Source organism: Cornus florida, unplaced genomic scaffold (assembly GCF_030987335.1).
Source record: "Cornus florida cultivar Cherokee Brave unplaced genomic scaffold, ASM3098733v1 CherokeeBrave_3.0.0_Hap2_Chr11, whole genome shotgun sequence".
NCBI classification, from domain to species: Eukaryota; Viridiplantae; Streptophyta; class Magnoliopsida; order Cornales; family Cornaceae; genus Cornus; species Cornus florida.
The window spans coordinates 110774755-110918933 of NW_026775581.1; the positions used below are offsets into that span (position 1 = coordinate 110774755).

Consider the following 144179-nt stretch of genomic DNA (forward strand, 5'->3'; position numbering starts at 1 on the left):
ATTAATTAATTTTAAAACACTTATTCATTATTCTAAACTAAAAGTTGTATAAAATAAGATGAAAGCTTATTTGGTTGTCTTTCTTATAATCCCAGTTTCTAATGTATTTGGATTTTTGCTTTTGATTTTTTTTTTTGTTTTTGTGGTTTCAAAAAAATATATGACCATGAAATATGATGTTAATCGGGATGAAAATTTAACAAATTAACCTAACATTTAACTTTCTTTTGCAACAAGTGATTGATCATTTTATTTAAACTTGTGTACTTGTATTTTTGAACCTAATCTTTATTAATTGACAAAATAATTAATATTTGCTAATAACGACAGAGAAGTCATTTTAATTTTTTTCCCTCATAAGTTAGAGAAATGGTTATAAAAAACTTTCCATATTAGGACCTTAACAACTATTAACAATATTTACAAACTAGGATTAGAAGAGAAACACCCCCCCCTCTTTCCCTTCTCTAACTTAAATTGATCAAAGAAGAGGTGTCATCACTTGGGTCCCCTGCAGATGTCAGGCTATACCTACTCTGTCATGGGTACATTTGGTATATGCATGTGAGTGTGAATGTTTACTAAGCATATGAATATTAAAGTTACATTTTTTTTAATTATTTAAGTTTTTAAGTTTTTAAAGTAGAGTCAAAAATTTTAAATTTAAATCTTATTATTATCTTAATTAAAAAATTAAAAAACACATTAGATTAAAAAAAAGCGTGTTGAAGGATATATAAATATTAACAAATGTGATATCGATCTCTACACATATCTTTTCGTGTGCCTTTATTTTGCAATCATACATCTTTCAAGACTGCTGCTATGATATATCACTCTTTCTCCTTGACATGACCATGTCTTTTTTTTATAGGCGCAGCCATGTAATTTACTATTATTATTCATTAACGGCATCAAAGCTTCCACGTCACGTTCTGTCCAATTCAGAATAGACCTTTTAGAAATATTAGAATATTTGCAGCAATTTTATAAGGGGCATTCTGAATTGAACGAAACATATCCTATTATTTTTTATCCACGAAGTATAATGGTATATTTGCAACATTTTTATAATGTAAATTCCGAATTGAACGGAACATGTTTTATTATTTTTGGCCCACAAAATATAATGGTAAAATTTTGAACGGAGAAAGGATAGAAAATAGTGTTTTTTTCTCTGAAAAAAATAGTTTTAAATTGTGAATAATCATTTTTAAGTACAAGAGATGTAAAAAATGTAAATTTTTTTTTATTTTTATTTTTATAAGAATATTTTCTTTACAAAGATATGTTTATTACTTTCTACTGTATCAAAATAACATTATTTTATATTGAATCGTAATTCGTATTCTATCGGAACACACTACTTATTACATTTAGATACGCATTTATAACATGGGTAAAACTTGTTACGCTTATGTGAAGTGTCAAATCATTTTTTTAATGCACTTGGAAGTATTAAATTTCTTCTCACATGGGAGAGGATGTTGATGTGCTAGCTCTTTCTCAAAAAATTTGATGCATTATTCTTTATATGCAAACATTATTAACTTAGAGAGAACATGCTATATTCACTATGTATTTTTAAGGGTTTTTTATTTTTGTTTTTCATAATTGGGCTTTTTGTTTTTTCACTATGTATTTTCTAGGGTTTTTTATTTTTGTTTTTCTTAATTTGTTAATTGTTAGTTTGATGTTTTTAAGGGTGTGTTTTCATGTTATTCTCTCCCACCTCTCTCTCTAACTTTCTCACTCTAACCCTTTCTTCTTCTTTATCACTTTGCCTCCCTGCTCTCTTCCTTCCATAGAGTGGAGAGATGATGACCGTCTCCCACGACTATAATAAACTCGACGTGTTTCAATAAGTGCGCTCCGTAATTGTTTTTTAAGTCATTTTTGTTTTTCTTCTATTAAATCTGTTCATGTTCGGTTCGTTTTCAAATCACATAGGCGAATTTATTATTTCCTCCGACTAGATCTTTGGTTTGGGTCGGTTTTTGTTTTTTCTGTATCGATTTAATCTTTTTCTTCTTAATTTGATCTTGTGCGGAATTTTTTTGTGTGTCGGAGCGCCTTGTGATTGTAATTTTGGAGCGGTTATCGTGCTGATGGCTAGACCTTTCGGTCTCTCTAGTTTGCTATGTTCTCTCATGATAGTTCTGTTTGCAGAGTATTAAGCTCTGTTTCTTCCACAACTTTTTTATTTATTTGCTTTGGTTCAAGATTTGTACGTCTTTTTTGGCTTAGCTTTAAGCTTGTTTTTTATTTATTTCCTTTGGTTTAAGTCTTTTTTGACTTGACTTTAAATTTCTGCATTGCCATATTCACTTTAGGGAGAGAGAGGGAGAGAGAGAGAGAGAGAGAGAGAAAAAAAAAAAAAAAAGAAGAAGAAGAAGAAGAAAAAAAAAAAAAAAATAGTGCTGGCGTTATGTGTATTATAAGAAGTAAGTAACATCACAATTTTCACAAGTGTCAGAAATGATAACGTCGTCACAAATTCATTGTCAAATCAAAGTAATGTTGGTTTGTGAAAAGCCATTTCTCGGTCTGGGTGAATAGTTGTTTATACACCTGTATCGTTTGGGATAAAAGTGTGTTTGTGAGTTAATTGTGATGGTAAAATAAATAAATAAATAAATAATTACTCCGTATTTTTTTAGTAGGTAAAATAAGATTAAAGAAACAAAATTACGGAGTACATATTTACAAGGGCCATGCCCCCAGGTGAAGATTTCAGAAAAATCAGAAACAGAAAATTTGACTTGTTAGTTCAGTTTTATGAGAAATAGTTGTGTTTGTTTTTTCAGAAGTGAAAATAAAAAATTGTAAAAAAAACTTGACTGACAATTTCTAAAAATTGTTTTTGAAAACCCGTTAAAAATATCTATTTTTAAAGAATTACTTTTTTATAATTTTTTAAAAATAATTTTTTATTTTATAAGTTCTTAAAAATTATTTCCTCAATCAGAAACCAAATAAGTCTCCAAGAGTTAGAGGGAGGGTGCTCGAACAAGAGCTTCAAGACAAAAAGAACAACCCAACAATCTCCTTCAAAACAGTAAAATTCAAACCCTAAGCAATGGCCGGGCCCATTGTCTAGCCACCATCACATCACCTATGCAATAGGCCATAAATGCTTTATTCAGACGTAAGTTACACAGTTTTTTTTTTTTTTTTTTTTTTTTTAAAGAAATATCGCTCTCATGCTCCGTCCAAATGCGTTTCTATCATTGTTTTAATGTTCACTATGTGTAACTTATATTTTGTCTCCATCACGCTCCTAATTCTGCACCCATTATATATAACTTAAATCTATATCTCTTCTTGAAAATGTCTATTGCATTTAAAAAATTTCATTCTTGAAATTACCCTTCAAGAGATTACCAGATTACTAGACGAAGAGATTTATTACATGCCTATATGGTATATACGTTTTATAAATGGTCAAATTATGTCCACCCAATAAGCATATATATCATCTTTTTACTGCACTTCTCTCTATTTGACCCCTTTCCTAATTATTTTTAGACAAAGAAAAAAAAAAATTTACAGTTCGTTTGTTTTGATGTAATATATATATATATATATATATATATATATATATATATTTTTATTTTATTTTTTTTTGGTTGTTTGACAAAGGTTCAAGTTCAGGTTAAGATTGAGTATATCAGATGGAACATGTAAATAACTTACTGAAGATTAATGGATAAGTTATTTTTATTAAGTTTTAATATTTTTTAATTTATAAATATTTTACGATAATCAAACATAAAAAAATATATTTTTTATAAAATATTCTACATCCAAGGAACTTAAATATAGGAGTCATTTCTTGATTCGATAATAAAGTTGAATTTGACAAATGAAGAGGTGAGTTGAGCACAATAACAACTACTTTTTCCTATTTATTTTTTTCAACAGTTATACCAATAATCCCTTAACCTCTTCTTTCCAAATTTTTGTGTGTGGATTTTTTTTTTTTTTTTAATTTTTTATTTTGTGTGCGTGAGAGAGAGAGGTGGATAGATATATATATATATATATATATCTCTTAGTGTAGTTGGCGGCAGAGATTAAGATAAAAATTGAATACCCACTACCCCCACTAATTTGGCAATGACATGCAATACATATTGCAGTAGCCACTGTTGTTTTCAACACGATTTGGACTTTGGAGTGGAAGTGCATCCTCCCTCCCACCTAATACCCCATCCATTCATTTGTCCCCCACTTTATTAAAATTGGGAAAGCCAAAGGAAAAGTCTTTTGAGAGACCCATTTAAAGCGGGTGACCCACCCACCTTCTTTACTGCCACACACACATACAGCTGTTGCAGCACAGCTGTTGCTCTTTGTGGTGCTATTTTACTTTCTCATTTCAACTTCAATAAGTGAGTTGGACTTTAGACAGGACAATTTGTCCTCTTCTCCCGTAACTACTTCTTCCAGATGGGTTTTCTGAAATATATAAAGCAACCAAGATGATGCATAAAATTGCTGCTCCATTTTTTATACAACTTAAATTCCTAGTTACCATTTGATCTAAATTTTGTCCAATTCTAATTAGAATTAGAAGAAATTATAAAGTTTAAACTAAACTTTATTCAATTCTAATTTTAATGCGCTAATTCGATTTGAAATTAAAATTAGAAGAAATTACAAAGTTTGAAATTAAATTTCTCTTCTTTTTTTTTTTTTTAAATTTTAAAGTGCTGATTCCAAACAGTTTTATTTATTTATTTATTTATTTTCAGTTCAGTGCAATGAAATTTTAGAAGTCCATTCAAAGCCTGAAGCCCACTATTTGCAAGCCACGGGGGCTGACAATGGGTTTCTAAGTTCTAACTTAGGACGGTCGCGGTCCGTTGACTAGTCAAAGCCTGACCCACCCAGGCCCATCTGTGCCTGGAATTCCAAATCCATGGCCCGTTCTACAAAAGGATGTACATGTTTAGACAGTAAAGAATTGTGGAGTGTAGGTTGGAGAGAAGCGAATGTATCAGAAGCTCCCCACCAAACCAGCCGAGGAAAGAATGGACCTAAGAAAGGACAAGGTTTGATTCCTTTTGCTCGTTATCCATGTCTGAATCATACATGTATCTATTTATATTTATATATATGTGTGTGTGTGGAATTTGTTTTGTAGTTGATCGTTGTTCTGTTACGTTGACTCTTCATTTTCTTATCCAACAAATGTCTGCAAGAATATATACTCATGGGTTAATATTAACTATGAATGTGTGAAACTGGAAAGAAAATGGTATTATAGCAAGGAAATTTATTGCTATATCAAAGAGAGTTTGCACAAATTATTTTGTAGTTGGTATTTTTTGACCCTATTCGGAAACCCTTAATTAAGTAGCTGATCTGAAGAAAATTTTATCTAATTAATTATATCATCTTTAATGGTTTGATTATTGCTTCCTTTTGTGTTAAAATGGACCCACTTTTTTAATTTTAGCATTTCAAGTGAACCTTAATTTTGACCAAAATGTTGCATTTCTTCTTCTTTTAGAGTGAACTAAATTCCGGAATGAAAGCTTCTGATTATGTCTACCCAAGTACGGAAATGGTATAGTTGGCTCTAGTAATCGTTACACTTTGACCCCATTTGCTTAGGCTTACCTTTTTATTTTATTTATTTTAATTGGCGCCCTTCCGTACTCGAGCTTGAGCTTGATTTGAATTTAATCAATGTAGTTGAAGTGTGACCATGTAATGATGTAAGCTATGCCTTTTTGTTAGCATAGTCAAACATCCATATTACTATTGTTAAGGCTATGAACTTAGAAATGGAAAGTAATTTGATGAAGTCACCTTAAATCTTTGTAACTGACCCCTAATTGAATTGTTTAGGATTCAGAAGTAGAGAATATTATTTTTTGTACTAATAGTGATCAATTGGTGTATTATCAAATCACGCCCCATTCTACGTCTACAAATGACATAACAACATCCTCAAGCAACAGATTTATTCCACTTGTCATCATTTCTTTTGAGTAGTGTCTTAAAAAGATTATGTACTATCGTTTCATGATGATTACCTCGTTTCGACGAGATTCTAATAAGGCCAAGCCTAGTGTTGGCGCCAGCATGGCTTGTTCATCCATCAATTTGATTCTGATTGTGGTGGACTAGCTTGAAAAAATTATCTCGCTGTATTAATGAGAAGCATCTTTGTTTCTCTACCTAACAGACCTGTCGTTGACTGATTTAGACTCTGTTCAAAGGAAGAAAAAGATCCAGCTTCATTTCCGTACTTCTCAAACAAACTTGGGTGAGCTGCCAAACGAGCTAATCTCAAGCTACTCAGTTTGTTAAACGACCTACAGCCTACTATTTCTACATGGAGTGTAAACCATTACCTAGGAAGCATGGACACGCCAAAAAACATGTCCTTTTTTTTTTTTTTTTTAATATTCGGACACACTGTCAACACACCATGGATACGTATCTGACATGGTTGTCCCATTCTTGGGGAATTTTTTTTTGCTTAAGTAGGCATTCTTGGGGATTTTAAGAAAGTTTTAGAAAGAAAGCTAGGTTGAAGTGTATATACAAGGAGTTGTTTAATAACTTTCAGTAATATGATGATCATTACATAATTACTTAAAAGTAGTTGTTTTATAAAATAATTTTATATTAAAACAATAAAATATTTATGCTCTTATTTAGTTCAAAGGTTCAAACTCTTGTACGATCATCCCCCCCCCCCCCCCCTCCCTCTTTTCTTTCTTCTTCTTCACAAACCCTAAATACTTCTTTTCTTTTCCTTCACAACTAAAATCTTTTTGCATCTCTTTTTCCTTTTCCCTATTCTTTCCATGATTTTTTTCTCTTCTATGAATACTTACCTTTATTTTTACCTAAGCCCTAATTCTTTTTTAAACAAAACTCTAATCCTCATTGTTTCTCTATTTTTTTCTCTTTCTTAAAACTCTTTCTATCATTATTTATTTTTCCCCTGCAAATCACAATTTAAGTTGATAAAAAAATATATTATTCTTAATTTCTTAAATTACAACATCATATGTATATAGCTAAAATATATTTATTATTCACCGTGTCTCTGCCATGGCCATGTCATAAATTTTTAGGATTTGCTGTGTGTACGTGTCGTGTCGTATCCACCTCCTGTATCCATTTTTGTGCTTCTCAGATCATAACTAAGTAAGGGTTTGTCGCGATATTGTTTAATTTTAACTTTTTAAGCTCAAAAGTCAATCAGATTTCATTTAAAGGAGATTTACTCTTATATGACCTTGAATATCTGATAAGTGGGGTGGAAACACATCCTGTTTGAGGAATAATGCCTTTATCACGGAAATATGAATCGAAAGGAGCTGAAAAATATTCTTTGCCATTATCAGAATGCAAGACACAAATTTAAGATCCAAATTGAGTTATAGTAAAGTGACCAAACGACACAACCACCTATGACAAAAATAGTGGTAGACGGCAACAATATGAAAGCGAAGGAAAAGAGAAGACTATGTTTGGGAAATTTTCAGTGAGACTCCTGATCTCTTCTCATCATACATACAACAAAAATAGTTACAGAAAAATGACCAACATGCCCTGATAAGAAATACAAAAATAAACCTATATACATTCTAACATGGATTATATAATTCTTGCCTGTTATGTCATTATGTTTGGATTTGATTGTACTAATTCATTATTAAGGGTGAAAATTGACTCTACATTATTTGTTTTTGAGTATTTTTTCTATTAAATAATCATTCTATGTTAGTTTGATGACTTGTCCAGATTTGCATTTACTCCTCTACTATACCCTTGTGTTCCTTATGTAGATGGATCTGTGGGTCTAAAAATCTCTAAATTTTCTGCCTTTCCTAATGCATTTCTGAGATGTTTCCATTCCCTAAGCTAACTGAAGCAGTACTCTAAAAAGAATATTTTATCGTTGACGTACTCATTTAACTTATTGGCCGTAACAAACACACCTGTCTTCTACTTAACTATAAGCATTGATTGTAGCCTGATTATCTTCCAATAATCATGTCCTACTGCTTTTATCTAACAACATTAAAAGCACCTGTATTAGCTTTAGGGTTTTGCAGGGGCAAAAATGCTGCCTGTAGCTTTTATAATATATCTGGATTAAATCCACAGTTCCTTTTATAAATTAAAAAAATAATAATAATAATAATAAAATCAGCCTTCCACTTCTTGTTTTGTTGTTTTCTCGGGTTAATCTGTTAATTGCATACATATGTGCAAATTTCTCATGTTGTGGTATTTCATATTACTCATTCACACACATTGTTATAAATATATTGATTGTGATTCATATCATAATGTACGGGTTATTTCAAATTGATTGGTTTTGATAATCTGCTCAAACATCTAAACTAATTTCATGGTTGGCGGCGTCATTTATTGCAGTGATAATGGTTGTGGTTGAGCAGGAAGGACAATAGTGATGTTGGGTAGCACTGCGATGTCACCATAGGTAGTGGTGGTAGAGCTAGTGGCAGTAGGATAGTGACTGGTGGTCACATTCGTTTGGTGGCACTAACTGTGGATGGTATCTGGAGCAGAATATTTTACATGGGTTTAACTGTGTGAAAATTTTACTTGAATCTTCAAAATGAGTTCGTTAAGTTGTTCTCATAATCCCTAAAACCAACAAATTCAAACAATTTCAAAGCACCAATATAAATTGTAGAATTTATTTTTAATCAATGGTGATGAAGCATTTTTGAAATTGCAATAACACTGCAGCCTATGTTATACGCTTTGCGTTGGTAATTTGTTTTTAATATACTCATATTATCTTTGATCTTTTTGTTAATGTGATGCTAACGTCCAGGTATAGAACCTGGAACTGAATGTGTTGTTTTCTTTGGTAAGTCTTTTTCATTTTCTCGCATATTGTTGCTGCAGCTTCCTTATATAATGTTTCAAGCACTTTGTCTTTGCTGCAACCCCAATGAGATTTTAACTTTTGGTTATTTATTCGTAGATGAACTTTCAGCAATTAAGAGACTATTTGGTGAAGCTTACGTATGTAAAAGTAAATTCTGAATGACAATAGATAAGCATGACTTGCAAATTCTGTGGAGACAAGAACTTAAGATTTTCTGATTTTCGAGAGTTCATTATGAATCTCTTCACTCAGCAGATTTGAAAAGACATCAGGATTTTGAACCCTTGGAAAGGCATCTGTGACTAAGTTCCACAATGAGAACAGAGCTTTCTTTCGGCCTATTTCCACGATTTTGTTCTTGGGAACAGAAAGGCCCACAGGTATGGGATTGCATTCTCACTATCATGTAATTATCCAGTTGTCTCACCAGCCAAAGATTTTAATTCCTTCTTAATTTAAAAAAAAAAAAAAATCATTTGTTAACCTTAAAGAAATATCCTTTTTTATACTTATACAAAAAAAAAAAAAGAAAAAAAAATATCCTTTGTTACTGCGCATACACTTTAATTTAATTAAAACATTTTGCAAAATTGAAACCTAGTAAAACTTGTAGAAGAAAATACCGTAATGATATTGAGACACACACACACACACACACACATATATAGAATTGGCTGATTTAATGAAAAAACATGCAAAGAAATAAGATAATAGAATAGTGAGAGAAGCTACGTATATCGCATATGGTTATATCTATTTTAAGGTTAAACTACACTGATAACCCTTGAGGTATAGCCTAATTACACATGGATTGAAAGAATAGGCATAATTACACCGACCTCCCTTATCGACATTAGCAAGCTTAGGGATGTGAGATGTTGGAGAAAATGTCGTTTATGATGATGATGTAATCATCACCCCAAGTATACTTAAGCCATGACCTTCATGATTCAAGCTTATGATTGATTTGTTAAGAGATAAAAGATGAAAGGGAAAGAAGGTTTTTTTAATCATCATTGTCCATCTCTTTCTAAGTGTGTCTTCTTTTTATCTCTAATCGGGTCTGTGTGCGCGCGTGTGTGAATTAGATAACAATTCAATCTTATTTGTTCAAAACTGCCTTGAGTCTTCATTAGTTGACTGTATATGGATAGTGGGTGGTGGTATATGAATAGTTTCCAACTTCAACGAGGAAAATGCCATTTCATATCCCAAGGGAAGATGTTATAATATTGTCCATTCTTAAATGTGAGTGTAATTAAGACAAACCTTTAAGGGAGATGAATGTAATTTAGCTTATTTTAGATTAGGTACAAAGGATGGGAAGAAGAACATACACAAATTTTCTACGTTAATAGAGCAAACCCAGATATTTTAACAGTATTAAGTGCATCAAGATTGTGGATCTAAAGATTTTAGAGAAAGATGATGAAATTAGATAAATGTGGAAAACTTACTCTCAGATGTTGTTGAAGAAAATCATATAAGTTGTGTAGGTTAAGAAAAATACGATAACTATAGGGAGATTATAGAAAGAAAAAAAAATCCGCAAGATCAATATATGCAAGATAGAAAATTGCATTAAGATGAAAACAAGAAAGGATTTAGGATCTCATGACATTTTTTTTCTTCATTTTTGATAAGTAGGACCTATTGACATTCCTATTGAGGCTTGGAAGTGTTTTGGTGATATGCGTTTCTTGGCTAACAAAATTATTCAATACCATAACTAAAGATATGCTTGATGATTGGCGTAAAAGTAGTTTAGTACACATACATAATAAGAAGAAGATATTTTAAATGTTCAAATTATCATGGTATCAAATGAGTAAGTCATACTATGAAACTATGGTACACTACAACAAATTTGATTTGGCCACAAAATTTTTTGCCACAAAAGTGAATTTGTGGTTAATTTTTTTTTGGAACAAATAATAAATTTTTTGGTGAAAGATAAATTAATTGGCACAAACAATATATTTTGTCGTGAAAGCTAAAATAATTGGCACAAATAATAAACTGTGGTAAAAAAAAAAAAATTATCCAGAAGGGGTGGGGTGAGTTTTCCAAACGGTATCCAATTCAGAGTTCGAAGTGCGAACCATGTTAGGTTTTGGGAGGATCGCTGGTGTGGGGACTTTGTTTTGGCTAGTAGGTTTCCTCGGTTATTCAGGATCTCTTCGAGTAGACATGCTTTGGTTGCTGACTTTTATTGGCTTCATAATGAAAGGTTGACTTGGGATGTGCATTTTTGTAGAGAGTTGCATGATTGGGAGCTTACGGAGGTTCCAGAGTTTAGCCTTGCTTTATAGCCAGGTGGTGGAGGGGGCGGGAATGGATGAGATGGTGTAGGTGGATAGTGGGTACACAAAGTTTGGGGATAGAGCTTTTTATCACAGCCTTTCGGAGATCCTAGGTCCTTCCTTTCCGTGGAAGGCAATTTAGAGGTTGAAAGCCCCATTGAAGGTGGCTTTCTTTGCGTGATGTGCCGCTTATGAAAGTATTCTTACCCTTGACAATCTCAGGAGGAGACAACGGATTGTGGTTAACTGGTGCTGTGTGTGTAAGAAGACGGAGGAATCCATCAATCACCTTCTTCTGCACTGGCCAGTGGCTAGAGACGTTTGGGCTATGCTTTTTATCGTGTTTGGCATGTCTTGGGTGTTCCCAAGATACATAGTGGATTTGATTTAGGCTTGGAGAGGTTGTCTAGTGGAGAGCCGAGCCAGGGATGTTTATGGTGGGGCTTGTGGTTTGAGAGAAATAGGAGATCCTTCGAGGATGAGGAGACCCCTATTTGGTCTCTTAAATACAAGGTATTGTATTCTTTAATTTTTTTGGGTTCATGGGCGCAATTGTAAATCCTTGGGACATCTTTTGGATTTTGTGGATAGCTTAAACCTATAGTTGTTGCCTTTGGCGTCTTGTGTATTATTTTGGGAGCGCTTCCCTCTTGAGCGCTTTTTATGAAATCTTACTTGTTAAAAAAAAAAATTGAAAAAGAAGACTTTTTGGCACACACAATAACTTTTGTGACAAAAAATCTTTTGCCACTAAGAGTATATTGGTGGCTAAAATGACTTTTTGGCACAAACAGTAAATTTTGTGGCAAAACTAAAATTTTATTACAGTAATAATTAAAAAAATATATAAATATAATTATATCCACTCTTTCTCCACTTTCAAATTTTTTTTAGGGTTCGCTCATTTCTCTCTCTAAACCTTTCCTTGCTGATCAGTCTCTGGTCGAGTCCTTGCCGATCAAATCTCTTGCCGGTGGAATCTGTCGCCGATCGAGCTCTCGCTGGTGGAATATCTCTCTGACGAAGGCTTTCATCGCTCCAATTGCTTACCAAACCAAGCTTGTGCCGACCAAATCTCGCATGAACAAGTCACCAGTGGCATCAAACCAATGGTGAATCGGCACCTCTGTTCCTCACTCAAAGCTCTCAATGACCAGATCTGTCGTGGATCATCTCTCTCATGGTTTATATCAGGTGAGTTTGTATATGTATATATAAATTCATTTATGTAGATTGATGCGTTCGTTTTAATGTTGCTTTTGCTTGTTCGATCTGTTCGTTTTTCTCGCTCTTTTATTACAATTTTTTTGATTAATGCTTTTAGATCGCCAATTACTTTTCTTTTTGCTTGTTTTAAGCAACAATTGAAATATATTTGTGTGTTCTGAGCAACAATTTATTAATTGCAAATAAATTTGATCATGTCCAATATTTTATATATTTTTTCACATTTCAATTAATTAGGTTCAATGAATTTTGTTTATATATGGTATCATTTCTACTTATAAAAAAAAAAAAAAAAAATATGGTATCTTTTCTCTTCTTTCAAAAAGAGAAGTGTATTTGAAGAAGTCACGGGGGACCAATAGTAAAGTCACACAATTTCTGGTATTTGCATGTGTTTTAGTTACAATTTCAATTCTTCCCCTGTATGTTCGAAGTATGTAGTATAGTTATAATGTTTAGGTATCAAGAATTGAAATACTGAATTTTGAATCTCATCATATAACTATTTATTTATTTTCTCTTTTCATTTTTGGAGAATTTAATTGAAGAAATCAACTCAACCAAGTGAAATTCTTGTATTAAGATTGGTTGAGTGGGAATTTTTTGACTTACTAAGTTTTCAAACAATGGCAATTTCATCAAACACGTGTACTTGGGTTTTTGGTAATGAAACAGCACTTGGCATTAATACCAAGAATGTGAAGTTGTGGAACTTAATAGATGTGTGTAGCAATGGATAATGCAAAGTATGTCGATTTCTAATTGTGTTGTTTGTCAAAATTAATTTTAGGTCCTCTGTCAATGGATGTATTGCAGATGAGACCAAGGAAGAATGACTTACAGATAACTATGAAAATTAATAATTTCCTATCTCAGAATTTTATTTTATTTTTCTTTGAATTTAAAAAATAAAATAAAATTCTAATATTGTCCTTCCAACAGTTCAATGACTAACTCTCTCCTAACCCACAAATTAAACCTTATACTACAACAGCCAATATCAACTTTTGCATCCACTTTTGCTGGAACCTGGAAAAAGAATATACTATAGGTTCGGCAATAATTTAAATACCATAGCTAAACATTCTGAACATCATGCCGGAGTATCAAGACTTGAGTTCTTCACTATCAACAGTTTATCAAATCAGTGATTAACATCAATCATTTGGCACCTTGTGTTTTTGGGGGCACTTTTGCTGTTTTGCATAGAGAGGGCATGGAATTGTTCGGTTTTAGTTTCTCTCTATTCTATATTCTATTTTTTGCTCTTTGTTTTCTTTTCTTTTCTTTTCTTTTCTTTTTTTTTTGAAGAAAATAAAATAGCTTGAGTGTTGAAATTAAATTATGAATATATGGATGTTCTTTTTATTTTTCGTTTTTGTCTATTTTCATTAAATGAGCTAGCTTTACCTCTGAATCCTGATTTTTATTGTGCATTTTTTTTAGGATCTGTTTCCTTTTTTGATATTTTTGCAAGCTCACTTTCAGTATTCTGGTTTTTCAAGGTGCCAAATGATTTCCTCTCTTCCATGTCTCATACATATTGGAACATGACAATGAAGAAAGCATACAATGGATCAATTTTCAGTCAGACTTTAATATGTTAAGATATAAAAGAAACTTTTGAATCCAACATTGGTAGTTGATTAAGCAGAGCTCATTGAGGATTTGTAGAAGTGCACCAATTTCAGAAGAGGTAACAATCACTTATATTTTAAGTAAGATTAAGATACCAAAGGATCAAAGGAAATGTGTTTTGGTGACTATGATTTGGGCATACTGGAACAAGATTTAAGAGTTTTCTTTTTTCTTTTTCTTTTTTTTTTTCAATGGTGAAGATAAGGTGAATGGTGAATGGTGCTCTACTAGCTTTCGCAGTAAAGGTGAAAGGTGAAGATAAAAGTGGTTGAGACTTTAAAAAGCATTTTCACCACTTAATTACTTTAGCTAATGGCTACGGATGTTTCTAGTAAAATCATTCTGAGAGTTCAAGGGATATATGTCTTGAGTATCAACGTTTTCAAATTTAAGTATAAAATAAAGCTAACTAGTCATTATCAGCTTTTGAGCCCTTATGGTCTAAAACACATTCTTTAAAGAATAGATAAATTTGATTTTAAGATTGTAAAGAGTCCAAGCATCTTCTTGTATCTTTAGTTTCTCTCCAAATTGTCATTGCCTACTGTTGATGACATGACGCGGTGTTGTGCGTTGGATCACCAACGAAAAACAGAGAACAGTGGAGATGATCTGTTCCCTCAAAGCTTTCTTCTTCTAGTTTGTATATCCCCCTTCTCTCTCCCTCTCCTTGCTTTGCTGTGAACTGCACATCGCATTTTTCCTAAAACATGAACTTGTGTTATTACAGGAGCTTGGTCAAGGTGAAGCTAACATTGGTCAGACTCTATTCGTCTTCATTTTCTTATCATTTGTCTTTGGTAAGTTCTCGACACTTTTTTTTTTCTCCTTTCAACACATTTCATAATTTTTCACCTGAAGAAGAAGAACAGAAGATTCCACTAATAATTCAGCAAGGTGGGGCTGCTGAATTGATAAAGTAGGAATAATAGTATAGGGTCCATTATTATATTAACTGAGAGCTGAGCTTTCTTTTCTGTGGTGGGCATGCAGTGCTTTTATAATATTTCATTTAAATGATGCTTTTGTAATATTTCTCTATTGTCGCAAGGATTTTGTTTTTTTTTCTTTTTTCTTTTTGTTTTAAATTGTGAAACATGTAGTTCATTTAAAATAAACAATGCAAATAAGTTTCTTTCTTAATTATTTCAACTTTTTCCCCTATTGATTGTATATAATTGAGGTTGTACTATCATCTTTTCTCTTTTTGTTTCTATGATGGTTTGTGTTGTGAAAATTAAGGTGAACACTAAGAAAGTAAAAAATTAATGCTATTTATTTATTTTAATAAAAAATATACTTTTTCCGCGAAAGCTTGTTTGTGACTACTGTTAACTTTTTGCCAGCAAGATAAAATTGTGGTAAAGTTGAGACTTTTAGGCATAATAATTTTTTGTGCTAAAAGGTATGGTTTTTTGCCCCACAAAAAAATTTGTGGCCAATATAGTTTGACCATGAAACCTTTTTTTGTGCCTAAAAACAATTCTTCACGGACTTGTGGCCACAACCTTGCCACAAAATTATTTTTGTGGCAATTAATTTTTTATCACAATATTTTGTGGTAGTGAAAAACCTAGTTTGTTGTAGTGGTAGAGAGTTATTGAACTAAGAGTAGGCAAGAAACGACAATGTTAGACAATTAGTTTGAATTTATGCTGGAGAGGCCAACAATGGAAGTTTATATATGGGTTAAGTGCACTTAACACCCCTCTTATATACCTTGAGAACCACTTTCACCCACTATTTTTAAAATTGTGCTATAAACACCCTTATAGTTTAGTAATTGGGCAAAAACATCCCTCAAACATAAAGTAATTGTAATATATCCGTTTTGCCCTTTTATCCTTTCGAAAATGCCCTTTACTCATGTTCGAGCCCTAAATCTGCAGAGCCACCATCTTCACCACCACTGCCGCCATTCCCAACTTTACCACCATGTAGAGAAAGAGAGGGGATGTCTTCTGCTCCTTCGGAGTCCATGGATACTGATTCAATCAAAGGCCTTCAATCTCTCTGCAATACTCATTGAAACAACTCGACAACGTCTCCACCGACTGCTGAGGCGTGGCCATAGACGACGGCGAGATGAGGTCATGAGTTGGATCTGTTGTGTGGCGGCGGCAGTGGGAACAACATAGTCGTGGCTCAGCGCAAGGATGTAGCCGACGGTTGACTGGTTGAGGCGTGGCCACAGACAGCAGTGATCGCTGGTCTTTGACTCCAACGACTAGTTTTCCCTCCAATTGGCGAACTTGGAGCTGCAAATGGACTCGCCACCAGTGCAGAGGGCTCAGAAGTTCTCAGCGATGCGGGGAGTGGTGTTGGCATACCGCTCCATCAAGATTTGGTCGGCCGGTGCACCGCTGATCACCATGTTGAAGAAGACCTTAGGGTTTTGGGAGAATACAAAGAGGAGGAAGACGACCACACTGCCTCTTGATTCTTCATGGGCATCGACGCCTCATTAGTCACCACCATCAAGCCCGCCTCCGACGGATCATCTCCACATGGCGACGATTGGTTGTCTCACCGATCGTCTTCCTCTTCTTCTTCACGAGCAAAACACACTCTCCTCTCTCTCTACTGGTTTGTCCGATCACACAAAAAACCTATGGCAATTTCACGAGAGAATGGAGCTCACCGGCAAGGCGACGTCGACAACGGCGAATGCCAGCCACGAAAGAATGGTGGCTGGAATGCAGCTTATGTCCTATTTGGCCATTTCATAAATGCAGCTTTTTAATATAATATGGGATGGGATGCTTTTTCTACTCATATCAGATTCAAAGTTCGTGATGGCTTTTAAAATTGGGTTATGCCTCGTTATCCTAAGGATTTGATTTGTATATGGAGAGGATGCCGTGTGAGTAGCGCTGTTCGCTACCACATTGTGTTTGGTGGTGCATTTGAAAGGAGAGGAAAAGTAGAATGTTCGAAGGGAAAGAATCGTCCACAGCGAGTCTGAAACTTCACATCATACGCTCTCTTTTCAGTTATGTGAAGAGGAATTCCTGTTCTTCTTCTGAAGATTTAATTATTTTTTTGGCTTCTTTGGGACCTTAATCCCTTTCCACTTTTGTATAAGGGATGCGTTCCCCTCTTGAACGCCTTTTTTATTTCAATTATTACTTATCAAAAATATATATATATATAATATGAAAATTATGTATAAAAGGGTAATTTGGTCATTCTATTAATTTAATGTGTCATATGGTACCTATTTGCACAATATTAAAAGTTGGGGGGTTTGTGCACATGAGGGAGTCAATATGCCCTATAAGCATGTCACAAGGGTGTTAAGTGCACTTAATCCTTTATATATTGAGGAGATTAATGGAAAGATACTACAGAAAAATAATGATCTATATGGATTTGAAGAAATTCTACTATTGGGTTTGTAGATATAATATATGGCGGGTTTTAAACAAGAAAGGAATTATAGTTAACTATTTTGATGTTCTAAAAGACACGTATAAAGAAACAATGACCACATTAAGAACACTGGTAGGAGAAACAAGTGAATAGCCAATTGATCAACATTGAGCTCATATCTTCTTTTTTTTTTTTTTTTTTTTTTTTTTTTTCGATAGGTAATTAGTAACCACACACGCACCCAATCGCCTCCACTGAAGCTTGAACTCTAGATCCCCCCTTTGGGGAGTAAGAGAAGGTACTGCTGGGCCACTTGGCCCTTTGGTCATATCTTTAGCCTTAGTTATGGATGAACTAGCACAGCACATTTAGGATGAGGTCACATGGTACATGCCCATATTGTTTTAGTTTAGGAAACTAGAGTGTAGATATAAGCGGTAAGCTAGAGGTTCGGAGAAAAATTCTGGAATCAACAGGTTTTGAGATAAGTAGCGCTAAAACTAAATTTGTGAAATGTAGCTTTAGCTACTAGAAATAAAATTAGTGATGTGAAAATCAAGGGTCAAGAGGTACCAAAAGCTAAGATTTTTGTTACCTAGGCTTGATTATGTACAGAGTGGGAGAGTTTGGTGACGACTTTAATCAGACAGTTAAAGCAGGATGAGTGAAATAGAGTAGTGCTCCAATCCTGTGTTATTTTCTTATACTTTTAAATTTTGAAGATAAATTATTTAAAACAGCCATTTGACTAGACACACCATATGGGATAAAATGGACGGCTAAAAAACAACTCGTAAAACAAATGTGGCGAAAGCAATGTGTGGTAAGACAAAAAAAGACAAAACTAGAATTGAACACATTCGTTAGATGGTTGAAGTAGCACCCATTTGGAGAGAAAATGATGGAATTGATTATCAAGGTTTGACCATGTGCGTCGATGGCTAATAGGTGCACTGGTTAGAATTAATAATGTGGTTCTTCTCGAGGATAATGTTTGGAGAAGCAATTATAAAAATTAACACCAATTGAGATAGTTAGGAAAGATATGATAGCGTATGGTTTAACTGAAGTTATGACCTTAGATAGAGAGGAATGGCGAAAATGGATTAGACAATAGTTGGTAAAAGGGCTTTGTTGAGTTATGTTAAATAATTGGCGGATTTATTCATCTCTCTCTCTCTCTCTTCTCTCAAATAATTGGCTAATTAAATACATGGATTCATTCATGTAGATGGATGGATATATATAGATGTGTATCATAATTAATTGTTTCTTCTTGGTACTCGACTTGGGTGCTCTATTTTTATCAAAAATTAGATAGAGAGGAATGGCGAAAATGGATTAGACAATAGTTGGTAAAAGGGCTTTGTTGAGTTATGTTAAATAATTGGCGCATTTATTCATCTCTCTCTCTCTCCTCTCAAATAATTGGCTAATTAAATACATGGATTCATTCATGTAGATGGATGGATATATATAGATGTGTATCATAATTAATTGTTTCTTCTTGGTACTCTACTTGGGAACTCTATTTTTATCAAAAATTATCTACTGACAGTTTCCGATATCTGTTACAGTTTGTTTCTGAGGGCTCTTCTGCAATTTAATCGGTTGCTTTACGGTCCTGCTTCTCCAATGGTGCACTCAAAGCTAAGAAGTTCGACCAGTTTCAATGGTCAAGTGGGAAAGGGAGTGGTTGATTTGCCGCTGGAGACAATCTCTGATATATTGACTAGACTTCCAATAGAATCGATCTTGATATGCAGAGTTGTCTGTAAGAGCTGGTATGACTTGACTCGAGATCCTGATTTTGTCCGCTTGCAACTTAGTAGATCAAATTATCAGCGAACCCGATTCATTATTCAACCAACGATTCAAGGATTTGCTAATGATTTCCGTCTACTTTTACTGGATGCTGAGGAGCACAACATTAAACAGATTCCCATTGAGAGAGAGGTGTTGAAAGGTGCTGAAATTATGTGTTCCTGTAATGGCTTGCTCTTCATAATTCCATATTTCAAGCTAAATCCTATGGTTATCTATAATCCTATGACACGACAGCGCCTGATTTTGCCATCATTGGATTGTGAAGTTAACGTAAGACCTGGTGAGGTTAGACCGACTGGTTTTGGCTTTGACCTCTCAACTGGCAGGTACAAAGTTGTCCGAGAATATCTAAAGGGTGGAATTGGATCCAACAGGTTTTGGATTCTTTCAGTTGGAGAAAGTTCGTGGAGAAAACTAAGTCCTCCTCCTCTGTGTCTAATTCATTGGACCTGGTATGGAAGTGAGTCAGTGTTCTGGAAAGGGGTCCTGTACTGGAAAATGGTAAAGTTAAATTTCCAAGGTTATGATGAGGTCGGCATCCTTGCATTTGATTTAAGTGAGGAAAAGTTTCAGATCATCTCTTTTCCACAGAGTTATACGAATGAGACTTCTCTTGACTTGCTGGATTTGGATGGACGTCTAACTTTAGTAGCACATGAGCCTGATGCTATTATGAAACTATGGAGATTAGCAGGAAAGAAGATTGGAGATTTTTCATTCTGCCTTGAACAGACATATGATACCTATGTGAGGTGGAATAAGAACTTGTTCTGTCAAGTGATTAGTAGGGTGAACCACAACGGTTACTTACTATTCGTGGTGCTTAAGAAGGATGGATCCATAATGACGCATGTTACTAAATTTTTTCCTCAGATGGCACAATACATGCATTTGGACTTGCCGCTCATTGCTGATTGCTTCGGGATTCACGGTTTCAGACCCAGCCTTGAATGTCCAGTCTCAGCTTCACATCTTTCCTAGAACCAGGGCTTTATTAGTGACCAGGCAACTTCTTTATTAGAAATTGAATATATATATATATATATATAATAAAATGTATTTGCACATATGCCTCCAGTGGGGCTTGAATCCTCACCTCCCTTGTAGGGGAGGCGAAAGCCATATTACTGGTGGTTATAAATTTGAACATGTTGTTTGAACTATTTTATTGTGTTTGAATTTTACTTCTTAATTTTGTTTGGTGCTATTTGTCATATAGAAAGTAGGATGGTTTTGGAAAAGCTTAATGTAGATGGCAAGAGCCTGTCAAGATGTTATTTGCTCGGAAGCCACTTTCACAGGAGGAAAAGCTTGTCATCCGATCTAAAAGCTAAAATGTTAGTATTTAGTCTGAATTTAATTTTTAATTTTAATTTTAATTTTTTTATACTTGTGTTTTAATAGAATAAGTGGGAGAGGGTATAGGGATTACTTCTCAAGTTTTAGATTATCTTGGGAGTGATCAAAGAGTAAAAAGAAAAGAAGAAAAAAGCCTCTAGCCCTCTATTCTCCTTGATACAGCATTTGATTTATAAGTTTGTGGAAAAGATCTTTAAGCCTTCCTGAAACATGCATTGATGCATTATTTATTCTTCATTTATAAAGTATATAAATGTAATTGCATGAGAAATAAATATAAATATATATATATATATCAAATGCTTTATAAATGTTCTGAGACATATTATTAAGAGCATATATACTAAAAATAATAATAATAAAGAAAAAGGGTTCTAAATAATCTCTCTCTTTGATAAAATGATGCAAAGAAAAAGCACACCTTTTATTATGCCTTGGCCTATGGAGCGTATTTTTTTAAAAGCCTCATGCTGACTCATCAAGTAAATCATATATGGAGTAATACAAATATATGTATATGTATATACACGCAGGCTCACAGGCAACATGAGAGAAAACAAAGATGAATGTAAAAAGGATATGATGCGAATCTATGACGAAATAGGCTGAGAACAAATTACCAGATGGTGGAATTAGAGATTGGAAGTTCCAAAGAATATACATATATGAAAAGCTATTATTATCTATCACGTATTCACGTCCACATACTCAGAATAAAGTAGAGTTTCTAAAAGCTAAGCTTCTTCACTTTCTCTCTCTCTCCCATTTTTAGACTTTTGTAATCTCACTTTATTTATTTATTTTTCATCAGACTTCTCTCTCTCGCAGTTAACACACAACAAACACACGAAATGCCTTTCCATCCAAAGCCTCTCTTCTCTCCGACACAAAAATCTTATTTTTTATTGGATGGCTCTTTTTGAAATTCTACGACTCTATTCGTTTTATACTTTCATCCAACGGTCTTTTTTATTTTATTTTTATTTTTTTCTTTTCATCCAACAGTTCTTTTTTTTAAGAGAATATCTATAAATACTAATTCAATTTTATCAACAATTCTCATCCTTCAACAATTATATATCTCAATATTTTTTATACTTTTTTTCTCACTTCATTATCATCCTTCAATCCTTCAACACTCTATAGATCCTCAACCTCCATTTTTTCACCCTGCATCAACCAATCTCATAATTTAGATTTACTACTACAATCCAATTGTGATTTTCACTCTTTAAAATAATAATTAAAAAAATTAAAAAATAAAGTGAATAGAATAATAGGGAAAATTACATATAAATGGAGTTAAAGTTCCATATTTACTTAGAGGCTGAGTCAAAGTTCCATATTTCTCTAAAATAGATTGCTGAGGTGGCACATGGTTTTTTACTGTTTAGAAATTGTGGTGCCTAAAATACCCTTCCGCGAAGGTACTACTTTTTCTTCGAAGGTACTACTTTTTTGAACTGAAGGTACTATTTTTTGGCGTCCAGGTACCATGTTTTTTAAACACCCGCGAAGGTACTACTTTTTCTCCGAAGGTACTACTTTTTTGAACTGAAGGTACTACTTTTTTGAACTGAAGGTACTACTTTTTTGTTAGGGAAGAGCATTTTAGGCACCACAATTTTTTAAACAGTAAAAAATCATGTGCCACCTCAGCAATCCATTTTAGAGAAATATGACTCAGTCTCTAAGTAAATATGGAACTTTGACTCCATTTATATGTAATTTTCCCTAGATAATATTAGGTACTTGATAAAATCCCAAACAACTATTGTTTAAAAAAAAACCTCAACAACACTCAATTAAAAACATTATTAAATGATCATAAATCATTGACCAAGTCAATTCCTACTCTCCCATTGTAAAAATGGCTCCACAAGTTGTTGCCTTCAATTTTGATGAGCCCTTCGTCTTTTTTTTTTTTTTTTAAATAAATTTTAAAAATGGACATGATTAATGAAAAACAGTGAATAGCAGTGCTGACACATTTTAAATAAGGCTAGATAAATGGACAAGTCAATATATATAGTGGAATTTTTTTTTTTCGAAAAGTAATATATATAGCAGAATTGTTGAGAGAGTAAAGAAGTACTGTGAATCGTGTAGGTGGGAGAGAGAAGCGAAAGTATCAGAAACTCCGACCAAACGAGACGAGGAAAGAATGGAGCCCAAAAGGACAAGGTTGAATCCCTTTTACTCATCACCTATATCTGAATCATACATGTATGTACTTGTGTATATATATATCGATACATATAAGTTGTTTTGTGGTTGATCTGTTGTTCTGCTACCTTGACTCTTCAATTTCTAATCCAACAAATGTCTGCAACAATATATACTCATGGGTTATTATCAACTATGAACATGTGAAATTGGAAACAAAATGGTATTATAGAAACGAAATTAATTGCTATATCAAAGAGAGTTTGAACAGATTATTTTGTTTTTGGTATTATTTGACGTATCAACTAGCTGATCTGAGGAAAATTGTATCTAATTAATTAAATCATCTTTGATGGTTTGATAATTGCTTCCTTTTGTGTTAAAATGAACCCCTTGAGAACACTTAGTCCTTTCGAATCAGTGAAATGTAAAATGGAGCCCTTGAAAACACTTATGTTTTGGTGGATAGCTTACTACTAGGTTGGATTGGATGTTAAATACTGATGATATTGTTTTAGTTGAGGAAACCAGAGCGGAGATCAGAGTTAAGCTAGAGGTTTGGAGAAAGACTATAGAATCAAGAGGTTTTAAGATGATTAGCTTTAATAAAACTAGAAATACAATTAGGGATTTAGTGAAATCAAGCCTCCAAGAGGTACCAAAAGCCAAGATTTTTGTATCTAGGCTAGATTATGTGTAGAGTGGGAGAGTTTGGTGACAACGTTAATCACAGAGTTAAAGCAGGATGGGTGAAATGAAGGAGTGCTTCTAGAATCATGTGTTAGTTGCTTATACTTCTTAAATTTTGAAGATAAATTTCATAAAACAACTATTTGTCTGGTCATACTTTATGGGATAAAATGGACGGCTAGAAAACAACTCGTAAAACAAGTGTGGAGAAAATGTGAGTGTTGAGAGGAATGTGCGGTAAGACAAAAAAAGAAGAAGATAAAACTAGAATTGAATACATTCATGAGATGGTTAAAGATAAAGTGAGAGAATATCATGGTTTGACTATGTGCATCGATGGCTAATAGGTGCACTGGTTAGAAACAATAATGTCGTTCTTATTGAGGGTAATACTAGGAGAAGGGAATTATAAAAATTAACATCAGTTGAGATAGTTAGAAAAGATATGATAGCATTAGCATATGGTTTAATTGAAGTTATGACCTTTAGATAGAGAGGAATGGCGAAAATGGATTCATGTAGCCAATACCAGATAGCTGGGAAAAGGGCTTTACTGAGTTGAGTTAAATACCCCCTCCTCTCCCCTCTCCCCACAGCAAATATCTATTGTCCTGATGAGTCTGGTTTTTTTAATGATATTTAATGATCTGGCATTTCTTTGTTCATTGCCTCGTTTATCTTTTAAGGAAACAAAATAATACTTTTACATGTAAATCCATATGCTAATAAAGCTGAGCACTTTCTAAGTTTGATGTTCTTACATACTGCAAAATGGTTTATCACTAACTTAGCAACACAAAGGTAATCTTTTGGCAGAATTGTTCTTTCACTTTTTACTGAAACTGTTATGTGGTCAAATTCTTACTTCTAGAGTTCTTGTCTTGGGTGTGTGCTTGTTAGATACAGAACATTATAGAACATTTCAAGGGCGTTTTTCAATATTACCTAATTTATGTATTCTTGGTATACAGCATTGTTGCATGATTAGATGGTTGGATATATATAGATGTGTATCATAATTAACTAAGGTTGTTATATTTGTTTCTTCTTGGTGCTCTACTTGGGTACTCTATTTTTATTAAAAATTATCTACCAACATTTTCTGATATCTGTTGCAGTTTGTTTCTGAGGGCTCATCTGTAAGAAAGATCTTGGCAATAAACAATTTAATCTGGTGCTTTACAGTCCTGCTTCTCCAATGGTGGACTCAAAGCGAAGAAGTTCAACCAGTTTCAATGGTCAAGTGGGAAAGGGAGTTGTTGATTTGCCGCTGGAGATAATCTCCGATATCCTGACTAGACTTCCAATAGAATCGATCCTGGCATGCAAACTTGTCTGTAAGAACTGGTATGACTTGACTCGAGATCCTGCTTTTGTCCACTTGCAACTTAGCAGATCACCAACCCGATTCGTTATTGATCCAGCGCTTTCAAGAGTTGCTAATGATTTCTATCTACTTCTATTGGATGCTGAGGAGCCCAAAGTTAAACGGTTTCCCATTGAGAGAAAGGTGTTGAAAGGTGCTCGAATTGTGTGTTCTTGCAATGGCTTGCTCTTGATAACCCCAGATCTCAAGCTAAATCCTGTGGTTATCTATAATCCTATTACAAGACAGCGCATGATTTTGCCATCGTTGTTGGATTGTAAAGGAAAGTTAAGAAGTCATCAGGCTGGTTTAGGATTTGATCTCTCAACTGGAAGGTACAAAGTTGTCCAAGAATATAGAAAAATTAGAAGTGAATCCAACAGGTTTGTGATTCTCTCACTTGGAGAAAATTCATGGAGAGAATTAAGTGCTCCTCCCGGTCTACTTGATTGGGACTGGGATGGATGGGAGTCACTGTTCTGGAATGGGGCACTGTACTGGAAAATGGTGAAGACAGATTTACAAGGTAATTGTAACATCGGCATCCTTGGATTCGATTTAAGTGACGAGAAGTTTCAGATCATCTCTTTTCCAAAGAATTTTACGAGTCCTGGGCCTGCTTTTGACTTGCTGGATTTGGATGGACGTTTAACTTTAGTAGAACATGAATATGATACTAATATGATGAAACTATGGAGGTTAGTAGGGAATAAGATTGGAGATTTCTCTTTCTGCCTTCAACAGACATTTGATACCCATGTGAGGTGGAATGATGACTTGTTCTGTGAAGTGATTAGTGGGTTGAATCAAAATGGTTACTTGCTATATGTGGTGTTTAAGAATGATGAATCCAAAAGGTCACATGTCACTAAATTTTTTCCTCAGATGGCACAATACAAACAGTTGGACTTGCCGCTCATTCCTGACTGGTTCTGGATTTGTCGTTTTAAACCCAGCCTTATATGTCCAGTCGCAGCTTCACTTCTTTCCTAGAAGTAGGGCTTTATTAGTGACCAGGCAACTTCTCTCTTAGAAATTGTGTATAAATATATGCATGTATCCAATGTGGCTTGAATCCTCTTCCTCCCTTTTGGGGAGGTGAAAGACATATTACTGGTGGTTACTTGTGGTTAGAAATTGAACATGTTGTTTGAACTATTCTCTTATATTTGCTTTTTACCTGTCTGTAGAATGTTCACAATTTTTTGGTGCCATTTTGTCATACAAGAACTATGAGGGTTTGGGGCTTATAAAAGGAGTAGTTAGCAGATAGAAAACACGCTTCCATAATATTTGACACACAGAAAAAGATATCTCAATAGTAGCAGATGCAAATAGAGCACAATTTGAGAATAAATTAAGGGTAATTTACACAAACCTCCCCTATAGTTTGCCATAATTATAAGAACCTCCCCTCCTGTTTGGGAATTTATTCGGACCTCCCCTAATTTTGAAAATATCCTACACGGACCTCCCTTATGTGTGACGGACCGTTAAATATATTAACGGACTCGTCAAAATTACTGAAATATCCTCTCCTTGGAATCTGAAATTACTAAACTATCCCCATAAGTTATTGAGTAGGCATGACATCAGCTTGTCATCTTTTCCAAAAGCACATGTCACAGAATCCATCACTAACCTTCATTCAAGGATTTACTTTCTCTCTCTAACTTACCCAAATCCACTCTCATATAAAGTGCAACCATCTAAACCAAATAATCAAGAGGCCAACTCATCTTATTGCATAGATTTCAGTGAGAGCATATATATTCAGCTATGTTTGATTCTGGCCCAAATCGTCTTCCTCTGCACTTTTTTCGGCATAATCCGACAATATATTGCAGGTTTGATATGGCAAAATTCTAGCAATAATATAGGCTGCAAATTAGAAAGATTCCCAAATTCATGTTATTAGTTTCAATCATTTCCAACTGATTTCGATTCGGTCTCAGGAGAGTTTAATTCTCACCTGCAAAAACTTAATTGTAATCATGAAAAACTTCTTGGGAGAACGAATATTTAAAATTTAAAAAATTAATTAAATTTGTTTCATATCTTCCAGTGGTGGCAAACGAAACATAACTAAAAAGCGAAGGCATAACTCTCATCTACTATTTCTTCTATATGAGTTAAATACAATCATCTCTTCTAGAAGTAGAAAGGACCATAACTAAAGATATTATTCAATATACTAGTCTCATTATTCAAAACACACACGCACACACATAATCAATGAGCCAAAAGTCCTATTCCCCTTCTTGCCGCTTGACCCAATACCCATCTTCCACCACCTTCTTCCTTTGATCCACCCACTCTCTTACTATCAATCCTCTCTCTTTAACTCTCTCTTTGAACCCATTTCCTAGTTCTTCCTCTTTTTTCTTCATAACCCACACAAAATTCACCATTGATTTCTCTAACCGAACTACAATTTCATGTAATTGCGCTTCTGATATCTCTGCTTGAGAGCCAAACGCCACGTAAAGAACAGTGCTCCCCTGTTCTTGCTTTTTACTGGAAGACTTGGCGCCTCTACCAGAGATTGGTGTTGACTCCGCGAGTTTCGAGTCGGACTCGGTTACGAAGTCGAAATCGTTGATGCTGTGTATTAAATTCCCAAATATTGTCTACTGGTTTTATGCTGTGTATTATATACACACACACACACATAAGTATATATATATATATGTTTTATGCTGTGTATTATATACACACACACACACATAAGTATATATATATATATATATATATATATATAGCTTTTAAATATAGTATGAAATTTTATAGACAGGGGTATTCTAGGAATTTTAGTAAAAATAGTAGATGACGTTATCAATTTTCATCATTGACTGCCGTTCAGTTTAACAGAAGGGAGGTCCGTGGAGGATATTTTCAAAATTAGGGGAGGTCCGAGTAATTTTCCAAACAGGAAGGGAGGTCTCTGTAATTATGGCAAATCAACCGGGAGGTTTGTGTAAATTACCCATAAATTAATTATGAATGTTATTATTTTCTTCTTTCTCAACCACCTTCTTCTTTCTTTCTTTCTTTTTTTTTTTTTTTTTTTTTTTCTTCTTTTCTTTTATCAAGTCAGCTGCAAAAAAATATTTAACAATGTTTTTTTTATTAAGAGAAGGTGTCTCTTTGAATGTTTTTTTTATTAAGAGAAGGTGTCTCTTTGACTTATGGCTCTTCAAAGCCCATTTTAGGTGAGCCAATGCACTAAAGGCCGCGCAGTGGCCTAGCTAAATTTGATTGGGCCCAGCCAGGAGGGGAGGTCTTTGTAATTATGGTAAATCACAGGGGAGATTTGTGTAAGTTACCCATAAATTAATTATGAATGTTATTATTTTCTTCTTTCTCAACCACCTTCTTTTTTTTTATTTTTTATTTTTTATGCAACTTTAGAAGAAAATCATGAGTTCCTAAACCTTAAGCTCTGATACCACATGTAAACTATAATTATTCATGTCAAGCGTTAATTACATGATTTACATGAATCCCATATCTTAGAACTTCATGATTTTTACATATCTATGATGCATAAATAAATAGTTAGATTTGTAATTGTAAATCTCATAGAGATCAAGGCAAACGTCGAAATCCTTTTTGCGGGACGAATAATATGCTAAACTGCAATAACCAACGCGTGGAAACCGATTTCTTTCTCTTGGCCTTTTGCACACATAAATATTATACATGTTTTTATTAGCGTACATAATTGATGGGATATATACATTTTTATAAAGGTAAAGAGAGGACCAGTTTTCCTTTTTAGTAATCTTAATTCCACTTTCCATCAAAGTAAAGTATAAATAGGAAAACACTTCTCCAATAATTAATTACTATAAAGGTAATTTATAAGTTGACCAAATAATATAATTTTAATCCGATATCTATTTACTTGACCACTAATTAATGAAATATATCAGAAGTCCAAATCATGTGAGCCACACAATCAAATAAATAATCTTACATTTGCTGGCCCGCGATCGCTGGAATTTTTTTTTTTTTTTTTTTTTTTTTTTCTTGCTTCAAAACGGCACCGTTTGGGCTTCCCCTCTTTTGTCTTATTCTCCAGCTCCTGAACAGTGCGCCAAATAGTGCCTCGCAGTTTTTTTTATTTTTAAAAAACCTAAAAATAGGTTATTTTGAGCTCCTTCTAGAAAAAAAAATTCATTAAATAAAAAATATATTGTTTAGGTACTATTTATAAAAAATAAAAAAATAAAAAAAAATTATTTAGGCCAAAAATAAATTCAAAAAGCTTTTTTTTTTTTTTTTTGTTTTTTCCCCTTAAATTTTTTTTTATTTTTTTTATTTTTTTTAAATGTGTACCACAAACAATGCATTTGGCCATTAAGGCACTGTTTGACTGACACAAATTGTGCCTTAACGGCTATAATTTTTTAAAATGTATATATAATTTTTTTTAAAACTTTTGTAAAAAAAATAATTAAAATTATAAATTTATCTACTTATTCCCATAGGATTTTGTAATCCTTATTTTCTTATTCCAATTCATTATTTTTAATTCTTATTTATTTGGGCCAAAAATAAATAAAAAAGCTTTTTTTTAAAAAACTTTTTGTAAAAAAAAATAATTAAAATTACAAATTCATCTACTTATTCCCATAGAATTTTGTAATACTTATTTTCTTATTTCAATTCATTATTTTTAATCTTAAAAAACCATTACAGAATAAAATTTCTAGTACATGAAATGTCATAACATCTTAAAAACAAACAAAATGTAACATAAATTAAACATCTTCATCAGCATAGCTGAAAGTACAAAGAATTTCCCTCAATTACTGAGAGAGAGATTTTACACTTTCAATGATTTCTAACCCTTTTCCCCCAATTACCGAGAGAGAGATTTTACACTTTCAATGATTTCTAACCACTTTTCCCTCTCGATTTCCCTTATTTATAGACGGTTCCCCCTATACCCATTCTTTTGTTATGCTTTTAACAAATTGGGGCTCTGCCTTCTGCAGGTTAACCCTAACTTCCTTAGGGTAATTTCAGTCCTCCTGCTCTTGAATCGTGACAGGGGTCTCAACCTTGACATTATCGACCTTCTCCTCTGCTACCGGATTAATAAAATTTCACAAAATGATTTGTACTATCACTTCTTCCCTATTGACAAACGGTCGATCTGCACTGATAAGAACTCATTTGAAAAAGGTTGGAGACAAAACTTAATTGTGGTTAGTGGGAATTGGCGGACTCCGCTCGGCCAATCTTTCTTTATCCCTTCTTCCTTTGGAACATGCTCTGTCTCTGGCTACAAAAAGCTGAAAACACATCCTACTGAATGCTACTGTGAAAGTTGTCTTCCCCGTTTTTGCACTTTTCTTTGTAGATGCCTTCAAATTCCCCATGATGAACTGGTTTATAACGTCTGCAGGGCTAGGCTAGACATCTTGCAAGAGAGTGTGCTGAACAATGTCCCTTCAGCTACTGATTTGCTTACATCTGACAATCTCTCTTTTAGGGTCCACAATGGAGAGCATTCAGATCCCATCTTTCAGCAGGAGGAGACGTTCTGCTCCCACCCCTTCTAACGCTCTTGCTACCACATCATCATCTACACCTGCTTCCATATCGTCCACCCTTGCTGTTTCTACCCCAGAGCAAGCTGTAATTGCTCCAACTGTAACACAGGTTACAAACTGTTCTGCTGTTGAGCCTTTTGAGCTCACTCATGCTGAGAACCCTATTGTGGATCACACTACTGAGATTCATCCTGCTGCTCCCATCATTATGCCTTCAAACATTTCGTCTGATACTTCCTCAGAGAGCACTCAGGATGCTGGAAATTCTTAGGACAATGGAGGACCAGCTAATGCTGGTTTGTCAGAAAAAAGTTTAGGAAAAAGGCCAATACCTGAGGGCGGTCATGACCGGAGTGATATCCCACCAGCCCGAAGGACCAAGATGGCTTCCTTCAGGGTTACTGAACCATTTCCCCCTGCCCGGTTATTCATTCTAGAAGGCGAATCAGCCAAAACCTTTGGTCCGACTCCATCCGTTCTTTCATGGTGACCTTTGCTCAGCCGTGAAGATGGCTCGACCATTGGCCCCACCGACTCTATGTATAAGGACCCCCTCACCTCCTTTGCTTTCTACAAGGGTTTCTGGACCCCCAAGGACCTTGAGATTTAGAACAAGCTATCTTTTGGCGAGATATTCCAGCGGTTCCCAGCTGCTGCTATGGAGGTAACTTCTCTTTTTATTGAAATGCGTTTCCTTTCTGCTATAACTCTTTAGTAGCTAGTCTGACCTGAATTTTCCTTCCTTTATGCAGACTCTATTCGGGATGTTCACCTTCCAAAAAACCATTGAGACTCTGAACAAAAAACTTAAATCCCTCTCTGTAGGCCTTAAAAGGTCTGTTGAGGCAGAGAATTGCCTTGAGGCCAAGGTTGCTGAGCTTGAGTCTAAGCTGAGCGAGTCAGAGAAGGGGGTTGTTGACTTAAAGGCAGAGAAGGACGGTCTGGCAAATGAGAGGGACTCCCTTAGAGCTGAACGGGATACCCTGAAGGCCGAACGGGATTCTCTTCAGGATGAGGTTGATGTCTTGAAGACTGAGAAGAGCGTTGCTCTGACAGAAAGGGACTCTCTTAAAGCTGAAAAGGGAGACCTTCAGCGCTCACTCATTGCTGATCGGTTGTCTCATGCCAACTCACAGGAGAAGCTCTTAAGCGAACGCTCCTCCTTGCTGAACATGATTGGCAAAGTCGAAGGGGGTATGAAAGCTCTCCTTGCTCGCTTCACCAGAACCAGTGCCATCCGGTATGCTGAAGGGTACAGAGATGGTTTTATTGACCGTTCTCCCCCTGAAGGCGAATCAAGCTCTTGTGCTGGTCCAGATGAATTAGATGCTTCTCTGGATATCCACCCCCCAAACAATTATCAAAAGCCACCCTGCGACCCTGCTAAGAATATCTTCATCGAGTGCATAGAGGTTGCATCCTTAGGAATTGTTCCACCCTTTCATCCCTTGAATATTCCTCCCCTTTCTACTATTGTGCCCTCTTCCTCAATTGTTACTGACGGACTTATGCCTGCTGAGGGGGTGATTCATTTTGATTCCCCCCCCCCCCCAAAGGATGATAGGGCAGCTGAGAATGGAAAAGACCTCAATGGTCCAGAGGATAATAGTGGGGAGAACGACAGGTCACAGCCTGGAGAAAATCATGAGAACTGACATCCTGTAGCAGTTTTTTATTTATTTATTTATATATATATCTTCATGTATCCTCAGATTTATCAAGCTATGTACCTCAGGACCTTTTTGTAATGAATAACAATGCTTTTGTTCAGCATGACTTCCATTCTTTAAGTTTTCCATTTTCAGCTTTGCTGTGTATTTTCACAAGTGCTTGGTGTTCGGCCTGGATACCGTTCTGGCTTTATTTTATTTCGAGCAAGTGTTCGGCGTTCGGCTCATAGTGCCAGCTTCCACTATCATTACTGAATGCCTGACGCTCGGCTTGAATGCCACTTGGCTTTATTTTTATTTTTGAGCAAGTGTTTGGAGTTCGGCTCGTAGTGCCAGCTGCCACTAACTTTGCTGAAGGCCTGGCGCTCGGCTTGAACGCCTCTTGCCACTTGGCTTTATTTTTATTTTTGAGCAAGTGTTTGGCATTTGGCTCAAAGTGTCAGCTACCACTAACTTTACTGAATGCCTGGCGCTCGGCTTGAATGCCTCTTGCCACTTGGCTTTATTTTTATTTTTGAGCAAGTGTTTGGCGTTCGGCTCGTAGTGCTAGCTGCCACTAACTTTACTGAAGGCCTGGGGCTCGGCTTGAACGCCTCTTGCCACTTGGCTTTATTTTTATTTTTGAGCAAGTGTTTGGCGTTCGGCTCAAAGTGCCAGCTGCCACTAACTTTGCTGAATGGGAATGATGTCAATTGATTTTTGAGCAAAGAAAACACTTCTTATAAAACTTGGGAATTTCGTACACTTGCAAGTATACAATTTAAAGCGTGCATATTGTTTGAAATTAAACTCTACTTCTACTGGTAGTACCTTTTCAGGGACATAACATTCCATGGCTTATTGAGCACCCTTCCTGCCATAGTTTCCAGGATGTACGCCCCCTTCCCTATGACCTCTGTTATTCTGTATGGACCTTCCGATGGGGAGAACATCTTTTTGACTATTCCCACCTTCTTTTTCAGAATTAGATCGCCAAGAGCGAAATCTCTATGCCTTACCTTCTTGTTATGGCTATTCACAAACATCTGTTGATAAGAGGCAAGCCTTACTGCAGCCGCATCCCTTTTTTCCTCCAGCAAATCGAGATTAAACCTTAGTATTCTATCATTCTGGTCTTGATCCCACGCCAAGCTTCTTACAGTTGGAACCAAGTGCTCAACTGGTATCACCGCCTCGGTGTCGTATGCCATTGCGAATGGGCTCTCTCCGGTCGGCCGTCTTGGGGTTGTTCTGTAAGCCCACAAGACGTTTGGAAGCTCATCTAACCATTTTCCATTTTCATTTTCCAGCTTTTTCTTAATGTAGGCAAATATTGTCCTGTTTGTGATTTCGGCTTGACCATTAGCCTAGGGATGACTGACTGCTGCTAACTTCTGGTTGATTCCATATTCTTCCAGCAGCTCTTTCACTTGCTTGCTATCAAGGTTGGTCCCATTGTCCATCACGATTGACCTTGGCACGCCAAAACGACAGATAATATTATTCCAGATGAAGCGTCTTACTTGAGTTTGGGTGACACTAGGGTACGGCTCTGCTTCTACCCATTTGGTGAAGTAATCAGTTGTTAACAGAACGTACTTATTCTGCGATCTTGCAGTCGGCAAAGGGCCAACCACATCCATCCCTCACTGCGCGAAAAGCCATGGGGTGGCCATTACGTGCAGGTCTTCAGGTGGTTGGTGTATCAATGGCCCGAACCTCTGGCATTTGTCACATCTTCTAGAGAATTCTTTTGCATCTCATGCCATGTTTGGCCAGAAATACCCTTGTGTCATTGCTTTGTGTGCTAAAGATCTTCCTCCTTAATGATTTCCGCATACTCCCTCATGAATGGTTCGCATAATCTGTCTAGCCTCTGTTAGGGTAGCACACTTCAAATATGGACCCGAGAAGGAGCGTCTATACAACTGATCACGCACAATGGCATACTTTGCAGCGTTGGACCTGATTTTTCTTGCCCGTCCTTTTGCTCGGGGAGTACACCATTACGTATGAAAGCCATGATCGGATCAATCCAGCTCGGCTCATAGGGTATAACATTAACATGTTGAGCGCTCGGATTCGGCAGCTCATAAAAAATGAAAGGTTGGTTCAGCACGTCAACCGTGATGACCCTAGCCAAAGTCTCTCCAGAACTGGACGTACTACAAGCCAAACGGTCGGCATCTTCGTTATACTCTTTCGGCAATTGGATGAACCTAATCTGATCAAAGCCTTTCGCCTTACGCAGAACCGCAGTTCAGTATGCTTCCGTAGTCTTATCCTTGGTCCCATATTCCCCAGTGACTTGCCGAATGACTAGTTGTGAATCACTATAAGCAATCAGATTCTTGATCTTCAGTTCTTTAGCCAACTCCAGCCCAGCTATCAACGCCTCGTATTCTGCCTCATTGTTGGTTGCGTTGAACTCAAGTCTTATCGCTTGGCTCAGCATGGTTCCTTCTGTTGTTCGTAATTGGATTCCAATCCCTGCCCCTATTTGATTCGAAGAGCCATCCACGAAGAGCTTCCATAAGGAACAATTATAATCCTCCACCAAATCTTCAGCATCATATTCAAGTAGGAAATTCGCCACCGCTTGACCTTTGATTGCCATCCTAGGCTCGTAAACAATATAAAATGAACTTAATTCAATGGCTCACTTGGTCATTCTCCCCGATAGGTCAGGTTTGTGCAAGATCATCCTTAAAGGCAAAGTTATTTAAACAATGATCGGATGAGATTCGAAATAATGTCTAAGCTTCCTTTTTGCGTTGACCAACGACAAGATCATCCGTTCGGCCTTTGAGTACCTTCTTTTCGGCTCAGACATTGTTTTGCTAACATAAAACACCGGGAATTGCTTTCCTTCTTCGCAACAGATCAGAACGGCACTAGTCGCTATGCTGGATACCCCAAGATACAGAAAGAGTTTCTCATTCGGCTCAGGAGTAGATAGAACCGGAGGGTTGCGCATGTATTCTTTCAGGCTGGTTAGCGCCTATCGTTGTTCATCCCCCCAGGTTTGCCTTCCGTGCCCTCGAATTGTATCAAAGAAGGTTTACAGTGGTCCGAAAGCTTAGAAATAAATCGGCTCAATGCAGCTATTCGACCTGTGAGTGCTTGCACCTCCTTAATTGTCTTTGGCTCTGCATTTCTGATCAGGGCTTCTGCCTGCGCTGGGCTGGCCTCAATTCCTTTATGATTGACCACATGTCCCAGAAATTGACCGTAGCTTACGCCGAATGAACATTTGGCTGGATTAAGCTTCATCCCATATTGGTACAACACATCAAACACATCCTGCAGGTGCGCTAAGTGATCATTCTTCTTCTTACTCTTGACCATTATATCATCAATATAAGTCTCGACAGTGCTTCCCATTTGGCCTTTAAAAATCTTGCTGATCAGCCTCTGATAAGTAGCTCCAGCGTTTTTTAATCCGAACGGCATGACTTTGTAGTAATAAGTCCCTCGTTCAGTAACAAAAGAAGTTTTCTCTTCGTCAACTGGATCCATGGGGATTTGATTATAATCGGAATAAGCATCCAGGAAGGTTAATCGCTCGTATCCTATGGTGGCATCTACCATTTGATCAATCCTTGGCAATGTGAAACTATCCTTTGGGCAAGCTTTGTTCAGATTAGTGAAGTCGATACACACTCTCCATTTTCCATTCTTTTTCTGCACTACAATAACATTGGAGAGCCAGGCCGGGTACTGAACTTCTCTGATGAATCCGGCTTCAAGCAACCGATCAACCTCCTCAGCTATAATCTGATTTCGTTCTGGAGCAAATCTTCTCTGCTTTTGCTTCACTGGCTTTGCATTCGGGTCTATATTGAGGGAATGGCAAGATACAGAAGGACTTATCCCTGGCATATCTGAATGGCTCCATGCGAATACATCTGCATTTCGAGTCAAGAAATCAGTTAACTCTAGTTTTTCTTCTTCAGTAAGTCTGGTTCCCACCCTTGTTGTTCGGTCCAGCTTCTCATGGTCAATCTTCAATTTATGAAGCGGTTCTGTGGTCAGAACTGGTGGCTCCTCCTCCCCATCTTTGCTGGGAGGAGGGTCCTGTAATTGCTATTTTGGACTGGCAGAACGGATGGGATTTTTTCCTTTTCCAGCAGATTTCAAAGTCACTGAATAACATTCTTTAGCTGCAACCTGGTCCCCATGTATGTCTATCACCTTGGTCCCATCTAGACCCAAGCATCGCATCACTTGATGCAAGGTTGATAGGACGCCCTGAACTCTGTGAATCCACCCTCTGCCCATCAAGAGGTTGTAGGATGGATGAATTTCCACGACCATAAAATTCTCAGTCAAAACTCGCTTAGCAGCTTGTACTGTCAATTCCACCATTCCAATGGGTTCCACTCGCTTCCCATCAAATTCGAGCAACGAATTTCCTGTGGGTTTGAGTTTTTCGGGTTCGATCTCAAGTCGATCGAACGTCACCCTGGGCATGACATTCGCACTACTTCCTGGATCAATCAAAACTCTTCGAACCAGGCATTCTGCAACCGTCAGACTGACGACTAATGGATCTTCATGAGGGATCTGAATACGTAGCAGGTCCGTTCTATTGAACTTTATCGGTGTGGATACGTTCTGCTGGTGCAAAGCATGCACACTGCCAATTCTTCTTTTCAACTAGGCTTGGGGTAACCGCGTTCTGAGCAACTCTTCTGACTCTATCGTTTGTTCAGGCGGGCCATGAATTGCATTTATAATCCGTATAGGCTGAGAGTTGTGTTGGTTTGGCCTCTGGTTCTGCTTGATCTACTCAGTCGGGCGGTTCTGTTCTTGCGCCAGACCTTGAACATAGCTTGCAAATTCCCCCTTTGCAATTAGCATCTCTACCTGCCTCCTTAGGTTCCTGCATTCGTTAGTCTGATGTCCAAAATCACTATGGAAAGCACAATGTTTAGTTTTATCCCTCTGTTCAAAAGGTTGCCTGATTGGTAAAGGAGGACGAAACTTATCTTTGTTCTCTTGGTATAGCCTTACTAAGGTGACTCTGAGTGGAGTTGCTGATTCCTCCTCCCTGGGCCTTTTCTCCGCCTTCCATGAGGTGTGACGTTGCGGCTGAGCTTGTTTTTACCGGATCTTGGCTTTGGACTTCTCTTCTGTCGAAATAATTGACGTCTTCCTCGAATTAGCTGCCTCTTCCTCCTCAAGACGAACAAAACCGTCAGCTCTCTCGTTCAGCTCGTCCATGGTCTTTGGCATATTAACCACCAAGCTGGTATGGAACTGCGTCCCCCGGTTCATTGCGAGTTTAAATGCTTGGACTGCTGTGGACGGATGACACTCCATTACCATGCTTTTAACGAGGTTGAATCGGGAGAGAAAATTTTGGAGCCGTTCATCCTTGTGCTGTTTCATTGTGAAAAGGCTTGATACATCCTTAGCCGGACGTTTATTCCCGTAGTACTGGCTTATGAACTTATTGCATAAATCCTGGAAACTAGCGATTGAGCCCTGAGCCAGATTCTTGAACCAATTGAGAGCTGGTCCAGCCAAGCTCGTAGGGAAGCATTTGTACATCAAAGGATCATTGTTAGTATTCAGAGCCATTTTCAACTAAATGTGGTAGATGTGATCGACCGGATCGATTGTTCCGTCAAACAGAATAAAAATCGGCATGGAGAACTTCTTCGGATTCGGCGCGTTCAGAATTTCATCAGTGAACGGAGATGCAACCATCCTTGTTGATGAGCGCAATGCTTCGTTTTCCCTTGAAAACCGTGACAAAAACCCCCGATCGGTAGATCTCCTTTCTAAACTGTGGTAATCAAATGTTGTTATTGAAGGTCAGTAAAGTGGATTGAACGACCTGTCCTCCGCAAACTCACTTAGCCACGGTGACGCAACCCTATGTTCATACGCCGGTACTTCCTCCCTTATAATCAGTTCGCAATGTGGTTCCAGATTAATAGATCCTTCTCGATCCTCTACTCGACAGACATTTGGAGGTAGATCGCCGATTATAACTTCATCACGACGTGGATCAACACGATTGACACTTTTTGGATCACCTTGACGATCAGCTTGGGACGGTAGGGCTCCCTCTCCTTCAGGAGGTGGCCTCGGAATTGTAGAAGCCTCACGACGCTTCATTCCAGCTCGTAGCTCTGCATTTTCTTTCCTCAAATCGTCGATCATGTTCATTAGCTCATCGAGCTTCGTCTGCTGGCCGTTCTCCAAAGGATTTGAGTTTGCCTCCCGATCATCTTTCCAGATCGGAGCAAAGTCATCAACTGCAGATTTCTTGACCAGATTAGAGTTCCGCTAACGCGCACACACTAGATCTGAACTCACACTTGCTGAATTCAGTTCGCTACTGGCCGGATTCAGTAATCACAACAGATAGCAATTGTGCAGTTCGCCGGATCAAGCACAGATCTGATCTGCGTGGATCGGACGCCAACTTCTCGAAATCAACTGGAGCCTAGACTCATCGAGACAAATCGTATTATCACCAATGTTGATTCAGCTTTCGCAGATTAATCGTCTTCCTCGCAGAGTGCTTTGAATCGAATCGATCTGGAAAAATATCAATCAATCCTTCCTGTTCTTCCCACAGACGGCGCCAATTGAAAGTACAAAGAATTTCCCCTAATTACCGAGAGAGAGATTTTATACTTTTAATGATTTCTAACCCTTTTCCCCCAATTATCGAGAGAGAGATTTTACACTTTCAATGATTTCTAACCACTTTTCCCTCTCGATTTCCCTTATTTATAGACAGTTACAACCTCCTCTGGCCTGGGCCTTATTTGTTCTCTTTTGCCTGGACTCAATTTCTCTCATTTTAATATGGGCTTCCGCAATGACTTTATGGATCTAGGCCCATCCAGCGTGAACTTGCTCCATCCTGTCTATTCATACCCGACCCGTCCTTTACAATACAGATCATACCAAGCCCGAGTTATTTTGGTGTCCTCAATAGCGATTCCATAAATTTTCCATCAAATCATTCTTCAACTGCGTATTTGTCTCTCTGTTGCGAATCTGAAGTTGGCGAGAGGATATGTGTGCCGCTAAAACCGATGGGCATCGACTTAAAGTAGGAATCGGGATTGCATCCTCCGGTGGCGGAGTCCATCTTTCAACATTTGCGTGACGCTCATTTTCAGTGATCATATTATGTGAAGGACGATGCATGTTTTCATTATGAGGCGCAAGTTATCTTTCTCCCAGTAACGCACTGGTCTTTGCGTTATTGCCCACTTGATTTGCAATACCCCAAAAACCCGTTCCACATCTTTCCTTGCTGCCTCTTGTCGCTAAGCAAATAATTTTTCTTTTGTAGTAGTTGGGTGCGGGATGGTCTGCATCAAAGTTGCCCACTTAGAGTATATACCATTAGACAGATAATACCCCATTCTATAGTGATGTCCATGCACTGCAAAATTAACCAGAGGTAATTGGCCATTGACGATACCGTTGAATACCGAGGAATGATCCAACACATTTATATCATTATGTGAACCTGACATTCCAAAGAATGCATGCCAGATCCATAAATCTTGTGAGGCAACTGCTTCCAATATGAGAGTATTCTTGCCAGATCGTCCCCTATGTGTGCAGTGCCACTCCACTGGGCAATTCTTCCACTCCCAGTGCATACAGTCGATAAAACCAAGCATACCCGAAAATCCTCTCTGCTCCCCTTCTTCAAGCAGCCGTGCTATGTTGGCTTCGTTGGGTGGGCATATATATTCCTTTGCATATACAGCAACAATAGCATTACAAAATGCCTTCAAGCATTTAATGGCAGTGCTCTCGTTGATTTTAATACACTAATCATAGTGATTAGCTGCACAACCATATGCGAGTATACGAACATCAATTGTTATCTTCTGTATAGAAGACAGCCCCAAACGACCAGTCGCATCCTTTTTTTGGACAAAGTAGTCATCATAAGCTTTGACATCATTAAGAATATGAAGAAAAAGTTCTCATCGTATCCTGAATCGCCTGTGAAAGTACTCCGGTGGATATGTGCAATTCTCGTCGAAGTAGTCTTTCATTAGCTGATAGTGGCTTTCCTCTCGGTCACGATGAATGCACCGCTTCTTTTTACGGACTTGAAATACATGCTCAACTATCTCTGGCCTTACTGGATTCATAATCTCATAGAATTCGTCTTGATTCTGTTGAATCAACATCCCAAAAGGATCATCTTCCGAAGAGGATGACGAGGAAGATGAAGAATTAGAGTCCGCCAAAGGAAAAACTTATGAATACGAAGTCATTCGAATTTCGAAATTGAAAAAGATGGTACTTTGCTACAATGGAGGGAGATGAATATAGTGATGATTTTCAGATGAACAAATGAGTTTCATTATATAAGATGAAAAATATAGCCGTTACAAATATAGACGTTAAAAATAAAACCGTTATGAATATAGCCGTTTAGGAAAACTTAAAAAAATAATAAAATAATAAAATTTTTTTTTGGAGAAGCGAAAATTTGGAAAGCCTGATGGAATGCATGTTTCTGGAGAGCGAAAACTACTTAGGCGGCTCTTGGAATTGTTGATGTGTCTCTTGAAAAAATTGATGTGACATTTTTAAAGAGCCAAAATCCGGATAGACTTATATAGATGGCCTAAGTAAGATTGACTTAAAGTACGTGCCTTGGAGCACATTGTCACATTTTTTTTGGCAGATGCAGCACAAAATGCGTATTTGTAAAAAGACAACTCCTAGTATTTGTAAAGCATGCAGATACAACACAAACGAGTATTTGTATAGAAATGTAGCACAAGGTTTCTTGCAAGGATTGTTATTGATTCCAAGAAGACTCTTTTCTTATTAATGAATGCAATTAAATTACATTACTGGATATGCATCTGAAGGATCTAATTACAACATACTTCAAAAAATATATATATATATATATACACACAATATTGAATAATGATATATATAGATCCTCCAACACTTTAAATCTTCTAGGATCTATATATAATTCAAAACTCCGCAATTTACAATGATATCGATAAAAAAAAAATCCGAATGAGGTCAAACTAAATTTGAGTCAATTACGAATATATTAGATTTGTGATTTACTGAACATTATTTATTAAAATCTTTTCTAGAAGATTTATCTTTATAATCTTAATACAAGGTATTATGTGTTAAAAAAAAAAAAAATACAAGGTATTAATTTTTAATGAATAAACAAATCGGTACAAACTTGTCAAAAGTCAAAACTAGACTAGGGATATATAAATTATAATGAACTAAGTTACAAAGGAAACAAATTTTGTAAGTTTGTAAGTTTGTAAGTTTGTCGTCTCACAAAATCGAGGGATATATATGTAAATTCAATGAACATGGCAAGAGCGAAAAGACCTTTTAACCTTGGAAACACCAATAGTCAGCATAGACTATAAAACGCTGGATGTAGGAGAGTGAGAAGCAAATGTCTCAGACTACGAGGCGAGGAGAGAAGAAAATGGTGTCCTAAAGATCAAGGTCTGGTTCCTCTCACTTCTCATCTCCGAGTCTGTGTGTGTGTATATATATATATTGATATTCAAAATATTAATTGTGTTTTTAATCTAAATCTATGTTATTACTTGCTGATTTAGTTGTGTTTGTGATCAGAAAGTATTAGATGATCACTGACCTTATCACAAATTTTGATGCATGTCTAAAATTTCAGTTGAATTTATCTGATCATATATCTCTATGCATGTATTTGTATATATATAAGTTATTTTGTGATAGACCATGGTGATTTATTGTTCTGTTATGTGACTATTCATTTTCTCTTCTAAGAGAATTTCGTTTTAGAATCTATATATAATATTCAATGGTTAATAATTATAATTGTCTTTCCATTGAAGGAATCTGTTTCTTAATTATTTATTTATTTATTTTTTATTGTCTCTTTCTTAATTTTTAAGTGTGAATATGTGAGATGTGAAAGAAAATAATAACATGGAAAGGAAATTAGTTGCTGTGTCAAAGAGAATTGGAACAAATCATGTCCTAGTTGGTATTATTCGGCCTATTCGGAAACCGTTGACTAAGCAGCTGATATGAGGGAAAATGCATGTTATAAATTAAGTCATCTTTAATGCTATGATAATTTATCATGCCGAAAAATTTACTTTAAATGATTAGCATTCTTTTTGTGTTCAAATTGATGGTTTTTATATCTAGGACATGATCAATTACTTAAATGATTAGCATTTTGTAAAAAGTATAAATCAGATGTTTTGGCATGATCAATTACTTTAAATGTTAGCATTGCATATCTCCTTTCTTCGTCTACTAAAATGTGATTTAACTTCCTGAATTAAACTTTTTGATGGTATCTGTCATATTCCAAAAATAGCATAGTTGGTTCCAGAGTTCGTGGCATTTTGACCCCACTTGCTCAGGCCAGGCTCACCTTTTATTCATTTTGTTTGCAGTTGATGCTCTTTCATACTTGAGCTTTGGCTGAGCTTGTGCTTGAGCTTCATCTGAACTCGATTAGGCCAAGCCTTGGTGTTGGTGCCAGCATGGCTTGTTCAGCCATGGGTTTGTAACTAGATAGTGGTTGGACTGTTTAGAATGGTGAACAAGCTATAATAAATTAGCTTAAAATCTGAATTCAAGATATTAATTAGAAGCAAGTTTGTTTATCTGATCTTACTGATCCGAGTTGGCTGATTTAGACTCAGCACATCAAAAGAACGGGCAATGATCCAGCTCATTTCTTTAATTCTCAAATCCAAATGAGCTAATTTCAAGCTACTCACTTATTAAACAACCTAAATGCTACTAATTTTTCATGGAGTCTAAACCATAACTATACAAGAGTATGGCATTGTTCATTTCAAAAGGCAAAAGTAAGTTAGAGTTCTTTTCAAGGCAAGTCCTTGTAAAGTGGCACAATCTATTGAGTGAAATATACTTTTTGTAGAGGATCGTGCCATGCCATACGCCATGTGGCACTATTTATTATAAATGTGGATGATCGCGCCATGCCATATGCCATGTGGCACTATTTATTACTAAAAATACATCTGGCCAATTCTGATAAGACCATATCTAGTCCTAATTGGCACCTCTCAGGCAAAACCAGTAGTCTCAAGCTACTAAGTCTCTGGTGAATGCTGAATTCGCAAGGGCAAGGGTTCGCTACCCTTTGCCCTCTTGTGGTGATGCCCCGCTCCAGTCGGATGGGTTTCACCAAACCCCTATATGAAACTCTCTTCTGCAGAAGAAGTTTCCTGTTTATTCATTAGAAGAGAATTCTCGCCTCGAGCAAACCTTTATGAAATGAGGGCTCGATGTGCGAACAAGGAACGAAAGACCGAGATTTCGGAAGGCAGGCCCTCGATTAGTCTTTCTTTTTCCTTTATGATCGCAAGAATCAGAGTATCAATGGTTAGGTGGCTGAGTTCCAAGGATTCGCCTCACCTCGAGACCTACACAAGGGGGTGAGAATGTTTAATACCCAGTAGCTGAGCTTGAGTAGTAGAGACCACATAATACATTAAATATATGTTGATTGACTTATATGAATTGCATTTAATACAGGCCATCGCCGCCACCTCGAAAACGGGGAGCGGCGTGCCTCGGACCGCCTGCTAAATGTACAATCTGTCAGAGATTACGTAAAATGACCATTGGATAAAGGAGGAGCTACCCTCGTAACCAAGGGTCCTTACCTAGGTAAAGCAACCATTGGATAAAGAGGGAGTTGGCTCTCATGACCAAGGGTCCTTACCTAAATGAAAGTAGTATAATTAGGACCAAACTCTCATCATTTAGGGGGGTTGGAATACATATACACCACCACCACCACCACAACCATAACCATAAAGAATGGTCTTCTAGGACTTGAGCTACCATAGGGTGTTAAACAAATCTGCCTTCTCTCTCTCAATCTCCTCTACGGAGAATCCCTTGTGCCAGCTTGGAGCTCCACTTAGCCTCTGATTTCAGCATTCCCGATAGACGTGGAACGATCTTCTTAACTTATCAAGAACTGGTATCTACACTTTCTTATCTAGGCTTGAGTTAAAATCTGTAAAGGAAAAAGAAGTCAATGTCAGTTTAAAATTTCATTTTGAGAATACCATTCTAGTTGAAGATGAAAAAGATAATTTCGTTTGTGTTCCAGGCATATTAGTTGAGCATTCCAGTAATTACTAAAATATTTAGATGATCCAAATTTAATGGAGATGCGAGTTTGAGTTTCCATCACGTCATTCAGTAATCATTTTCTCGGAATTATCCTAGTTTAGGATTGCAAAGAATGATAACACTGTGGACTCAGTATGTGATAAGATCCCTTAAATTAAAATATTACATGGGAATGCATGGAGCCTTAAATCAGACATTTAGCAAAAGTCTTCTTCCTATAGGATTGAAGTAAGACAATATTTTATTTTTCTTACCTAGAACTCAATTCTGCGAGATCTGAATATTTCTCTGGAAACACCTGCCCCAGGGATCAAAATTTTTATTGTTTGAATCAATGCAGTTAAAACATTTCCATTTACTGGTAAATCGCAGCAAAATATAGGTGGATATTGAAATCCATAGGTTTCTACCGGAAGAACATTGCATTCTATTTCTATTTGGAAAATGGGGGAGGCTAATCACAATACTTGGTTGCTAATTGTATAAAATAGATTGCTAGTTGCCCTACTGAGTTTGTTATTTTACTTGTAACTTGTTTTAAAATGTTTACTTTGTAGATTATAATAATTCAATATTATGTGGGAAACTGGGAAAGTAGACTCTAAAATCTTTTAATGAGATTTTTTATTAGATTATTTTTCTACAATACTGTTTTTCACATTTGCATTTACTCCTCATCTCTACCCTTGTATCATACATACCATTTGTTTCAAATTAATTATTTTTTGATAATCTGCCCAAACATTCAAATTAGGTTCATTGCTGGTGGCGTCAATGATTGTAATGATTGGTGGTTTTGGTGGCTGGCCAGGGATGACAATATTGATGAGGGGTAGCACTCTGATGTCATCACAGGTGGTGCTGTCATGTTGGTAGAGGCAGTCATGGTAGGATAATGACTATTGGTGGCATTCATTTGGTCACACTAACTGTGGATGGTAGCTGCAGCAAAACAGTTGGTCTGAGTTTTAGTTTCTGACAAGAAAAGTACTATATTCAAATGATTTTGTTAGGTTGTTCTCATAATCCCTTAAAGTAGCAAATCCTCACTTCATGAATTCTAAAATACCACAAATTGTAGAATTTAATAATTGGTTATCAAGATTGAAGCATTTTCGAACTGGAACCCAACTGTGTCCTATGGTATTTGCTTTGTGTTGGTTGTGTTTTTAATGTGCTCATGTTATCTTTGATCTTGTTAGGAATTAATATCATGTGTTGGCAATTTTCTATTCAAAACTTGAGTTCTGAAATATGTCAAAGTCATGAATCTCATGTTTACAACCACAAAAGAAGATGGAGATGAAGATCTTCAAAGAACATGTCGCATATCTCTCTAGTCTTGATCACATATCTTGGTTAAAGGTAAATGAGACCATAGATAAAATCCTTGAACTAGGTTTGATCTTTATTAGGCTCAAAATATTGTTGCAATTCTGTTTATCAAAATTGAGCTTTTGATAAAATGATTTTCAAAACGGAAATTTTCACAAAATAGTGAGCATTGATCGAATGGTTGATCAATCAAGATTTTTGCAAAAAAATGTTGTAAAATCGAGAATGCGGTGATCGAAACTTGTCCAATGGTACTTGATTGAAGGTTCTACCAATACAACCATGCGAACACATGTGATTGAGTTAATCAAAGTAAGGAGTAGAATTGAAATTATTCATAGAGCATCAACTGGTTTGTTCGCGAAGAACAAATTGATTGGACATTACTAGTTGTGGAGATCAGAAGTCTATGAAGGAGTACGATGCATGAGGAGTGACTCTGCTGATGGATCATTGGTGGAACTATATGGGTTGATCTTGCATAAGTCTGGTTGGGAGCGACTAAGTGTTTTTTGGGTTAGAGTTTGTAACTCAGTCTGCTACCTCTCTCTCATATAGTGGATTTTGATCTGCCAGGAATAGGTTATGTGTGTTTTTTTTTCCCTTATTTAGTCCTAGGGTTTTTTCTCGTAAATAATTGTATCTGTGCTTTATTTTATTTATTGTTTTATGTGTTTTTGTGATTGCAAGTGAAATTAACTAATTAGTAAAATTATAAACAAGGCTTAATGGTAAAATATTTAATTAGTTGCAGTTTGATATCCGTAGAACCTATTCAACCCTAGGTCTAGTTTATAGGTCGCATTCTGGCATGTCAGAGCCTTGGCCCTTGGGTAATGGTTACTAGTCTCTTCAGTTCTTTTTGCTAATGTGATGGTAGACATACACACACTTTTAAAGCATGCCGTTTATTGTCAGTTACGGTTACTTTCCACATCACAGTAGTTGTAGTGGTTACATGTACAGAGCCTGGAATTGTGTGTGATGCTACTTGTTTTGTTACTTATTGTTGCTTCAACTGCTTTATATAATGTTCTAAATCCCCTTCCACAACCCCAGTTGTTCTTTTGGTTATGTACAATCAGATGAACTTCAGCTTTTAGAGTCTATTTGGGATAGGCATGACATGAAAATTATGTGGAGATAGGAACTAATTTTCTGATTCTCGAGAATTCGTGATGATTTAGACAAGTAAGCCGATTTGATAAGTCAGCAGGATTTAGTACTCTTGGAAAGCCATCTGTGACAAAGTTCCACAATAAGAACAGAGTTTCCTTTTAGCCTATTTCCATGATACTGGTTTGGCCTTCAGCTGGGCAATAATTTCCTGTTCTTAGCCTTCGGCATGGGATCATGTTCTCATTATCTTGAAATTATCCCAGTCTCACTGTTGACAACCATCTTCTCTAAAAGCTTAAGCTATTAGAGAGGGTGTAAGTGTGTAACTTCAATATTTAAATCAACTCTAAAAGCTTAAGCTATTAGAGAGGGTGTAACTTTAATATTTAAATACTTCAACACTCACCAACCACAAATTCTAAATTTTGCTTGGCTTAAAAAATTCATTTGTTGACCTTAAAGACAAAGCCCTTTGTTGCTTCTATTGAACTTTATTTTAACTAAATCATATTTAAATCTCTAAAGATGATAAACTTGTAGAATTAAGTGCCGTCATGATCTTATGTTATGAAGAACCGGACATAGTCCGAAAACTTGAAGGACACATAACCCGCACCTGGAGACATTGAAAAGATAGATAATTGATGGGGATCTTGAGCTGTGTGGTCTACACACTTATTACAGGCGTAGATGTAGAGGATGATTCTAGTATTTTTTTTTATTTTACTTTCCCTATATATTTAGGGTTTACGTTTTCTTATATATTTTGAATTTTACATTTCCTTATATATTTAGGGTTTATGTTTCCTATTAGAGTTTATTGTTATGCATGTGTATATGTGTGATTGATATATTGTTAGGTACCTTTTTTGTGATTGATTATTGAATAGTGATTTCTTCTCCCTCATTCTTGTTCTCCTCTCATTCTCTTTCTTGTTCTCCTGAATTTTGATATCGAAGCACCCTTGCCCCCATCCTACATCAATTGGTATCTAACAATTGATCGTGTGTACTCCAAATTCTCAGGCTATCTCCGGTTCTTCATCATTATACGTATATGTTTTAACAAGCGGCTGATTTGATGCTACAAACATGCTAAAAGATAATATGAAAGAGTAGTGAGAAATGCTAAGGAAACAACGCATGGTGATCTTTCTTTTAGATTAGTTACAAAGAATGGGGAGAAGAATATATACAAACTTAATAAGTTGTGGGAAAAACAGTATCAAGTGCTCAAGATCAAGGACCTAATGGTTTTAGTGAAAGATGTTGAAATTAGAGACATGAGGAAAACTTACTTTAAGAAGCTGTAAAATGAATCATATAATTTGCGTGAGTTTAGAAGAATATGGTAACCCTATGGAGATAAGAGAAACTAAATTTGTCCAGATGATCAATATATGGGAGGTAAAAAAATTCATCGAGTACAATGAAAACAATGAAGGGCTTTATACCCCGATGTCATTCTGATTGAGGCTTGGAGGTATTTACGTTGGTGATATGTCTTTGGCTAATGTTTTTTCAAAAAGATAATAATAACTAAAAAATTCCTTATGAGAGGCGTAAAATTATCAAAGTTGTTCAACATCAAATTATTGTGATATCAAAATAATGTCATACTATGAAAATTGGAAGAGAGTGAACAAAGAGTAATGGGTGAAACTGCAGTGTTGGACAATCAATTTGGATTTATTTCGGGAGGTCAAGATGAAAGTTATTCAAATATTGAGGAGATCAATAAAAACATATAGTGAAAAAAGAAAATTTTACAGAGGGTGCAATAGGGGGTCTTAGAGATATGATATGGTAGATTTAAATGAGAAAGAGGTTAATAAATTAATAGCTTTATAGATGTGTTAAAGGACCTTATGATGAACCAGTGACTATGGTAGGTTTTAAATAAGAAAAAAAGTTAATAATAGCTATATGATATGGTAGATTTTAAATAAGAAAGAAGTTAATAATAGCTATATAGATGTGTTAAAGGACCTTATGATGAGCCAATGACTATAATAAGAGCAATTGGTGGAGAAACAAGTGAATTCTCAATTACCATAGGTTTACATGTGAGGATTGGCATTTAGTCCATGTCTTTTTGTCTTGGTTGTGGATGAACTAACAAAACAAATTTAGGATGAGATTCCGTAATTTATGCTATTTATTGATGATATTGTTTTAATGAGAAAATTAGAGGGATAAGTGCAAAATAAGAAGTTTGGAGAGAAATTGTAGAATTAAGAGCATTTAATATAAGTAGGACTAAAGTTGAATATATGGAATGTGAATTTGGTAAAACTAAAAGGACAAGAAGGGATATATTGAAAATCGAGACTCAAGAGGTACCAAAAAGCAAAAATTTCGTGACCTAGGCGCGGTTATGCACAGAGAGGGAGAATTAAAGACAATGTTAGCCATAAAGTTAAAAGCAGGATGGGTGAAATACATGAGTGCTTTTGGCGTCTTATGCGTTAAAATTTATAAAATTGATATTAACTAGTCATAATTTATGAGCTAAAATGCAGTGTAGCTAAGAAACAATACATTTGTAAAATGAGTGTGACAGATACGTGAATATTGAAAGAAAAAAAATTGTGAAAAAAATAAAATAAAAAAGGAACACATTGATGAGTTAAAATTGATATTAGGCTGTTAATGATTTACGAGCTAAAATGTTGGGTGGCTAAGAAACAATATATTTGTAAAGTAAAAAAATTTATAATAAGAAAGAAGAAGATAAAGTTCAAAAGCAATGCATTTATGAGATGGTTGAACTGTTGAAGTGGCATCCATTCGAGATAAAATGAAAGACAACTAATTAAGATGGTTTGACGAAGTGCATTGATTTCAATAAATGTACCATTTAGGAAACATGAAGTGATACTTGTTAGGGTAATGCTAGGGGATGGGAAGAGCAAAACTGACATTGGTTGGGGTAGGTAGGAAAGATATGATAGTATGTGGTTTAACGGAGATTATGACCTTACATAGAATAGAGTGATAAAATTGGATTTAAGACAAGTAGGAATATAATTGAACATTTGGAATGGAACTTTATTATATTTAGAAATACAAATAGGGATGTACTGAAGATTGATGATCAAGAGATACCAAAAAGTGAGCATTTCCATTATTTAGGCTCGCTTATTCGCAGCGAAGGAGAAATTGGGAATGATGTCAAGAATAGAATCATGGCATGATGGGTCAAATGGAAGAGCATGCCTAATATGTTGTGCTATAAATATATATGTTCAAGATTGAACAGGATGTTCTATAAAGCAACTATTAGACCAATTATATTTTGTGATACAGAATGTTGGATGGTTAAGAAACAACAAAGGCCTAAAACAATTAAACAAGTGTGAGGGAAATGTGAGATGGATGCACGACAAGAGAAGAAATGATAGAACTAGAAACAAACATATTTTGTGAGATAGTTGAAGTGACACCAATTGAAGATTAATGAGAGAAAATCATCTTAGATGATTTGAATACGTGCAAAGATGGTCACTAAGTAAACACCAGTGATGACGAATTAAATGGTCCACATTGAAAGTAATGTTAGGTGAAGGGAAAGAGAGAAATTTTCATGTGTAGAGTTGGTAAGAAAAAATATAGTTACATGTGATTTGGGAGGTAGCCTTGAGAGTAGAATGGAAAAATATGATTCATCTAGCTGACCCCCAAGTATTTGGGACAACTCTCTCTCTCTCTCTCTCCCTTCCAAACTGGCAAAGCATAACTTGTCTTGTTGGAGTTTGGTTTTCAGTTAAGACATTTCTTGATGTGGCATTTCTACGTTCGTTAGCCTATTAAATTTTCTATGAAACAAAAGAAATAATTTTACATGTAAATCAACGTGGAAATTGATTTCAGCACTTTCCTGAGTTTGATATTGGTACTACTGTGAAATGGTTTACTATTACATTACCGACACAAATGATCTTTTACTGGAATTGTTCTTTCACTTTTTATTGGAACTGCCATGTGGTGAAATTCCTTATTACTGGAGTTCTATGTTATGTTATTCGTTTGGTGTGTGCTTGTTATACACAGAACATTATGGAACAATTCAAGGGTGTTTGTTCATTATCACGTGATATGTGGTTCTTTGTATACAACAGTGTTACCTCATTAATAACTAGGAATGTTATCTTTGTTTCTTCTTGGTGTGTACTCATTTTTCTTTACTAATTATTTGCTGACAGTTAAATATGCTAGTGTTTCTATGACAGTTTATTGGTAAGAAACAATCTCACAAGGAACAGTTTGAGCTGATCCTTTACAGTCTCTGTCCGATGGTGGACTCAAAGCGAAGTTGCTCAGCCAAGTTAAGTGGTCGAGTGAGCAAGGGACTGGTTGATTTGCCACAGGAGATAATCTCTGATATCCTGTCTAGACTTCCAATAGAGTTGATCTTGACATGCAGAATTGTTTGTAGGAGCTGGAATCACTTGACTCAAGATCCTGATTTTGTCAATTTGCAGCTTAGTAGATCAAATTATCAGCCAACCCTCATTATTGAACCACTGCCTGCGAGTGGTATTAATTTTACCGTAGACCATCTACTTCTACTGGATGCTGAGCATAAAATTAAACGGATTCCCATTGAGAGTATGCTGCTGGAAGAATATGAAATTATGTGTTCATGCAGTGGATTGCTCTGCTTATCTCCAATTACCAAGCTAGATCCTATGGTTATCTATAATCCTATGACAAGACAGCGCATGATTTTGCCATCATTGGATTGTGAAGCAATAAGAAGTCATGAGGATGGTTTTTTAAGAAGTCATGAGGCTGGTTTAGGCTATGATCTCTCAACGGGCAGGTACAAAGTTGTCCGAGAATATAAATATGGAAATGAATCCAGCAGGTTTGAGATTCTTTCACTTGGAGAAAGTTCATGGAGAGAATTAAGTGCTCCTCACAGTCTAAATGATTGTTACTGGGATGGATCTCCGTCACTGTTCTGGAATGGGGCCCTCTACTGGAAAATAATAAAAGATTCCAATGGAGATTGTAACATCAGCATCCTTGCCTTTGATTTAAGTGAGGAGAAGTTTCAAATTCTCTCTTTTTCAAATAAATTTTCCTTTCCTTGGTCTTCTTGTGACTTGCTAGATTTGGATGGACGTTTAACTTTAGTAGAACATAAATATGATACTAATATGATGAAACTATGGAGATTATCAGGAAAGAAGGTTGGAGATTTTTCTCTGTGTCTGGAACAGATATATGATACCCATGTGAAGTGGACTTCTGAGATGTCTCCTATGGTGATTAGTGGGTTAAACAACAATGGTTACTTACTATGTGTAACTCTTTGGAAGGACGGAGCCCAGAGGACATATATCACTAGGTATTTTCCTCAAAATGCAGAGTACTGGCATTTGGACATCCCAGTCATTACTGAATTGTTCAACACTTACTCTTTTAGACCCAGCCTTGTATCTCCAGTTGCAGCTTCACTTCTTCCATAAAGAGTAAACACTTGTTGGTTGGATCGGGACTACTGACTGGTCAACTTCTTTTTTTGGGAAGTACTGGTGAGTGGTGAACTAGACTGTACAAATTCAACAGTATGTTTTGAACTATTTTATTATTGTTGAATTTTATTTTTCTGTTTAGAAGTTTCAATTGATAATTCTGTCCATTCTTCGCTGAAATTTGTTTGCAACTGCTTTATATGTTTGTACTCTGAAATTGAATTGAAATTTACTTTTTTACTTCTATATATTTATTATTATGCATATAAAGATAGTTAGGAGGGATTCCTGGGTTTCCTCTCTCTCTCTCTCTCTCTCTAGTGACTTAGAATAGACCAATTTGTCACAGATGGTAGAGAATGTCTAGGAACTCCATCTCAAGTTTTAGATTGCATTGATGTTCTCATGCACAGAAGCATTTATACTATACTAACTTAATATGGAAAGTGTAGAATAAGGCGCCATCTGATAAAATTGAATTTTAAAGACTGAATCGTTTTAGGATGGATTGGTAGTTAGTAGCTTAAGTAGTTGCATTTGTAGAATTGAAAATTCAAGTATAAACTCGCGGAGTTGCATCAAAGTTTAAATTCACCTTTGGCCTTTCATTCAGTGTATTCAACATTAAGTGAACTTAAGATTAAGACCTTTCTTGAGAGGAATTTTCTTTTAAGTGATAATTAGTTGTGATATCAAATACACTAAATGCAATAAGCATTCAAAATTTTCAGGTGTTATGCACGTAAGTGGTTTATCAAACAGCTTGTATTTTGTGCTTTTGCTTTGTAAGGTATATGAAGAAGAACGTATATTCTTTACTGAGTTTTCAAATGAAAAGTCGACAAAAGTTTTAGTTTTTCAACCTTTAGTTTGTGCATAGATAGAGCAAGTCATTCTTAAATCCATATGAATTATATTAGATTTCATTGGGTCAGGTTGGATTGGAGCTTTTATTTGACTTCATAAGTTGGAAACGATTAGGCATACCAATAAATATATATATATATATATATATATATATATATAAAAGAAAAAATGGAGTATCATGAATGCTTTTTGATTGGGGACAGAAAAGGAGTGAAATTTATATGTACCTCCAAAGATTAAAGAAAATAGAGTTTTATCTCCTTCTTTTTCATCTCTTTTTTTTTTTTTGGTAAAAAAATATTGGAGATTGAAGAATACTGATAGGTTCGATTAAAACATGTTGCTGCTTGCTGCTTGCTGCTTTTAGTTTTATGTTATGCTATAAACAATCCCCTTAAATGAGTTTATAAAAATTATTTTGCGACAAAAAGAATAATCTGAATCATTTATTTTGATAAAATAACCGGTCAGGCACAACTTACAAAACAACAAATAATATTATAAAAAAAGAAAATTAGCATTGTTATTAGAATTCTCATTTTATTTGTTTATTTTTATTACATTTCATTTTGTTAGGCTACAAGTAAAATAGATAAATTAGATTGTTATCAAAATGATTTAAATTGTTGCAATGACCCAACATTTCTTTTTATTATAAAAATATATATATATATATATATATATTTTATACATATAGTTTATGCATTTGGCTAGTACTACAAGTAACACCTAGTCTCTCATATCTTTTCTTGATTGAAAGGTAAGGACTGGTTCTATATGCTCTGGATTCATTATCTAGATTGTGATAGAAGTCACTCAGACGTCAGTTTGGCAATCATATCAATATTTTGATTGCATAATGGATTCTCCTCCCATTAATATGGGATTAAGGCACTGATGACGATGATGAAGAAGAATGGTCTTCTAAGAAACAATGTAATGCCTGTGTTCCACCCATTTAAGTTTTAATCCTCAATGTTTGTCTATGCAAATTTTGATCATCTAGATAATTTCTTGTCAAAATGAATATCCAATGATACAATATGATGGGTGTTTAATCTATTTGATTGGTATTGGTTATTAGTAATGTAATAATTATAATATATGTGTGCATTAACTCCCATTTTGATCTCTTGTATGATAAATGTCATACTTAACTCTGTAAATAAGTAATTGCTAGGGAGTCATTGGATCAACTCCATACTTCACTCTGTAAATAAAGGAAAACTAGAATAGAGTTGGCATCAACCAAAAAAGATGAAAGACATGAGGAACTGGTAAAGCACTTGTTGTGATCATGAACCACTGACACTAGTTATCTGACCTGCTTAATTAAATTCATCTTATCAATGCTTGCTTATGTCTGTTGGTAATAAATGCAATGAAAATAGAGTTTATATAGCAATTTTCTTTTATATCTTCTATTTTTTGATGAGACCGACTTCTATTGCTTTAATTTTCCATGGCCTGTTTGCAGAACTATTTTATGAGCTAATTTGAATAATTGAATGTTGTAGAAGTCTCCGAAAAATTACACAAGCTGGGTTGAGGCGCCATCACTATTTGAAAGGGGCGTCCCCAACGGTCTCACAGAACAGAGAGGTAATGTACTCAGCATTGAGTACGGGTTTAACCGAATACCAGAGGTATCAGGGAGGACCACAGGTAGAGCGATGATGGGGGATCAAGGTAGGACTCTGGGTTATGACGCACCACAATACCACATAGTAACTGTACATGTCAGGAGGGCGTGAGATCAATCATATAGTTCAAGGTCACCAACTACCGGAAACATGAGGAACAAGACAATGCACGCCCAGGCATGGTAGTTGTAGTGGCAAGGGTAGTACCAGGAAGTATAGAATAAACGTAATCCGCGGCACACTACACCGAGTCATATCGGTTATAGGCTTTTGTGTTAGTTTTTGTTTTCAAGTAGAAACTTGTACTCTATAGTTAAGTCTTGGGGATAATTTATTGTACAAGTTTGATAGAGGTTGCCCCATCTGGTTATGTATGTACTGTACTGTTGTTCTGTTGATATAATTTTCTTACTAAAAAGAAAAGAAAAAGTATTAGCTGTATATGCAGTCTAATATATATTTTGTTGGGAAAACTTGCTATTACATGTCGATCATCTTAATTTTCTCTCATTGTTGGAACACTGTATTTATAATACGTTTCAGATGAGATGAAGCTTGGAATGGGAGACTGCTGCTGAACGCGCCACTGCGATCTGCATCCGTTATCAAAGTGAAGTGCTCAAACTTCTTTTTGCTCCAGCTTTCTTTGCTTTGAAAATTTTCTCCCTCCACTTCTTCTTTGCTTACCAAACTCTGCAACTCACCCATTCACATTAGTTATATGATATATATACATACGTTCAAGATGCAGATAATGCAAAGCAGAAGCCAGATTGATTGCAATATAACTCTTCCGTGTAAGGAAGTCCAAATTACTCTGTTCGGAATTCTCCATCTCCCTCGAAAAGGCATGCCTGAAATGTGATAGGTCTGTCTGGTGTAAAAGATACTATTGTTCAAAAACAGGAAGACACGAGAAAAAGAAGCTAACTGCTACTCGAAGAGGCCACACCGACAAAACAGACGATGGTGACGAATCAATGTATACCCAAAGTGGACTCTCTCAAAAGGTATTGTATACAAATGGATCACTAGTCTAAAATTTTTAAGATGTAAATCCAGTAAGATATAAATGTACTTGTAGCCCTCAACACCTAGAGGTGCAGAGCATGTAGAATAAAAGTGGGTATTTGGGTGGAAATCCAAGAGGGAGTGTTTTAAATCATGGTGGGTAGATGCCAAGCAAAAGTTTTTTTTTTTTGGCTCCATTAAATATGTATAAATATAGTGGTAAAGAAACCAAAAACTTTAGAGAGAAATAGTTTGGCTATATTCTGTTGCATCTACAACATCATTTGTACTTGTGTGACTCATAGATGTAAAGACTCGTTGCATGATGCAGTGATAGGTTGGTTAAGAAGTTTGAATCCGAAAATAATCAAATATTTTATACATAACTAACTAATGTCTGAGTGGATCTGTCTTCAAGTGTTGCTCTCCTTCTAACAAGTGATGACCTTTTAGTTACCTTGTGTCAAATAGTTTTGAGTAGATTCACTAGTCCATAAATATTTCATTCCAAGTATCTTTCACTAAAAAAAAAATCAGTATTGGAAAAGAATTGAATAATGAAATCTTAAGGCTCTGTTTGCATTTGTTTCTGTTCGTGTGCCCTTCTTTTTCTTTTTTTTTTTGTGCCTTCGGATAGTGTATTGATTTAGCGAAATAAAATATGAAAATGTGTTTGCTGTGATTTGAATAGTATCGAAATGTTTTCAAATTAGAGATCAAAATTAATTGGTGCTTCCGATTACTTCCACATTGTATCAAAAGCATTGTAAAGACGAAAAAAGAAGAAGAAGAAGAAAACTCTTAAATTACATTCTTAACTAGTCATTTTATTTTTTAAAACTTACAACATGTTTTTACTAAACATATTATTAAAGAAAAATCTTACAACAAATATAATGTTACTAAATATATTTTCGAATAATATTGAAGACACTGCAAAACAGTGTTGTTTGTGTTTCGAATCAAAACAACCCATCGATATAATGCAGATACTACCATTATGATGATTTTATTATTATTTTATCCTATTCCATGTATTATATTATAGGTGTTGTAAATATCACTTGTCTACCAACAAAAATTCTGATACCATTTATTGGGTAGAAGCACTAATACCACTTTATATGTGTACCAGTGCTACTCAATGAACTCAATAAAAAAAATTTCTCTACTATTTTGTAATACCCATGATATGATTCACAATGCTGTGGGCCCCACCACCACAGCTGTGGACGGAGGCCAAAACATTATGAGACAACCGTGTTGTCAGTTTGGTCAAGTTTTGCATTTCCCATTCTCCGGAAAAAAGTTTTGCATTTCCCATTTTAATTTGCAAACATTGCATATGCATATTTGCAATAAGATCCATCTGCAAAACAAAAAGGAAACAAAAGATTTTCTCTATTAAATGATAAAACATGAAGACCTCTAGAATTAAGTTTGCCCAATTGACTGAAAGGGACCAAAGAAGATGTGAATTTTAGACACACACACACACACATATATATATATCTCCTAAATCTACCAATACTTCTATCAGATGAACTCTGTATATTTCAAAAGCAACCATTCTATATATATATATATACTTTGATCATGGACAGTTCCTATACTAGACCAAAATTCTCAAAATCTGTAGTATATTAAATTTGAGAGTAAAGCTCCCTTTAACTTGTTTATCCTTTACAGGAACTAGCACAAAGAATAGTAGTAACTAGCAAGTATACTGCAAATCTGCAATGTATCTTCAGCAAAAGTGCTATATATATATATATATATATATATATATATATATATATATATATTAGTACTATATGGGACATATATATTAGAGTGAACTGGAATGGATACGCCACGTCTATAATCAAAACTTCAGAAAATGTAGGATCACACTTTGAGATCTTGATACTCAAAATTTTAATACAAGTTTTTTACAGTAATAAACTCGATTATTGTATCATTTATTATAGTCAATTAATTAATCTAGATTAATTATTCAGAAATAATGAAATAGAAATAGATTCAAATTATGATTAATTAGACTTCCTCTGCAACTTGCTTTGTTGCTGAAACCCAAGTTTTATTTATTTATTTATGAAACAAATGCATTTTAAAGATTATGGATTTGAAGTCTTGATCTTGAGAGATTAATGCTGAATTATTGCTGTGTTGCTTCTTTTTCAATTTGATTGTATGTCCGTCGTCCATTTGTGCTTCTCAATTTGTTACTCTCATCTTCCCCATTCGTGTGGTTCTCACCAACTACAGAGCCGTGTTACTACTTCATTATTGATTTTTTGTTTGAAGTAGTTGTTTTCTTCTCTTCCCATTGAAAATATTTGAATGCTAGCTACGTCTACAGTTGAGTTGAGGAAGAAAGTGAGTATGGAGACTTTACCTCAATATTCTAAGTAATGGAATTGCAAGGAGACGGAGAACACACATATACACACACTCTCCAAGTGGTGTTCAAAATTAATTTAAGGGCACGTGTGGATGGACTACGATAGATGGTGATAACTCACAAACTAAGAACCAGGGATTTTCTTTCTTCATGCAATTCTCATTGTTAGTTGACAGTTGTCTTCTTCCTTCCATTAGATGTGACGACCACAACCACTAAAATTATTGATTTAGACATGAAAATGGGCCCATGCCCATATGGTAAGCATTGCTTCAAAAGTTCCTTATTTCAAAATGATATATATATATATATCGACACCCATTTAATTGGCGATCTTTAGTACACACGGGACTCTAATAAACCATAAGTGTAATTCCAGTGTTTTTGCATTTTGCAAGACTCTTAACTCAATGAGAAATTGGGAATGAGATTTACTGTGAAAAAAAAGAGAACAAAATTGGGAACGGGTGAGGTTGGCTAGTCGGTCCATATATATTTCAAGATATTGCTTCGAAATACTAGAAATATTTGTTTGAATTAATGATTATTCGTAAGGAATTATTACATATAAATGGTACTAATAACCTATATTTATCATTTGATGGAGTCAAGTCTCATAATTTTGAAAAAATGAAAAAATGAAAAAACACTGTTTAGCTCCACTAACATGCCACTTTTAGACACATTCGTACCACTTTTAGTCATTAGGTACTACTTTTTGTATTGTACAAAAAGTAATACATACATGCACAAAAAGTGATACATATGTATTTAAAAGTGATACATTTGTATCCAAAATAAAAGTAATATTTGATGCACAAAAATTGATACTTCCATAAACAAAAAATGATACTTATATGCTTAAAAGTGATACCTCAATGAGGATCAATGAGGATAAACAATGTCTTTTCATATCTATCTAAGTATTTTGATCAATTTTATTTTTTTTAAAACTACGAGAATTCGACTCTTTTAAATAATAAATATAGGTTATTAACACTGTTTATATATAATAATCACTGTACATAAGTTTAATCGTATGACTGTGCATTCTTAGATATTTCTATATATACAATTCAGTAGTTGTTTATATATAATAATCACTGTACATAAGTTTAATCGTATGACTGTGCATTCTTAGATATTTCTATATATACAATTCAGTAGTTGCTTGTAATAAAAGCAAGTCTAAAAGTGATGGAATGAAGATTGACAGGAATAGGAGCTTTGATGAAATGGGGTCATCTTTGGTCCTCCATACATGGGACAGAAAAGACTGGTCATTCAATTAATACTGTAAGGTCGAGTCATATTGATAGTGATTGATGTGAGAAAGATGGTACATAGAATATAGTTATGCTATCAACTTTCCCAAGCTATGATGCTCGTGAGGCTCAAAATCACAAGCAAGCAAATTTTGTGGGGTTCATTTTGGTCCAATTATAATTCAACCAATATAATTAAATAATAAAAAATTAAAATTTAATGATAACATTTTTCTGGTTAAATCTAGGAATGATAAATTACGACACAACATGACAAGACAATACGATACGAATCCGACACGAATTAAAAGGGTTTGGAGTTTGGCATAAACGGATTTGGATCATAAAAGGGTCGACATGATTGACTCGTTTACTTAACCGTGTCGGGTTAGGGTTGAAAGTTTAACCCGTTTATGACTCATTTAACTCAACATGTTATAATCATGATTATGACTTATATAATATGTTACCTGTTTAAACCCAATTACTATGATTAGTTAAGTCATTTTAATATAAACTTTATTTATGCGTTATGATTTTTTTTTTTTGAATATTTGGGTTAATTATGGTAATTTTTTCTACTATTTAGTATTTGATTAAATATTAAATGTCTTGTTTTGATAAACAAGTCATTAAACAGGTTAACACATTTATATGTTTAATAAACGGGTTGGGTTAGTGTTGAGATTTTTGACACGATTATTAAATGGGTTAGATTTTGGTTTATCTATTTAGTATAATACCCTTACATCGACACGACACGAACACTACCCACGAACACGAATTGTCACCCCTAGTTAAACCTAATTATAATATTGGTAAAAGTGTAAAAAAATTTCCTAAACTATTATAAAAATAAAAAATAATTGCCTAAATTATTTCGGGTTACAAATCAAACCTTCAACTATACAAAAGGTTGCAAACAAGTCCCTTCCAATTACTCTGTTGAGTCAAAATTACCAAAATAATCTCACTTATTACATTATATAAAAAAGACAAAATAAAAAATCCTAAATGTCAAATACCATATTTACCCCCAAAGTCTTAAGTTGCCCTAAATACTAGAGTACTATTTAAGAGTATCAAGATCTCAAATTTTGGAGAATATAACTTTTTAAGAGTGTAATTTATATATATATATATATATATATATATATATATATATATTTTATTATAATGGTAGAAAATGAATTTCCTAATTTGCCCTTATAAAATTTCGCATTGACATTCTTTTTTACTATGACACTTATTTCAAGACAAGAAGGTAAATTAAGAATATTAAAAATATAATGCATTAAATTTTGAACTAGAACAATTATTTTGGAAGAGTCAAAAAAGAAAAGATAGACACTCTTTGTTTTTTTTTTTTTTGAATGGAGAGGGTAGAAAAGAATGAGATTACTCCAAAAAAAAAGGAAAAAGTGTTGAAACTCTACCCTTTTCATCCTTGGTTATTATATGTGCGTGCGCGATTAATTTTATTTATTTTTGTGTGCGATTAATTTTATTATTATTATATGTGTGTGAGAGATTACTCCTTGTCCTTATTATGAAAACTACTCCTTGTCCTTTTATCACTCAGAAAAGATTGAATGCAAGGCGATAAATTGATGGCGAACAAAAATAGTACTTTTGGAAAATGAGAGAGAGAAGGGAGACTTATAATATATCTGTGCGCGCCAGCGAGGTGTTGTGACCTTAATTTTTTTATTTTGACAAATTAGAAGTAAGGAGATTATAACATGGTGGAGTTTGACATTTTGTCAATTAAATCTTACCTCTCTTTTTTTTATAAATACTTTCATAATATTTTAAATCTCAAACATCGAATTAAAATTGTTATTATATACATCAATTTATTTAATTTTATAGTCATTTTAATTTTCAAAACAAAATTTTTATTTTATTTCTGAAGTATATTTGAAAAATATTTGGAAATGATTCTTGTATTTTAGAAATAATCAATAATTTAACAGTTAAAATCTATTAATTAACAAAAATAACTAATTGCAAACAAAATATAAAACCTAACAAAAAAAAATAATATATATATATATATATAGATATAGATATAGATATAGATATATATCAGCAACCAAATCAATTAGAAGGACTACGATGGAATTGACACTCCTTAGTCCCGTTCCTTTTTAAATGACTCGTCGGTACTTGGAACCATTGGACAACACATGTGGCGAGTAACATTTAATTATGACACCTTATCTACAAAGCTAGATTTTAGTTAGCCTATGTGACATTGATTATAAAAACTACATGTAATAACCAAAATGTACTAATAAATAAAAAGTTCGACAAATATGTACAACTAAGAATGAATCTGCGATATTAGGAACTGTCAACCACTCCTTGTCCTTATTATGAAAACTACTACCTGTCCTTTTATCACTCAATTCATATTGATATTTTTGTTTCTATTATTCAAATATTTATTTCCGGATGTACCCAAAAAAAAATATCTCATTTTAAAATTAAGTGTACTATATTTTATAACATTCTCATATTATTTTTTTAGAAACGTGATATTGGTATTTCACTTTTCTCCAATTACAATGTAAATTTAAAAATGACAATTCCGACCAAAACTTCAAAAATAAATAATAATTATTATTTAAATGATACAACTGTCCTTTCAAATTTCTTCTCTTTATCATTAATCTTTAATATTTTAATTCTCTTTTGACATGATTCCTTTTGAGACAATCCTTTAATAAAAGTAGAACCATAATTCAAGATTCCAATAAAACTTTGAAGTTGCTTTTTATATTGAATATCATCGGGAAAATCACAAATTTTTATAATTATGTGATCGTATAATTTTATCCCTTTTTTGACAGGACCCAAAAAAAAAAAAAGTGTTGAATAAATTACTTCTTATGACAGGACTGAAAAAAAAAAAAAAAAAAAAAAAACAGTTAAAAAAATTATCTTTTGATAGGAAAAAAAGCCCCAAAGAATATATTAATTGAAGAAATTATGTCTTTTGTCAAAAAAAATATATATATATCTCTATTGAATAAGATAAAACCCAAAAAAAATAAAAAATAAAAAGTCTATTTTTATTGAATAAATTATTTCTTTTGACGGGACCATAGATAAAAAAAAAAAAAATTCCCTATTTTGACAGGACTGAAAAAATGTTAACTTAATTGAATTAATTCTTTTTTCACCTCTTTATTGAATAAATTATTAGTTTCGATTGTAACCAAAAAAAAAAATTAAAAAAAAAAGAAGTCACTATGGAATAAATTCTATATTTTGTTTGTCAAAAATAAAATTATCAGCATGTAATAAATTATCTTCTTTGATGGGACCTCCAAATAAATAAATAAAAAAAAAAAAAAAGAAACAGAAAAAAATAGTAAAAAAAGTAAAGAAAAGAAAAAAAAAATGTCAAAAATAAAATTATCAGCATGTAATGTTTTGTTTGCATTTTTTTATTTTTGTGTGCGATTAATTTTTTATTAGTATATGTGTGTGTGAGACTACTCCTTGTCCTTATTATGAAAACTACTCCTTGTCCTTTTATCACTCAGAAAAGATTGAATACAAGACGATAAATTGATGGCGAACAAAAATAGTACTTTTTTAAAATGAGAGAGAGAGAGGGGAGAGATTATTATATAAGTCTGCGCGCCAGCGATTTTTGAAAATGAGAGAGAGAGACTTATTATACATGTCTGCGCGCCAGCGAGGGGTTGTGACTTGTGACATTAATTTTTTTATTTTTTATTTTAACAGGGACACTTCTGTTTAGGGAGTTTGACATTTTGTTAAGTTTTACTTTTTTATAAATACTTTCATAATATTTTAAATCTCAAACATCGAATTAAAACTGTAATTATATACATCAATTTATTTAATTTTATAGTCATTTTAATTTTCAAAACAAAATTTTAATTTAATTTCTAAAATATATTTGAAAAATATTTGGAAATGGTTCTTGTATTTTTAGAAATAAGTAATAATAATTTAACAGTTAAAATCTATTCATTAACAAAAATAACTAATTGCAAACAAATTATAAAACGTAACAAAAAATAAATAAATATCAAGAAACAAATCAATTACAAGGACTACGATGGAATTGACCCTCCTTAGTCCCGTTCCTTTTTAAATGACTCATCAGTACTTGGAGCTACTGTACAACACATGCCGCGAGTAACATTTAATTACGACACCTGATCTTCGAGTTAGGTTTTAGTTAGAGAATGTGGCATTAATCATGAATTTCTATTTTGTCTTTATACATTAGCATTACGCAACATTAGCAACGAATTCCAAATTGACATTGCATACATTTCACTGTCTTAGAAGCTTATCTCACTACTTAATTAATTACATTTCTAACACGTAACATTGACGAAGGTATGCTATATATGGTGTGTTAACATGAACCTTGTAGCGCTTTGTGATTATATTTTTGGAGCAATTGTCGTGTTGATGGTCAGATTTTTCGATTTCTCTTATTTACGTAGTACTACGTTCTTCTATGATAGTTCCGTTTGCAAAGCGTTAGGTTCAACCTATATTATAATGTTATTGGCAAAGAGGATTTTGATGTTGCCAAGCAATATTAAATTCTTCTTCCCCTACTCATATTTTATTCATGTTTTTTTTCTTTCTTTTTGGTAGGAGGTGAATTCTAGTATATGCTAAATTGTTGCATTGCAGCATTCCCCACTCTTAGGGCAATTTGTACCATAAAAATGGAAGGAAATGAAAAGAACAGTAATGAAAAGAGATGAGAAATTGTGTTTGCTATAAAATGTTAGAAGGGAAAAACATGAAAAGAAAATGAAGGATTTCGATTGATAAATATGGCAGATAATAACTTTTATTATTCTCTCAAAAATAGGAGGAAATAGAAGAAAAAGGGAATGAAATACTATTACTAAATTTGTCCTTATTTTTATAAAATGTAAAATTTATGAAAAAGAGTATGATTGTAAATTTATTAAAATAATTTTCTATCCATTCTTTCCCAAATATGATTACTATTATGTTGCGTTTAGTGTGAATGATCATTCCAATCACACTAAACATTCCAACCATTCTTTTATTTGATATTTAATTTAAAGTGGGAGTGACCATTCCACAACTAAACCTATGGAATGGCCATCTATTCCTAAGTAATTTTTTTATTTTTATTTTTATTTTTATTTTTTAAAAATTAACTTCCCAAAAAACTCTCATGTTCCAAGTTCAAAAACCACCATTACCATTGTCTTCCACCACCGCAACCAACTTTCACCACCGCCCACCGCCACCGACACTGCATTCATTTGTCGCAACCACAACCACCAGCACCATCGCCACTGCCATCACCTTTCACCACCGCTATCTTCCACCATCGCCAACGCCTTTCTCCACCTTCACCGCCTTCCCTCTCCACCATCCACCACCACCGCCGCCGCTTTTACCACCACCACCACCGCCGCCACTACTTTTCACCACCACCACTGCCACCTTTCACCACCATCACCGCTACTGTCTTTCATCACCACCGCCGCCACCTTTCACTAACGTCACCGCCACCGCCTTTCACTATCATCGCCACCACTTTTCGCCACCGCCACCTTTCATCGCTGCCTTTCGCCACCACTGCCGCCACCTCCACTGCTTTCCACCATCACAACAGTCACCTCCATTAGCTTCCACCACCGCCACTTATGCCACTATCTCTTTCCTCCACCACTACCTACACCACTACTGCTTTCCACCCCCACCACCATCGTCACCATTGCCACTGCCACTGCCACTGCCACCATTTATTTTAAAAAATGGTTACATTATAAATAAGAGGGATATTTTGTTAATTTAATTTATTGTTAGTAAGAGGGATATTTTGGAGAACTCGATCAATTTGAAATTTATTACATTATAAATTTTAAATTGGTTACACTAGTATGGTTATTATCATTCCATTTCTACACATGTCATATTTACAACTAAACAATAAAATGAGAATGATCATTTTATTCTATTCTCATTCTGATTCCATCTACTTGCATTGCATTCTATTTCATTCCTACACACCAAACACGGCATTAATTACTTTCATTTTATTTTCATTAATTAATCAAATAGGTAAGATAAGTAGTTAACACAAATTTTTTTTCCAACTTTTTTATTTTTTATTTTTTATTTCATTGTACCAACACATAGCTTTACTGTTAGAAAGCAGGGTTAGAACTTAGAAGGCATAAAAAAAAAAAAAGCAAAAAGGATACGGTTAATTATGCATGAAACAAGAGAAAGCATATGATTTTTTTTTCTTTACCACTAAAAAGTCATATGTTTTTTAATAAAAAAAAGTTAGGTTCGAGTCATTTACACACACACACACACAGAGGCATATATATATATATATATATATATATATATATAGAGTACTGAATGTGAGTTTCGTAGTTAGAACATATGACTAAAATTATGCATAGGATGATGTCACGATAATATTATCATATTTAATGAGCTTTAAATAATGCCATCCTTACTTACATAAAATAGTCATGTGATGTCATCTCTCACGTACAAAGATAAAAATAATAAGGAATATTATACAACTTATCATTATTAATGCAACTACAAAAATTATTCGTATCAACAATATGTTTATACTGGTGGAATAAAGTGTAAAAAAATTCCTTAAACTATTGTTCTTTTGAAAATAACTCCCCTGAACTATTAATTTATTGCAATTAAGGACAAATCCATCACAAAAGACCATTTTACCATTTCTCATTAAATTTGTTATTTTTTATTATCTTTTCTTTTATCTAAATATTAATTATACTATTTATCTTAATTTTATTATTAATATATGAATTTATCATAAAAATAAAAAAAAAAGATTTGTAAATACCATTTCCTAAAATGATTAACTTATTGCTAAAATTTTATTATTTATAATAAAATTTATTATACCTAGTTTAAACTTTTTTTACCCTAGAAAAATACCTTCTTTTTCATACAATATATTGATGAAAAATTAATAAATCACTTATATAAAAAAATAAATTTTTTCCATGTAATATATTCATGAAAAATTAAGAAATTTATTAAATTGTTTTAAAATTTTCTACTTAAATTTTTTATTTAAACAAATAATTTAAAAAATTAAAGATAAATTTATGCAAATTTAATAGAGAATATATTATTAAATTAGTATGAATTTTTTTCATAATTTATATAAATAGAAAAATAGATTAAATATAATTCAATAAGAAATGATATTATGAATATTTAATAAAATATAATATAGGTATTAGGATATTTTGTAATAATGTAATAGTTCTTGAAGTATTATACACATAATATATTTGAGGTTTGTTATTTGTAAATTGAAACATAATTCAAGGAATTTTTTTTTTTATAACTTTTACCTTACTTTATAATAATGTCCTACTATCGATTTCCTTCTTAAAATAATAATAAAAAAATCATGGTATTCCAGCTAGCTAGAGGTTGTTACGTTTGATTACAGAGGAGATGAACTTTTTGTATTTGTATTTGTATTGGTTTGACTTTAACAGGTGCCGTGAAAGCTTAACTTGCTTTTCTGACAGCATCACCAGCCTCTGATAAATCATCTAGTTTTGTTTCTAGCCGCAAACAAAGTTTATAAATGTTAGTTCAAGTCACCACAGAAGAAAGGATTGACAAGAATGGCATCTTTTGCTATACCTTCGCTTTTGGCGAGCTTATTATTATAGTATTAATTAATCAACTTCCCATTGGATATGATAGTAGTGATTGAGTTTTTACCTCTCTTGTATTTTATATCTTTGTTACGTACATTGCCAACCTTTCTAATTAAGCAAAATTATGAAGACTTTATTCAAATGTTACACCAACTTGCTCCTCAGGCTTGGACGGCTTCAACGGAAGTTGTAGTTTTATTTAATTTCTATTGACAAAATAAATTTTATTATCTGAATGCACTTCATGGCTGCATATGAATTGAGGTAAGCCAAGTTCGAATTAGTTTTTCAGGCTCGACTCATTTGTTTAATTGTGAGCTTAGCTCAAGCCCGGTTCGAATCAAGATGAGTTCGAAAAGTTATGTTTGGATTCGGTTCGCCATTAATTTTAAAAAATATTGAGCTCAATTCAAAGTTGGCTAATTATTATTGTTATTATTATTTAGTTAGTATTTACACAAATTTGTCTCTTTTGAAACTTGAACCCTGACCTCCCTTTAGAAGATAAGAGACTGATACCGCTAGACTACTGGCTCGTTAATAACTTGGCTTATTTAATAACAAAAGTCGTTCAAATTTAATTTGATCTCGCATTCAAGATCGTTTTAACCCGTGCATGAACTTACACAAGTTTAAACAAATTTATGTTCATGAACATTTATGTTGATCATGAACCTATACGAGCTTATATTCACGAATGTATATGAGCTAGTGTTCATGAGTTTACACACGCCAAGTCGAATAGTATTCAGTATCGACTCATTTACTTACTAAACGAGCCTAGAAATCAAGTTCGAGTTAGGCTCATTTGCTTAATGAATGAGTTCAAACTAAGTCTTAAACAAGATAAGTTCAAATTGTAAACAGGTTGGTTCATTTGTAATTGTACTATTGACAGATTTTAAGGACAAAATGACATTATAAACATTATTTTGTAGCCATTAATTTTAACATTGACCAGTCTTGGCTGTTAATAGAATGGAGTGTGTTAATAAATCATAAACATCATATTGAACCATAGGAAGACTTGGAAAAGGTTTGGGTCTTGATACCTCGTGAAGTATCCGATCTCATGATATATTTATTTTAGGTACAAATAATTCTTTAGGGGTCATATTTGCGGACATAATCCGAGATATATCCGATTTGTGTGGGGGTGCCTTACACGAATTTTGTGAATAAGTTGGGGGCAAAGTCCTTGATACCCAGTTATTGCGGAAAAACAAAAAAACCCAAGAGAGAGGTTAGTACTGTATAATTTACCAAAAAAGAAAAAAAAACGAGAGTGACTCTTTTAAGTAGCCATTCCTAACCATTGGTCTAGTCAACCACGCAAAGGATCGGCACATTCTGGGAAATGTCGTGTAATATTGAGTTAGGAGCTTTTTTCTCTTGCTGTATATGGGTAGCTAGTTACTTAATTTGTGTTAGTATGAGGTGTATGATGTATATAGTGAGTGGTATATACTTATAATGAGTGGGTTAGTGAAGCATATTTGTTTGGTCCATCTTTTTCTAGTGACTGTTTCTCTCTTCTGATCAGATGGCGTTTCCTTATGCAGACAATTCTTTGAACAAAATATGAACTCATATGTTTCAAAACGAAGTGTTCTTATTATTTTATCCATTTTGAGAAGTCTAAGAATAAGAATCCTTTTACTTACCAAAAACAAAAAAACAATAAGCATCCTTTCTAAAAATCAATGTAAAAAAGCATAAATTTTCCTAAATTAATACCCTTATATTTGAAATCTTTTTCTAAACTAATAACGGTGACTTTTGAAATTTTGAAGAGTTGTGTTGTTTGATAATTTTATTCACCTTTAAGTGCATTTGATAAAATAATTTAGATCGCTTAAAAAAATAAGTATCACTTGAAAAAGAGATATACCTTTTAAGTAATAATGACGTAAAATTCAAGAAAATATTTAAAAAATCACATTTATTTATCACTTAGAAGTTTCCGTACCTAGTTTTCACTTTTATCAGTTCTTACATCTAATTCCTCCATATCCGCTTATAAATTTGGTCCTAAACGTGAGGGGATGTTGTATTTTTTATTTATTATTATTATTTTTGTTTTTCTGGTTCACCCTTGGTTTTTCTATTTTCATGTAAATATTTATCGTCTTTTGATGTCTTTCCATTTTTTCATGATATTGTTTTAATGATTGAAGACTTTGTAAAATTTGAATTTGAAAATCATATTCTAAGCCCAAAAATATTTGGGATCTAGCAGTGTGGTATCAGAATTTCGATCGGTGCACATTACCAACGACGAGACCCTCCTAAACGACTGTAGCCACACACTACATTACCCATTTATAATACTATTCAAGCACACGTGCGTGATAGGATATTATATTATAATATATATATATATATATATATATATATATATATATTTATTTATTTATTTATTTAAACCTATAAATCTATTATTTTAATAAGAATAAAAGTTTTTTTTTTTGGTTAATATAGTGGTTAATTTGTAAAACGAAAATAAATATATATATTTTTTGTTAATACAGTGGTTAAATTGTAAAACAAAATCTAATCAGTTTACAATAACGTGAAGATTAATTTTTAATTAAATAATTACCAATTTTTTTTTAATTGTTGACTTGTTTTATTATTTGATAAATTATTTTATTAAAAAATTACCTATTTTATTTTAATTGGTAACTTATTACCTATTTTATTTTAATTGGTAACTTGTTTTTAATAAGAATAAAGGTTTTCATTTTTATTTTTTTTTTAGTGGTTAACTTGTAAAACGAAAATAAAAGTATTTTTTTGTTAATCCAGATTGACAATAATCTAATACCATTGCAACTACAAATCTAGACAATGAACAAATATTGTAAAATTAAAATTCAAGCAGCGAGCTACTTAACTATTTTTTAAGGTACTACTAGGATGAATATTTATTTGTAGAAATAGAATTAGAGAAGATAATATGAATTATTCTTTTCTTTCGTCCAAGAATTCATATAATAGATAGATAAGTATTACTAAAAGATTAGTAGGAGCTTTGATAGAGTTAAAGAGAGTTGATAAAAAAACTGTTCCGAAGGTATTATTAGTAGAGTAATTTTAATACAATTAAATATCTATTAGTAGAAATAGAATTAGAGAAGAATACTTATTCTTTAATTTGAAAAGAATATTTTGAATTTAAAACCAAATATAATATGACTAAATAAAATAAATTAAGAATAAACTAACTAAATTTAAAATCAAAAAATGAAGAATAACCAACTAAAATTAATATATTCACGATGCTAGAGAAAAAGATAATAAAATAAGTTGAATAAAAAATTGTAATTTTTATATACCAACAACTTTTAGCAACTCAAATTGTAAAGTCAATAATAAAGATGCATATTAAATTAATCGATTAAACAAAAATTCAATATGTAATTTAACTAAAATTAAATATGTAACAAATTCAACCCCAACATCAAGTTTGACCCAAATAAATTAAGGACGAACCACAGATCAAATTTTAAACCAAGTATTGACAGGGAAAAATAAACCTAACCTATCTTGACCAGCCGCCAGAACTCTTCGACATATTTTGTTATCAGATATAATGATTTCCATCAGATAAGAATGATGACATTTCTTATCCAGGATAATAAATGATGACGTGGTTCAACAGGGTAAGGATAACCTGGGCACAATTTGAGAAAGTAAAAGGAGTAAATCATATCCTCAACAAATCTGGCAACAAACGATCTCCTCTGATCTCGCACAAGCGGATCTCATGCGGGACCAATTTGATTCCAATCGACAGCCATAAATAGGGCACCAAGTCATTAAAGAAGGTACGAGAAAAAACCCCTAAACAGAATTTTACATAATGATTATATGATACGATTACAAGTACTAACTTGATCGTTGGAGGGGGTCCTCGGTTGGCACCCCATCGATGCCATTTGGGTGACGTCCCTTTGTTTTGCAGGTAAACGCCGTCGTTCCGAGTCGCAAGGATTTTCGCATCAACAGCTGGCGCCGTCTGTGAGAAACGATTAGTTCTCTGAAGAAATAATAATCTTGATGCAACTTGGCTCGGAAGGCAAAAAGAAAGTTTTTGATCATGGAAACCATCCCAAAGTCATTAGTTGACAACGGGTTTCCATGTTCTTATATAAGGACGGATCTCTACATCATTACCCGTCCATGATATTGGGGGCCAAACGGTGGGTTGTGTGATGCCACCCAGTGTACAATGACAATAATCAAAATTTGGCACGTCGACCCAGGTAGTCAGTCCAGTGTGGTATTTTCCATCTAGCGATGCTTGGTCCCCTTACTACTAAGGTTTGGTCGTCTAAGACCAAACTCTATATCATATCTGGCGGCAGCCAACTACCAAGGCCTGATCGTTGAAGACTAAGGCCTGGTCCTTCTGTGCCTACATAAGTGAGTTGGTCTCCACCCCTCAAGAGGATTACTACCAACAAGGGGGTTTCTACCTACTAGTAAAGCCTCTACTACTGAGGATGTCTCTAGTAACGGAGTCTCATTACTCCATTCGTTTGTGCAATCATGGTGGCCTTCTACACCCAAGAATGTATCGAGGCCTTCAGGTCCAAGGAGGTCTAATGTCCCTCCAGATCCTATGAGTTCTATATTTCCAAGGAGGTTCCTAAGTGAAGGGCGATCATTGGACCCAACGAGGTATTGGCCACCAGACCATCATCTGTTAGCCGTTGGGTACCAAGCCCCCATCACGCCAATCGTTGGACACCAAGCCTCCACCTACCAGACGACAGTCGTCACTTCTCTTCCTTTGCAAGAATTGCCTATCGACTTCAGATTATGCAGAACTTTGGATTGATAATCCATGGCAGATTAATTTTCAATAATCATTTCTAACACAATTTAATATTTTTAGACAACTGTAAATTGTTATAGCACCAGGCACCCCGTCCGCTGTATAAACGTCTATAGAATGGGTCATCACCCAAGATCCCACCATCGGGGGTAGAATAGTGGGTCATACGATATTAATCGTCGATCTGCATATGATGACAAGGTCTAGAAGATTGATGTACCAACCTTGGTACATCGAGCTAGTTGGGTTTTTTAGTTTCTCTCCTTTAGCGACCCTTCGGGGGCACTAGTCGTCCAGAACGAGAGGCCAACAACACATTCTTCCCTCATTAAAGGGACAGGAAGTCGACTACTCCTTTTACATAGAAGGGTGAAATAATTAAAGCTTCATTCATTTACTAAAAAGATGAGACGATTACCTTTCGTATTAAAGGGGTCACCCTCCTTTAGACTGCACCTCTTTCCCCATAAAAGAACGAAGGGTCAACTTCATCTTCTTCCCTCGGTAAAGAGACGACGGGTTAACTACTCCCTTATTAAAGGGATAGCTCACAACGCTCAAGCAAATCCATTTCCCTTATTAAAAGGGTCAAGAAAGTAATCATCAAGCATGCTTAGCTCAATAGGACTTGGCATTTTCGACGCTTGACAAAAATCTAATTCCCTTACTAAAGGGATACAAGGGATGATAATGAGTGTCCTGTATTAAAAGGACCCGGGCTGAATGAATCCCGTAATCAATATCCCCGTACTATAAGGGATAGTAAATAAATGTCTTGTACTACAAGGACCCGAGTTGAATGAATCCCGTAATTAATATCCCCGTACTATAAGGGATAGTAAATAAATGTCCTGTACTACAAGGACCAGGGCTGAATGAATCCCGTAATTAATATCCCCGCACTATAAGGGATAGTAAATAAGTGTCTTATACTACAAGGACCTGGTCTGAATGAATCCCGTAATCAATATCTCCTTATTATTAGGTATAGTAAATAAAAATTCCTTACTAAAGGGACGAGCTGAGTAAAGTTCGTAAAATTTAATTCCCTTATTAAAGGAGTGACGACCTGAATGAAGCTCGGACAATTTATTCCCTTACAAAGTGAAGAGTACCTAAGGGTACCAAAAATAGTACCCAAGGGCAGAGTACCCAATGGTACCAAAAATAATACTCAGGGGCAGAGTACCCAAGGGTACCAAAAATAGTACCCAGGGGAAGATTAACTAAGGGTATTAAAAATAGTACCCAGGGGTAGAGTACCCAAGGGTATCAAAAATAGTATCCAGGGGAAAATTACCCAAGGGTACCAAAAATAGTACCAAGTGGCAGAGTACCCAAGGGTACTAAAAATAGTATCCAAAGGAAGATTACCCAAGGGTACAAAAAATAGTACACAAGGGCAGAGTATCTAAATGTACCAAAAATAGTACCCAAGGGTACCAAAAATAGTACCCAGGGCAAAGTACCCAAGGGTACTAAAAATAGTACCCAGGGCATAGTACCCAAGGGTACTAAAAATAGTACCCAATGGAAGATTATCCAAAGGTACAAAAAATAGTACCCAATGAAAGATTACCCAAGGGTACCAAGGGGCAGAGTACCCAAGGGTACCAAAAATAGTATCTAGGGGCAGAGTTCCCAAGGGTACCAAAAATAGTACCCAAGGGAAGATTACCCAAGGGTACAAAAAATAATACCCAGGGGCAGAGTACCCAATGGTACCAAAAATAGTACCTAGGGGCAGAGTACCCAAGGTTACTAAAAATAGTACCCAAAGGAAGATTATTCAAGGGTACCAAAAATAGTACCCAAGGGAAGATTACTCAAGGGTAGCAAAAATAGTACTCAAGGGAACAGTACCCAAGGCGAAAAAAAAGAAAAAAGAAGGTTACTGTTCACATGAACAGTACCCGCAGACACTTTCCCGAGGGAACAGCACCCAGGGCAAAAAATAAATAAATAAATAAATTTTACATTCACAAAGTTAGATAAGCAAGCTTGGGAATGGGGGGCAACTAATAGGGAAAAATAAACCTAACCTACCTTGACCAGCCGCCAGATCTCTTCGACATATTTCGTTATCAGAGATAAAAATTTCCATCGGATAAGAATAATAACATTTCTTATCCAGGATAATGAATGACGACGTGGTTCAATAGGGTAAGGATAACTTGGGTATAATTTGAGAAAGTCAAAGGAGTAAATCATATCCTCGACAAATTTGGCAACAAACGATCTCCTCTAATCTCGCACAAGCGGATCTCCTGCGGGACTAATTTGATTTCAATCGACAGCCATAAATAGGGCACCGAGTTGTTAAAGAAGGTACAAGAAAAAATCCCTAAACAGAATTTTATATAATGATTATGTGATACGATTACAAGTACTAACTTGATCGTCGAAGAGTCCTCGGCTGGCACCCCACCGGTGCCATTCGAGGTGACGTCCCTTTGTTTTTCAGGTAAACGCCGTCATTCCGAGTCACGAGCATTTTCGCATCAACAAGTATAAAACACATAATAAAAAAATAAAATTTTCATGATGCTTTTGGGAAAGAAAAAAAAAGCACAAACACCAAGAAATTAAATTCCCATATAATGTATTAAATTAATCAATTAAACAAAATTCAATTTGTGACAAATTCAATACAAAACAAGTCCAACCCAAGCAAGAAAAATTAAAAAATAAAATAATAATAATAATAAAACTTAATATATGTGTCAAAATAATTAATTAAGAATGAATCAACTAAATTTAAAACGAAACATAAAGCACAGATTAAAAAATAAAAACTAATTAAAAAATAATAATGATGCTTCTGAAAACTAAAAAAAAAATCACAATTCAAGCTTATAAACTTATGAGATCAACCACTTTTGCCGCATTCTACTTAAAACCCTAAAAAAAATTAATAAGATTAAAAAAAAAAAAACACAAACACCAAGAAATTAAATTCCCATATAATGTATTACATTAATCAATTAAACAAAATTAAATTTGTGACAAATTCAATAAGAAACAAGTCCAACCCAAGCACCGAAAAAAGAAAAAAATTAAAAAAGTTAAAACCTGATATACGAGTCAAAATAATTAATTAAGAATGAATCAACCAAATTTAAAATGAAACATAAAACGTAGATTAAAAAATAAAAAACAAAATAATGATGTGCGTTTCTGAAAAATAAAGAATAAAAAGTAAAGAAAAAAATCACAACTCAGACTAAACTTACCTGATCAACCACTCTTGTGGCATTCTACTTAAACCCTAAAAAAAAATTAATAAGGTTGAATTTCTGTGTCTCACCTACATATGTAAGAGATCGAGTAAACCTTGAGGAATCTTGTGTAACTCCGAGGAATCCTGCGTAAAATAGGATATGTGGAATCCTGTGTAGAGTAAATTAAGTAGAATAGAATTATTATTCTATTTGATAACTTATTTTATTATTATTTATATATATGATTTGAAATACCTTGACACTACTTGTATTTTTAATAATAATAGAAATATAGATAAAGATGGGGAAGTGTAATATGATAAATTAGATAAAATGTAAATGGAGCTCATCCTTATTCAGTTATAAACCAAATATCTATTAAATTAAGGCTTCATTGATGCAATTGATCTTCATTCTTGATGGAATACAAATTAACCTTCAAGCTAGTAAGGCACGCTAGAGCCTTAGGCAGTCCCATAATGGCTCGGTTAATAAGAATTCCCCATATTTTTTTATTTCTTTATATATCATAACTTTCCTAAAACAATTATTTTCTTTCATCCTCATTACATCAACATATACACAAATATATAATATATATGTATATATATATTTCTCCACGTGATCATTATACTAGCCATAAATATTAAATACGTAGTATTTATTTAACTATTGTGAATTGACGAAACTTTATATATATATATATATATATATATATATATTTTAGTTAAAGGGTAAGCTTGTATATATGAGAAGAAAGAATGTACATAGAGTCCCTATTAAGGGAGAATAAACAACAAAAGAGATACCACAGACATGGTACACCAAAACAAATAACCTAACATGCACTAATAGCATGGTACAACCAAAACAATTTCCTAACATGCACCAACAGTACTTCAAAGACAGTCCATGTGTCGAAGGAGCTGCAGTGTGTACTGCAGAGCAAACAATAGCTTCCTCATTCTAAGGGATCAACAAGGTTTAACCACAACCCTATTGAAAAAGAAGGTGGAGTTGAGAGGAAAATGTAATCCTCTTCAAGTCAGAACTGTTTCTAAGCTTAAGTGATACTAGTCTTGCTCGAACACATCCCTTAACTTGGGCAATGATGTTGGAAGAAGAAGATTTTTGGATCCTAAAAGCTCTTGCATTTCTCTTCATCCAAATAAAGTAGACAGTTGCAGCCCAAAGTAACTTATAGAGGAGGTGAGCACTTGAGGACCAGTGAGATGAACACCATTGGAGAAGATCATTCCAACTGTTTACTAAAATGTAGAAACCTGCAGTATCTTGGACAAACCTCCAAATGTGTGAAGTAAACTCACATTTGAAGAAAAGGTGGTCAATTGATTCCCATTCTTTGTTACACAGGTAGCAGGAGTTTGTGTAGTGCTTGTAGAGAATAGGTTTGGCATCAACGGTGTACAATCTCCTCCTCACAGCCAGCCAAAAAATTAGGTTATGTTTAGGAATATGGTGTTTAAACCACACGACTTTGTAACAAGGGAAGACTGGTGAGGGAAGGTTGAAGTATCTCATTATGTGTGCTATTAAGAAAGTTCTTGAGGGGCTAAGCATCCATTCAACACAATCAGGTTCAGTAGAGGATTGGGGCAATTCATGTAGCTGAGAATGAAATCTCTAGACTGAAAGAATTGATGTAGCTGGATGGTGGCTGGTTGAACCCACTGGTGGTTGGAAATTAGGCTATCAACTAGAATATTATTGTCTAGTTGAAGAATTTCCATACCAGAAAGGCCCAACTGCTGCACCAATGGTCCATTTGGAAGCCAGTAGTCTGACCATAAGCTTATGTCCTTCCCAGTCCCCACCCTATGCTTCAGAATTCCTCTTACCATATCCCTTAGCCCTAGCAGCTTCCTCCAAAAATCTGAATTGATGCTAGTAGCTTTAAGTGTCCAAAAACTTTTAGTTTTAATGAGGTAAATGTAAGATCAAGCCACCCAAAGGCTATCTTGCTTTGAGGAAATCTTCCAAATGTGTTTCAAATTTGCAATTCTATTTGCCAGCTCAAGATCAGCAAAACCAAGCCCCCCATTTACTTTAGGTCTGCAAATTGCCTGCCATGCCACTTTAGCTCCATTGTTCTTTAAATCGACTCCAGTCTAGAAGAATTTTCTAAGAATTTGATTAATCTGCTTAAGAACCTGCTTTGGAAGAATAAAAGTTTGGGACCAATAAGCTTGGATGGAGCTAAGTATTGATTTCACAAGGACAACTCTTCCTGCATAAGAGAGGAACTTTGAGGTCCAACTTCCAACTCTAGCAGTGATCTTTTCTATAAGGGTTTGACAATCCCTTGCCCTTATTGAAGTAAAAGAGAGTGGTAAACCCAAGTACATCATTGGAAGAGTGGCTGATTCAAATTAAAGGAGGGAAACAATATCAGCTTTCAATGTGTTGTCAACCCCTGATAAGAATACCTTGGACTTTGATCTATTGAGCTGCATACATGAGAAACTGCAAAACTTATTCAATTCATCCATCAAAACTTGTAGTGAGGACAAGCTGGCATGTGAGAACATCAGTATGTCATCTGTAAATGTGAGGTGAGTGATGGATAATTTTTTACATCTCCAGTGGAACTTAAACATTGGCTTATTCTGAATGTGATTATTGACACATAGAGTTAGAACCTCTATTGCAAGGATAAACAACATAGGGGACAAGGGGTCCCCTTGTCTGATACCTCTACGACCTTTGAAAAAACCAAAGAGTTCCCCATTAAAAGAGATTGAGAATGAGGGAGTAGTGATGCACTGAGAAATCCAGTTAATGAAGACTGCATGGAAGCCAAATGATTGGAGTGTGTCCACTATGAACTGCCAATGAATGGAATCAAATGCTTTTCTTAGGTCGATCTTCAAAGTACAATTTGGAGGATGATTTGCTTTATGGTATCTATTCAATAATTCATGTGCAATTTACAATTATAACATTATTTATATATATTTTTTCCACATATTTTTTCTTCTCTCTCATTATAATATATATATTATTTTTTATTTTTCATCTTCTCCACTCTTACAATTTACAATCTCACTAGCACGGAGATTTTGGATTCACTTTTATTTTATTGAATAATTTGTTGAAGCATTTTGTTCCAAATTCTTCGAAATAAGTTTTTATTGTTCTATAATGAAAATTAGTTTATAGTTTTATTAATTTTTGTTATCATAAAATTATGTATTTTGTTCGTGAGTTGACATCATTTTTATTTATACTATTGAATATGTCTACTAAAAAACACATAGTCAGTTAACTAATGATGGAAATGGAGATTGAAATTTTTTTATTGCTAAATTAAAAAACACAAAACCACTTTAATGGACATATTACTAGCATCGACATATGGGTAATTTCTATGAAAAAGCTATTTTAATTTTTTCACCTAAGGCCTCAAATTATATTGAGGCTTCCAAGTCCTTTGATGAATTTGCCTTATCAATAAATCTTTTCCTGTGATTTTTAGTAAATGTTTAATGAAAAATGAGCCATAGGCTTATTACTATGTTTACATGTGTGGCATAGTTAACATTTGTAGTTATAAAAGGTTTTAATGAAGGCAGAGACATAATTTTTTTATTTTTTAATCTTGATAGTTTATTAAATTAGGAACAAGTACAGAAAACACTCATAAAGTATATTTCGCGTAACACTTTTACCTCTATTTGAAAAAGTGTACAAAAAACACCTCTAATCTTTTCACATTGTGCAAAAATACCCTTCTTGACATAAATTAGTGTTGTAATATTTGTTTTGCCCTTTTACTCTTCCGAAAATGTCCAAGAAGATATATATGTTACTAATATCGTAGTATAGGAGTGTTATGTGCACATTACCTTCTTTTTTAAAAAAAAAAAAAAATAAATCTTTTTTCTCAATGCATATCTCTAAATCTTATTTATTTATTTTTTTTTTTTTTGAAATTTGAGAATTTGTAGAATAAGGATTTGAATTTGTTGAGATTTCAGTTTACTATTTTCTACAAAAAAAAAAAAAAAAGAAGTTATTTTATTTTATTTTTTTAAAGAAAAAAAAAAAGTGAGTTTAGAGCAGATTTGTTTTATTTTGTTTGCACTTTATTTTCTTTTTTTTTATTTTCTATTTTTATCTTTTCTTTACTTTTATACTTTTATTTTTTATTTTTATCTTTACTTGTCCATTGCCGGTGTTTTTAATTAGTGTCATTTTCAGTCATTTTACAAAATTATTTATTTTTATATATTTTATAAAATGGTTCAATAAGGATAATTTAGTCAACTTAGGGTTTAAATTTGTCAGAAGGACCTATTTATACTAAATTAAAACTTTAGGGTTGCTTTTTGTGGTATCCTCCAATTGTGTCATTTTCAGTCATTTTATAAAATTATTTATTTTTATATATTTTATAAAATGGTTCAATAAGGGTAATTTAGTCAATTTAAAATTTAAATTTGTCACATGGACCTGTTTTTTTACCTGTGATAGACGTGATATGCAATATAAACCTACTTTAGATATTTTCGACAATTGACCCTTATTAATTATGCATCCAATTATGGAACTACAATCGACAAAGCAGTTAAGATGTTAACATTTCCTAGAATTACCAGAAATTTTTTAACATTTCCAGAGTTAGAAATAACGCTGTTATGAACGAAGGAAGTACGACTTTTAAAGGCAAGAAGAGTTTATAAAATTGTAACTCCACTAGGTTATAAAGAAAGTAATTAGCTACCAAAATAAACAGAACACAAGGCATTGGACACCATTTTGGTGTCTATATATATAGCTCAAAAAGTTCATCATCGAGATTATATTGCAACAATTTATTATTATTATTATTATTATTTTTATTATAATACTAACAATTGGCTTTTTTATTATTATTATTATTTTTAATGCATTTAATTTCATCAAATAATGTGAGTTGTCGTAATAACGATAGGAAAAAAATTCCAAAATGCCATTCTAATATTTAATATGCAAAAATATTTTAAAAAAATTAAATAGAAAAATGTTCAACCAATTTTTATAAAGCACCGAATAAGTTGAAGACATGTACAACTTTTTCGACTACCCATTTCAATTAACTTCCTTATTTTCAAACAGTAACCCTGCAATTGCAGGATTAAAGATAGAAAAAACCTAAACTTGTTAACCTCAATATATATTTTAATTTGAACAAATAATACTTGAAATTATTAACTTAAATCCTAATCCATCAAGAGATAAAAGTAATTCCTCAGTCTTTTTTGTTTTTCCCTTCAACTTGAAAAACGAAGGAAAAAAAAAAGACCGAGATTCTGTTAGAAAATTTTGTTGTAAGTTAACAAAAAAAATAAAATAAAATAAAATTTTGTTGTAATTTTTTTTTGTTTAAGAGAGGTGAAGTGAGCCCAGTTTTTTTTATTTTTTTGGTAATTAGCTCTTATTGTTACGTATGGGTAATATTGAATTTGAAAACTAAAATATGGAGATTATGGTTTTGAATTAAGGGAGGCCATATTCGCACTCACCTTTTCTCCCATTGCACTTCACTTTTTTTATTTTTTTATTTTAACGAAATGACAAGACGTTGAATTCATTAATGCACTATCCCTTATTTTATAATATCATAACTACCCTTTATACAAATATTATCGAAGGAGTAATATTTTTTTTGTCTGATTATTTTTTCAAAACACACCATTGAATTACATACTTGAGAGAAAAGCAATTAAGATATTATATTTATACTCCGAATAATATATACTATAGGTGAAACTTATGTATTATATATTATATATTGATTGGATACACGTTGATCTTGGACTCTTATTTTACTTGAAATTTGACAAGAGTAACGTGCATAGAGCCATAGATAACTAGTTAATCCAATGACCATAGCATTGTTGCCAAAAAAAAATAAATAATAATAATAATAATAATAAATAAATAAATAAAATTGAGCATGGCATTGACAAAAACCCGATTCCCACAAAAGATTATGAAGAAGAAGTGTAACAATAATAAATTTACATAATATTGTTCTTATTAATCAATGGATCATTAGCACATGACTTCTCCACTCTTTCAAGAGAGGTAACGGTTTGAGTCCCTTTGGAGATAATTTATAAAAATATATGTGTGAATTCTTACCCAAAAAAAAAAAATAATAATAATAATAATAATAATAAAAAGTTCTTAGTAGGGCTGGAACACCAAGTGATTGATATTGTAAAAGGTTTTAATTGTTTAAAATTAATTCTTTAAAGAATTAAAACAACATTTTGCGTTATTGCAATGTAAAATGGTGTTGTGATTCACTTGCCCTTCAGATGTCAAGCCAACGATATAAATTACTATGTTTATAAGTAATTAATAATTTAATACTTGATAGCTGTAAAGTAAAATAAAAAGAAATTTTTACTTATGGTGGAGTGATATAAATTTTTTTAATCTAAGGAATCTAAATGAGTTAGTTTTCAGGCACCAAAAAATGTGGAGTCGACACGTGTAAATCCAAAGATCTAAAATGCCACTTTCTAAGGTTGTTCTTGATGTCCTATGGACATTACAAAGTAGTAAAACAATACACAAGTAAATAAATAAAGAAATTAATATATGGATGCTTGTGTAACCGTACATATTTACCTATATAACACATTAATATTTTTAATAATGTTCAGGTGATCGAGTCCGTACAATTAGTTTGGATTCAGTGGAAAACCCTGGATTTTTAACTGAACTGAGGAAAGGACCAGATAGAACAAGGTAACCTAAGATAGCTACTCTAACCCACCAGGGTTTCCAATTCTCTCTCTCTACTTTATTCCCACACTGTTTTCTTATCTCTTTTGGTGCCCTCAAACACACAGACACTTCTTAAAGTGGTTCAACCCTTAACTAAGAGTAGAATATATATATATATATATATATATATATATCTAAAGAGAGAAAGAAAGTATACCTAGCTACATTTAGAGGGAGAGAAAGAAATATTTAGAGAGAGAAAAAGAGTAATGGGGAGAGGAAGAGTAGAGCTGAAGAGGATAGAGAACAAAATCAACAGGCAGGTCACATTTGCCAAGAGAAGAAATGGACTTCTTAAGAAGGCTTATGAGCTCTCTGTCCTCTGTGACGCTGAGGTTGCTCTCATCATCTTCTCTAGTCGTGACAAGCTTTATGAGTTCTGTAGTAGCTCTAGGTATATATTCTCTCTCTCTCTCCCTCTCTCTCACACACACACACACACCACACACACTCACCTACACACACACACATATATATGTATAAATGTGTGTATAAACATACTTGTTATATACATGACCATTTTGCAATTGCTCTCTTTTTTTTTTTTTTTTTTTTATTTTTTATTTTTATTTTTTAGATTTGTTCTTATATAAGTGTTTTAGTTTGTTTTTCTGCAAGATCTGTATATCTTTGATCCTTTCACCACAATATTTTTTTTTAGTAACATTTTTTTTTGCTTGAATTATCTAAATTTGTGCAGTTCTTGTTTTGACCTATTTTTTAATTTTATTTTATATTTGTATAAGAAATGGATCCTCTTTTATTTTCCCCCTAAAATATTTGCTATTTTTGTTTTCCCTAAAAGAAATGTATTTAATGTTGTACGTATATAGTTTTGCGGGTTATTACATGAGCTTGTTGAGGTTTTTTTAGTTGGATTATATGATTTGAGATATAGAAATGTTGTTTATGAGTGTAACTAGTTTTATTGGGTAATTACATGAAGAAGGGTACTGTACCTCTGGCCTAATTGATATTTTAATGGATAAGAGAAGACTAATATTAAAATCGATTCACTGTTAAGATTTGATTTACAGATCGATGTGATGTTTGCAGTATGAGTCCTGCTGCACTTTGTTGTTCATTAAAGAATTGTTTTCAGGAAGAGAAAGAAAATGGCAGCTGCCTGTTTGGTACTTTGGTTCTAAGGCTGCAAGTATATCTACAAGCCCTATAAAACTCATATAAAATAATTTTCTGGAGTTGTCTTTCCTAACAACCTCCTTTTCTATTGTTATTGTTACTATAATTTTATATTATTATTATTATTATTGCCATCATGATTATTAATTTAATTGTGAATATGAATCGACTATAGTTATCATCTGAAAAGTGCAGCTGTACATCTATTGTTTGATTTGGATCGATCTGCAAATATTATGGCTAGTACCTGGAATTAATATACTAGTATATTGAAAAAAAAACAGAACTTATTTTTCGGAAGTAAGTTTTTTTTTCCCAAATACATCTTATAGACTTGCAACTTCGAAAAAACAAAAAAAAACTTTATAACACCACATAAATTATTATTATTATTATTATTATTATTATTATTTTTATCCTTTTATCATCATCCTTACCTTAATCTCATTTATATGTGATCCGCTACATGAATTCTTTTTTTACATTCTTTTCTATTACAAGCCATCTCTCCTCTAATATTTAACTTTTTAAAGTCATTTCTACTGATTTCATTCCATATTTGTTTCACTCTCTGCCTCCTACCCTCTATGCAAATTATCCCTTCCCTTTTTTTTATCTGCATCTATGTCTTCTGTTTATATGTCTATACCATGTAAGTCTATTATCTCTAATCTTGTCACTAATGAGTGCCACACCTAATTTCTCTCTCACACTTTGATTTGTAACTCTATATTTTTTATTCGCTCACATCATCCATCTTAAAATTCTCATTTTGGCTAAATAGCCTAAATATAATATGCCATGCATGTGATTGCAAATCCTTAATTTGCCTCCTAAAATTAGCCTTCTTTATGTTTATCTAATATGATCACTTAATCTGCTATAAAAACTATTTGATGATTTCCATGAGTGCATCAAGGCCTTGAAAAGCTATTACTTTGATCCTATCAAAGAATTAAATTGGCAGATAAAATTGGAGAAATACTTGTTTTTTGGCATTGTTTTGCACAAAGTCAATGCAAAATGATCATAAAAAATTATATAAAATATTGAAGTTTTTCGAGTTAATTATACAAAATGATCAAAATACACGCTTTTAATCCATTCAAAATTAAGTATTAAACTGTGCTATCAAATAACACCCAAGTCTTTTCGTGTTAATAAGGAGATTCACTCCATCTTTAGCTGTTACATGTGTGCATGAACAAACGCAAAAGCACGCATAGTATGAAAGCTTATCAATCCCAAATCAGTGGCATGAATTGCAAGGTAATTATCAATTCATCATTATGAATTGTGAAGTTCACAACATAGAAGAACTATACAAAGAAAGCCCCAGCTGCATGGACTATACAAAGGTTGAAGCTACAACCAATTAAGATTCCATGTTTTACTGTATTTGTCTACATAGCATGAAATTGCTTATACGTATTAAGTATAGAGGTTTTGTAAAGGTTAAAAATGTGATTTCAACCATACTTACCTTTGTTGATAAAAGATATGTATAACTGTATGTTTTACCTTAGAAGTTTTTGTACTATTCATTCGCCAACTTTTGGATAACCTCAATAAAGTTCTCACTGTGGCTCTTTCTTCCTTTCATTTTAGCATGCTCAAAACTCTTGAAAAGTACCAGAGGTGCAGTTACAGTGCACTCGAAGCCAACCAACCAGTGAATGAGAGCCAGGTAATTTTGTTTGTAGTCAGGACATTCATACCCATAAATTTAGGGTTTTTAAATTTTTGAATATTACTGACATATGGATTCAATGCCCTTTACTCACCTTCAGCCTAATTTTTTGTTTAGGGTATGCTGCAACTGTGTGAATGCATTTACTTTAACTCACCATAATCTCTCTTCATGAATTCCTTTTGTTTCTTTTTTTTTTTTTTTTTGGCTTAATGGCTATTAATTATCTCCTGATCGAGGCAGAATGGTTACCATGAATATCTGAGGCTTAAGGCAAGAGTTGAAGTCCTCCAACAATATCAGAGGTACTTCATTAATTTCCACTACATGCACACTAAATTGTTTTTAAAAATGTGCAAATTTTATATATAATTATAAATTTTTAAAAAATATTACTTGATTAATTTTTTATTATCATAGTTTTGTATTTCAAGTCTAATGAGAAGTTAGAGTCACTTTCTATTCGCATATTATTAAATCATGAGTACTCCAGAAATCTTCTTGGAGAAGACTTGGGCTCACTAAATACAAAAGAGCTTGAGCAGCTTGAACATCAACTGGAGATGTCCTTGAAGCATATAAGATCAACAAAGGTAAAAAAACTTTTCTTACATGATCAGTTTTTAAACTAGACATTTTTTCAGATACAGCTGATGCCTCAATAATAGATTTAAAGTATATTGCTTGAAACTTTTCTTTTATATTTGAATATCACTTTCATCTTTTTTCAACCTTCAATTCTCAATTAGGCAGCAATACTCATTCTGACTTTTTATTATTATTATTTTTTTAGTTAATGGATAAGTTTGTATATAAAGATGAAAGAATGTCCCAAATAGGGAAAAAAGAAAACTTCAAGCAGCAGACATCTAAAACCAACATGACAACTCCAACTACATCAATACTTCAACCATGTTCACTCATCAATAGCTATATACTTCAACCATAGCACCAGATGAGAGCCACACTAGCAACTGCATCCTTCAGCAATATATAATAAGATTACCATCCCTCCCATTGTTTTAGGATAATAGCCAAGACTGTCCACAAGCTGTGGAACAACCCTGCTGGAAGAGAAGCTGCAGCTATGACAGAGAGGTGATCTGCTTCAATTCTGAACTACTTCTAAGCTTGATTGTTACAAGTCTGGCTCTAACACAGATTTTGACCTGGACTATGATGCTGTGTGATGAAGTTGATTGATTCTTAAATGCTTTTGCATTCCTTTCCATCCAGATAAAGTACACTGCTGTAGCCCATAACAGTTTGTGGACTAAAATTTTTGATGAACTCCAATGTGATGAGCACCACTGAAGCAACTCTGACCAGCAGTTTGGCATAATGTAAAACCCAGCCACTTCTTGGATAAACCTCCATATGTGTGAAATGTACTCACATTTGAAGAAAAGATGGTCAATGGATTCCCAATCTGTATTACAAAGATAACATCTGTTTGTATAATGCTTGTGGAGAACTGATTTAGCATCTAGAGTGTATAATCCACCCCTCACAGTTAGTTATAAGATAAGACTATGCTTTGGTATATGATGCTTAAACCACATTATTTTGTGCCAAGGAAAAATTGGGGAGGGAGGGTTGAAGTAGCTTTGGGTGAGTGCCATTGTGAACACTTTGGTAGGGCTAGGCAACCATTCAATACAATCCAGATTAGATGATGGTTGGGGCAGCTCTTGGATTTGTAAAATGAAACTTCTTGATTGAAAGAACTAGTGTAGCTGTATTGAGCTTGGTTGTACCTATTGGTTGTTGGAAATAGGTTATCAACTAGGATGTTGTTATCTAGTTGAAGAATTTCCATACCAGTGAGTCTCAGTTGTTGCACAATAGGACCATTAGGTAGCCAGTAATCCAACCACAGACTAGTATCTTTCCCTACCCCCACCCTATGTCTTAAGAGCCCTCTTGCCATTGACCTCAACCCAAGCAGCTTCCTCCAAAACCCTGAGCTCAGGTTAGAGGTTTTTACTGTCCAAAAGCTCTTTGTCTTTAAAAGATAGCTGAGTGACCAAGCAACCCAAAGATTATCCTTCTTCAAGCAAAGTTTCCAAATGTGCTTTAGATTTGCAATTTTGTTAGCAACTCCAAATCAGGAAAACCAAGCCCTTCATTGGCTCTTAGTCTATAGATGGTTGCCAAGCAACCTTAGCTATCTTGTTCTTCAAGTCCACCCCAGTCCAGAAAAAACATCTTAGTATCTGATTAATCTGCTCAATAAACTTCTTTGGGAACACAAATGCCTGTGACCAATATGCTTGAACGGAATAAAGGACTGATTTAACAAGAACAAATCTTCCAGCATAAGATAGGAATCTTGATGTCCAACATCCTACTCTGGTAGTAATCCTTTCCACAAAGGGTTTTGTGATACCCCTCGACTTCGAGACATGAGTTGATTAGGCTCAAGCCCAAACCCGAGAGAATATCAAACAGTTAAAGTATTTAAATGAACACATAATACAAAATGAAATAAGAATAAAGAATAAAGCTGAAAGAATACTAATTAATAAATCCTCATTAATTAATTCAATAATAAACCTCTAATAACAAAATCCTCTGATACTAGTAATTAATTAAAATTATAATTTGGAAATCCATCACATGGACCCCTAATCTAAAATCTAACTGAAATAAAATAATATCTGACTAAAATAATAATAAGGAAATCTTACGTTAAGACGGAGGAGTGAATAGATTGTCTTTGCTCAGCACGAACAATCACTAAGCTTGGAACTGACGAACACTTGAAAAATAATGATGGATCAGGCCCACAAATAAGTTCTAATTTACTACATCTCAAACAGAGACTTAGAATTCATATACATCATAATTAATTCAACAATAACTAATAGTCCCTATATATATATATATATACACACACACACACACACACACATACTAAAGGAATCTCACTAGACTATAGGATTGCCTCAACCTGAATAGTAGGCAACATGCAAAACGCACATATAGTGGTCATGAGTACCTAGTCCTACCAGGACACACAACTACACTATATCTAGCTACACATCCCTGACAATATACGCATCCTAACCATAATCCTCAGACTCAAGTTCATATCATGTCATATAACTATATATATATATAATCTGTTCTATCCAAACATAAATAAATATCCGGTATGTCATCCAACTGATTCAGTTGACTTGACATGAAAATATGTAGGATTTAACATTTTAGTTAATCCATTCCGTTATACATGAATAGGTAGGACTTAAAGTTTTTAGTTAATCCGTCCCTAATATGCCACCATCCCACACTGGTGCATATAATGTATACAATCCATAAATGATGTTACAGTTATGATATCACATTAAATAAATCCATACATAACATGATATAAATCATATAGATATTCCTTTGCATTTAATTTAGCAAAATATAACAATTCTAAGTAGCATGCATTGAATTTATCTCATAAAAATTAACATGCACCTCAAAGAATTGTACTCCTCCACGTTTTGATCAAATTTATTTAAAACCAAATAATTGATTAAAATAATTTAATCCAACCATGTTGAATTAATTTAACCTTTTAAATTAATTAAATTTCATACTTAACATGTGTACTTAAATCATGTTTTTAAAATCCTCCATAAATATAATTTAACAATTTAAAATCATTAAAATAGATTTAATAACAGTTCAACCTCCCAGAACGTCCCAATAATTCCACCTCAGTTCATAAACATTATTTAAATATTGTAGAACACACATCATGCATCAATTTGTCCAAATAACCAAGTATATACACAAACCCATTACATATATACATACACTGACATTTCAGTTTTAATCAAGCAATTAGGTTCAATTAATTTAATTAAATAATTCTGAAACTAATCTAGCATATATATAATCTGAATCAAATGAGAAGAGAAGAAAAGAACTTGTCTTAAGAATTTTGATAAAAATCATAACCTCCATCTTCCTCTTTTCCTTCTTTTTCTTCATTTTTTCTCTCTCTAAACTCTCTGCCTTTTTCCTCTAAAATATACTACGTGATTTAATTTCTAGCACCCTTTTACTAACCTATATTTATAGGCTAAATAAAATAACCTAATCATTTTCCCAATCCAAATTAACTTAATAAAAGAAAATAATAAAACTAAAATATTAAAAGGTAACTAAAAATATATTAAGTACATAATCTATGTATATCCTTATTACACAAATATATAAAATATATATATCAGATTATTAATATTAAGTTACAATAATATTAATTAATTAATTACTTTCCTTTCATATATATATCTATATATATATTAAGTACATAAGCTATTAATACTAAGTTAAGTACATAAGCTATTCATGGGTAACTAAAAATATGTTACGTATATAATCTATATATATCCTTATTATACAAATATAAAAATATATACATCAGATTATTAATACTAAGTTACAATAATATTAATTAATAAATTACTTTTCTTATATATATATATATATATAAAACTATCCATGGGTAACAAAAAATATGTTACGTATATAATCTATGTATATCCTTATTATACAAATATAAAAATATATACATCAGATTATTAATATTAAGTTACAATAATATTAATTAATAAATTGCTTTCCTTATATATATATATATATAAAACTATTAATGGGTAATTATCCTTACCCATTAAACCTCATATCCAAGTAGTACATGTGACCCAATTGGTTGGTTCATTGCTACTCACCATATCCATAAAATAAAATAAAATAAAACGATACAAAATAAATATTTAATTATTGAATCTACAATTAATTACAAATAAACAAACACATCAATTAAATTAACTAATTCAAATGTCATTCAAGCACATACTTTCAATTAGTCAGTTAAGTCAAATAAAACATTTAAGCAAATAAAATATTTAATTAACCAATTCAATTAAACACATAATCAAATAGCCAAATAATCAAGTAAATAAATAAAAATGCAATTAACCAACTCAATTAAATACGTAATCAAATAGCGAAATAATCAAGTAAATAAATAAAAATGCAATTAAAACATTTAAAATAATACTGAGATTATCCTTTAAAATTAGGAGTATTACAGGTTTGGCAGTCTCTTGCCTTGATTAAAGAAGATGACAAAGGTAGGCCTAAGTATATAACAGGTAGTGAGCCAACTTCAAATTGGAGTAGAGTTAAAATGCCAGCCTTCCAAACATTGTCCACCCCTGAGAAGAACACTTTGGACTTTGCTCTATTAAGTTGCATACTAGAAATATTGTATAACTGGTTTAGAACATCCATCAACACTTGGACTGAGGACAAGTTAGCATAAGAAAACATCATAATGTCATCTGCAAATGTGAGGTATGTGATTGACAGCTTCTTGCATCTCCAGTGATACTTAAACATAGGATTATTCTTAATGTAGCTATTAACACATCGTATCAGCACCTCCATTGCAATGACAAACAACATGGGGGATAAGGGATCACCTTGCCTAATACATCTCTTTCCTTTGAAAAAACCAAACAGCCATTGAGTGGGATGGAGAATGATGAGGTAGTTATACACTGGGCTATCCAATGAATAAATATAGCAGGAAAACCAAACAGATGGAGTGTATCCAAAATGAATTACCAATGTATAAAATCAAATGCTTTCATTAAATCAATCTTGAGGGCACAGTTTGGGGGATGATTAGCTTTATGATAACCATTCAATAGTTAATGAGGTAGGATGATGTTATCTGAAATATATCTACCTTTTATAAAAGCATTTTGGATTGGGCTGATAAAAAAGGGAAGTATAGGTCTTAGTTTTGATGGAAATAAGTTTAAATATGGTCTTATAGATTAGATTACAACAGGATATAGGCCTAAAGTCATTAATTATGGAAGGGTTTAGGGTTTTGGGCACCAAAGCAATGTATGAACAATTAATTTTAGTCAGCATTCTCCCTGAGATGAAGAAGTCTCTAACAGCTGCAATGACATTTTGCCCAACAATTGGCCAGGACTGTTTGAAGAAACATGAGTTGAATCCATTAGGTCTAGGACTCTTATAGGGGTGGAATCAGAGAATGCATGACTAAAATTCTAAGTTTGTGGAATGAATGTGAGTGCAGGAAGAAGGTGGGAAGGAACAAACTTAGAAATGACTGAGGAGAAGGAATTCATACCTGAGTAATTGCTGCTGCATTGACCAAGGATGGATTGGAAGTGGTTGAGTAATTTTCTCTGCAGGTCCTGCCTTTGTAATTGGTTCCATTTGGATCAGTAATTGACTAAAATTTCCTTTTGTTAGCTTTTAAGTTGAAATTCTTCATGAAGAAAGAGGTGCTTTGGTTACCCTCTTTCTGAGCCAATGACCTTGTGATTTCTGCTTAAAGAACATTTCTTCTGCCAAAAAGAGCTCATAAAACTTCTGGGATAGCTCATTCTCACTGAGTCTAAGTTAATCATCAGCTGGGTTGGAGTTAAGTCTCCTTTGGTAAAGGAAGAACTCATCCCTACAAGCTGCAACCCTGTCTAAAATAGCACTGAACTCTTTTTTGTTCAGCAACTTGAGAGGTTATTTGAGGGCCCTCAACTTTTGCACCAATCTGAACATCCTTGAACCATGGACCTCCATTTTCCATACTTATGAAACAATGGTTAAAAAATTGGGGTTAAGGGCCTAAAAGTTAAAAAATCTGAATGGTAGGTTTCTCTTAAAAGCAATTCTGCCAAAATTAAACCACCACAGGGGAGTAGCCTGAAATTCCATGTGGTAGGAATTGACATGCTACTTGTGGGAACAAAGTCATCCAAGGTTGGTGAATGAGAATCCTATATAGTTTTCTTAAGATGTTTGCACACCCATAGCTCCCATTGGACCAAGTGTGAAAAATTCCATTAAATCTCAAGTCCTCTAATCCATTAGCATTCAGAAAGTCCGTGAACTATGCCATTCTAGTTGTCCACCTAAGTACTCCACCATAAGAGTCATTAACATGCAATAAGACTTTAAAATCTCCAAGTAGTATCCAAGGCTCATTAGAGGTTAAATAGAGGTTCAAATTCCTCCATAATGCCCTTCTATCAACTGCAGTGTTTGCAATATAAACAAAGGATACTTTACAACTCACTTTCAGGTCCATGAGATAAATAGAAAAATTAATTGCTTGGCTGCATTCATTTGAGGATGTGATACAAATTTTAAGTGAATCTCATAAAATCCATACCCTTCCCAAAATAGATGTCAGGTAGTCATATTTAATTTGCCAATGGGGAGTAATAAACCTGTGGATTGAGGTAACATTTGCACTTACAAACTTTTGTTTCAAAAATTGCCATAAGACTCAAACCAGCATCTCTACTGAGAAATCTTATCTTTTCTTATTTGAGGGAAGAGTTTAGCCCTCTTATATTCCGTACCCCCTAAATTATTGAGATGACCTAGGCTCCTGCCACCGCCGCCCGAGGAGGGGGTGGGGGGGGAGGGAAGGATGTAAGAAAAATTACCAACTTGACCCTTAGCCCAAGTATTATTTTTAGTTATTTACTAAAATCGCCTTTTGGGGGAGAAAGGTGGATTGTTAGTGTCGACGATTTGGAAGATATAATCGGGGGACATGTATAGTTAGGTTGCATTTGTATACTTGGTGGAATTTGGCATATCTTAACCAAACCCTTCGCATGGGCTCGACGCGCGCTTGTCTAGTCGGGAGAGGCTTACTTATCTTATAGTTTAGGTGCTTTAGCTATTTTTTGTTTCACTACTTGCTGCTTTGTCTTAAGGTTACACATATCTTTAAACCCCTTAAGGGTAGTCAAACATTTAGCTTTCTTACTCTCTTGTCAATCTTAGAGCGTTTTGAGTGGACAAGTTTTCTTAGTTGCAGAATTTTCTCCACTGCAGGTGAGATTGTTGGATCATTACTACTTGAAAATGCTTCCCCATCTGATGAAGAGGCTAACTCAACTGAGTAATCATTATCCTCGTGTAGATTATTTGCTGGGATGACATCAAAATAGTTTGAAATTGCTGTTGGAGTAGGGGAATCTAGCCTTTTCCTATTAGCTTTAAGACTTGAAAGGGTGAGATCAATCACAAAGTTAATGGCTTTTGTGTTAGCTACAATGCCAATTGGAGGATCATAATCATGTGAAGGTGCAAAACTAGGCAATGGAAGCAATGGTAATTGGTTATTAGCATTGGAGAGTGTGGTTGTACCCTCCTTATGAGGTTTAGGGTCTGAAGCTCTATCCAAACATACTAAAGCTTCTGATGTGGATGCAATTTCCTTTTGCTGCTGAGGGTTACTAGATGGGAATGGGTTAGGGATATGATGACAAAATGATGCTCCGTTTCTCCTAGTAACTATTTTCCAAGTATTTGAATCAGTGGGTACTTTCTGTAGGCTTTTATTCCCCTTGTGACCTACAGTACAATTTTCTCGATGAACAGACATTACACCTTTGTGGAATCCATGGGTATTGGACTCTTACAGTTTCAATCCTGTCCCCCAATCTCACTTGGAATGAGGCTGGAAGTGATGAGTTAGGTGTAATTTCAACACAGTTTAGCAAAATCAATTATACTCATGTCTATGATGTTTTCATCAGCAAATAGAGGCTTCCCAATTGCACTCCCCAAGTAACTCAAGCCTTTAAAAGACCAGTACTTAAAAGGTACATTGTAGAGCCTGATCCAAATTGAAATTGAGGTTGGTGAGTTAGAAGAATGTGGTGCATCTTGCTCCCACAATCTAAGGGACACTGGTTTTTCAGCTAGAAACCATTGACCCCCGGCTACAATCCTTTTATAACTATATATCCATGCAACCATTTACTTAAGTCCCCTACTATCCTACAGCTTGTGTGCAGAGTTAGAGACCACGTTAATTAAATGGCATTTTGCTTTGCAATAAACCAAGAAGACAGCTTTGCCAGTACTGAACTCCATCGATCCTAACCTCCTTAGGTTGATCTACCAGTACTGTGTCATCCTTCAAGAAGGGTTCGTAATATTGAAGGTCCCAGGTTGGGGTAAGAAAATGTGCTATTGAGGACCAGCTTGGAGCTTGGTGATTCACTTTAAGATTGCTTTGATCCTTGGGATGAAGGTTACCAATGTTGGCAATGGGTTCTGCATTTGAGCATAATGGAGCGTGGGGGATTGGAGGTATAGTTGCTTGATTGTGTTGTAAGGCTAGGGATGGATTTTGAGGGAAGGTATGAGGTGGTTCTAGTTGGATAGTCGAAGTACTTTGGTCATGTGTAGTTGGTTTTGGGTCTTGGTTGTTAGGATGGAATAAGAAGGATTCAGTTGAGGGTTGACATGACAGGTTCTGGTTTTAGGTAGTATGAAAGGTCTGGGATGGATCTGAGGTTGCATGTGGGGTTATTGAGTGTATGATTATCTCTCTTTGGGCTGTCTCAGTCCCATTCCCTCTTGAATTTGAATTTGAATCTAGGCCCTGTATGCCTAATGGTGGCCCTGTATGCCTAATCGTCACCGAAGAAGAGGAGGAAAACCTTAACATCTTAATCTGGTCCAACGCATTTCCCAATTCCTCTTCCTTAGTCCTTAGCAGTGCCTTGAGCTTAGCCACTTCGTTGATAAGATCAAACTTAGAGGCTTCCATTATTGTTACATCAACCCCATCTGGGAAGTAGTCCACCTCTTTAATGATCTTGTTGTTAGGGTTACACACTTTGTCGGCTTGAAGAGAAGACCTGATCTTCTCCATCGGTGTAACAATCGGCTACTTAATTGCCATTTGACTGGGTAGAATGAAACGTACTATTTGGGTGGTGTGTACCTCTTCTAGGGCCTTAAAGAGGTGGTTTTAATGGACATAGTGGTGGTTTCTTAGTGGTGGTGGCTTGCTTAGGTGCTGTGTGGTGGTTCTAAAGTTGAGATGGCAAAAACGGTGGTTTGAGGTGGTTAAGGATGGGATTTCGGGTAGAGGGTTTTAGGTTCATCAATTTTTTTATTTTTTTATTATTTTTTTTATTGTATAAATGAAAATATATGCACAAACGAATAAGGCTCCCAGAAACCCAAAAAAGGAGCAGGCCAAAAGGCTATCAAACATAATCAAGTTGCTAATTAACACCAACAAAGCTAAGAGATCACAACAGACCAAGGCTAAAAACAAGGCAATGTAGAGAGAGAAGAAAACACACCCAGGTGGAGGAAACCAGCACTTGCTCAGCAATCAAAATACAAACCAACTCTAGGGAACACTAGTCCCAGAAAAGAAACTAGTAATAGCAACGGGGCGGGTTTGGGGCACTGGCCACCTTTTCCAACCCTGCTTTAGTTTCTCGCCTTGTCTTGCTCAAAATCTTTTAGCAAACTCTCCCTCCCACTCTGTCCCTATCCAATTTAAGTCTCCTGGCCCAATTTCCCCCCCTCTCCCTCTAATTTCCAACTCAAAATTTAAAAATTCATATTTAAGAATATAAATTAAATAAACATTCATTCAAACCAAATTAACCAAATAATATTAACATTGATAAGTTTAAAGTTTCCACCATACCAAATAAATTATCCAAATTACATTCTTCGGGTAGATTATGATTTTTAGGGCACACACACATATATATAAAGGGTAAAATGATAAATTCTCAATATAAATAAGTGGGACAGGTGACCTTTTCACATCCGTCCCCACCTTGCACCCGTGCGGCTTTCACTCCCAAACCTGTTCCAGTTCAAAACCCTTAAACGAACCCCAAAATCGTTTTAAATAGGGTAGGATAAGGTGTTCTGCGATCCCTAAAAGAGACTTGGAGCTACCCCTCACTAGAGCGAGGAATAAAGAAGCTAGTAATCTAACAGCTGTAAGATGCCTAGCTACTGTCGAATCTTTAAATTTTAGGGACGTGAGTTTGCATCCCACATTTTACCTAATAGCAGATATGATCAAACTATGAAGAATGGATACAAACACGAGACAAATGTCGAAACATATATACAAATAATAATTTTTGCTTGTTTGATCTTAATTATCATTTTTACAATCTCTATTTATGGTTTAGAGCTTGATATATATTGTTTTAAAGTGTTTCAAATGAGTTTTTGTTGTGTCCATGTCCTGTGTCCATGTCCATCAGGTTATGTTCAACAAAGATATTTAAATTACAAAAAAAAAAAAATAAAAAAAATAAAAAAAAAAAAAAAAATCTTGAACACGTGTTTGGCTGTGTCCCACCGTGTTTGTATTCAACAAGTATCTAATACAATTAGGACACTGTTGCACGAGTGACATGGTTCCTAGGATCAAACACGAGCATACTTTCATTTCGATTACCAATGTTACAAAATGGAATTTGGACCAGACACGGCTGATTTTGCTAAAAGATGTTGTTCCAAGTGTGTCTCAAATTAACCACCTTACATGCTTACACCATGAATCCCAAGTTAGGTAGGTCAAGGCCACTTTATCACTCGGGAGAGAAAACAGAATTCCTAGGAAATTTTAACTCCATGGAGCTTGAGAGAAGAAACCAAAGACCAAAGGAAAGCTGGAGTTCGGTTTATTTGAGTAATAGCATTCTTAGGAAGTAAAAACACACATAATTAATTTGGATGCTAATGAGAATACATCTACTGAGTTGTAATATCTTATGGTCTGTTTGGTATGTGTTTTGTTTTTGACATTTTGTTTTAACTCGAAACAAATCAAATGTTTTGTTGTAAAGTATTTTGAATATTAATCGGAAGCATGTTTGGTAAAGTCCATTTGTTGCAAGATTTTTGAAAGCAAAAACATGAAACATATTTGGTTAAAAAGTGTTGTAAGTTTGAAAAATATAATGGTTAGTTTAAAAATACTATCATTTAAAAGTTTTTCAAAAATAAAATTTTTTGTTTATGCCTACAGTACCAACGCTACCGTACGAAAACATATAAAAATATCAAATTGGTGTTTCAATTTTTGGTTACTATTTACGAAATTCGATATTATGCAAAATAAAACAGTTTTTACTAAATACATTTTTTTTCACTGTTCACTACTATAGTACTCGACAAAAACAAAAACACAAACACAAAAAACAAAACGTGTACTAAACTTGCCCTTAGTTGTTATTTGTTATATTGCCGATTGTGTGTTTTGAATATTATTGTGTATTATCATTTTTTTGACCTTTCTATATCTGTTTTGGTTGTAAATGTTAATTTACTTAACAACTATACTTACCCTTGGCTTTGAAGCTGCGTTCAATTGCCTTTTGATTCTATAAAAACATGTCCTAAGTTGTGCTAATCGGTTTGAACATGTTGTAGATGAATAATCAGAACCAAAAAAAAAAAAAAGGAAATTGATTTTAAAAAAATATTATTGACATTTTACACTTAATTTTTCTATAATAACTATAGGTTATGGTTCATTTATTTTTTATTTTTATTTTAACTTTATGTTGGATGCTATCTCATACACATAGAAGTGATGGCTTCTCAGGATATGTTTCACCATTAAGTTTGTATTTTCTTAGAGCAAACTATAATAATCCATTAAGAGATCATCTAATCAAATTTCTATACTTTGCTCTTCAGACTCAGTTTATGCTGGATCAGCTTGCTGATCTTCAAAGGAGGGTATGTGTATCTAATTACAAGTTACTAAAACACTTCAGCTTTATATCAATTTGATATTTACTGGATATTTAATTGCAGGAACACATGCTTGCTGAATCCAACAAAGTCTTAAGAAGGAAGGTAATAATTTTCACATTAATTAAACAGTTCAAATATTGTTTTCTTGCAGGGGTGAGTGAGCTTTCTTTGCAATATTATCTTTTGAGCTGTTCTATATTCTTGTTCCTGCAACCAGCAGATTAACCAGAAACCACTTAAATGGTTACTCTTAGACTGCTTAATTTGGAAGTTCAACAAATTTTTGCTCATAACTTCTCATAATCAAGGCATCTAAAGATAAAGTACTTTTACATAGTTCTATTGATACTCTTGGTTTTATAATGATCTGTTTTTATTTATTTTCTCTCTCTATTATTAAGACTCTTTTTAGATAATTGATTCATGCCATGAATTTTTCTATTTGACAGTTGGAAGAAAATACTGTTGAAATGCCACTTAGGCTATCATGGGAATCCGGAGCACAAACCATCCCTTACAACCCACATCCTGCTCAATCAGAGGGTTTTTTTCAACCTTTGGGATTGAATTCCACATTGCAAATTGGGTACTTTTTCAGGATTTAAATGAACTGATCAAGTAAAATCTGAAGGTTACACTTGAAACATGAATCATATATAACTTTGTTTTTTACTGGTTTCAGGTACAATCCTCTGCCTGTGGGTTCAAGTGAGATAAATTATGCAGCTCCAACACAAAATGCTCATGGATTTATCCCTGGATGGACTCTCTGATGGAAGTTCAATATTTGTAAGCCTGGTGTGTGATATATATATATATATATATATATATATATATATATATATATATATATATATATATTTTGAAGCTTGTAATTATTGAAGACAAAATAAGTAAAATATGTGTTAGTAGTGTGTTATTGTTGCATATGAGATGCCTATACAACATGATTAATAAATTTGTTTCTCGGTAAAGCTTTGATGGAAGATCAAAGTTTCTATGTTTGTAATATGCATTTTGGAATTTGTAATGATTAGTTGTTGGAGACAAAAATTGAAACAATTATCCATCTGTTGGAACTTAAACCTTATTTTTGTGTTGAATTAAGCTTCTAGTTCTTTTCTAGTACAGATAATAAATGTTTTGTAACCTGAAAATACCCATGTACTCTCGTTGATTTCTAATCGTCTCTGTCCATTTATCCCCTAAAGTAGTACATTGTAATTTTTAACCCTCTATTTCTAACAATTAACAACAGTGATAGCTAAAGGATCAATGCAAACCTCTTCTTAGATCAGCTATAAATGCCCGCAATTACCTCTGTTTGGGCATCCTTTTAGAAAAAAGTAATGCTTGGATTCTGCCTTATCAAGACAAAGAATGTCCTCCCAATCTGAGTTGGCCCAATAAGGGTTTGCCATCTATTCTTCACATTAAAAATTATAAAACATGGGTTATACCCATTTAACTAGACTAGACCCGTTTTGTTTCTCTCTCCTCCCTATGTTTCCTCTCTCTCCTCTCCCATTGGACGATGTTTTCGTGATGTGCACGTTAGTGCCGCGGCCGTCGATGGTCTTGAAAGAGTTGACGAGGAGCTCGTGCTTGAGCTTGATGAGCATGTTGGTGGAGAAGACGATCCAGAGGGGCTCCGTCTGGATCACGGCGTGCCGGAGGGTCCCGGAGTTGGGTTCGCCGCGTTGTCGTCGGAGGAGTCGGTGACGACGTTGATCCGGCCACCCTTACCGCCGAGCGCGCTTTTTTCGAACCCTATGGCGCAGTTGGCGAGGCGTTGCCGGTTGTTGGCCCAGTTTGGGTCGCATTTCCAGCAGTCGTCGATGGGGTTTCTGGTGAGGCATGTCTTGCCCTTTGATTCGACATTGTTGGCCAGCATTTGTCGTCTGGATATAGAGACATTGAGACTCCTGTAGTGAAAACAGAGCAAACCAGAATGTGAAAAAAGCCCTAAAAATGAGCAAAAATCAGGTATTTTGTTGTTCTTGAAATTGTGTGAAAAGAGAGTGACCCACATGATAAAATGCTATAATGAACAAAACCCAAATATGAATCTTTATATTTTTAACTTTCTTAAAACAATGTGAAAACAGAGTGACCCAAATTATAAAAGCCCTAGAATGAGTAACACACAGATGTGTTGTGTGTGTGTTTTTTTCCTGTGAAAACAGACACCCAAATGAGAAAATCTACAATGAGCAAAACCCGGATGTGGATTTGTGTGATTTTGTTGGGAGAGTGATGTTTTCACCTTTGGAGTTCTTGAATAATCACCTTTGCGGTGGCGATGGCAAACCGGCGAGGATGAAGACGGTAGTGGACTTGCGGCGGTGCTTGGCGAGATTGAACGACAGTGGGTTTTCGGAGCGGCGAGAGCGGCGGGCAAGGAGAAGCTCGGCTGTAGAGAAACTGTGGCTGACTTGCGGCACGGTGGGCTGAACTCGGCCGGTGGAATGGATGATTCGGAACGGTAACCGGCGAAGATGAATGGACTGAAGATGAAGGAGAGATTTTTTTTCGAAAAAAAAGAAAAAAAAAGAGGACTGAAGGAGAGAGAAAATGGGCTTCGGATGGATTTTACCCGTAACCCAAATTTGATCGAGTATTATCCATTTTTTTTTTTTTAAGACAGGTGTTAAGTTTTCATATAGTCACGTCATGGTGGAGGACAAAACTTGCTGTGATAGGACAGGATCCAAGCATTGTTTTTTAAAAGACATATTGGAGTAATGGTTGCATCATGTGCAGTAGAATGAGGTTCATCCTCCCTGTTGACGTGGCTTCATAAAATTTCAACACCTGTCAATTATTAAGATGGGCAATGCCCATCTATTTGCGGGTTTATCCCAATCTCATTGTAATTTTTACCACCATTAAAGGTGTATAGGTTTTTTATTTTTTGTTTACTTTTTAATCAAATAATATTTTTGGTTTTAATTCAATAAGCTGGATAGCCCAAAAATTTAAACGGGCTTGTAAATATAAATATAGTTACACCTAAATATAATATTGAATAAGATAATGTATTTACAAAAAAATCAAAATATTATTCATATGTATTAAATTATATTCATTTTTATAATTTTAATTTTACTGTTTATTATCTATACTTCTGTATATATACACACTACTATATATGTATATTGATTTGTATATTTTTCATTTGATTTGACTGAAACTATGATCTTAGATAGAGCAAAATGAAAACATAGTTAAAGGCTTTTTATTGTAATTGCTAATGAAAAGAAAAAAAAAAAAAAAAGGTCTTCAAATCAATCCACTCTTGAAAAATCCTTTCTATTAAAGACCATGTCTAATAGTGTATCAAACTATTACAAATAAATAAATATTTTATTAGCTGTTCCAAAATTCTATCAACTCCAATAACTACTCTTTTTTGTTTCTTAACTCTAGTTATTTGTTTCATTAATTAAGGAAAATTTTGACTTTACAAATCGTTAAACAATAACTTTGAGACACAACTCAAACGGTTTCTCCGATCTGTCTCATTTGACTTGAACTTAAAATGCCAACTCCAATTGATTAATTTCTGACCTCACATTAAAAAAACAAGTCTTAATTATGGGAAGAAACTCTCCCTATAAATTTCTTCCAACATCTAGCCCATCCCTACCGAACTAAAGATTGAAGCTTATCATATATTTACACACATATATATATAGATTTGACCATCTATTGATTGATTGTATCGATGGCCACATTTAAAGGGTGGATGATTATTTTTTGCCTCGCGCTAATTTTGATTTCATCTGATTTTTTAACCTCCGCAAAGGAAATCGGTTATGGTGCTATCGGAAGGGATGACGAACCGTGTGATAAAAAATCGCATCCCGATGGATGTAAGCCTGAACCAACAAATCCGTATACCAGAGGTTGTGAGAAAATCGAACACTGCCGTGATGGACCATAAACAAAAATATTATGAGAAAGACCAACGTTGTGTGATGAACCACCTTAAAGAATTTAAATTTTTTATTGATCTCACATGTATTATGTATGTAGTGACCCAATAGTACTACATTGGCATTTGGGCACGTGAAAGCCTTAAATAATTATATTATTTACTTCTGGAACAAATAGTTCATATGAATAAAACAATAAACCTGTTGCAAGATTACTTTGGCGTGTTGTGTTTACCGATTTGAAAATAAGTAACTCTAAAAATACTCAAATTCATACATGAGATTACCATCACCTTTGAATCCTACAATATTACTATTAGGCTAAAAACAGTGATGGACCAAGAAATTCTATTGAAAGGAGGCGTTGTAGAAGGGGAAAAAAACATTTAAAAATAAATTAAATATAATTTTTTAAATAAAAATAATATATAAGAACTTAATTTTTATAAATAATATTTTCGCTTATTAAATTTACAAAAATTGGAAGGGGATGGACAGGTACATATAATGTGGGACAGGTGCATCACCTTTGAATCCTACAATATTAAATAAATCCAGTAGGGGTAGATGCCCCCACTGGCCCTTGTAAGTTTGTGCCTCTAATTTTTATCAGTATACTGTTAGATACATTCCTTTCTCGAATAAAAGTTTGTTTTGTTGGTTTTGTTAGTGTATTTTATGTTTGTGTTTAAGGGATGGATGTGACATTTTTGGAGAGGAAAACGTTTCTTCTTTTTTATTCGATTGAATGAGAGAAAAGATAAGAAGTTGACAACTTAGGTGTTGTTTAATAAAAAAATTAAGTACTTTAAATTTCAAGTGCTAAAGTTTTTAAATGGTTAAAAAGTTAATATTTTTAATAACTTTTTAAATTTTTAGTGTTTGTCCTTAAGTGATCAAACACACTAAATTGATTAAATATTGAATCGTTCTAGAATTAAGTAGGGTTGCAACTCGAATGGGTTGTGTGGGTTTAAGATACAACTCGAGTCCAACCCGACTCATGAAATGTTTAACATGAGCCTAACTATAACCCCATTTTGAACCCTAACTACTCAACTTTAGATCAACCCATCCTTCTTTTAAATTCAGGTTCGCAACTTGGGCTTAGATTTCAAATTAGAAAGTTGGGTTAATTCGGGTTAATCACATGGTCAATCTTCACACTGAATATATAATGTGATCTTGAATTACTTTAAGATTAAATTATTCTTAAATAAATAAATAAAGCTTATTAAATTTTTTTAGTAAATTACAAATAAATTCTTAGAAATGTAATTATCCTAAATGTTAACAAAAAAAATAAACAAATAAATAGATTTAACAAAGGAAGTTGAAAAGAAAAAAGGTGATAATAAAAGATATTTGTCACCATTTTAAACAAAAATCAAAATGAAAATTCGGTCTCTGTTGGGGCTGCATTTTTTATATGTTATGCTCCATGTGCAAATGAATAATTATGGAAATTTTCTTGTAAATATTCCGAGTTTTAAAAATAAAATAAGATTCTTGGAGCAGATTCTTAGATTGGCTATTTCTTTCTGGATATGATGTATTATTACACAACTCTTATATTTCTGAAATCATTGTTTCATAATATTTTTGTGCATCTATTATTAGCAATTTTTGGATACATGGTTTGGGAGATATGAATTTTGGAAGTTCGAATGAATTAAACATTTTGTTCCAAATATCCCCCCTTTTACCTCCCTTAAATAGTTAAGGGGAGTTTACTGAAAACGCAGATAGTCGAGAGGGATTTATGTCATGGAGACGCCGTGTAAAATTCTTCTAAACGGAGCCAAAATGATATTAAACACAAGTTCTAATTGTTTTCAAACGAGAAGAGCCCCGAATTGAATCCACAAACAAATGAACTGATAAAAAATATACTAAAAATTTAACTTGACTTATTTACAAATCTGAACTATTTGGGGACTAAAATTATTTTATTTTTAAACAATACTTTCGTTTTCACATATAAGGAGGAACATCCTCCTCACAACTAACTTTCCATATATCTTTGAACTTTTTAAAAATGATATGACATATCAACCGTAAGTAGGAGGTTTCTCCTCACAAATGAAAGGATTTTATTGTTCTTTATTATGGAAATGTTGATTTCCCAAAGGTCAACTCATAACCATACGTGCAGTGGATTAATTTAATTGTTGACCTCTTCTTAAATTAGCTATAAATATCAATAATTGCCTTTATTTAGGCATTCTCTGTGGAGGTTTTACCCTCTCTTATTTTATTTTATTTTATTTATTATTTTTTAACATATCCCTCTTCACCTGTGAGGAGGAACATCCGACTTGTCAAGATATATTTCAACATTTTAGCAAGTTGTTTATCAGTAACACCCACTCAAAAAGTATGTTATTTTTCGTTTAATTTTTTTTTTTTATTGACCAAATAAAATGTAATAAAAAAAATGCTATCGGATAATATTATGACATATCAACCATAAGGTCTCAAAGTTCTCAGTTTCAACCACAATTGACCTCTTCTTAGATTAGCTATATATATTAGCAATTGCCTCTGTTTGGGGATCCTCTCTGGAGATAAATTCACAAGGAACAAGATATAAATGTTAACAATTGCCTTGGTTTAGGAATCCTCTTTACAGGTGATATGTCATAATTTCTTTGAATTTTAGTTAGTATAGTTGTACCAGATAGACCAACCTACAACATGGGTTTTTTTTTTTTTTTTTTATTTTTTACTTACTATATAATGTTATGAAAAATGCGCTATATCGAAAGATATTATGATATATTATATCACTATATTTTAAAATAAAGTCATTAATGAAAGACAAAGGAGACAGAAAGTTAAGAGATACAGGAAATAGAGACGCCGCTTAGAGGAGAGAGAAGATAATCCGTGATGAAAGATCAAGAAGATAACATTGAAAACTTATCTCTTTGTCAATGTGTTTGGTTATAAATTTTAAATACAAAGATATACTACTACTTATTTATTATTCTTATTTTAATAGAAGTTTGGTTGGAATTAATATAAATGAGATATGTCTATTAATATAAATAAAATTATAAGTGAAATAAAAATTTATAAATAATAAAAATATATATTATTATTTTATCACCGTCCGTATCTTATTTTTTTAAAATTTACCGTATCCAAATGTCTTTGTCTTATCGTATTTGTATTTTGTATCGGTGTTCGTGCTTTGTACATCATTACCTATGCCAAGTAAGGCCCAAGACTATGTTGGTCTCCAATCTTGCCCTCCGACATTATACAACAGATGGGACCAAATCGAAGTAACGGACTTTTAGACTGGAAATTCCATGACAGCTACAAAATTGACGATAGAATCATATTGCAAGGCCTCCGCCCCTAAAGGCAATTTAAGTGGTTTTGAGACTAAGATCCCATTAGGGAGAAGGCCCAGTCAGAGAATACTTCTTCTTCTCAGTTTTGATTTCTCAATTCTCTCTTGCATATTAATCTTTAATTTTTCTTCTATTATAGAATTAATTAATAGTATTCATATTCATATATTAAATATAAAAAGGGATTCGTTTAAAGCAACTAAGCATTTGTGTCAATAACAGTAACAACTAGGAGATTGGAATATAGAGAAATTATGTTGAATATGTTTGTATTATTAATGTATCACTTGTTGGCTCTTACAACGAATATTATTGAATAAATCAAATTAGTTAGGACTTAACAAAATTAGAAAGTCTTCCTTTACAATAACTAAAAATCAATGATGAAACTTGTCTTCAAATTAGAACTTGAGCTATTTGTAGTTTGGTTCTTCAAATCAAAAACTAATTAATTAGTAGATTTAAACCCAATAGACGAGGGAATTGTGTACTTTACAAGATGGGTCTTCACATTTTTCTAACGGGCACATCAAATGTCTAATGACGAGAGATTAAATTGTGGGTTAAGTGTGATGCAATTTTAGAATTTGTATAATTCTATATATACAAAATAAAAAAATATAAAAATTTGAGAGTTGCAACTTTAAAATTATATATATATATATATACACACACACACACACATAAAAAATAAAAAAATAAAAAAATAAATAAAAAAGATTTTTTTTAGAGGCCCCACGGCTGCGCGGCCAAGGAGCCTCAATTGGCTCCATCGCTGACTAGTTCTCTTAATCATGAGAAGATTGGAGGACTGATGATAAGAGATGCCTCTCTGAATCCCAGAGAAGGCTTCTTCAATAATTATTGTTTATGACGTTACATGTATGCCAGATGTACTGGTATATAATTACAATGGTTAAGCCATAGCTATCATAATTTTGAAGAACCTTCTTTGGAAATTGTTTGTCCCCTCAATCATTTAGCACTAATCAATGCGGGCGACATTAGCGAGAGTGGCAGTCACACAGTTGGATTGGACTCTACCGAGTAATGACCATTAAATCAAAATCAATAATGCAATGGTTATCAATTGAACAAAGTCGACACCTTTGTCAGTATCTCGCACCTGCCCGCATGGTATGATATTGTCCCTGCCCACATGGTATGATATTGTCGGACCTGAACCTACACAATTTTGCTACAGAGTTTTAATCCCAAAAGACCTCGTACCAATTGGAGTTACCCCAACACATATAAGCACTTCACCTTTCCCTTACTCAGATGATGTGGGATTGTGCACCTCGCTAGTGTGGTAGTCTACCAGTGCCTCGCATCTGCCCACGGCACACCCGCACATAGGATCATCACAGTAACTTTGTAAACAATTTTCTATTATCAGAAAACTAAAAATTATATAATTTATTTTTTATTTTTTAAAAATTTATGTATGAAAATACATGTTTTTAGAGAATTATAAAAAATTGTTCTCTAAAAATAATTTTTTCTATTCTTTAAATTCTTAAAAACTGTGTTGAGAATTATAAACCAAACCTTTATATATATATATATATATATATATATATATTTGCAATTCTATTCAACAATTATATTTTTCATAATAAATATGTGAACTGTTCATAGATTTTCAAAGAAAGCTGCACAGCAACAATGGAGAGATGGTTGAGACATGGTTGAGACATCATGGCATGTTTTTCAATTAATTGTGTGTGTGTGTGTGTGTGTGTGTGTGTGTGAGTGAGAGAGAGAGAGAGAGAGAGAGGGGTGTGGGTGCAAATCAATTAGAATTATATCACAATCATGGAATATTGCCAAACTATCACGTACAGTAAAGTGTTATGGTACCAATCAAGTTGCTGTTAGAAACACAATATGAGCAGAGTAAGTCGGTCATGGTCTGCCCCTGTCATAACGCCAGTAAAGACCAAGCCATTGCTTGACCTTTCCCATTCATTTTCATCCTCTTTTTCAAAGATATCATCACACACGAGACACGACGCACTGAATGATAACTTTGATAAGGACATGCACGATTCAAACAATTTTATTTATTTATTTTTTTTTTCAGAAAAATTATCTATAGGTTATATAATAGATCATACTTTTTTTTCTTTCTTTATAAGACAAATTAAGCCCAATCAATTTTAATTAGATTTAGACAAATAATTCTTACTTCTAATTTTTTATTTATTTTTATTTTTTACCATTTAAGTTCTAGGGAACTCAAACTTTCATTTACACCCTTGCAAAATTAGATATAAAATTTAACTAAAATATATGTTAATATTTTATTAATATTTATAAAGTTTTTAAGGATTTTATACAATATTTATTTGATTGAAATGCAATTAAATCAATTATACTTTAAAATTCATAAATTGTTATTCACTAATTGACTAAAAATTAAAGGAATATGAAAAAGGATTACATATCAATTTTCAAATAAAACTTTACTTCTATTGGTTAAAGATTTAGTAGTTTAGAACTTAAATGAAAAAATAATAATTTAAAAATAAGATTTATTGGTCTTATTGATACGACTTATCCGTCATTTTAAAGGCAAAATAAGACTTCATTGTAATTTTTCCATCCCCTCCCTTGTTTTATTTTTTGATTTGATAAATACTCGCATACATAATATGTAGACGCTCACTGTGAAAACTAAAAACCTCTCACCTCCATCTGAGAGAAAAGAGCCATCTCTCGTATAAGTACTTCTTGACAGAGGCATGACCAAAAATCTAACATTTTTAATTTTCCAAGTTTCAAGTGCTTTTCAGAAAAATATGATGTTACCGTGAAAATTGTGAGTGAGATTTTATATATTTATTATTATTATTTATTATTTATTTTGCAATAACTAAAGTGAAGACAAGTTCCAATTGAAGCATACACAACCTTTCACAAGCGGCCGAAATAGGTGTCACGACGCCCAAAAGCATTTTATTACAATTCCTTGGGAAAATATATATATATGTGCGTGTGTCCCCAATCGGGATTTAAAAATGTGCATGAGTGCATATAACAAATCCATTTGATGCCCCATAACAAATCCATCGATGCCTTACAACAACTCCAATTGGTTGCCCTATGTGGCGTACAACATTGGGAGGAAAATATCATTATGTAAATTATTATGTAGTAGAATTGGTATGTTAATTATGCAAATTTGACCGAATTTTATTATGAAAGAAAAGGTTAAATAATACTTCAAATTTCAGATTTCTTACATGTTTTCTTTTTGTTGAGATTTATTGGAGATAGGAGTTACAGGACAACCCCTTTTTATAAGGAGAAATAAGAACTTAAATAAATAACTCTTTTTATATTTGAAAGGTTACTCTACTTATACTAGGAAGTATAAAAAGTCAATTAATGAATGTGTACAAGAATATGTATACATATACAAGTGTACCTTCTAGATGCATGAACACAACATCTTCTCTAGATTTCTATAGGTTTTAAAAACTAATCCCCAGTAAGAACATCACAATATGTAAATATATAACATACTAAGAGTACCAAAAAAAAAAAAAAAACCCTCTTACTTTTATCCCTTTTTCATATAATATTATATAATTTGTGTGTGTGTGTGTGTTTTTTTTTTTTTTTTTAATGTGTCCGGCTAAGCACAAGACTTTTAATTCAACTAGTAGTCTAAGCACCCTTGTAATTTTGATGGAAGGCACGTCGAAGTGGGGCCCACCATAAAGAAAAGAATAGAAACAAACAAGAACATGGTTTGCATGACCTTTTAATGGGGAAGGGAAGAGCTATAAAAAGTCAAAGACGGACAACCATGTCCACCACAATTAAGCACATACAAGAACAACACCAGGAGGCACCACTACCTTATTATCACTTTTTTGTCTCTCCTTCCCTCCCCACCCAACCCCTTCTCTCTCTCTCTCTATATATATATATATATATATGTATGTATCATCCTAATTCTTCTTCTGATCATATATATATATATTTGAGCTAATATTATTTCAATCCAACACTGATCATCATATATCTAAAGATGATTCGGGGACGTATGAGACTGCCTGGTTTCTGCATGAATGGGTGTTTTCGAGTCCATTCTCCTCCTCGACAATACAAGCAAACCTATAATTCCATTAAACCAGATGACAAATTCGCCGAGTTCTCTGTCAACAGCATTGATAATATGAGCTTCAACACCGGCGACACGTCGTCCAAAGGAGATACTGAAAGCGGCAATAGAGTGATGGTGGTGGTTGATTCCACCATTGAAGCTATGGATGCTCTTCAATGGGCATTGTCTCACACTGTACAAATCCAGGATACTATTATTCTCCTCCATCTAATTAAACCATCAAGACTAGGTATGTTCCAGTTACTATATAGGAATAAAATTAAACAATTAAGTGGTACTATATTTATATATAATATGTTTTTTTTTTTTTTTTTAATTGCAGGTCCGAATTCTAACAGACAAAAGGCCTATGAACTTCTTTGCTCTATGAAAAGTATGTCTCAAATGACACGACCTGGGGTAAGTAATTAAAATCTAATTTGTTTCCCATTTCTGAATTTAAAGGAAAGAGTATTATATGGATTAGCTTAATTTTGCAAATTCTAACAATTCTTACTTCTCACATTTTCTAATTGAAACACACCCACACATGATCATCTGCTTTTTTGTACATACTAAGGCACATGAATATAACTGTATATATTCATTCTTTTTCTTTTCTTTTCTCTTTTTTATTTTTCCATTTTTTATTATATATGTATGTATGATTACCTACCTTTCTATAAATATGTATTATTATTTAAATTTCTAGTACTTAATAACTTCATTTAGCCAAATGGTTCATTGTAAAGTATTAAGTTCTTAAAAAAATTTGGAATCTAAAAGACCAAGTCAAACCCATTTCTAAATGCAGGGGTATAACAGTTATTATGTATATAATAATATAGAGAGATAAAGAGAGAGATGGTGTTAAGTCAACAAGGCATATATTGCTTGTACCACCAACTAATTCAATGCCGACCACAAGTAAATACAAAACAAGAAGGGCTTTCTTGCAATTACAAATATTCATATATCATAGTCTAAATTCTGTAACATTTGGATATTGAAACCGTGTGAGTATGGTATTGATTAGGTGCACATTGAGATAGCATTACTGGAAGGGAAGGAAAGTGGTCCAACCATAGTGCAAGAAGCAAAGCAACGAAGAGTGTCACTGCTGGTCTTAGGGCAAAGAAAGCCATCGGTGGTTTGGCGTCTGCGGTCGACGTGGGCGGGGCGGAGGAGTCGCAGTAGGGTTGTGGACTACTGTATCCAACATGCTGGTTGCTTGACCATTGCAGTGAGAAGAAAGAGCAAGAGATATGGAGGGTATTTGATTACCACTAAGCGTCATAAGAATTTTTGGCTTTTGGCTTAGAAATACAAACGTTGGTATGGTTGATACATGTGAAAAATGGTTGTGATTGTCATGATTGTGGGGTTAATGTCATTGGATTTATGTTGGAAATCAAGTGTATAAAAAAGTTGTGTCCAATTTCATGACTCTAGATATCTAATTGTACTATAGTATCTATAAATAGCATAAAAACTTTGTTGTTTGAGGACCATGCAGATCATATGAAAAAATTCATCAAAAATTCATTTGTAGGGTATGAGATATATGTCATACACTTTTAACTAGACATACACTTAAAAAAAAAAACATATCAAATAATTTAATTTTATTACATCATTAATTTTAAAAGGGTAAAATGCTTATATTGAACTATCTATTGTTTTACTCTAAAAAATAAAATAAAAGTATTAAATAATATAAATATTTAACAATATGCATAAGTCCCTCTGTTTAGAGAATTGACATGTTCAAGAGAATTGACATGTTCAAGTCCATGTAACAAGGTTCGGGAGTAAGAACAGTTACTCCAAATATATATACATATATTGACATGAAATCTATGTATTACAGGGCAGCTGTATCCATCATTTTGAAGCCCTCACATACTCTGTTTCCTCGACACAACTCCAAAAATTCTACAGCAGCCCCTTCGATTAGCTTCTTTTTCCATATAAAAAATTGCAGCTTGCCACATCAGAAGTCACAATAGCAACTACATAAAAACACCTCCTAAATACTTGACTCTCAAAGCTAAAACTGACAATTACCCATAAATTTCAATTTTCAAATGAACTATTTGTTACTAACGGTAATGCAAAAGTACTAAAGTAGTGTACTTATAAAACCTTAGCAAATAAAAAATGCTAAAAAGAGAGCCAGAAAAGCAACTAGTTAAATGCTCACCAATTGTAGATATCATTTGCAATAGTAATGCCCTGAAAAGTATGTTCAGAAATCATCTTACAATGACCATCTTATCTGTTTGAAAATTTAGGTAATGGGGAAAAAATATATATATAAATAGAAATAAAAAGGAAAGAAAACAATATTTCGCTTCAACTACATTGTAATCCAAAAGAGCTGAGAGATTATTACAAGAGTTGCTACAAAACAAACAATTCTATAGCTTGCAAAATGGGGATAAACCAAAAACAAATCCCCCCACACACCTTTACCTGATACATTTTTGCTTCCTAGTCTATAAGAATCATGTTTCCTTTCAAGATTTTAAAATGGAAAGATGAAAGAGAAAAGGAGAAACTCCTAGCATCAAAATTTTCTACTGCTAACTCTATAGTATAGCTTCGAGAAATTGTAAAAATGTTGAAGAATGCATAAAATTACCCACAGTCAAAAAGTATCAACTTGTAACACAACCTTGGATATATGGATGACTCTGATTCACATACCGTTCCCATAGAGGTTTATACCTGCCAATAGCCAACTTCAGCCACGGCTTCATGTTCCCATTGAAGTGAATGACAGCTGCACTCTCAATCAGACGGCTGTCAATATTCAGGTCATAACCCAGTCCTAATACATGCCATCTCCGATCAAGAGGCTCTGTCAGTCCATAAAAAGCTAAGAGGCCCGGAGGAAGTGTGCCCAGCTTCCAGAGTGACCTATCGGCATTCCTTTCCTGCCAGTAATGATACCGTGCAGTCACATTTGCTTTCCTCCATGCAATCAAATCAAAAACATTCATACCAAATGCCCAGCCGCAAGCCTGCGGGTCAAACTTCGAACTAATGGTTGGATTTGAGAAGTTGAGATACTTGTAATAACGATGAAATGCTTCAAGACAAGTTTCCACAGCTCCATTCACGTTTCCATGTAAATCCAGTGAAAAAAGAGGGGTGAGATCCTTCTGGACAACAACATCATCATCAAGAAAAACAACCTTCTCCAGCTGGGGACAGATCTCTGGGATGTAAAACCGAAGATAATTCAACAAATATAGGTACTTTGGATGCCGAAATTTTGGCTCAACTTTCATATCTTGAGACCCTCCAAAATAGAACGCCCGAGAATCCATTTCAAGTAGCTGTTTTGCAACAGGAGAGTAAGAACCATTTAGCCAAGTAAAATTCTCAATGTTCTGAACTTCTATTGTGCATCCTCTGAAGTCATTCGTCAGAAACCAAGCCTGCATTGCCCCATAGTTGACTCCATTTGTAACAATGTGGAAAACAAGCTGCTTTGGATGGTCGGCATTGGAGATGGTGGAGTTGATGACAACCGAAACAGCCAGCAGATTATCTGAAAATATGCAGAAGTGGTACAGATTGTTGTCCACAAGTCGGGGAGAGTTGCTCTTCTCGTCTGCGAGCTCTTGGAGGGACTTCTTTGTAAGCCAATCAGCCATGAGTTTAATATTTAGGCAGTGGAGATTTTTAGGCAATGCTTCAGCAGCCAATTGTCCAAACACCGTACTTTGAACTGATGCTGCACTTGCACGCTCTTCAAGGGCTTGAATATGAGATTTCATTGTCATTATTGTGGTAGCAATGTCATAATGGGCATCTTTTGCCTTAAAGATTAGAGATGAGAGGCTTTTAATGATAGATTCTGCTTCCTCTAGTGTGATGAGCTCCTCCCTCATGGCAGCCTTTGAGAGCAAAAGCTGGCAACTTCTGATCTTTGAACTGAGCTCCCAAGCAAGGTGAAGGTTATTGTGCTCCTTCGCAATAATAACATAAGCTTTTGCAAGTGTCATTTGTTCTGCTAATTGCCTGGCATATGATTTAGCACTCAACATATCTTCAGTAAAATTTGAATGTGCATGGGTAATGTGTTCGTGTATGTCTTGTTTCTCCTGGTGAAAGAAGGAAATCACATGCCAGATTAGTCGTCAACAGAGTAATTAGAAAACCATAACCAATCCAACAACTTATACAGTAAGAACAGTGAATAATTCAGATGAAAGGATTTCCTTAGAAGTTTCGAAGGGTTTGAAGCATTTAAACTAAATTGGAATACAACAATCTTATCAGGGAATAGTGATGTGATACATACACAAAGGCCTACTAGTATGCCACAAACATATGAAACGAATGTTAAGGCAGCTATGTCAATTGAACAACACATTTAAATTGTATTACTACCAGCGACCAAACTATTATATTGCTAAAATATATCTTCTACATGTATGACATTATAGGTAAGATCATGCTAACTATTAGTTTAGTATCTTTGTATCTGATGTCATGGTGCTAAAACTCACCGTATTCTTCAGATCTTCCACATTACCAAAGATAACTAGGACAGATATTCTTTTCTTTTCCCCAATCCAATTTTATTAATTATTTTCATCAGATAACTAGACATAGTTTTATCATATGATAGATAGGACATTATTTAACTTAAGACTGACTCAAGTTCTTGGGAACTCAAAATTTTGCATTTAAGGGTAAGGGTGCATGAAACACATATGAAAGCTACAGTGGACCAAGACTAAAGAATTCTCGTAGCATAACCCCATTACTAAATCATTCGATGCATTTTACTATTCTTGTCAAGAAAAATACCTTACATGATTTTAATTAAAGGTCTATCTGATTAACCAACCAGCAGGTCAAGTTGAAAATGAACAGTTGATCAAGACGAGCAAAGATATTGATGGAACAGCACAATAACAAAGGATTCCAGTTGATCAACAAAATTTGCTCATTAATTAAAAAAGTAGAATAGTAGATTCCATTTACACATATTGGATAGTCTCTAGTGTAACCGCCTAACAAGAAAAGGTAGAAATTAACATTATCTAACACAGTTTCTTCTTCTAGAAAAGTGAACCCTTACTTCTGCAAACCTACAGTATTGTGACAACTTCCAGCTCCAAAATTGTGATTCTCAACATAAATGCAAGCCTATAACATTTGCAGTTCTTTTGCCGCAAAACCATCAATCTATCATGATGGAACCATGAACCAGCTTAAACAGACACAACAACAACCAAAGAAGAAGAAGAGCTAAACTGTCATTGGTACGAGCGTCTCCAATGCTCTCTCAAATGTCCTCTCAAACCCAAAATATAGGAGATTTTGTTTTCTGATACACTCCAATGGTGTGTGCTATACAGCCTCTCAAAATATGGGATTCTCAAAACTTTTCTCATATATAGCAGGTTGCTATAAGTTGAAAACATGAGATACTAAGCCCTTTTTTTGGATTTTTGTGCAGATATGGGCTGGAAAGTACATGGAAAAGCAAGAATAATGACTTGATTAAAATAAGGAAAGTAATTGTCAAAGTGTCAGCACAATTGGAGCAGAATTGCTAAAATATAGCATTTTGGCACTGTATCTCCTCTTAAAATATAACTTTACCATGGAGAAATAACATTTTGCATTAGAGATGCTCTAATCTAGGAAAAAAAAAAAAACTGTCATTGATAGGAATACTGTGAAGTTCTTGAAAAATAAAGTAAAAATCTACTTCCTCATACAACCATTCATATATGGTAGGAAAAGGGACCATCATCGAGTCAATTTCAAATGAAATTGAAATTCCACTTTCTATTGCTTCATTTATGCTGTAAAATTTAGATATATATCTAACCTAAAATAACTTATGTTACTTTCAATTAAGGTTGCAATTTTATAAATCATAAATTTAAGTACTTGTGAAATCATTTTATGTGCAACCAACTCCACCACATACTCACACCATGATACTAAGATGTATCCCATTAGATATAAAATTTATTTGTCCATCTGTAATTTGAGTTTCAGTAATGTAAAAGAAAGAGCTTGCCTGCCATGGTAAACATGGCTGGGGGCATTTTCAAATACAAACCTACATTAGAGTATCACACTTGTTTTAGGAGACCGTGTTGCTCCCTTGGATGTCATATTAGCACCGCTACTGCTCTAGACCATGATTCTGCTTAGCAATTTAAAAAACTTTTATGACTTCTTTTATATATTTTGAACCTCTGATACATAATTATTTAGTAAAATAATTTTATTCAACCAAGGTTAACATGATTTCAATACCTTAATTATCCATGTAAAGATTCACTGGTCCAAACTGTGATAAAATCTATTTGACAGTACTACATAAATGATTCAAAACGGTTCTCCTTTTTGCTTGATACGAGACAAAAAATAGAAAAGGAACAATATCAAAGGAGAAGTTCTGACCATTATTAGAGCAGGAATGATTCTTTATTTCTAACTTCTAAGGGAGAATATTTTCAAGGGCATAAATAAATAATCTCATTACAGAACTTAATTGGAGAAAATATTCCAAATAAAACTACAATTGAACACCTAATACAACCTTAATACAACAAGAAAATCAGCCTTAAAATCAGCAAATTAAAAGACTACATGGAGATAAAAAGTTAGGGCTAAAGCATGGGCTCAATCTCTTTGGTGATCTAATCATATGACTAAAGCTCCTCTAGAGATGCAAATCCCCCACTAAATTCACAAACCCTCATTCTTATATGATTTATGCAATGTCTCAACATGGTCTTCAATAAATCCGGAAAATAAATCAAGGGAAACTAAATTGCTAGAATGACCAGAACGAGCCAGATCATGCAAAGAGACATTGACATAATCTTCCAATACCCACAAGTGTAGCTAAGGTTGCCTTAATTCTTATACATAGTTATTAAAATATTTTATGCCTCTCATCGGACATCTTTTTAGTCATTATTATCATATTGAATAATTTTGCTAGTCAAGAGACGCGGTCATCACCTAACCACCTTCAAGCCTCAATAGCACTGCCACCAGGTCCTCAAATCTTCATATTTTCATTTTAACCACCTCATTTGCTGATCTTTTGGGAAAATATATTTTCTCTAATCTCCTTATGTTACCATAACCTTCAAAACCTCCACTTCTTATAGGACTTTCATTCAACAGCTTCTCAAAGTAAATTTCCACCTTTCTCTAAATTGATCATCTTTCACTAAAACATTTACATTCTCACTAATCGCCCACTTAACTTTATTAAAAAATTTATTTTTCCTCTCCTTTACTTAGCAAGACTATATATCCTTTGTACCTACTTCAGAATAAATATCATATGCTCTATACCTAGTTTCTCTCTCACACTTTTAACTTCTTTGGATGTTTGTATTTCTCAAAGGTTTCTTCCAGTAGTTTTTGCCACATTTTATAACACTCCGTTTTAGCAATGGTCTAGCACCCTCATTCCATCATCTAAGTTCCTTAGGTAATGGCCTTCTTCCTTTTGATTCCACAGAGTCTCTTTTACTATTATTTTAATAATTGCAGCCATCATAGTCTACGTTAAATTAAAAAAGAAACAATAAAAAAAGAAAAGAATGTCATTGTCATGCCATTTTTAATATGTTGGAAACTGGACCAACTAAACTGGGTATGTACATGATTCAAGATGTTCGAACAAGTCTACAAGATCTACAAATCTTTCCCTTCTTGGGCTAAAAAATCTTCCATTCATAGTGATACATCAAAGAAATGACAAGCACCCACCTGACTTCCTGCTTGTGTTTGCTTTTCAGCAACTAGCACCAGGATATCTCATAATAATTATTCATTTCATGAAGAATACTCTGTCGATGAAGAGCTTATGATTAAAAAAAAGAAGAAGAAGATGGAGAGCTTCCCATTTCTTTAGGTTCAAATGTACATTTATGCCTAAACAACCACACAAACGGAGCGCTTCTCAGAGAAGAATGGTGTTAAGTATTGAACTACTGACCGTGGATGTTTCAGAAACTCAGAATTTCCAAGCGTGCTATGTGCCTTTCATCTATATCTGATTGCCACTGCTAACCAGAAACAAGAATGCAATTTTCTAGTGGTGTGTAACTCCATCTTCAAATCCTTCAGATACACACATAGGGCAGGAGAACCATCACTCAAAATTCAGTCCTCGAAACACAGAAGACAGAGCTTCCTATTTGATAACACAGAGATGACAAGAAAAAATTTATGTATACACATTCTGCCCTTATGGAATGCTTGATAATATAGCTTCATGATCCACCGCAAAATTATCTTCCTAGTGGGAGATGTATCAAATAGAGGCCTTCCCCTCACAGAGAACCTACTAACTTTGGAAACAACTCAATGCCTCCAAAATCACTACTGTTGGATCCATTTTGGAATTAATTAATCCAATGGACATACCTATACTAAAAGTTAAGCTAGTCAAGCTAATTAAGAAAATTCAGGGCATAAAACTATGCTAAATTTTTACTTGATTCTTGCCACAAATAGAATTTATTCTACACAACCCTCTGAAGAATAGTGTTGACTCCATCAGTGAATTCCTATATAGTTATAACTTGACATTAGAGTAGCAAAAGCAATTTCAAGGCTGCTTAACAAACATCATTAAAAGACATAACAGAAAATGACTTAATTTCAACCCAAATTGCAGCCTGCTTGCCAAAATTTTGCATTCAAATACTAATTTCGAAACTTTTTTAGCCCCTCATCTTATCAAATTAAATATATATAAATAAAAAAATAAAACTAAAAACCTTTTTCTTCCGATATTCACAGAAAGTAACCATAACCATGTCTAACAGAACAGATAAATTCTCAGTAGATGCGTCTCTATAAGTAAAGATCAACTCTATCAAATTAAAAAGTGATTTATTACAAGAAACACATGACAATCCAAGCAACATAAGAGGAAACAGATTTAAAATAATCAAGAAACACATGATAATCCAACAAACATAAGATGAAACAGATTAAAGTAAGATGTTGGAGTGCTCTCGTCTTACCTGTATGGGCTGTTCGATTCGATCGTCGTGCTGATGATTATGATGAACAACAAACAAAGCAAATCCAGCAAAAGCGAATAGCCCAAGAAGCACCCAGATCCAATACGAGAACCTCCTTCTAACCGGGCGCCGGTAGTCCGCCGCCCGCCGCCGCATGTTTCGCCGGTTCGTTCCACAATTCACAACCAAATCAAGAATCTAAAATCCCCCATCACCCAGATTGGATAAGAAAAGCAATGAATTAGACCCATCACTCTCACTAAATCAAAATTTCAAAACTGACCCATCAATCAATTCAAAAACAAAATCAAGAATTCGGAGCAACCCATCAATCAGATTGAATCAAGAAAGCAATGAAATGTTGTATCTCTCACCAGCTATGTTTCTTGTGACTTATAGGATCAGTTAGTCGTGTGAACGTGAACTCACCCTGTAGGCTATATATATATAAATAAATATATACACCTTTGAATCTAGATTTAGCTGATTTTGGAGGTAAGGAATGGAATAAAGAGGACTAGTGCAATCTGTGCATTGGATAGGAGTGAGGGAGAGTAAAGTTCTGGACAAATGCTTTTGAACGTGAAGAGCTCTCTCTCCACATGAATATCAATCTTGGGGGAGGGAAAGAGGAGAGGAAAAATGTGAATCCTACGGCACTACTTCGAATCAAGGAATTAATTGGGCAATTACAATTAAGAAGGGAGGGCCGGCAGATGTGAGCGAGCATGTTTGGTAATGCAAATAGCATATGAATCCAACTCGGGCGTTTTTGGTTTAGTCTTCAGTTCTCAAAAATTCGGAAGGAGAGAAGTTTTTCTAGAGAATTGTAGTAAATAGTAATTCTTGAAAATAGTCCTTTTTTTCTAATTTAGAATTTAGAAATTATATTTTCTACATTTTATGATTTATAATTTTTAACATATGGAAGATTGTTTTAGAAAACCAGGTAATTTTTGGATGACCGCAATAGATCATGTAGTCTAACGTATAACCTCCCAAAGGAGAAGCGTAAAGATTCAAACCAATTATAGTAAGAATAATCCACAAAACCTTCGTTGGTTGGACGTAAAATATTTTTTAAAAAGTATATCTTTATTTTAAAATATTTGATTGTCATAAAATATTTATAAAAAAATATATTAAAATTTAACAAAAATATTTTATCCATAAATTTTTGAGCCCGATGAACTCGACCTCAACCTCGACGTAAATCTTTACCAAACACCGATAAAGTAAAAATAAAAGAATATTTTACCTGGGAAAAAAAATTCCAAAAATATATATTTTTTATTTTTTTTGCAAAAAGGGATTTTTTTTTTTTTTTTAAAAGTAATAATAAAAAAAGGCTCTTAGAAAGACTCCATATAAATATAATTACTTAGAATGTTACTTAATTTAATTGGTTTTCTTTGTTAGTGATAAAAATATATATTATATATATTTTGTCAAAAAAAATTTATTATATATTTTGTCCAAATTTTTTTTTTTTTATTGATTTTAACTAAATGTCATTATTTGATAGACTTCTACTAAACTCTCTCTTTTTCCACATCCTTCTATATTTTTCTCAAATTCTTCTAACTCGTTATTATATGTTTTAGGATAAAGTGCAAAGAACCTTCCTAAACTATATTTGAATTTGCAAATACCCCCATAAACTATATTTTGTGCATAAAATCCCCTAAACTATCATATTTTTTTGCAATATACCCCAATGCCTATAGTATATTTCATTAAATGACCATAACACCCCTTCTTATTGAATTACACTTAAGCTATTTTTCTTATTTAAATAAATTTTGAAAAAAAAAAAATCATATTAATTTGATGACATATTAAATTTGCATAAATTTACCTTTAATTTTTTTAATTAATTTTTTAAATAAAAATCATTAGTGGAATTTTTTTTAAATAATTAACTAATTTTTTAACATTATATATTACATGAAAAAGAAAGTACTTTTAATTTAAGTACTTTATTAATTTTTCATCAGTATATTGTACGAAAAAAAGATCATTTTTCTACTGTAAGAAAGTTTAAATTGGTTATAATAAGTTTTATTATAAATAATAAAATTTTAATAATAAGTTAATCATTTTAGAAAATGGTAGTTACAAATCTATTTATCTTTTTTTCATTTTTATTATAAATTGATACTAATAATAAAATTAAGGTAAATAATATAATTAATATTTGGGTTAATTCCACCTACAACCCCTGACCTTTGACCATATCCCACCTACACCCTCTTGGTTTCAATATTCCACCCACACCCCCTGTATGTGATGACCGTGTACTTTAATAACAGAATTATGTGATTTTACATTTTTGCCCATCTATTATATATTAATATTTAAAAATAAATTGTATACAACACTAAAAGACTAAAATATCATTTTTAATTTGTCTGTTACCTACTGTGCATTTTCCATCATCCTCCGGCGAGAGATACCGGCCATCTCTAAAACCTCACTTCCTTCGTAAACCAAGTAGTGGCCGTTATGATCCAAAACTGACCCTTTGATGCTCAGCTTGCTTCGTCAACAACCACTCTCACTTCCCATCAACCATGGACTATTGACGGTGTTTCTGAGGTTCTAAGATCCATACTCACATTCTTCTTTCAATCCACAAGATCCATTGGTCGTTAGAAAAGTTTCAGACTAATCTTCGTCGACAAAGCCATTTCCGGCGGCGGCACACCACTTATCCCGCCTTCACTAGGCTTCGTCGACACCACTGGGATCTTCCCAAAGATCTCTCAGCAACAAGACCCTCAAAACCCTGAAAATAATCAAACACTGTCTGCGTCACCAACGCCTGAACAATCCTAGTATCGATCACCCCATTAACCCTTGATATGTGCAGAGTGTAACTTCCGGCCAGCATGTTAGAGTTGCTCTGCATAATCAATCGGATTTGATACCAGTTGTTGTAGCGGAAACACAAAATAAACAACGTCGTTCAAGGAATAAACAAGCAATCACAAATAATAATAAAAATCACACACAAGAACACAAGATATACATGGGTCACTCAAATCTTAGGGCTACATCCATGGAGCACACCGAACAAATTCACTATAAAAAATTATAATGGAGAATTTTTGTTAGACCAAGAGCAAGAGGGAGTGAATTGGTCTAAGTAAATTCTTTCTCTTTTTCAAGCAGACTTTAGAATGAAAACATACTCAAGAGAATAAGAACAACATAAACACACCACAACACAAGAATTACAAGGAAAACCTCTCAATAGGGAAAACCTTGGTTCTTGGCCTCTGCCACTAAATGATCCACTAGCTACAAATACTTTGTTACACACTCAGCTGCCTCACTCTCTGTACACACCTTGTACTAGTCAAAACACTAGTTTTCACAACCAATACTCACACACTAGCTCACCAATGTGCACACATGCACTTTCCCTGTTCTAAGTAACCTAGCTTGGACACCAAAGCTCTTAATAGTTTAATCAACAATGGGGTATGGTATCAAAGCCCCACTACCATTTACTAGAGGTGTCAATACACCAATTACAACATGTTACAATTGCACCACAAGATTAAATTGATACACAACCTTAAGTATACACAATGAGAAACCCTAATAAACTCTTCTCTGCACAAGAAGGATACAACTACCAATTCACCATGCAGCTTCAAATGATGATCACACTAGGTTCTCACAGTCTTGATTTAGTTCAGCAAACTTGCTCAAGTAAGTATTCAACAGTGAATAACAAGTTCCTTCAACAATTCCGCTCAATTAGAATCTTCACTCAATTCTGAGGGTATTTCTGTCATCTTACAAAATATCTTCACTAAGGGCCCCTTTTTCTGTCTTCATAGCTTTATAAACTCATAACACACTTGCTCAAATGATGTACACAATAATCAAAACAAGATAGAACAATGTCAACCCCAAAACAGTTTATATTTTACAAATAAGCTTCATCTATCAGCAACATAATACTCAACCAATGTAACTCTTCTGTTCAGTTCAAACCTCAACAATATTTGCTCTTTAACTTTACTTTATACTTGCTCAACATATTAGATTCAAGAACCAAGCAAGTTACAACAGTTCAGTACACAATTCAGGAGATTACAGCACACAACAGACTATTTTAGGCTGAAAACAACAACACCACAATTTTAAGGGTAAATCAAGAATTTCAAATTTGCTCAGGGCTTGTTCAGCTTCTCACACTCTTGTTTAAGCTTTATATTCATGTTTAAATGAAGATTTCAGTGATAGAAACATGATGTCTAATTTTCAGTTCTCAAATCTCAGTCAACAAGGTTAAAACCCTAGTGAGGAGTGGTTTATAAGCTCAATACTCAAAACAGCCAATTTCCTGAGTTGAATCCTACTTTAACAGCTTCAGACTATCAATTAAATCATGCTCAGTAGTTAGCTTCAAGGTTCTCAATGAGATAAATCAACACATATCAACACAACATCTATTACACCATAAAATACTCAAATAACAAGCTCTGAAGGAACTTATTCTGCAGTTGTGTGTATTTGAGTTAATACCTGGCTTTAGTAGATGTAAATAGGAGTATTGAGCATGCTTTAACCTTCACTAGCTTTTAGAACCAGACTTGACCCTCCAAAGCAGCCCTTAACAGCCCTTTAAACCTCAGCGACACTTGATTCTCAGTAAATCTTCAAGAGTTCTTTCACACACACTATTTTTTGAGATTTATACTTAGCTTACATAGATAAATCATTGCTCAGAAATAAACATTTAACACTTCTTCATGTTTTTCTCAAGACCAGCCTCCTTTTTGTATAGAGAATGAATTTTCAAGCTTAAAACCTAGCAGCAGCTGTAGGATTGCTTTTATATTCAAACCCTTGATGATGCAGCCCTAAAATCAATGGATAGGATTGAGTTGAGGACCTCCAATCCGTAAGGAGAGCAATTATGACATTATAGAGGTGATTTTACTTTTATACCCTTGCTAACTCACCTTCTTTTGGCCTGCAACTGACAGTTCTTTGTTAGGCTATATATATGTGTGTGTGTAAATACTCCAGCTGCTGTATTACACTCACCACTGTATAGCTGTCAATACATTCTCTCATAAGGACCACATTCCACGTGTCCACACCAGGCAGCCTCTTACAGAATTCCATAGTGCCCTTTTTACACTACACATGTCAAACACATATAAGACAGGCCTTAATAACCATGATTCAGCTGAATTAAGTTATCTTTAGAGTATAAATCATACTCTTATCATGTTGTAGAGAGCAGAGCACCTTAAAATGATTACTGTGAAGTTACATGAATGCCTTTTATCATTCCGCATTGTAGCTATACAGTCCACCTTACATGTAAATCAGAATTAGTCTTCTTTGCCACAGAGGCATAGAAGTCAAGTGCAAGCTGCTGGTACAAGTGATATATATTGCTGAAATGGCCAAAACATAATGCAGAATTACAGAATCATCCTCAGAAGATAATTACAGAATTACCCTCAGAAGATACCCTTTTCGTGTCATTAGAAGAGCAAACCTCAAGATAGCTCCTCAAGATAAATAGCTATCAACAATCTCCCCCTTTTGCCTTTTAATGACAAAGCGTTGATATTCTCCCCCCTTTTTGTGAGTGAAAGTCAAAAGGGATTAAGGAACCAACAATTACATAAAGAATGGAATATCTTCAAAGGCATTTGAGTAGATAACACAATTACATATGAGAATAGGCTTGTAAGATACATATGCTCTGATGTATCATAGGTTGAGGACAATACTGTATAGGCTAAATTCAGCATCCATTAGGTCCTTTAAGAGTAAATCATGTCATTGACATCAATTAAGGTGCAGTATCAAAGCTGATTTCAGTATTAAACAATTTGACTTCAAGATTTTAGATAAAAGGTGACTCTACCATAGTCTATATATCAACACACATTATTCCATAACTGTAGAATTCACTTACTCAATATGTTACTCATGGTAATTACAGCTGTGAAGTAGATTGGGAGGATCTATTCAGAGAGTACACATCAGAAAAAACTTCTCCACAGAAGATTTAAATGCACATATTATAGGGGTAAAATTCGATTACAGCTTAAAACTGAGAATATCCTTGGATGCCATAGACTTCAGATAACCAGATACACTTGCTTGAGAGATAACATCAGTTTTCCAAGCAAGGTATAACCATGTAAGAGCACAACAGCCTTATTAACCTTAAAACCCTAGTTTTGGCCTCACAAGAGTGGAACTGTAATTTAGCCTCAACACCAGCCCAAACATCACTTCTCTAGTCTTCAATAGATGAAATACACTTGCACAATTGACAAGAACAATTAACATAGCAAGGTATGACATTAAAATCTTAGAATGGACAAACCCTCAATTAAACCCTAGTTTTGTAGCTTTAAAGGGTAATTTGGTAATGTAGCTTCAAGGACAGCCCAAACTTCACTCCCTCAATTTATAATAGGCTAAATACACTTGCTTAGATATTAAGAACAAATTAATAAGCAAGGTATAGCTTTGTATGAGCTCACAACAGTAGTTATAAGGTTAAAACTCTAAATTTCAGCTTTTGACAACCACCTCCTTGAAATAATTCAAAACCACTTCAACCAAACAGCTCCACAACATCAACTTAGTATATGAAACTTGCTTAGAAACATAATCAAGCAATACAAGCAAGTAGAGAGCAATAAAGATTAATTACTAAAACCAAACAGCCCACTGCAGGGTCTGTTTTGTTGCTACTGTGAGACATCTGTTCTGAGGGTATAATAGGTATTTTGAACTATCTCAAGCCTTGAATATACACTCACATACTCAGTTCATCTTCACATAAAATCTCAGAGGCCAAGCACATCAAAAAATTGTGATACCCCTCGATTCTAGAGTCACGGGTGATCAAGTCCGAGCACAGATCCGAGGGATACCAACCAATTAATATGTAAATAAGCACAGAATACAAAAATGAAATAAGAATAAAAAAAAAATTAGGCTGAAAGAATTACTAATATAAAATCCTCAAAATGATAATGAATAAAAATAATCTAACTCTCCAAAATCTCCAAGAGTACAACTCGGGAATCCATCTAGTGGACCCCTAAACAAAATCCCAACTGAAACTGAAAAACTGAAAATAAAATCCTAAACTAAACACAGAGAGAAGTCCTACGTAAATAAATGAATGAGTGACTGTTTTCGATAAGCACGATCAAGCTCTAAGGCTGGAACCATCCGGTACCTAAAAAAAATATAAGAGTGGATCAGGCCCACGAACAAGTTCTATTCAAACTGCAATCCATACAGTGACCCGATAAGCAGCATCCTAGATATCTCACAATATCTATCTAGTCCATAAATATATATATATCCACACTAAGGGACATTCACTGGACTATAAAGGGGGTCTCAACCTGAATAGAAGGCAACATGCAAAACGCACCTGAGTGGGCATGAGTACCTAAGCTTAACAGGGTACACCTCAACCTGTCATAGCCAGCTACACATCCACTGCATATACACGCACTAACCATCGACTCTGAGACTCAAGCTCATATCGTGGTACCATATTCATATATTTAAAGTCCGTCCAAAACCAGAGTATGTCATTCAATTCTTTGTTAATCTGACATAAGATTTATAATCCAGTTAGTCACTCAACTTATCCAGTTGATCTGACTTAACTACAAACAACAATTAATCCATGTAGTCACCCAACTTACTCAATTGATCTGACCTAATTATAAGTAGGATTCAATTTTTACAATCCATTCCCTCATTCCAATGGGGTAGGTTTTAGCGTTCTGAGCTAAACCATCCCTAGTATGTCACCGTCTCATACCGGTGCATACAATCCATAATATTCATATAATTGACAGAATTTAATATAATAATTCAGCAATTAAATTCCGACACATAAATTCCTCAATAGAATATATCAATTAAAATCCTTGAAAACTTTCATGTAATTGACAGAATAAATTTTATTAATTCATCAATTAAAATCCAGGAGAACCATAACAAAATCTAATATGTAACAGACTCTATTATGCATCCAAAATAAATTTAGAAATTATACTCCAGTTATCTAAGTTACTAAAATAAGTTTAAGTAACTAAATATTTTATATCCGTCAACAGTGTGCGACATTATTTAAACTTCCACATTGTGAAAATCATTAGCATATAGAGATAAATTATGCCTCCTAGGTTTCAATACACTCTGAATTAATATATAGAACCCTTATTAACATTCCAAATAGTTCGTAAAACCCAAATTGTCCAAACAGTGCCCAAAACCATCCTAGAATGTGTCAAAACAAGGGAGTCTGCTCTCAAAACTTGAGAGCAGGCTCTGTTCATGCATGGAGCCAGCTCCATGCACCTTGGAGCCGGCTCTAAACCCCCTAGAGCTGGCTCTACATTTGAGGGAGCCGGCTCTCTCACTCTCTGAGCGCCCTGATTCGTTTCTGATCCATTTCTGACCGTCTGTTTCATCTTCGGCCACTTTCAACCCTTTTATTCTTCATTAATATTGAACCTAAGAGTCTAATTTATACCCAGTAGCATCCCACTCATTTGTTTACAGTAGTAGAAATTAATAACAACAATTAGAAAAACCACCGATTCATTATTCTTTAAAACAGACAACGAACTCCAACTTGCAAAAACAGTTACGGATTAAATTAAAACACATACAGTCGATTAATTTAACATAAACTAAGCATGCAAGATTCAGTTAACATTTAATTAAAACCCTAGAGACCATTTAGGTATGCACCGAACACAGGCCAAGGGGAGAGAGACAGAATATAACTTGCATGTGTGGTTTTGGAATCAAAGCCTTGTCGCCGTCTTCTTAAGCTTTCTGACGACATTCGTTTACTATCAACTCAACCTCCTACTTCTCAGCCTTCCCTCCTCTTAGGTCTGACTTTTAGGCCACAGCCGAAACCCTCGCCGAACTTACTCTGTTTTCTCACAAGTCTCTATTATGGCGCTCTGCCTTCACTGTGCCGTGAATAGGGTTCTAAAACCCTAGGCAGACGTATGACATATATATTTATAGGCAATTACAAAACCTAAGACCAATTAAAACCCTAAATTGAACCCTAGTCGGCCCATACATGATTTCTAAAAAAATAAAACTTAATTTGAACATTATAACTTATATCCCTAATTGAATCCAATTAACTAAATTAATAAACCATTCAACCAATTAAAACAAGTAATTCCAATGAAGAAAATAAAAATACAATTCATTCAATTAAACAACCAATTAACCAAATAATGTAATTAAATACACAATTAAACAATTAAATTAAATAAATAATAAAATAATTAAACAAATAAGCAATTAAATAATTAATCAAACAAAAAATGCAATAAAACCATAATTAAAATGTCAAGAATATCCTTTTAAAATTAGAGGTATTACAAAATAACTTTAAATCACCCCAAAAAACTGTTAAAAGCTAGTTTCTGCAAAATCCTGCTGTCAAAGGGTAATTTTGGAAATTCGTGATAACCTTGGTCTGTAAGAGTTTTCCTCAACTCATATTCAACAATTTACACTTGCTCAGATCATCACATCATAGTTTATAGCAAGGTAAATTCAATTTGCATCTTAAAACAATCACAAGAAAGTTTTTTCTGCAGCAATGGTGTTCTTAGGGACAGAAATGGAATTTCACAACACCATAGACCTGAGCTCAACACCCTCAGTAATATTTTAACAATATATTGGTGCTTAGATGAATATAACAACAGTACTAACCTCACAGAGCAAGTCCAGTTCACAGATTATGCACATTTCAGCTCAAAACTTTAATTAGCAAGGTTTACAAGTTCATAACTAAACACAATCACTTCTCGGCCTAAAACTTAACTTGAATAGCCTCAAATCAACATACTAAGTACGCTAAGAGGATAGAGGATAAAAGTATATCTTGATTTCAACAGTTAAGTTCAGTTATAGAAGCTTAGACCAGAAAATCAAGGTAAACCTGAGGTTTGAGATATGCAATATTATACCTGCTATAATATGATGTCCAAAGTGCCTTTAGCAGTTGCAAATCACCAATATAATGTTATTCAAACCTTATTTCAGCTCCAGAAATAATTTCAAGGGAATTTAGTCCTTCACAGCAAGCATCAGAGATAACAAGTAGTAGCAAGAAATACTTAAAGCACATGAAGTAACTTGTCTCTGAGAGGGGGTGGCCTTGAAGAGATTTGAAGCTGACATTCAAAGATAAAGCAATGGTTGTAAAAGGTCTTGTCTTTGAGGGGAGGTGGTCTTGTAGACCTTTGAAGCTGGTACTTAAGGATAAGGCTAGAACTGATAACACTCTCAGTTTTGGAATATTTTTGAAGAGTAAACTGTGGGTATTTTTTGTTAATTCCACACTTAAGAGGTCTTGATTTAAAAGATAGCTGAGTCCAGGACTTCCTTGAATGTAACACTTCAGATTTTGATATCCTCATTCTCAAAAGGTGTGAACAATTATCATCCCAAACTCCTTTAACATTTAAGTTATTGATTTTGGGAATTGTACCTACAAACATAGTAATTGAGAACAACCTTAAGGATGGTCTCATTAATTTGATCTTCATTAAGAGTTTCCTGTCTTAGAACTTCAGACCCCACGGCATACTTGAATGGTTCAGAGAGAAGGTAGAAAAATAACGTTTATCAGAGTGATTGCTTTTTAATAACTTTTTGTAATACCCCTAATTTCAAAAGGATAGTCCTGGTATTTAATTTATTGTTTGTGTGGAAATTTTAATTATTTAAGTGCATATTTATTTGTTTAATTATTTAATTGACTTGTTATTTTTATTTAATTGGATTTTATGCATATTTATTTGTTTAATTATTTAATTAATTTAAAGTGTAATTGTGAATTTTGATTTAATTATTTTTATTTTATTTGGTGATTTAACTGTTGAATTGAATTAATTGTTAAATTTATTTTTCTTTACTTGGTTGAATTTAGTAATTTAGTATTTTCCCTTTTAATGTGTAAATTGGTTTAATTAAAGGTTTTAATGGGATTAAATTTGATTAATAAATATAAGGTTAAATTGTATCAGGTTAGGTTATGGTTATAGTTTTATAATACAATTCACGTATGTAGCCGACGTATATCTAACATAGGTTGTTCTATGGGCCGAGTAAGTTAGTTTAGGGTTAATTGCACCTAGGATTAGTTTGGCCTATAAATATGCATATAAGGTTCTGCCAAGGGTTTTAGAACCCTATTCACGACTGTGGAGGCAGAGAGAAACCAGAGAGGGCAAACAGAGATTTCACCGGCGAATTGAGGAAGACGTTGGTGTAAGGCAAGTTCTAACCTCATCTCTTTCCCTTTTACTCGTGTTCTTTGCATGCCTAAGCAGTTCCAGGAAATCATTAAGCATAAAAATTAATTGATTATGCATGTTTAAAACTTATTACATCAGTATGTGTTGAAACGAGTTGTAAATTGCTTGTTTTGTGTTCGACTGTGCAATCTATTTTGTTGAATTGCTGTTAATCAATGCTTAAAGGAGTTAGACGGATCTTCTTTGGTTAAGTCTGAACATAATTAAAAGCGTTAGAGGCTATAACAGAGATGGACAGAAGCAATGGAATTCACCAGAGACGAAACAAGCAGATAGGAAGAGAAAGGGGAAAGAGGCAGCTCCATGGAATCATGGAGTCGGCTCTAAATGGTTTGGAGGCGGCTCCAACTTGTTTGGAGCCGGCTCTTTTCATGTTTTTCTAGTTTTTTGGTTTTCTGCGAGTTCTGGGCTACTGTGGTTGGATTTTTAAAGTTCCAGATTGAACTAAAGGTTGTTCTAGGGGAGTACAGTGATGTCTAAACTCTTATTAAAGGTTCAGAAGGTATGGTAATACATAATATACCATAGGAAGCAAACGTAGAGAACAATAGGAGTCTCTACAGAAAGTTTGTAAGTTTAGCTTGGATGCGAATGACTCAAGTTGACTAATTGTAAATTGGTAATTGACTTAGGAAATTTATGGTTTAAATCATGTCGCAGTGTTATAAGAATAAGCATGTCAATTGTAATAATTCTCTGTTATGTTTAATGGGAACTTGGTTACTAACTATACAGTTATACCGCATTGTATCTTATCAATTTGCTGGATGTCGTGGAACAGTTTTAAGTGAGCATGTTAATTCTGATATTGTTAATTTTATGCTCATAGTGGATCATAGGATGGGTTATACCTATTCTTCGTATTTTAAACTAGTTGGAGAGTCATGTATCGGTAGTACCGAACAAGCATGTCATATGCATAATTCTTGTGATGAATTCTTATTACATTTGTTATGGACTAGTTGGTATTGACTCTCGTTATTAGTATTATCAACTGCTGGATGGTATGGGATGTATGCACCGGTATGGGACGGTGGCATACTGTGATACCCCCGAATTTCTGAATGCGGGTTGGCCAGGCCCACGCCCGAATACCCGAGGATATCAAAACAAATTGATAATAAACGAACACAGAATACAAAAGAATAAAGAAGAATAAATAAAATGCTGACAAGAAACTAAAATGATAATCTAATAATAAACCTCATAATATATTTCCATTAATTAATAAACTCTTCTGATACAACTGATCCTCCAAAATACAACTCGGAAATCCATACTGTGTGGACCCCTAGAAAATCCAAACTAAACAAATGACAGTAATCTAAAACAGGAAACTGAATCATAAAGGAACTCCTATGTAGCATCGGAAGAATGAAGTAGACTGATCCCCGCTCAGCACGAACAACCTCTACTCGTGACGAACACCTGAAAAATAATGGTGGGTCAGGCCCACAAACAAGTTCTACTCTACTACAGTCCAAGCAGAGATCCGATACACGTATACATCCTAGTCAATCCAACAGTAACTAGTAATCCGTATATATATATATACACACTAAAGGAACCTCACTAGACTATAGGGTTGTCTCAACCTGAATAGTAGGCAACATGCAAAACGCACATATAGTGGGCATGAGTACCTAGACCTACCAGGGTACACAACTACACTATATCTAGCTACACATCCCTGGCGATATACGCGCCCTAACCATTGATCCTGAGACTCAAGCTCATATCATAGCACCATACTTATATATATATATCATCTAGTAACCATCCTATCCAGTGTAAATTAATCCTCCATAAGTCATTCAACTTGTTCAGCTGACCTGACTTGAATATAAGTAGGACTTAACATTTTAGTTAATCCATTCCCTTATATAATAAATTAATCATCCATAAGTCATTCAACTTGTTCAGCTGACCTGACTTAAAGATAAATAGGACTTAACATTTTAGTTAATCCATTCCTTTATATAAAATAGGTAGGATTTAACTGATAAGTTAATCCATCCCTAAAATGCCACCGTCCCATACCGGTGCATTAAACCACACAATCCAACAATTGATGTAACAATTAAGGAAATACATCAAACATTCCATAAATAACTATGATGAATATGATATCAAGTTATCACATAATAGGAATGACTTATTATTTCTTTAAACTTCCTATATCATATGTCCTACACAAACTGAATCTTATACATGATGATATTTTATTATACCGTTAAATAAGGATTCTCTATATCCAATTTATCCTACACATTTAATCTCAATTGCTAAAATATTTTAAAAGATTAAATCCATTCGTTTGTTTAAAACATTCAAATAGCAAACATCATTATGATTGAGTCTATTTAAATTTATTAAAACCCAAACCTAATCCCTATTTAATGTTCAGGAATCCTAGGCATGTTTCTACATTCCATCATTCCACAGATATGAAAAATACGTAATTTAAACATGTAAAAATTCACATAAGAAATCAAATCAAAATCATGCATTTTATCAATTCATAACACAAGAACAGATATAAACCAATTTCATAAAACCTACGTTCTAACCCAATTAAACATGCATAATTATTTAATTTTATGTGTTTAATAAATCCTGAAATTTCCTAGGCATGTACAGAAATACGAATCAAAGGGAAAGAGATAGAAGAAGAACTTGCCTTAAACTTTCGGATCGAAAGTTAAACTTCTTCTTCCTTGACCTTCTCTCTACAGGGTTTTTCTCTTCATTCCTTCCTTTTCCTCCTTCCCTCTCTAACACTATCTCTCTAGTATATATCACGTGAATATTTTTAACCCCCTTTTACAACCTATAGCTATATATTTATAGGCTAAATAAAATAACCCTAACCCTTTTCCCAATCCAAGTCAACTAAAAAAAAATGAAAATAAAAATATTAAAAAAGGTAAGCAAAATATGTTACGTATATAATTTATGTATATGTTTATTAAATAAATAAATTATACACATTCCATTATTTATTAATTGATTATCCAATAATATTTAAGTTACCATAATATTATAAAGTAACTTAAAACATAACACGTATCAAATCTATGTATATTTTTATTATTTAAATAAACATACACATCAGATTAAATATTAGTACCCAAATTACCATAAAAGTAATTAATAAATTACTTTATCTTTTATATATATAATAAAAAGGTAAGTAAAATATGTTACGTATATAATTTATGTATATATTTATTAAATAAATAAATTATACACATTCCATTATTTATTAATGGATTATCCAATAATACTTAAGTTACCATAATATTATAAAGTAACTTAAAATATAACACGTATCAAATCTATGTATATTTTTATTATTTAAATATAAAACATATACATCAGATTAAATATTACTACCCAAGTTACCATAAAAATAATTAATAAATTACTTTCCTTTTTTATATAATGTATATAATATATATCTATATATATACATACATTATCCATGGGTAATAATCCATACACATTCAACCTCCTATCCAAGTAGTCCATGGGACCCAATTGGTTGGCCCATTACTACTAACCATAACCATAAAAGAAAAATAAAATAAAATAATAAAAGAAAAGAAAATATTTAATTTACAATTAATCAAAACACCATTTAAGCACATAATCTAATTAAACAATTAACACATAGACAAATATAAATAATACATAGACACATAATCAAATAATCAAGTAATACCTAATTCAATTAAACACATAAGCAATTAGTCAAATAATTAATTAAATAATTAAAAAATACAATTAAAACAAATAAATAAATACCGAGACTATCCTTTTAAAATTAGGGGTATTACATATACTGGGTTTGGATTAGCTTGAAACGCTAAGTCCTACCTATATTGGAATAAGGGAATGGATTATTAAAATAAAATCCTACTTATATTTAAGTCAAAGAAGCTGAACAAGCTGAATGACTAATTGGATTACTTGTTAGTTATGTTAAGTCAAAGAAGTTGCACAAGCTGAATGACTAACTGGACTTACTATGGATATGACGGATTTTAAATTTATGTTATGGTACTGCGATCTGAGCTTGAGTCTCAGAATCGTCAGTTAGGAAGCGTATATGCAATAGGATGCGTAGCTAGATATGAGAGATTGAGGTATACCCTGTTAGGTCTAGGTACTCATGCCCACCTTTGGGTGCATTTTCGCATGTTGCCTTCTATTCAGGTTGAGACCCTCTCTATAGTCCTGTAGTGTGGATATACTTATGTACGGACTATTAGCTATTGTTGAGTTGCTTAGGATGTATATGCGTATCGAGTCTCTGCTTGGATTGTAGTAGGTTAGAACTTGTTCGTGGGCCTGACCCACTTTTATTTTTTAGGTGCTCGTCAGTTCCAGACTTAGACCTGATCGTGCTGAGCAGAGATTACTACTCACTCTTCCGACGATGTATGACTTCTCTTTATGGTTTAACTTTGGATGTCTTTTAGCTATTTATTCTTCAGTTTGGATTTTCGTATTAGGGGTCCAATAGATGGATTCCCGAGTTGTTAAAATGTTGGAGGTTTCAGATTTTAAGTATTTAATGATTAAAGGATTTTATTTGCTTAGAATTCATTCAGCTTTTATTTATTTCTTATTTCATTTTGTATTCCATGTTCGTTTTAAATATTAATTGTTCGATATTCCCTCGGGTTTAGGTTTGGGCCTGGGCCTGATCAACCCGTGTCTCGGATCCGAGGGGTATCACACTTTTTGATAGAGACTTTCTTCCAGCCTTCTTGAAGCTTCATTGCACTTTTAAGTGAGATAAGAGAGGATGAACTTTTTTTCTTGTGAATAACAGTTTTGATGTTCTTTGTGCTGTAACCAATCCTAACCTCAGAGTGTTGTTCAAATTCACTTCCATCTTTCACAAACATTGGACAACTTTCATTTTCCTTTCTCCTCTTCTTCAAGGTATCCTTTGATCTGAGATTCACTATGCTGAACATAATAAGTGAAAATGAAATCAGAATTGAAAGTTCAGACTTAAATGCTTTAAAACACACATCCTTTACAGCTTCATCCCTTTGAACTGCAACTTTTGATGTTTCTGAATCTTCAAAGTCATCATTTGATTTATAAGCTGTCTCAAGAGCATTCCACATATCCTTGGAAGTTTTACAATCCATAACTGTTATGAAGTCTAGTTGATAAGTCCACACACCAATGCTTGTCTAGCTTTGAGGTCATTGATGAAAAAATCTTCTATACTTCTACCTCTTATACCATTGACTGCATCCCATATATCATAAGACTAAGACATTAGGTAGGCTTCTATTCTAACTTTCCAATCTTCATAGTTTGGACCATCTAAGACGGGTGCAGTATTTGGATCTTGGCCTTCCTCCATTGATAGGATCTTTGCTGTAGGTATGCCAAACCTCAAGATAGCAAACCAATTGCTCTGATACCAATTGTTAGACCAAGAGAGGGAATTGGTCTAAGTAAATTCTTTCTCTTTTTCAAGCATACTTTAGAATCAAAACATACTCAAGAGAATAATAACAACAGAAGCACACCACAACACAAGATTTACAAGGAAACCTCTTAATAGGGAAAACCTTGGTTCTTGGCCTCTGCCAATAAATGATCCACTAGCTACAAGTATTTTGTTACACACTCAAATGTTTCACTCTCTGTACACACCTTGTACCAGTCAAGACACTAGTTTTCACAACCAATACTCACACACTAGCTCACCAATGTGCACACATGCGCTCCCCCTGTCCTAAGTAACCTAGTCTGGACACCAAAGCTCTTAATAGCTTAATCAACAATGGGGTGAGGTATCAAAGCCCCACTACCATTTACCAGAGGTGTCAATACACCAATTACAACATGTTACAATTGCACCACAAGATTAGATTGATACACAGCCTTAAGTAAACACAATGAGAAACCCTAGTAAACTCTTCTCTACACAAGAAAGATACAACTGTCAATTCACCATGCAGCTTCAAATGATGATCACACTAGGTTCTCACAGTCTTGATTTAGTTTAATAAACTTGTTCAAATAAGTATTGAACAGCGAATAGCAAGTTCCTTCAACAATTCAGCTCAATTAGAATCTTCATTCAATTCTGAGGGTATATCTGTCAACTTATAGAATATCTTCACTAAGGGCCCCTTTTCTATCTTCACAACTTTATAAACTCATAACACACTTGCTCAAATGATGTACACAATAATCAAAACAAGATAGAACAATGTCAGCCTCAAAACAGTTTATATTTAACAAATAAGCTTCATCTGTCAGCAACACAATACTCAACCAGTATAACTCCTCTGTTCAGTTCAAACCTTAACAATATTTGCTCCCAAACTTTACTTTATACTTGCTCAACATATTAGATTCAAGAACCAAGTAAGTTACAACAGTTCAAAATTTAGGAGATTACAACACATAGCAGACTATTTTAGGCTGAAAACAACAGCACCACAATTTTAAAGGTAAATTTGGAATTTTAAATTTGCTCAGGGCTTGTTCAGCTCCTCACACTCTTGTTTAAGCTTTATATTCATGTTCAAATAAAGATTTCAGTGATAGAAACATGATGTCTAATTTTCAGTTCTCAAATCTCAGTCAACAAGGTTAAAACCCTAGTGAGAAGTGGTTTATAAGGTCAATACTCAAAACAGCCAATTTCCTGAGTTGAATCCTACTTTAACAACTTCAGACTATCAATTAAATCATGCTCAGTACTTAGCTTCAAGGTCCTCATAATTTTAAAAAGATAGTCTCGGTATTTATTTTATTGTTTATTACATTTTTTTTTTTGATTAGTTGATTATTTGTCTAATTGTTTAATTATTTATTGCCTAATTGAATTCTTTGTTTTAATTGCATTATATACTTATGTGGATGTTCAATAATGGTTTAAATTAATTTATTTGTTTAACTTGCCTTTTTTTTTTAATTGAAATTATAAGATAGGTGACTTGAATTAAATGTTTAAGTTAATTGTTTAGATCAAAGTGTTTAATTTTATTTATAATGGGATTGGATGATATGGATTAAATATGTACGGTTAATACCCATGGATGCTTATACATGGATATATGGGTATATATGTATATGTGGATTAGTTTAATTATTAATAATTATTAATAATTGAATTTTAATTTTATTCATTATATAAGGTGTATTATAAATTCTAGTGTTTGATATAGTTTCACGGGTTGCCGACTTGGTGGTATTTTTATTTTATTTTTCTTTTCCTTCTCTTAATGTAATTAGGGTTAGAGATGTTACGCCTATAAATATAACCGTATGTGTCTGTCTAGGGTTGGAAAACCCTATTCACGTACATAGTGACTTGAGAGGAAAACAGAGAGAAACTTGAGAGGAAAACAGAGAGAGACTTGAGAGAAAAACAGAGAGGAAGGAAGAAGGAAGGAAGGGATTGCTTCTCGGTTAAACCAAGAGCAACGGAGGTGTTGAACAGCAGTCTAGGAATTTGTCGAAAAACTCAGAGACGGTGGTTTAAGGTTTCAAAACTTAAACCGAAGGCAAGTTCCTATTCTAACTCATTCCCTTAGACTTGTGTTCTATGCATGCTAGATAGTCTCTAGGACTTAATCAGATTTTAAAACGAATTTGTTATGCATGTTAAATCAGACTTTAATCTATGTTATACACTGTTAAATTGAAACTGATTTTTTTTTTTTTTTTAAATAGATTGTTTCTGCTAATTGTTTTATTTCTTGTTAACGATGCGTATTGGAATTTTTATAAGGTTCTGAGATCTTTGGGACATAGATTGAACTTCTAGAAACTGTAATAAGTTATTACAGAAGGGTTTAAACACCACCGGAGACGAGGTAGAGGATCAAAAATCAGGTTACAGCTCTCAGAAGGAGAGAGCCGGCTCTCTAAAGGAGGGAGCCGACTCTAGGGATGAGAGAGCCGACTTTCACAAGGGTGGAGCTGGCTCCACAAGGGGTAGAGCTAGCTCCCCATGGGGGAGAGCCGACTCCCTTATTTTGGGAGGCGGCTCCTTCTCTAGTTTTTTGGTTTCTCGTGGTTTGAGCTCTATTTGGCCGATTGGGGTATTCTGGAATTGTTTTAAATTGCAGTAAATGGTCTAAATAATTATTTTAGACATTTAAAAATACTTGGAAGCTGTAATATCCCTAATTTTAAAAGGATAGTCTCGGCATTTTTAATTTTTTCTTTTATTGCATTTTTATTTATGTGCTTGTTTAAATGGTTATTTGTTTACTTATTGAATTATTGTTTTTAAATTATCTGAATTATTAAATTATTATTTTAATTATCTAAATTATTGAATTGTGGTTTTAATTATCTGAATTATTGTTATTGTTTTAATTATCTGAATTATTGTTTTTAAATTATCTGAATTATTGAATTATTGTTTTAATTATCTGAATTGTGGTTTTAATTATCTAAATTATTGAATTGTGGTTTTAATTATCTGAATTATTGTTATTGTTTTAATTATCTGAATTATTGAATTATTGTTTTAATTATCTGAATTATTGAATTATGGTTTTAATTATCTGAATTATTGAATTAAGTGTTTTAAATGATTGTTTTTTTTACTTATGGGTATTAATTACACTAATGGATTTAAATTGGTAATTTAGTTATATAAATAAGTTAAAAGGAGGATGTAGGGTTTTAGGTTTCACGGATGGGCCGACTAAAGTTTTAGTTAGATTTTCTAGTTATACACGGATTAGGGTTTATTATTCTGAGCCTATAAATATGACATTACTGTGGTTTAGGGTTGGAGATAACTTAAACCTTAATTTATGTAAAACAGAGAGACAGTTAGATACAGAGAGAAACGGAGAGAGATAGAAAAGGAAAGCTAGGTTGGACCAAGGGGGAGGAAGGAGAGGTTGCTCGTAGGTGAAACCAAGAGCAACAGAGGTGGAACATCAGTAGGGGATTTCGTCAAAAAATTCAGAGACGATGGATTAGAGTTTCAAATAGAGGCTCAAGGCAAGTCTCTATTCTACTTTTTCCCTTTAATCTGTATTCTGTGCATGCCTAGGTAGACTCTAGGGATTAAACTAATGCTTAAATACATATTTTATGCATATTTAATTGTTATGTGTTTCCATGGAATTAATCTGTTCTTAATTGTTTTAAGAGTTCAACCTGTAATCTTGTTGCCGATACTTAACAACTTGTGTTTTAAATTCAAGTTTTGGTTGTATATTATTGTCTTATGATCAATCTGGAACTGGGATGGACCTTAAAACATGTAATAAAAAAGACTACAGAGGCCTGGAAATCACCGGAGTCGAAGAAGACGAAGGAATAATGGATTACGGTTTTTAGGGGTGAGATCAGGCTCCAAAAAGGGAGGGAGCCTGCTCCCACAAAGCTAGAGCCGGCTCTCTAGGGTTGAGAGCCAGCTCTTCACAACCTAGAGCGGGCTCCTAAGGGTGGGGAGCCGGCTCTTCTTGTAACAGAGTAGGCTCTTAAGTTTAAGAGCCTGCTCTCTTCTTTAAAGGCGTTAAAACTTGTTTTTAGGGACTGTTTGGCTGAACTGGGGTTTTCTAAGGCTGTCTGTATGCTACTGAATGGTGTAATTCATTGCTAAAGACTTATAAAAATGTTGGGATGCATGTTTACATTTAGATATAAAGGCCAAAATTAACATAAGGTTAAACGAAGAACCCGTATGTGAAAGATTGGATAATTGACTTATATTGTGTACTGTTTTAGCAGATTTGATTTCTTTGCACGATCTTAAATTATGAATGATGTTTTCAGCTGTATTAGAAGCATATAGTTGTTTAAGTATATGTATGCTTTGATGGAATTAACTAATGTTTTAAATCTGCTATGTATTGCATCAGTTATGGTACTGTTTGGAGAAATAAATTGCATAATCTTGCATTATCAATTTTATGGACTGGAGTTGGGATTCTAAATCTTTTATGGGATGCATAATTTAGTTATACACATGTTAAACTGTATTTATGCTTATTTTGGGATGTGGTTGATAAATATTTATACTATGTTGTCAACTATGATAACTGGAGGACTGTATGCACTGGTATGGGACGGTGGCATACTAAGTATGGATTAGTTCAACACTAAGTCCTACCTAAAATGGATTAAGGTATGAATTAACCATAAAGGTTAAGTCCAACTCCTATTAGTGTCAGGTCAGTAAATAACTGAATGACATAATTGGGTTTCTGGGATGGATTGTTATACATATATCAAACCACTATATTAGATGGGTGATATTTTGTATTAGGAGGACACGGACTTTATATACTTATGATATGGTACCGTGGTATGAGCTTGACTCTCAGGATTATGGTTAGGGTGCGTATATCGCCTGGGATGGACAGTTAGATAGTAGTTGCTGTTCCCTGGTAGGTCTAGGTACACATGACCACATTATGTGTGATTTGCATGGTATCTCTACTCAGGCTGAGATAGACCTATTGGACTAGTGAGCGTCCTATAGTGTGTACTTATACATATATGGACTACTCTAGATATTGTTGAGTCTATCTAGAATGTATCTGCGTATCAGATTCCTGTTTGGATCGTAGTAGAATAGGACTTGCATGTGGGTCTGACCCACTCTCTTATTTTTCAGGTACTCGTCAGTTCCAGGGTTAGAGCTTGATCGTGTAGAGTAGATACGGACTTCCATTCTTCCGACTACGTAAGACTACTATCTTATTAGTTTTGGATTTTGATTACAGTTATTTTATTTTAGAGTTGGGATTTTTATTAGGGGTCCACTAGATGGATTCACGAGTTGTTAGATAATTGGAGGTTTTGGATTAATAGATTTGAACCATTATTTTTGAGGATTTTTAATTAGAATTCTTTTCAGCCATTTTTTATTTATTTATTTCTTATTATTTTAACTTGTATTCTGTATTCATTAAATATTAATTGTTCGATATTCCCTCGGGTTTGGGCCTGGGCCTGATCAACCCGTGTCTCGGATCCGAGGGGTATCACAGAAGCATGATTATGTTAATATGCTTAGGAGTGGAATAACATGAAGTTAAACAGAAAACCTGCATGTTGAGTATTGAATGATTAATTTAATTTCTTACTTGTATTTAACAAATCTTTTCTACACGATTTAATAGTGTTAATCATGGTTCAGTAGTATTATAAGTGTAGTTGATTATTTGAAAATAACTATACTTAGATTGGATTAATTGATGTTTTTAATTTATTGTATATTACATCAATTATTGGACTATTTGAAGGATTTAAATGTTTGGTCTTATTTTAACAATTTAAAGGACTGGAACATGTTTTGTAAATCTTGTAATGGAGGCATAATATGGTCATATACATATTAGACTTTATTTATACTTATTTTGGAGTATGGTTGATGATTAAATTTATCATTTACTGCATCAATCATTTGATTTGTGAAGTGTATGCACCGGTATGAGACGGTGGCATACTAGGGACGGATTAGTTCAAAATATTAAGTCCTACCTATACTGAAATAAGAAATGGATTAACTATAAAAGTTAAGTCTTACTTAGATTTATGTCAGGTCAATAAACAATTGAATGACATACCTTGTGTTAGATGGATTTTATATATATGATTATGGTGTCGTGATATGAGCTTGAGTCTCAGGATCTTGGTTAGGGTGCGTATATTGCCTAGGATGGATAATTGGACATAGTTGTTGTTCCTTGGTAGATCTAGGTACACATGCCCACGTTATGTGCGATTCGCATGTTATTTCTACTCAGGTTGAGACAGACCTATAAGCTAGTGAGCATCCCATAGTATGTACTTATACATATATGGATTACTTTAGTTATTGTTGAGATGTCTAGGATGTATCTGCGTAACGGGTCTTTGCATGGATTGTAGTAGAGTAGAACTTGCTAGTGGGCTTAACCCACTCTTATAATTTTTCAGGTGTTCGTCAGTTCCAGGCGTAGAGCTTGATCGTGTTGAGCAGAGACAAACACTCACTCCTCCGACTACGTAGGATTTCCTTTCATGTTATAGTTTTGGATTTTATTTCCGGACTTTACTTTATTTTGGGATTTTATTAGGGGTCCACTTGATGGATTCCCGAGTTGTACGTATTGAAAGTTTTGGAAAGTTTAAATTATATTATAACTTTTAAGGATTTAATAATTAGAATTCTTTTCAGCTTTATTATTTATTTCTTAATTCTTTTGTCATCTGTGTTTATTTAAATATTAATTATTTGTTATCTCTCGGATCTGTACTCGAACTTGATCACCTGTGGCTCTAGAATCGAGAGGTATTACACTCAGTGAGATAAATCAACACATATCAACACAACATCCATTACACCATAAAATACTCAAATAACAAGCTCTGAAGTAACTTATTCTGCAGTTGTATGTATTTGAGTTAATACCTGGCTTTAGCATATGTAAATAGGAGTATTGAGCTTGCTTCAACCTACACTTAGCTTCACTAGCTTTTAGAACCAGACTTGACCCTCCAAAGCAGCCCTTGACAGCCTTTTAAACCTCAGCAACACTTGATTCTCAGTAAATCTTCAAGAGTTCTTTCACACATACTATTTTCTGAGATTTATACTTAGGTTACATAGATAAATCACTGCTCAGAAATAAACATTTAGCATTTCTTCATGTTTTTCTCAAGAACAGTCTCCTTTTTGTATAAAGAATGAATTTTTAGGCCTAAAACCTAGCAGCAGCTGTATGATTGCTTTAAAATTCAAACCCTTGATGATGCAACCCTAAAATCAATGGACAGGATTGAGCTGAGAACCTCCAATCCATAAGGAGAGCAATTATGACATTATAGAGATGATTGTACTTTTTTACCCTTGCCAACTCACATTCTTTTGGCCTACAGCTGACAGTTATTTGTTAGGCTATATATATGTGTGTGTGTAAATACTCCAGCTGCTGTATTACACTCACACACTGTGTAGCTGTTAATACATTCTCTCACAAGGACCATATTCCACGTGTCCACACCAGGCATCCTCTTACAGAATTCCATAGTGCCTTTTTTACACTACACATGTCAAACACATATAAGACAGGCCTTAATAACCATAATTCAGCCGAAATAAGTTATCTTTAGAGTATAAATCATACTCTCATCATGCTGTAGAGAGCAGAACACCTTAAAATGATTACTGTGAAGTTACATGAATGCCCTTTATCATTCCACATTGCAGCTGTATAGTCCACCTTACATGTAAATCAGAACTAGTCTTCTTTGGCACAAAAGCATAGAAGTCAAGTGCAAGCTACTGGTACAAGTGATATATATTGCTGCAATGGCCAAGACATAATGTAGAATTACAGAATCATCCTTAGAAGATAATTATAGAATTGCCCTCAGAAGATACCGTTTTTGTGTCATTAAAAGAGCAAACCTCAATATAGCTCCTCAAGATAAATAGCTATCAACAATTTTCTTTCAATCTCTCTCAATTGCTCTCTCTTGTGTTGGCACAAATTTTATCTTTAACTCTCACACACTCTAAAATCTTATTAGAGTTGATATTTATAGAGTCCCTAAATTTGTCCTACAAAAACTTACATTTTGTAGAATCCAAAACCAATAAGGAAGTTAAATCAGATTAGAAAACTGAATTTTTCCTAAACCAATAAGGAAGTTAAATCAGATGAGGAAACTGAATTTTCCTTAAACTTCAGCAGTCTTGAAGTTTCCATATAATTAAATATTTCTAGAAAACAATTACCTAATCAGACTCCACAAAACCACAACACGGCACCCATGCCTCAGTCCAAAGCAACAACTGAATCGGGTTCACGTTTAACTCCAGATTGAAACTTGATCCAAGAACGCTTCGTTGGTGGGGACGAATAAGGTAATTCCAGCACCACCTTCATGGGTTTCACCGTCGGCAACATAATTCCGGCACCGCCTTCACTGACTTCACCATCGGTAACACGAACAGGTTAATTTTGGCATCGTCTTCACAGGCTTCACCGTCGGTGACCATAACCTCTTTACTCTCGGCGCCATCACCAACATTCCAGAACCAAAATATTTCATCGTAACTGTAACTCAGTGTTAAGTCCATGCGTCTCATGCGATGTCAGTCATCTTCTTCCTCTAGATCGCCGATGTTTTCCTCATCGCCAACCACCTCACCACAACAGTTTGTTGAACGCGACTCACCCCAACTCGTCCGAGTCCCGTCTCTGCTAAACCGAGTCAGGTTATTTGATTTCTCTTTTTACAGATCTGAACAACCCGAACCATCACCTGTCGCTGTGGGCATTGACGAGCCCCTTTCTAATGTGTTTAGAAAACGAGACTTTTTAATGCGAGAGGTCGTTTCGCAAGGTCAAAATAAGATTGTGGTTTCGGAAGCCTTTCTAGTTAAATTTACATTTATAAAACCACTACTACAACTAATGAAGTATAGCGAGTAGGGATCGTCCATAGAGATTATACGTGTTGGAATTTAACTTCAACTCTAATGTATCAATTGATTGCAAAAGATAGAGATTGGTTGATTAAACTAAGATGCAAGAGAATTAAAATGCAATTAAAGTAAACTAGTGAGAGATAAGGATTTAAGAGATATGAAGAGAGGACTTAGGGTGTTGGAATCACCACTAAGCTCATGTAATTAACCACTTACTTTCCATTAATGGGGAATACATTCTTGCAATCTAGATGTGGCCACAAACATAAACACAAATTGTATGTAAAAGTGTGAACTATCTAATGCAAAAGTGAATTGTCTACCTAACCAACAAGTAAACTAAGTGTAGAACAACCCACCAAGACAAAAGCATAATCCATCAATTAATTAACAAATGGGTCTAATGAGAGCACATATTAATTTAGAGAATCATGAAATTTGCAATAATAAGCCATGGAATATCAAATCAAGTATAGATTGTCTATCTACCTACAAACATGAATTAAATTGTAGAATAACC

At 33.9% G+C, this 144179-nt stretch overlaps 6 protein-coding genes across 19 annotated transcripts; 5 read left to right on the plus strand and 1 right to left on the minus strand.

Moving 5' to 3' along the window:
* The first annotated feature begins 4700 nt into the window (after nt 1-4700).
* On the plus strand, nt 4701-20455 carry LOC132282502 (F-box/LRR-repeat protein At2g43260-like). 10 transcript variants are annotated; one of them, XM_059784210.1, is made up of 8 exons: nt 4845-5057; nt 8413-8875; nt 8993-9276; nt 12136-12393; nt 13932-14122; nt 14265-14707; nt 14795-14864; nt 19014-20455. In XM_059784210.1, exon 8 carries the CDS (start codon nt 19072-19074, stop codon nt 20242-20244), a length of 1173 nt encoding a protein of 390 aa, XP_059640193.1. In that variant the 5' UTR covers nt 4845-5057; nt 8413-8875; nt 8993-9276; nt 12136-12393; nt 13932-14122; nt 14265-14707; nt 14795-14864; nt 19014-19071; the 3' UTR covers nt 20245-20455. The 10 variants fall into 10 exon arrangements, 8 of the variants coding, with proteins under 8 accessions (XP_059640193.1, XP_059640192.1, XP_059640195.1 ...); XR_009471786.1 differs by lacking the exons at nt 14265-14707; nt 19014-20455 and adding an exon at nt 15954-17226 and having other exon boundaries at nt 4701-5057; XM_059784209.1 differs by lacking the exon at nt 14265-14707.
* Nucleotides 20456-22682: 2227 nt separating this feature from the next.
* Nucleotides 22683-26002, plus strand: LOC132284911 (putative F-box protein At3g16210). Of its 3 annotated transcripts, none has more exons than XM_059787053.1 (2): nt 22683-22806; nt 24664-26002. In XM_059787053.1, exons 1-2 carry the CDS (start codon nt 22787-22789, stop codon nt 25835-25837), a joined length of 1194 nt encoding a protein of 397 aa, XP_059643036.1. In that variant the 5' UTR covers nt 22683-22786; the 3' UTR covers nt 25838-26002. The 3 variants fall into 3 exon arrangements, with proteins under 3 accessions (XP_059643036.1, XP_059643038.1, XP_059643037.1); XM_059787055.1 differs by having other exon boundaries at nt 22684-22848; nt 24597-26002; XM_059787054.1 differs by having other exon boundaries at nt 22685-22806; nt 24597-26002.
* A 19752-nt stretch (nt 26003-45754) lies between these two features.
* On the plus strand, nt 45755-56003 carry LOC132286387 (F-box/LRR-repeat/kelch-repeat protein At2g27520-like). 2 transcript variants are annotated; one of them, XM_059788720.1, is made up of 2 exons: nt 45755-52222; nt 54550-56003. In XM_059788720.1, exon 1 carries the CDS (start codon nt 50975-50977, stop codon nt 52154-52156), a length of 1182 nt encoding a protein of 393 aa, XP_059644703.1. In that variant the 5' UTR covers nt 45755-50974; the 3' UTR covers nt 52157-52222; nt 54550-56003. The 2 variants fall into 2 exon arrangements, with proteins under 2 accessions (XP_059644703.1, XP_059644702.1); XM_059788719.1 differs by having other exon boundaries at nt 45756-52222; nt 54547-56002.
* A 26147-nt stretch (nt 56004-82150) lies between these two features.
* LOC132283925 (agamous-like MADS-box protein MADS2) lies at nt 82151-98175 on the plus strand. The gene is made up of 8 exons (XM_059785967.1): nt 82151-82335; nt 84693-84771; nt 85018-85079; nt 85268-85367; nt 97321-97362; nt 97441-97482; nt 97830-97966; nt 98063-98175. The coding sequence occupies exons 1-8, from the start codon at nt 82151-82153 to the stop codon at nt 98151-98153; spliced, it is 738 nt and encodes a 245-aa protein (XP_059641950.1). The 3' UTR covers nt 98154-98175.
* A 10319-nt stretch (nt 98176-108494) lies between these two features.
* Nucleotides 108495-110333, plus strand: LOC132286417 (uncharacterized). The gene is made up of 3 exons (XM_059788746.1): nt 108495-109047; nt 109141-109217; nt 109834-110333. Exons 1-3 carry the CDS (start codon nt 108723-108725, stop codon nt 110116-110118), a joined length of 687 nt encoding a protein of 228 aa, XP_059644729.1. The 5' UTR covers nt 108495-108722; the 3' UTR covers nt 110119-110333.
* Nucleotides 110334-111086: 753 nt separating this feature from the next.
* LOC132284091 (hexosyltransferase GAUT11-like) lies at nt 111087-118611 on the minus strand. 2 transcript variants are annotated; one of them, XM_059786158.1, is made up of 3 exons: nt 118210-118611; nt 117836-118033; nt 111087-112912 (listed from the first exon to the last, which is right to left on the minus strand). In XM_059786158.1, exons 2-3 carry the CDS (start codon nt 117989-117991, stop codon nt 111458-111460), a joined length of 1611 nt encoding a protein of 536 aa, XP_059642141.1. In that variant the 5' UTR covers nt 117992-118033; nt 118210-118611; the 3' UTR covers nt 111087-111457. The 2 variants fall into 2 exon arrangements, with proteins under 2 accessions (XP_059642141.1, XP_059642140.1); XM_059786157.1 differs by having other exon boundaries at nt 117836-118611.
* Between the last annotated feature and the right edge of the window lie 25568 nt (nt 118612-144179).

Excerpts from the sequence above, each read along its gene's own strand:
- LOC132282502 (XM_059784208.1), top strand. The coding sequence starts at position 19,072 with ATGGTGCACTCAAAGCTAAGAAGTTCGACCAGTTTCAATGGTCAAGTG.
- LOC132284911 (XM_059787053.1), top strand. The coding sequence starts at position 22,787 with ATGGAGCCCAAAAGGACAAG. Across the intron at positions 22,807-24,663 it reads ATGGAGCCCAAAAGGACAAG|TCCTGCTTCTCCAATGGTGG; the intron begins GTTGAATCCCTT and ends GGTGCTTTACAG.
- LOC132283925 (XM_059785967.1), top strand. The coding sequence starts at position 82,151 with ATGGGGAGAGGAAGAGTAGAGCTGAAGAGGATAGAGAACAAAATCAAC. Across the intron at positions 85,368-97,320 it reads AGCATATAAGATCAACAAAG|ACTCAGTTTATGCTGGATCA; the intron begins GTAAAAAAACTT and ends TTTGCTCTTCAG. Across the intron at positions 97,363-97,440 it reads TTGCTGATCTTCAAAGGAGG|GAACACATGCTTGCTGAATC; the intron begins GTATGTGTATCT and ends ATTTAATTGCAG.
- LOC132284091 (XM_059786158.1), bottom strand. The coding sequence starts at position 117,991 with ATGCGGCGGCGGGCGGCGGACTACCGGCGCCCGGTTAGAAGGAGGTTC. Across the intron at positions 112,913-117,835 it reads GAATCGAACAGCCCATACAG|GAGAAACAAGACATACACGA; the intron begins GTAAGACGAGAG and ends TTCTTTCACCAG.
- LOC132286387 (XM_059788720.1), top strand. The coding sequence starts at position 50,975 with ATGGTGGACTCAAAGCGAAGTTGCTCAGCCAAGTTAAGTGGTCGAGTG.
- LOC132286417 (XM_059788746.1), top strand. The coding sequence starts at position 108,723 with ATGATTCGGGGACGTATGAGACTGCCTGGTTTCTGCATGAATGGGTGT. Across the intron at positions 109,048-109,140 it reads AATTAAACCATCAAGACTAG|GTCCGAATTCTAACAGACAA; the intron begins GTATGTTCCAGT and ends TTTTAATTGCAG. Across the intron at positions 109,218-109,833 it reads CTCAAATGACACGACCTGGG|GTGCACATTGAGATAGCATT; the intron begins GTAAGTAATTAA and ends GGTATTGATTAG.